The 144,179-nt window shown below is 47.7% G+C and overlaps 3 protein-coding genes across 3 annotated transcripts; 2 read left to right on the forward strand and 1 right to left on the reverse strand.

The window, feature by feature from the left end:
- Positions 1–23,135: 23,135 nt before the first annotated feature.
- On the forward strand, positions 23,136–26,332 carry LOC119326272 (cation/H(+) antiporter 15-like). Its single transcript, XM_037599956.1, has 3 exons — positions 23,136–23,593; positions 23,693–24,712; positions 24,812–26,332. Exons 1-3 carry the CDS (start codon positions 23,138–23,140, stop codon positions 26,123–26,125), a joined length of 2,790 nt encoding a protein of 929 aa, XP_037455853.1. The 5' UTR covers positions 23,136–23,137; the 3' UTR covers positions 26,126–26,332.
- Positions 26,333–53,038: 26,706 nt separating this feature from the next.
- LOC119322743 lies at positions 53,039–79,492 on the reverse strand. Its single transcript, XM_037596252.1, has 3 exons — positions 77,781–79,492; positions 77,435–77,687; positions 53,039–53,622 (listed from the first exon to the last, which is right to left on the reverse strand). Exons 1-3 carry the CDS (start codon positions 79,284–79,286, stop codon positions 53,351–53,353), a joined length of 2,031 nt encoding a protein of 676 aa, XP_037452149.1. The 5' UTR covers positions 79,287–79,492; the 3' UTR covers positions 53,039–53,350.
- LOC119322741 lies at positions 68,383–72,095 on the forward strand. The gene is made up of 4 exons (XM_037596251.1): positions 68,383–68,828; positions 69,178–71,045; positions 71,156–71,274; positions 71,370–72,095. Exons 2-4 carry the CDS (start codon positions 69,185–69,187, stop codon positions 71,928–71,930), a joined length of 2,541 nt encoding a protein of 846 aa, XP_037452148.1. The 5' UTR covers positions 68,383–68,828; positions 69,178–69,184; the 3' UTR covers positions 71,931–72,095.
- Positions 79,493–144,179: the final 64,687 nt, after the last annotated feature.

The raw sequence follows: 144,179 nt of genomic DNA on the forward strand, positions 1-144,179 counted from the left end.
CCTTGATCCAGCATCTAGCACCAAAAACTCTGAAGTAGCTGACATTTGGCTTCTTGCAAGTAAGGAGCTCATAGGATGTTTTGCCCAGAAGCTTATGGATGTAGACACGGTTGATGATGTGACAAGCTGTATCAATGGCTTCAGGCCAGAATTTTCTTGGTGTCTTGTACTCGTCGAGCATTGTTCGAGCCATCTCAATGAGGGTTCTGTTCTTGCGCTCAACAATGCCATTTTGCCGAGGTGTGTATGGAGCAGAAAATTCATGAGTGATTCCCATTGTATCTAGATAAAGATCAAGCCCGGTATTCTTGAATTTGGTGCCGTTATCACTTCTGATATGCTTGATCTTGATGCCATAATTGTTCATTGCTTGATTGGGGAATCGTCTGAAGACATCTTGTACTTCAGTCTTGTAGAGAATTATGTGCACCCATGTATATCTTGAGTAGTCATCAACAATGACGAAGCCATAGAGACACGCCATTGTTGTGAGGGTGGAGTAGTGAGTAGGGCCAAATAAGTCCATGTGCAACAGCTCAAAGGGTTGAGATGTCGTCATGATTGTCTTCGAGGGGTGCTTGGCCCCAGTCATCTTCCCAGCTTCGCAAGCACCACACAAATGATCTTTCTTGAACTTGACACCTTCGATGCCTATGACATGCTTCTTCTTGATGAGAGTGTGTAAGTTCCTCATGCCAGCATGCCCCAGCCTTCGATGTCAGAGCCAGCATTCTAAAGCTTTTGCAAGAAGACATACGGCAAGCTGTGGACCTGCTGAGAAATCTACCATGTATAGATCACCTTTCCTATACCCTTCAAAGACTAGAGACTTGTCAGATTCCATTAGTACAAGGCAACGATATTTTCCAAATATCACAATCATGTTTAAGTCACAAAGCATTGAGACAGACATTAAGTTGAATCCAAGGGATTCAACAAGCATCACTTTATCCATGTGTTGATCCTTTGAGATTGCAACTCTACCTAGACCCAATACCTTGCCTTTACCAGTGTCAGCAAATGTGATTTGACTCTTGTCGGATGGACGTAAGGTTGAGTCCATGAGAAGACTTCGATCACCAGTCATATGATTAGTGCATCCGCTGTCCATAATCCATTCTGAAGCACGAGGTGTCATACCCTACAGTGCAGTTAGAAGGATAGGCTTCACAAGGTATGTTGTGAAGCATAAGCATTTGATGCACACTTGGATTATCACAGCTTAGATAAAAGTTAGCACACGGTATGACAGGTAAGAGATTCATATGTGGAATACATAGTAAGTCATTTTATCATGCGTCCCTTTGTGTTTTAGGTCCCCAGCAATAATATCGGACGCCTTTGATTGCTGGCTGGAGACCATGTTCTGCAAAAGAGAGTTAGTTCTTCTTCACCACCCACATCTTTAGGGGTGGCTTAGAAGCAATGAGTCTAAGTGCAGCATCTGAGAATTTCGGCTTTGAAGCCCTAGCAAATAGCCTTGCAGGAGATGAATGATACTCATATGAATAAGCAGAAAAGTTCATAGTCCTATGAACATAGCGGTTTGAAGACACACGCTCATATTCATAAGTTTGAGTATGATTTCCCTGCAAAACATTGGCATTAGGGTGACTCAGGTGAGTCCTGTTTCCATATGAAGCCGTTGGACCATGTGACTCCTTTGGTCTAGGGTTTCTCTTCTTCCCTAGTGGTGTCATGACAACATTCACAGGAAGATTCTCAAGACAGCTTTTGGGAACCCAGATCTTCTTCATTGGCGGTCCATTCCTGCAGTTAGTACCAATATACCTGGCAAACACTTCACCATTCTAATTTTTGAACAGTTTATAGTTTGCATTAAAGGATTCACCAATGAGAATAGGATTAGCACAGGTAAAGCCAGATAAAGTGGATGGATCCACTGAAGGTTCCTTTGCAGCAACCCATGTGGTTTTGGGATACTACTCAGGCTTCCAGTAGGAACCATCAGCATTCATTTTCCTCTCGAACCCAACACCCTCTTTCCTAGGGTTTCGGTTCAGAATCTACTTTTTGAGGACATCAGAAAGTGTCTGATGCCCTTTCAGACTATTATACATCCCTATTTCAAGCAATGTCTTCAACCTAGCATTTTCATCAGCAATAGTAGTGGTATCCTCAGCAGAGGGGTTAGTTACCACATCAGTAGTTGAAGACAGAGCAAGAGTAGCAGCAGTGGAACATTCAGCAACAGAGGCAGCTGAGGGAGTCCTGGATTAGGGGGTGTCTGGATGGCCGGACTAAGACCTTTGGCCGGACTCCCGAACTATGAAGATACAAGATTGAAGACTCTGTCCCGTGTCCGGGTGGGATTTTCCTTGGCATGGAAGGCAAGCTTGGCGATACGATATGAAGATCTCCTCCCATTGTAACCGACTCTGTGTAACCCTAGCCCTCTCCGGTGTCTATATAAACCGGAGAGTTTTAGTCCGTAAGACGAACAATAATCATACCATAGGCTAGATTCTAGGGTTTAGCCACTCCGATCTCGTGGTAGATCTACTCTTGTACTACCCATATCATCAATATTAATCAAGCAGGAGTATGGTTTTACCTCCATCGAGAGGGCCCGAACCTGGGTAAAAACATCGTGTCCCTTGTCTCCTGTTACCATCCGCCTAGACGCACAGTTCGGGACCCCCTACCCGAGATCCGCCGGTTTTGACACCGACATTGGTGCTTTCATTGAGAGTTCCTCTGTGTCGTCGCCTTTAGGCCCGATGGCTTCTTCGCTCGTCAATCGCGATGCGGTCCGGGATGAGACTTTTCTCCCCGTACAGATCTTCGTATTCGGCGGCTTCGCACTGCGGGCCGACTCGTTCGGCCATCTGGAGCAGATGAAAGCTACGCCCCTGGCCATCAGGTCAGGTTTGGAAGCTTAAACTACACGGCCGACATCCGCGGGGACTTGATCTTCGACGGATTCGAGCCACGAATGGGCCCGCCGCACTGTCACGATGGGCATGATTTAGCTCTGTCATTGGGCAACGCCCAGAGCGTCGCTCAAGTGTCCGCTCTGACCATTAGCTCGGAGCCCACTACGCCAGTCGGGGACAGACGGTTGGACGCCGCCCCGGAAACGTCAACCTCTACGGCGATAGAGCCGGATACCAGCCTGGTCCCCCGCAAGGCCCGTGACTCCAAGGTGCCGGACTCCGATCCGGACTCCGTAAATCCCGCACCTCTTCCGATTAAGCCCGATTGGGCTCCGGTCATGGAGTTCACCATCGCGGATGTCTTTCATCACTCGCCTTTCGGCAATATCCTGAATTCGTTAAAGTCCCTCTCTTTGTCAGGAGAGCCCTGGCCGGACTATGGCCAACACGGTTGGGATACGGACGACGAAGAAATTCGCAGCCCACCCACCACCCACTTCGTAGCCACTGTCGACGATTTAACCGACATGCTCGACTTTGACTCCGAAGACATCGACGGCATGGACGCCGATGAAGGAGACGATCAAGAACCAGTACCTATAGGGAACTGGAAAGCCACCTCGTCATATGACATATACATGGTGGACACCCCTAAAGCGGGGATGGTGAGGAGAAAACGGAGGATGACCCTTCCAAGAAGCAACCCAAGCACCAACGTCAGCAGCGCTGCTCTAAGTCCCGCCAAAGCAAAAACGGTGATTCCGGCACCGGGGATAACAATACGCCGGACAGTACCGAAGACAACCCCCTCCAGCAGGATTCAGTGCAGGAGGACGAAGGAGCCAGCCCTCATGAGAGAGCGGCTGACAAAGAGGACGAGGATGACAATTACATGCCTCCCTCCGAAGACGAGGCAAGCCTCGACGACGATGAATTCGTCGTGCCAGAGGATCCCGTCGAACAAGAGCATTTCAAACGCAGACTCGTCGCCACGGCAAGCAGCCTCAAGAAGAAACAGCAGCAGCTTAGAGCTGACCAAGACTTGCTAGCCGACAGATGGACCGAAGTCCTGGCGGCCGAAGAGTATAAACTAGAACGCCCATCCAAGAGCTACCCGAAGCGCAGGCTACTACCCCAACTTGAGGAGGAAGCAACTAACCTACATCACCAGTGTACGATGCGCCCGATCGGCCACCCCGTGGCCGCGATAGAGAGGCCTTCAGGCCCTCAACCCAGGCCGCCCCCCGACACCGCTCAAAACATACTAGAGTACGGGGAGACGGAACAGACCTACGAGACATCTTGGAGAATAAGGCAAGGCAAACAAGATCGATCTACGGATCGCATGGGCGCCCCGCTTCACGTGTTGCTAGCCGTCACGCCGGACATAATAAGTATGGCCCGGCCGAATACAACAGACCAAGCTCGTCCGAGCTACGTCGCGATATAGCTCAGTACAGGGGCGCCGCAACCCACTATGCTTCACAGACGAAGTAATGGATCATCAAATCCCCGAGGGCTTCAAGCCCGTAAACATCGAATCATACGATGGCATAACAGATCCTGTTGTATGGATCGAGGATTATCTCCTTCACATCCACATGGCCCGTGGCGATGATCTACACGCCATCAAATACTTCCCGCTCAAGCTTAAAGGACCAGCTCGACATTGGCTTAATAGCCTGCCAGTAGAGTCAATCAGTTGTTGGGAGGACCTGGAATCCGCATTCCTTGACAACTTCCAGGGCACGTATGTGCGACCACCAGACGCCGATGACCTAAGCCACATAATCCAGCAGCCAGAGGAATCGGCCAGACAATTCTGGACACGGTTCCTGACCAAGAAAAAACAAATAGTCGATTGTCTGGACGTCGAGGCCCTCGCAGCCTTCAGGCACAACATCCGAGACGAATGGCTGGCCCGGCACCTAGGACATGAAAAGCCGAAGTCTATGGCAGCCCTCACGACACTCATGACCCGCTTCTGCGCGGGAGAAGACAGCTGGCTAGCTCGTAGCAATAACATAAGCAAAAGCCCCGGCAATTCGGATACCAAGGATAACAACGACAGGTCACGCCGCAACAAGCACAAGCGTCGCATTAACGGTGACACTACTGAAGATACGGCAGTCAATGCCGGATTCAGAGGCTCTAAACCGGGTCAGCGGAAGAAGCCATTCAAACGAAACCCTCAGGGCCCATCCAGCTTAGATCGGAGACTTGATCGCTCGTGCCAGATACACGACACCCCCGAACAGCCAGCCAATCACACCAACAGGGATTGTTGGGTGTTCAAGCAGGCAGGCAAGATAAGTGCCGAGACCAGAGACAAGGGGCTACATAGCGATGATGAGGAGGGGCCCCGACCGCCGAACAACAAAGGACAGAAGGGATTTCCCCTGCAATTTCAGACGGTGAATATGATATACGCAACCCACATCCCCAAAAGGGAGCGGAAGTGTGCTCTCAAGGACGTCTATGCGCTGGAGCCAGTCGCCCCAAAGTTCAACCCATGGTCCTCCTGCCCGATCACTTTCGATCGACGGGACCATCCCACCAGCATCCGTCACGGCAGATTCGCCGCACTGGTCCTAGACCCAATTATCGACGGATTTCACCTTACCAGAGTCCTAATGGACGGCGGCAGTAGCCTGAACCTGCTTTACCAGGACACAGTGCGAAAAATGGGCATCGATCCTTCAAGGATTAAACCCACAAAGACAACCTTCAAAGGTGTCATACCAGGGGTAGAGGCTAGCTGTACAGGCTCGGTCACACTCGAGGTGGTCTTCGGATCACCGGATAACTTCCGAAGCGATGAGTTAATCTTCGATATAGTCCCATTCCGCAGCGGCTATCACGCCCTGCTCGGACGAATCGCATTTGCAAAATTCAATGCGGTGCCGCACTACGCATATCTCAAGCTCAAGATGCCAGGACCTCGCGGAGTCATCACGGTACATGGAAACACCGAACGCTCTCTCCGAACGGAGGAGCACACGGCGGCCCTGGTGGCGGAAGTACAGAGTAGCCTCTCAAGGCAGTTCACCAATCCAGGCGCCAAACGTCCGGACAACGTCAAGCAAGCCCGAAGTAACCTACAACAAATCTGGCTGGCACGTTCCGAGCAAGCATAGCAGTGCGGCCCCAACCCCAGCCCCCACCAAATGGCAATACTGGTACCACGCGTACATAATTACGCCTTAGAGATACCATGGGCATAAGGGAAGGGGCACAACAACGGCACGCCCAGAATGCGGCTCAACCGCACTAGAGGGCTCCCTATTTCGTCGTTTTCCTTTTTCACACACTTTCAGGACCCAACTATTCGGAAGGCCTGTCCGGCAATACTCTCGCCAAACCAACGATGCAATAGCCAGGGAGGAAGCAAGCCACGTCAAAAGTCAAGGTGGTCTCTATAACGAGTTTAATACCTGTTTCTCTTACAATCCTGCAGCTTGCCCCTGAAGGGGAATATGTCAAATACTCCAATCTCTTGCTTACCGCACTTTTTGTATCGTTCTACTTTCGCAGCAGCCCTTTTTTAATAAACAATATATAGCTCTTACCTATTATTGTACTTATTTTTATATGCAAATATGTTCAGTCATGACACTATGCAACCGTGCACTTTGGTACGGATAATACACCAGGGGCTTACAACACCCCATAACATGGTGTGAGAAGATCGAACACTCTAACGAGTGCGGCACCCCGAACTTATAGCACTATATGCATCGGCTCTGAATCATGTCTTTGGTCAATAGTTGGGTTTGCCCGGCTCCCATGTTTTGATACCTTACGTTCCGCATTGTTGGCTAAGGTAGCGCTGGGAGAACTACTGCGATTGTGCCCCAGTTGAGCTGGATTAACACCTTAGTAGAGAAAGCTAACATTGACTGTCATGATAGTGCGAGAGACCAGTCGCTGTTCGCGAGGTTTCTTCGAGTCCTTAAAGACTTATGCCGCTTCGAGCGAGGAACTGGACTTATCCGGCCTAGGCGTGGATAGCGCCCTGAACTCAGTCTTCCAAATACTAGGGGCTTCGCCAAAATTTAAAATTATAGAATTCTATGGCTAAGTGAGAGTGATAAAGCATTATAAGTCCGACTGCCTGGTTCGTTGTGCTGAACGCCTCCCTAGAAGGACCCAAGAATGGGAACAAGAGCGCTCAGGTTTATCCCGAACACCCCAGCACTCGTGGCATGGGGGTCGAAGCTGACGACTTGCATCTCTCAGATTTGATAAACGGCCGCACAAAAGGTAATATTTTAAATTAACAAGCGTTGCTTAACGCATATGAATGAAGCTTCAGCATACAGGATAACAAATGCGAGTTTACTCAAAAATTACATCTTTGGAGCACTCATCCGCTATGCGGCGGGCACCCTTCAGAACGCCATTATAATACATCTCGGGCGTATGATACTCCTTGCCCGGCGGTGGCGCGTCCGTCAACAGCTTCTCCGCGTCTAGCTTGCCCCAGTGCACCTTAGCACGGGCAAGGGCCCGACGGGCACCTTCAATACAAACGGAGCGCTTGATGACTTCAATCCACGGACACGCGTCCACCAGCCGCCGCACCAGACCGAAGTAGCTCACAGGCATGACTTCTCCAGGCCACAGCCGAGCTATGAGGCCCTTCATGGCCTGTTCGGCCACCTTGTGGAGCTCGGCCAACTGCTTCAGCTGGTCGCTCAGGGGCACCGGATGTTCGGCCTCAGCATACTGAGACCAGAACACTTTCTCCGTCGAGCTCCCCTCTTCGGCTCGGTAGTATGCGGCGGCATCAGACACACTACGGGGCAGATCGGCGAACGCTCCTGGAGAGCTCCGGATTCGGGTAAGTAGCAGATAATTAACTTTTATATTTTTGCTTTGCATAAAGAATGCCTTACCCGCCACTATCTTCTTCATCGCCTCGATCTCCTGAAGGGCCTTCTGGGCTTTGGCCTTAGCGGTCTTGGCACTCTCAAGAGCCAAGGCAAGCTCGGACTCTCGAGTCTTCGAGTCACGCTCCAAACTCTCGTGTTTTACCACGAGAGCCTGGAGCTCTTGCCGCACCTCCGCCACCCGCGCCTCCTTCTTCTCTCGCTCGGTGCGCTCCAAGGCCGCACTCTCTTCGGCCTTCGAAACTGCCTCTTTCAGGGTCGCCACCTCGGTCGTGGCTCCTGCAACATTAACGTTGGTCCTGTTATTATTATGCAACCAAGTATTTCTATATACATTTACAAGAGGTACTATGTACCCTCTTTATCCTCGAGATGCTTCTTGGCACGGCCGAGCTCGCTCTCGGACCGCTCGAGGCTTTCCTTCAAGGCATTGACCTCCGCAGTCAGTGCGGCAGAGGTCAGCAGCGCAGCCTGCAATCCCATATTGACATATTTCTATTAGACTCCTGCGTATATCTTTTGAGATCCTCAGTTCGGCTTTTCTTTCCGAACACCGAACTGGCCATCGGGGGCTACTGTCTATGCGGTAACGTTTTTATATATGTTTCTGAACACGTACCTCAAAGCCCGTTAATAGGCTTGTGCAGGCTTCCGTCAGCCCGCTCTTGGCGGACTGAACCTTCTGAATCACCGCACTCATAACAGTGCGGTGTTCTTCGTTGATGGAAGCGCCGTTAAGCACCTCCAGCGAATTGTCCGGCGCCTCCGGGTGGACGGAAGTCGCCGGCGTCGCAGGCTTGCCCTTCTTATGAAGGCGTCGCCTGTCGGGCTCTGGAACCACTGATGGTTCCGGAGCAGTGTCCAGCCCGGGGCCGGAGTTAGATCCCTCCGGGGCTTTACCCCCTTTGGGCTGGGAGTCCGGAAGGTCGCCTTGTGGCGCTTCCAGGACCACCTCCTCCCAGTTTTGTTCCCTACAGGACTCTGCCTCAGCATCATCTGTAGGGAGAGGGGAGGACGCCGTCAGAAGTGAAGCGCTATTCACATCCAACGAATTCAGAGATCCGCTCGATGAATCGCCAAGCTGAGCTCTGGGCGGACTGCATGATTAGCTTCGGTGTTAGAAGCTATCAAATAATAAAGAAGTGCACTAATTCATTCGGGTAGCCGGACACTTACGATTTCGCCAGGGGCTTGACCCTGGATGGCCAGTCCTCCCCGCCGTCTTCGGCGTCGGGGGCGTAGTCCGGCAAAAGGGACTTCCCCTTCTTGGACCCTTCGGCTTCCCCAGTTGGGGCGGCCTTTCTCTTCTTTCCTCCCCCCATTGGAGGGGGAGAGGCATCTTCTTCTTCCTCCTCATCTTCGGAGGTGGAGGGTGCATTGGGGCCGTCGAGCAAATCCGACGACACCGGGCGCCGGGAACTCTTTTGGGTCCCCGTGGCCTTCTCCTTGGCCTTCTTCTCCGGCACCACGTGGGGTGCCGGAACTAGTAGCTTCGCTAAGTCTGCATCTACTTTGGGCAAAGGGGCCGGACAGTCGAACTATCCGGATGTCCTCTTCCAGTCCTGTCAAAGGAACGGGAGTTTAGATCCCACATAAAAGTCACACTATGAAATTCGGGTATCCCGTAAGGGACTAAAGGTAAGCTTACTTCGGAGGCTTGACGTTTGGTGCAGAACCCGCGATCCTCGGTGACGGGAGGGGAGACCTCGGAACTCTTGAAGAGCACCTTCCAAGCATCCTCGTGCTTCGTTTCGAAGAGCCGGGATAGAGTCTGGTGCCGGGCCGGGTCGAACTCCCACAAATTGAAGTCCCGTCGTTGACACGGGAGGATCCGGCGGAAGAGCATGACCTGGACCATGTTGACAAGCTTGACCTTCTTGGTCACCAGGTCTCGGACGCAGGTTTGGAGTCCAGTCACCTCTTCCGGATTGCCCCACGACAGGCCCGTCTCTTTCCAAGATATGAGCCGGGTGGGGATGCCGGATCGAAATTCAGGGGCCGCTGCCCATTTAGGGTCACGCAGCTCGGTGATATAAAACCACCCAGATTGCCACCCTTTGATGGTTTCCACAAAGGCACCCTCGAGCCAGGTGATGTTGGCTATCTTTCCCACCATGGCGCCTCCGCATTCCGCCTATCGGCCTTGCACGACCTTCGGCTTGACGCTGAAGATCTTCAGCCATAGGCCAAAGTGGGACCGGATGCGGAAGAAGGCCTCGCACACGACGATAAACGTCGAGATATTGAGGATGAAGTTCGGGGCCAGGTCGTGGAAGTCTAGGCCGTAGTAGAACATGAGCCCCCGGACGAACGGGTGAAGAGGAAAACCCAGTCCGTGGAGGAAATGGGGAAGAAAAACAACCCTCTCATGGGGCCTGGGGGTGGGGATGAGTTGCCCCGCATCTGGGAGCCGGTGCGCGATGTCGTTAGACAAGTATCCGGCCTTCCTCAGGTTTTTGATTTGCCCCTCCATGACAGAGGAGGCCATCCATCTACCTCCCGCTCCAGACATGGTTGGGGAAGGTTGAGGTGGGAAGTGCGGGCTTGGGCGCTGGAGCTCGAGCGCACAGGGACGGATAAGCAGAGGAGGAAGAGGGCGTGAATGGAAAAGGCAGATTCTTATCCCCTTATATGGGCGGCCGAAACTACGAGCCCCCCACCGGCCTGATAAAACTCGCTTATCTCCCAAGCGCCGCGGTTAATGGTGCGGTTGGGTTACCCACACCCGTATTGATGAGAATCCCGGAATAAGGGGACACGATCTCTGCTTTGACAAGACGTGCCAAGGAAACCGCCTCGCTAAACGCGCTGTGGTGGAACAATAAAATGAATAAAGAGCCTGGTTGTGGCATGATGTCACACCATGAAATACGTCAGCAGATCCGATTGATACAAATATTATTCTCTCTATGAAGGAATGTGGAACTTATTTTGCAGAGCCGGACACTACCCTGGTGTTCAACATCTTCTATGAAATATTCGGAGGAGGAACCCGCCTTGCAATGTTGAAGACAACTTGCGTGCCGGACTCGTCGTCATTGAAGCCTAGTTCAGGGGCTACTGAGGGAGTCCTGGATTAGGGGGTGTCCGGATGACCGGACTAAGACCTTTGGTCGGACTCCCGTACTATGAAGATACAAGATTGAAGACTCCGTCCCGTGTCCGGATGGGACTTTCCTTGGCGCGGAAGGCAAGCTTGGCGATACGATATGAAGATCTCCTCCCATTGTAACCGACTCTATGTAACACTAGCCCTCTCCAGTGTCTATATAAACCGGAGAGTTTTAGTCCGTAGGACGAACAATAATCATACCATAGGCTAGATTCTAGGGTTTAGCCACTCCGATCTCGTGGTAGATCTACTCTTGTACTACCCATATCATAAATATTAATCAAGCAGGAGTAGGGTTTTACCTCCATCGAGAGGGCTCGAACCTGGGTAAAAACATCGTGTCCCTTGTCCCCTGTTACCATCCGCCTCGACGCACAGTTCGGGACCCCCTACCCGAGATCCGCCGGTTTTGACACCGACAGCAGCGTTATCACGCTCAATGCATTTTAAACATGGTGGTTCAAATCCATCCTGAGCGGAACTGATCTGTTGAGCACGAAATACTCATTCTCTTTTTGAAGATCTTCATGAGTCGCTTTCAATTTCTCAAGCTCTTGCTTCCTTTGAAGATAATCATAGGAGAGCTTTTCATAAGTGGTTGACAGCGTCTCATGAAGACTTTCAAGTTCTTGATACTTAGCATGAAGATTTTTTATGTCTTCAACTAAGGACTGTGAACGTGTCATTTCCGCGTCCAACAGGTCATCGCTTTTGTCTAACAGTTTTTGAGTATGTTCCATAGCCCTTTGTTGTTCAGTAGCAATTTTAGCAAGTGTTTTGTAGCTGGGTTTAGATTCACAATCAGAGTCATCTTCACTTGATGTTTGAAAGTAAGCATCGCGTGATTTTACCTTGGCACCGCGTGCCATGAAACAGTAGGTGGGAGCAGGATCGTCCTTGTCATTGTCAGCGTTGGTGTGGGAGTCATTGTCTTCAGTGTTGAAGATGGACTTGGCAACGTAGACTATGGCTAGATCCAGACTTGCAACGCCAGAGTCGGACTCAGCTTCAGATTCCACCTCTGCCTCCTCGGAAGCAGACTCCTCCTCTGAATCCATTTCCTTGCCAACAAAATCACGAGCCTTGCCAAATGAGCTCTTCTTATGAGATGAAGACTTTGATGTGGACTTGGAAGAAGACTTTGATGATTTCTTCTTCTTCTTGTCATCAGAGTCATATTCCTTGCCCTTCTTCTTCTTCTTCTCGTTGTCCCACTGAGGACACTCAGAGATGTAGTGCCCAGGCTTCTTACACTTGTGACATGTTCTCTTCTTGTTGTCTTGAGAGGAAGCTTCATCATTTCTTGAATTGGATCGTGAAGACTTTCTGAAGCCCTTCTTCTTGGTGAATTTCTGGAACTTCTTTACAAGCATAGCAAGTTCCCTTCCAATGTCTTCAGGATCATCAGAACCGCAGTCAAATTCTTCTTCTTCAGATGAGGAAACAACTATTGCCTTCAAAGCACGAGTTCGGCCATAGTTGCGGCCATAGATATCTCTTTTCTCAGAAAGCTGGAACTCATGTGTGTTGAGCCTCTCAAGTATATCAGACGGATCGAGAGTCTTGAAGTCAGGACGTTCTTGTATCATGAGGGCAAGGGTGTCAAAAGAGCTGTCAAGAGATCTCAGCAGCGTCTTGACGATTTCATGCTTGGTGATCTCAGTGGCGCCAAGAGCCTATAGCTCATTTGTGATGTCGGTGAGGCAATCAAACGTGAGCTGGACATTTTCATTGTCGTTTCTCTTGAAGCGGTTGAAGAGGTTGCGAAGAACACTGATCCTTTGATCTCTCTATGTAGAGACGCCTTCGTTGACCTTGGACAGCCAGTCCCAGACTAGCTTTGAAGTTTCCAGAGCACTCACACGGCCATACTATCCTTTGGTCAGATGACCACAGATGATGTTCTTTGAAGTCGAGTCCAGTTGAATAAACTTCTTGACATCAGTAGGGGTGACACCTTCACCAGTTTTGGGAACGCCATTCTTGACGACATACCAGAGGTCGACATCAATGGCTAAAAGATGCATGCGCATCTTATTCTTCTAGTAGGGATATTCAGTTCCATCGAACACGGGGCAGGCAGCGGAGACTTTGATTATCCCTGCAGTCGACATAGCTAAACTCCAGGTGGTTAAACTGAATCACACAGAACAAGGGAGTACCTTGCTCTGATACCAATTGAAAGTGCTAGTTATCGACTAGAGGGGGGTGAATAGGCGATTTTTATCAAAGTCTTCAAAACGTGGAAGTTTCGAAGACAAACAATAGAAATGACCTAATTGATATGCAGCGGAAGATAAACTACAACATGCAAGCCATAGTCAAGTATGCAATAGTATTAACGTACGAAGACTAATAGCAGCTAGGTAGTAAGGATCAGGATGGAAGATAGTATGAAGCCAATCAACAGTAGTAGTCAAGCAATGAAGTCAAACTGATAAGATAGATAAGCAATGACTTCACGAAGACAAACTCAGGTAAAGGAGGGAAGGGATAGAACCAGTCACTTGTTGAAGACACATGATTTGTTGGACCACTTCCAGTTGCTGTGACAACTGTACATCTGGTTAGGGAGGCTGAGATTCAACTCAGAAGACCACGTCTTCACCTTATTCCCCTTGAGCTAAGGACACACAGTCCTTGCCCAATCACTCTGGTAAGTCTTCAAGGTAGACTTCCGAACCTTCACAGACTTCGTTCACCGGCAATCCACAATGACTCTTGGATGCTCAGAACGCGACTCCTAACCGGCTGGAGGATACACAGTCCTCAAGTGTAATAAGTCTTCAGGTCACACAGACAGAAAGACTTCAGTGATGCCTAACACTCTTTGGCTCTGGGTGTTTGGGCTTTGTCCTCGCAAGGATTTCTCTCTCAAAGGCTTCGAGGTGGGTTGCTCTCAAAACGACAAAAGCCGTAAACTAACTCTGAGCAGCCACCAATTTATGGTGTAGCGGGTGGGCTATTTATAGCCACAAGGCAACCCGACCTGATATGTCTGAAATGACCCTGGGTCACTAAGGAATTGACACGTGTTCCAACGGTCAGATTTCAAACACACACAGCAACTTTATTGGGCTACAAGCAAAGCTGACTCATCCAGCTCAGGATAAGATTTGCTCTCATTGTCTTCGCTCGAAGACATAGGATTTGGGTTGAGCATCACTTCAGTCACTCTGACTTAGTTCACTTGCACCCCACTTAACAGTACGGTGGTTCCTATGACTCAACAAAGAAGAACAGGAAACAACGAAACAACTCAGTCTTCGCGCTCCATAGTCTTCACTCAATGTCTTCTCATGTCATAGACTTCAGTGTGATTATCTTCACACACCACCATTGTCTTCAATGTCTTCATACATTTTTAGGGGTCATCTCCGGTAGGTAAACCGAATCAATGAGGGACACTACCTGCGTTATCCTGCAATTCTCACAAACGCATTAGTCCCTCAACCAACTTTGTCGTCAATACTCCAAAACCAACTAGGGGTGGCACTAGATGCACTTACAAGCCCTAGCAAATAGCCTTTCAGGAGATGAATGATACTCATATGAATAAGCAGAAAAGTTCTTAGTCCTATGAACATAGTGGTTCGAAGACACACGCTCATATTCATAAGTTTGAGTACAATTTCCCTGCAAAACATTGGCGTTAGGGTGACTCAGGTGAGTCATGTATCTGTATGAAGCCGTTGGACCATATGACGCCTTAGGTCTGGGGTTTGTCTTCTTCCCTGGTGGTGTCATGATGACATTCACAGGAAGATTCTCAAGACAGCTTTTGGGAACCCAGATCTTCTTCATAGGTGGTCCATTCCTGCAGTTAGTACCAATATACCTGGCAAACACTTCACCATTCTGATTTTTGAACAGTTTATAGTTTGCATCAAAGGATTCATCAATGATAATAGGATTAGCACAGGTAAAGCCAGATAAAGTGGATGGATCCACTGAAGGTTCCTTTGCAGCAACCCATGTGGTTTTGGGATACTGCTCAGGCTTCTAGTAGGAACCATCAGCATTCATTTTCCTCTCAAACCCAACACCCTCTTTCCTAGGGTTTCGGTTCAGAATCTGCTTTTTGAGGACATCGCAAAGTGTCTGATGTCCTTTCAGACTTTTATACATCCCTGTTTCAAGCAATGTCTTCAACCTAGCATTTTCATCAGCAATAGTAGTGGTATCCTCAATAGAGGGGTTAGCTACCACATCAGTAGTTGAAGACAAAGCAACAGTAGCAGCAGTGGAACATTCAGCAACAGAGGTAGCGTTATCATGCTCAATGCATTTCAGACATGGTGGTTCAAATCCATCCTGAGCAGAACTGATCTGTTGAGCGCAAAATGACTCATTCTCTTTTTGAAGATCTTCATGAGCCGCTTTCAATTTCTCAAGCTCTTGCTTCCTTCGAAGATAATCATAGGAGAGCTTTTCATAAGTGGTTGAGAGCGTCTCATGAAGACTTTCAAGTTCTTGGTACTTAGCATGAAGATTTTTTATGTCTTCAACTAAGGACTGTGAACGTGTCATTTCCGCGTCCAACAGGTCATCGCTTTTGTCTAACAGTTTTTGAGTATGTTCCATAGCCCTTTGTTGTTCAGTAGCAATTTTAGCAAGTGTTTTGTAGCTGGGTTTGGATTCACAATCAGAGTCATCTTCACTTGATGTTTGAAAGTAAGCACCACGTGATTTTACCTTGGCACCACGTGCCATGAAGCAGTAGGTGGGAGCAGGATCATCCATGTCATCAGCTTCAGCGTTGGTGTGGAAGTCATTGTCTTCAGTGTTGAAGATGGACTTGGCAACATAGGCTGTGGCTAGAGCCAGACTTGCAACACCAGGGTCGGACTCTTCTTCAGACTCCACCTCCGCCTCCTCAGAAGCAGACTCCTCCTCTGAATCCATTTCCTTGCCAACAAAAGCACGAGCCTTGCCAGATGAGCTCTTCTTATGTGATGAAGATCTTGATGAGGACTTAGAAGAAGACTTTGAAGACTTCTTCTTCTTCTTGTCATCAGAATCATATTCCTTGCTCTTCTTCTTCTTCTTCTCATTGTCCCACTGTGGACACTCAGAGATATAGTGTCCAGGTTTCTTGCACTTGTGACATGTTCTCTTCTTGTTGTCATGAGTGGAAGCTTCATCATTTCTTGAGCTAGATCGTGAAGACTTTCTGAAGCCCTTCTTCTTGGTGAACTTCTGGAACTTCTTCACAAGCATGGCAAGTTCCTTTCCAATGTCTTCAGGATCATCAGAACCACAGTCAGATTCTTCTTCAGATGAGGAAACAACTTTTACCTTCAAAGCGCGAGTTCGGCCATAATTGGGACCATAGATATCTCTTTTCTCAGAAAGCTGGAACTCATGTGTGTTGAGCCTCTCAAGTATATCAGACGGATCGAGTGTCTTGAAGTCAGGGCGTTCTTGTATCATGAGGGCAAGGGTGTCAAAAGAGCTGTCAAGAGATCTCAGCAGTGTCTTGACGATTTCATGCTTGGTGATCTCAGTGGCGCCGAGAGCCTGTAGCTCATTTGTGATGTCGGTGAGGCGATCAAACATGAGTTGGACATTTTCATTGTCGTTTCTCTTGAAGCGGTTGAAGAGGTTGCGAAGAACACTGATCATTTGATCTCTCTATGTAGAGACGCCTTCGTTGACCTTGGATAGCCAGTCCCAGACTAGCTTTGAAGTTTCCAGAGCACTCACACGGCCATACTGTCCTTTGGTCAGATGACCACAGATGATGTTCTTTGCAGTCGAGTCCAGTTGAATGAACTTCTTGACATCAGTAGGGGTGACACCTTCACCAGTTTTGGGAACGCCATTCTTGACGACATACCAGAGGTCGACATCAATGGCTTCAAGATGCATGCGCATCTTATTCATCCAGTAGGGATATTCAGTTCCATCGAACACGGGGCAGGCAGTGGAGACTTTGATTATCCCTGCAGTCGACATAGCTAAACTCCAGGTGGTTAAACCGAATCACATAGAACAAGGGAGTACCTTGCTCTGATACCAATTGAAAGTGCTAGTTATCGACTAGAGGGGGGTGAATAGGCAACTTTTATCAAAGTCTTCAAAATGTGGAAGTTTCGAGGTGGGTTGCTCTCAAACGACAAAAGTCATAAACTAACTCTGAGCAGCCACCAATTTATGGTGTAGGGGGTGGGCTATTTATAGCCACAAGGCAACCCGACCTGATAAGTCCGAAATGACCCTGGGTCACTAAGGAACTGACACGTTGAAAGTGCTAGTTATCGACTAGAGGGGGGGTGAATAGGCGATTTTTATCAAAGTCTTCAAAACGTGGAAGTTTCGAAGACAAACAATAGAAATGACCTAATTGATATGTAGCGGAAGATAAACTACAACATGCAAGCCATAGTCAAGTATGCAATAGTATTAACGTACGAAGACTAATAGCAGCTAGGTAGTAAGGATCAGGATGGAAGATAGTATGAAGCCAATCAACAGTAGTAGTCAAGCAATGAAGTCAAACAGATAAGACAGATAAGCAATGACTTCACGAAGACAAACTCAAAGTAAAGGAGGGAAGGGATAGAACCAGTCACTTGTTGAAGACACAGGATTTGTTGGACCAGTTCCAGTTGCTGTGACAACTGTACATCTGGTTAGGGAGGCTGAGATTCAACTCAGAAGACCGCGTCTTCACCTTATTCCCCTTGAGCTAAGGACACACAGTCCTCGCCCAATCACTCTGGTAAGTCTTCAAGGTAGACTTCCGAACCTTCATAGACTTCGTTCACCGACAATCCACAATGACTCTTGGATGCTCGGTACGCGACGCCTAACCGGCTGGAGGATACACACTCCTCAAGTGTAATAAGTCTTCAGGTCACACAGACAGAAAGACTTCAGTGATGCCTAACACTCTTTGGCTCTGGGTGTTTGGGCTTTGTCCTCGCAAGGATTTCTCTCTCAAAGGCTTCGAGGTGGGTTGCTCTCAAAATGACAAAAGCCGTAAACTAACTCTGAGCAGCCACCAATTTATGGTGTAGGGGGTGGGCTATTTATAGCCACAAGGCAACCCGACCTGATATGTCCGAAATGACCCTGGGTCACTAAGGAACTAACACGTGTTCCAACGGTCAGATTTCAAACACACACGGCAACTTTACTTGGGCTACAAGCAAAGCTGACTCATCCAGCTCTGGATAAGATTTGCTCTCATTGTCTTCGCTCGAAGACATAGGATTTGGGTTGAGCATCACTTCAATCACTCTGACTTAGTTCACTTGGACCCCACTTAACAGTACGGTGGTTACTATGACTCAACAAAGAAGAAAAGGAAACAACGAAACAAATCAGTCTTCGCGCTCCATAGTTTTCACTCAATGTCTTCTCATGTCATAGACTTCAGTGTGAATATCTTCACACACCACCATTGTCTTCCATGTCGTCATACATTTTTAGGGGTCATCTCCGGTAGGTAAACCGAATCAATGAGGGACACTACCTGCGTTATCCTACAATTCTCACAAACGCATTAGTCCATCAACCAACTTTGTCGTCAATACTCCAAAACCAACTAGGGGTGGCACTAGATGCACTTACAATCTCCCCCTTTTTGGTGATTGATGACAAACTGGTTGAAGTTTTCAACGGGAAAGAAGTATGTGAAATTGTAAAGGATAACGTATTGTCTTCATAAGTGGCAAGGGCTCCCCCTGAAGATGTGCATATAAATAATTTGCTTTTGGAATGCAAATGCACATGGCAGGTTGTACTTGTGGAGATCCTCTTCAACTTATGAAGATAATTCATCATGCATGAAACGATATAGCTAAGAGAATGCCATGCATAATGAAAATGGACGTCTGCAGAATGATCTAAGTGCGGAAGTTATCATCGCACGTGAAAATGCAAATAAGTAGCATACGACCATCAAGTTTAAGTGTTACAACTCAAAGAACGAAGTGTATCAAAGGCAAGAGTTGTAAGCACTAGGCAAAAACATAAAGCAACCGCCCTTATGACCCTGCTTGAAGACTATCAACTCATATGCTTCTCCCCCTTTTGTCAGTAATGACCAAAAAGGTTTGAAGACATAGAGCATCTACTCGTCTTCCAGAGGAGTAGGTGAAGCAACAGGGTTGTCGTTGTTGGTTGGCGGTGCAGACAAACTTGGTGCAGTGTCAATGCGTGCAGAAGTAGGGGGCGGTGAAGTTGCATCGTCTTCGTCATCGATCACATTGGCATTTACAGTTGCCGCGGAGGAACAATAATCAGAGTCTTCAATAGATGGAGTTCTTCGTAGGACAGCATTCCGTGGAGGAGTGGAGTCAAACTTGAATCTTTTAGTGAAGCCATCGTCTTGAAGATCAGCTTCAGCACTGAGCAGGGTCAAACTCTTCCATGATCGCCGACAAGTTTCGTGAGTGACAAATGCATTCTTGGTGGCAAGGTTTCGAATGTGATTTACATCCACCAAGAGGCTTTGCATCTGACGCTTGAGCCAAAAATGATGCTTATCTTGCTTCTGATGCAGGGCCACAAGAAGTTCTCGGTCATTGAGGACCCGAGAGCGCTTCCGAGGCCTTTGAGCAATGGTGCTCGCAGTGGCTTCAGTTGATGCACGATGAGGCAGACGAATATTTCCAGTCATCGGATAGACACGCGTGACAGCTTGGACTCCTTCCATAGGCTGAGTGAAGCTTTGACGTTCAGCATTTTGAAGACAAAGAGGCTTCTTGGCAGGTTCAGGGTATATGGCTTCAACTGACATATCAACCTCTGGTAGGAAGATCACATGATTGCGAGCAGATGGTTGAAAGTTGACAGCTGAGTGTTGCTTGATGAGGCGCATGACCCATGGAGTATAGAACTTCAGTCCGAAAAGGTCAGATCCAGATGCAGCCAGTTGCCTGATGAAGAAATCTTGTGCATTGAAGCTGATGCCATTGAGGATGTAAAAGACCAATGTCTTCATGGCTCCTTCAAGTTTTGCAGCTGATGAATGTCCTTTGATCGGCCATAGAGTCCGCCTGATGATATGATATATAGTGCGCGGCAGATACTCAAGGTCATCAACAAAGAACTCCTTTGGATATTCAGCATCACGTGGCAAAGGCTTCATCGTGCTCAACATCTGGCTCATATTGGGTTCAGGCTTATGGAAGATGCTCTCCAATGCATTGCGGTGGTTTTGACAACCAGGTTCATATAGCTCTCCGGGAGTGGATAGGCATGTAAGCTCAATGATGTCAAGAGCTTTAGCTTCATGATGAACATTTCCTGTCATCCACTCGAGAACCCATGTCTTCGTATCTCTGTTATAACCGCGAATGTGGAGTGTAGCATAGAATTGAAGCAATAGCTCTTCATTCCAATGTTCTTTGTCTGTGACAAAGCTGAGCAGACCAGCATCACGAAAGCAGTCAAGTGCTTCTTCTAAGCATGGCAGTCCAGCAATGGCTTCAGTGTCGAGGCGCATATGAGGGAAAATGCGCCCTTGATCATACAGAACACAGGAGTAATAGCTTTGCTGCTGATGACTCCAGAACCGATCTGATGATATTCTTGGCTTCGTGTAGGGGTTCTTTGAGCTATCAAAGAATGTGTTGTTGCTTTTGAAGCCATTTGCATTGAAAGACCCGACAGATGTGGCAGTACCTGGAAACCTTGACAGTCTTGGCTTTGGCTTCTAGACCTGAGGCCTATGCTCAATGTGATAGTCAAATTGAGGACCAGAGACAGTAGGCGGAGGGACCAGAACGGGCCATCTTACTGTGATTAGCTCGCCATGGTTGTATGCTTGCTCGATTGTATAGGGCCTTGGTGGCGGAATAGGAATAGTGGCAGCAACAGTGGCTTCGGGCTGCACAACAGAAGCTTCAGGAGCATTTTCAGCATTGACTTCTGGTATGGGGCTTGGGACAGGCTCCACATTAGCTTCAGCCATGACTATGCCATCGGCTTCATTGGTGTTGGTGGTGGCAGCCTCAAGGTTTTCAACCTCCACTTGCTGAGCTGGAGGGTCAGGCACAGACACGTTCACATCATGAACAGCTTCTTTAGGAATGGGGGGTGTAGGGACACGTTCTTCTTGATGTTCGTCATCGGCTGATGCAGCCGGATTGTCTTCAGCAGCTGGTGCTTCAGACTCGAAGACATTCACAGCAGGAGTGGCTTCTGAAAACACTTGACATGCAACAGGTTGATGGTGCACTTCTCCTTCTGGAACGCTCGGAAGAGGGGCTTGAGGCCTTGGTCCTTTGCGAAGCCTTTGTAGTACAGGCGACGCCTTTGGAGATGGAGTGGGCAGGTCCTCATCCTCTTCAACTTGCACGGATGGTGTGGCTTGTTGTTGTTGGGGAGTGCTGGGGGAGTCTTGTTCTTGCGCGCGATCAGCCCATGAAGCATCCTGAGCAATTGGCGTCAGAGGACGACCAATGCTAATGATTTCGCTGTTCATACGAACATGCGATGATACCACATTGTATTCAATTTGAGGAAGAACTTCATCATCTTCAACATTGTCATGATGACCAATGTCTTTAGCAGTGGTGGGATCAACTGCTGGAATCTCTTCAGCTTCAGGAGCCTCTGTGGAAGCAGGCTCATGAACAGTCATGCGAAGTTCTTTGGTTGCAGATGTAGGACGAACCACTGAGATGGGTTCAACAACAAGGGGCTCTGTGGGAGCAGCCCGACTCTTCTTGATCTTGCGCTTTTTCTTGGAGGGAGCAGCATCAGAGGCTTCTGAGGTTTTCCGTTTTCTGGCTTCAGCCTCTGCAGCCCTCGTCTTCTTCTGTTCTGAAGTGGTTGACGTGACTTTTGGCTACGAGCCAGTCATGCTGCTTGGGAAGACAATGCGAGGTTCATCTGGCCTTGAAGGTGCAGATTGGACAGTCGATTTCTTCTTCTTTGCAGCCATCCTGGGGTCGATGCCAGGACGACCAAGAGCCTTGCGCTTTTCAGCCTCATTGTAGGCAAGCACACACTTGTCAGCCAGATTTTTCATGCGCTCTCTAGAGCCTCGAGCTTCTTCACGCTTCTTGTGAAAGGCTTCTTTGAGCTCGTGAAGCATGATCTTGAAGTTCTTGACATCTTGCACGTTGAGCGTGGCCACATGCTTCTTGAACTGAGCCTTTTCATAGTCAATCTTGTGCTTCAGTTCGACGATGCGCTGAGCAATAGCTAGCTCAGAAGCAATGGCGCCATTGAAGGCGACACTAAGGCCAATTGGAAGTTGCAAATCATCAAAGCTGAGATTTGGTGTGTCAAACCACTCATCAATGAAGTCTAGACATAGTCTTGTGCCCTAGACATAGTCTTGTGCTCTTTTCGTTTCTTTTTACTCCGCATATAGAATCTGTCTTAAGTTAAAATTCATAATATTTGACCAAATTTATATTTAAAAATATCAATATATACAAAACTAAAATTATACTCCCTCCGTCCCAAAATTCATGTCTTAGATTTTTTTAGATACGGATGTACCTAATACTAAAACGTGACTTGATACATCCGTATTTAGACAAATTTAAGACAAGATTTTTGGGACGGAGGGAGTACAATCCGGAAATTAATTTCATAATGCATCTGATGATATTGATTTGGTATTGTGAATACTGATATTTATTTAGATAAACATCGTCGAACTTTACTATGTTTGACTTTAAGCAAATCTTATATGTGAAATAAAAAGAAACGGAGGGAGTACATGTTAGAACTTAGGAATCATCTTCCGTGTAGCACCTTTCACCGTCTAATATTTTTGGTAGAAAGATGGATCCGTTTAGGGCATATGTAGATGTGCACTAGTTATTGCACATCTAAGTGACTCAATTAAGTATAAAAAAACTCACATGAATCTTCATATAAGATCAATGACATATGACCTAGATATGTGTCATTGAGATATTGCTGATTCTAATGGGCATTGCATAACTTAAAATCTGGATTGTGCTTTTTTTTTTGCAGGTGAAATTCTGGATTGTGCTTACCTCTTCTTATAACCATCCATAGTTTTTCTACACAAAATAGTTAGTACGGCTACAACTTATAGTGAAACAAAAAATGTATAAGGACGTTCATGAATCATTCGCCGGTAAATGTTCTTCAGCGTGAATCAAGAAGTTGTGTCATCACAGTTCGAAAAGAAAAGAGGACGGTGGAGATCAAAATTTTGATTCACGCTGCAGCTGCATGTATGCATATGGTGTGGGAAACCATTCACGGCCCGCTTCCGATGGCATCGGCATGTCGTTATGCACATGGCGATCCATCCGGCTCAAACGACGAGCTCTATCAAAATTACGGCCCAACAATCACTCCTCGCCGCAGCTTCCCCGTCCCCGGCATGCAGGGCATCGAACGATCGATACGTCACCGTCGACCGTGAAGCCGCCGCCGTCGGGCCGTCGCCGGGGTTGGAGTTGGCAGAACGGCCGGCCGAGGACGGAAAACGATCGATGACGACGCAACCGGCGGTGGGCGACCCTCTGTCGGACCTATGGGAGCACCTGATGTCGCCGAACAGGACGCACCTCTCCTGCTTCTACCCGAGCAAGATCACCATGAGCGGCATCTGGACCGGCGACAACCCTCTCGACTTCTCCCTCCCGCTCATCCTCTTCCAGATGCTCCTCATCACCTCCACCACCCGCGCCGCCACCCTCCTCCTCGCCCCGCTCGGCCTCCCCCGCTACATCTCGGAGATACTCGTACGTACGCCCGTCTCCATGATCACCGCGTGCATGCACGCGTCCATCGTCCATGACGACGACGACGACTGACTGTTTGCCATGCATCAATGCGTGCAGGGCGGCTTCGTTCTCGGGCCCTCGGTGCTGGGCCGGCTCCCGCACTATACCGACATCGTTTTCCCCCCGCGCAGCATCTTCATCCTCGACTCCATGGCCCTCTTCGGCCTCGTCTACTACAGCTTCACCATCGGCGTCGAGATCGAGGTCCCCACCATCACCCGCGCCGGCTTCCGGAGCTTCTGGTTCGCCGGCGCGTCGGCGCTCCTGCCTTTCCTTATCGGCGCCACCACCGGCTACGTCGCCCTCGGCACCGACGATTCCCGTAAGAATGCTGACTTCGTCGACAGACTCTCCTTTCCCATCTTCCTCGGGTCCACCTTCGCCTCTACCGCCTTCTCCGTGCTCGCCCGCAACATCGCCGAGCTCAAGCTCGCCGGCACCGACGTCGGCCAGATCACGCTCTCCACCGCCCTCATCAACGACACTATCGCGTGGACCGGGCTCACCGTCGCCACGGCGCTCTTGTACGCGGAGGACAGCGGGTTGCTCCCGTCCGTGTGGACGCTCCTGTCGGGGCTTGTCATCTTCGGCGCGAGCGTCCTCCTGGTCCGGCCCGCGCTCGTGCGGCTGGCGCAACGCGCGACCATGGAGGGGGAGGTAATCGGTGAGGAGCGTGAGTGCGCTGTGCTTGTCGGCGTCATGGTGGCAGCTCTCGTGGCGGACGCCGGGGGCACACACGTCATCTTTGGGGCCTTCGTGTTTGGGCTCGCCGTGCCCAACGGGCCCGTCGGTGTGGAGCTGGTGGAGAAGGTGGAGGACTACGTGGTGGGGACGCTACTCCCGCTCTTCTTCGCCATGTCCGGACTCCGCACGGACACCTCCAAGGTTACCAGCATGGAGGCCGCCGTGCTGCTGATGGTTGCCACCATTGCCGCGTCGGTGTTGAAGGTGGTCGCTTGCATCGGTGTGGCCGCGGGGTTCGGCATGCCGCTGCACGACGGCACGTCCATTGGGCTGCTGCTCAACACCAAGGGGGTCATCGAGCTCGTCATCCTCAACATCGCAAGAAACAAAAAGGTTTCAATTAAGCCGATTAATTATAGGATAGTGTATTGTTGGACAATCAATTTGTTGCTAATTCGTGCGCGCGTGTCTTTCTCTGCTGCTTGCATGCAGATCATGAGCGACCAGTCGTTCACGGTGCTGGTGTTCATGTCGGCGCTGATCACAGCGCTGGTGAGCCCGTTGCTGACCATGGTTGTCAAGCCGGCACGCCGCCTTGTCTTCTACAAGCGGCGAACCGTGGCGTGGCCGCAGCCGGACGCCGAGCTCCGCGTGCTCGCTTGCGTGCACGTGCCCCGCGACGCCCCCGCAGCCATCACGCTCGTCGACGTCCTGTGGCCCTCGCGGCGCTCACCCATCGCCGTGCACGCCCTTCACCTCATCGAGTTTGCCGGTCGCGCCTCGGCTCTCCTCTTGATCAACGCCGCTGCCCCGGCCGCCTCTTCCTCTGAGTTCTCGGACCAGGGCCGGAGCCACGTGGAGATGCAGTTCAAGCACATCGCCCACGCCTTCATGGCTTACGCGGAGAACCACGCGCCAGGCGGCGTCTTGGCGCGCACCATGGCCGCCGTGTCGCCGTACGCGTCCATGCACGAGGACATCACCGCCGCCGCCGAGGACCAGCACTCGGCGCTCATCGTGCTCCCGTTCCACAAGCACCGGTCGGTGGACGGCGGCATGGAGGTGTCCCACCCGGCGATCCAGTCGCTGAACGCCAGCGTGCAGTCCTGCTCGCCATGCACGGTGGCCATTCTCGTCGATCGGAGCCTCGGCAGCGGCGGCACCTTGCCGGGTGGAGCCGGCGGGTACCGCGTGGCGGCGCTCTTCTTCGGCGGGCGCGACGACCGCGAGGTGGTGGCCCTGGCCACCCGCATGGCGCGCAACCCGGCCGTCGACCTTACCGTGATGCGCTTCGTCCAGAAGGGCAGGGCCGGCAGCATGACGTCGAGCGAGTTCGACGCCCTCAAGGAGCGCAAGGCCGACGACTGGTGCATGCGGGAGTTCCTGGAGCGAGCCAACGCCGGCGGTGGGGGCGTGGACTACTGCGAGAGGGGGGTGTTCAACGCGAGCGAGATGGTGGCGGAGATACGGAACGTGGAGGCGGCCGGGAAGGACCTTTTCTTGGTGAGCAGGACGCCGGGGGCGACGGGGCTGACGGCCGGGATGTCGGACTGGAGCGAGTGCCCGGAGCTGGGGCCGATCGGGGACCTGCTTGTGTCCAAGGACTTCCAGACGAAGGCGTCCGTGCTGGTGGTGCAGTCCTACGGGAGGGCGGCGGCGTCAGCATCGGCAGCGGCGTCGGCGTCTTCCGAATTTGCTGTTGGCGAGGCCGTCTTGCCGGCGCCAGAGGCCATCATGCCGGCGACCTCCATGGGGCACCCGCCAAGGCGCCCACGACAACATTCACATTCTGACATTATGCTTTGATAGTATAGTTTGGTAATGCTTGCTAGCACATTGATTAATTAATTAGGGAGCGCCTAATTTTTGCAGGGGGATTAGGAAGTGTCTAATGATCAGTCGACTGATGTTAATTTGAGTGACAGTCAAACATTTAATCAAGTCAGAAGCGTGCACGTCTACAACTTGTTGGAAATATGCCCTAGAGGCAATAATAAAAGTGTTATTATTATATTTCCTTGTTCATGATAATTGTCTTTTATTCATGCTATAACTGTATTGTCCGGAAATCGTAATACACGTGTGAATACATAGACCACAATATGTCCCTAGTGAGCCTCTAGTTGACTAGCTCGTTGTGATCAACAGATAGTCATGGTTTCCTAGCTATGGACATTGGATGTCATTGATAACGGGATCACATCATTAGGAGAATGATGTGATGGACAAGACCCAATCCTGAGCATAGCACAAAGATCGTGTAGTTCGTTTGCTAGAGCTTTGCCAATGTCAAGTATCTCTTCCTTTGACCATGAGAGCGTGTAACTCCTGGATACCGTAGGAGTGCTTTGGGTGTATCAAACGTCACAACGTAACTGGGTGACTATAAAGGTGCACTACAGGTATCTCCGAAAGTATCTATTGTTTTATGCGGATCGAGACTGGGATTTGTCACTCCGTGTAAACGGAGAGGTATCTTTGGGCCCACTCGGTAGGACATCATCATATGCGCAATGTGACCAAGGAGTTGATCACGGGATGATGTGTTACGGAACGAGTAAAGTGACTTGCCGGTAACGAGATTGAACAAGGTATTGGATACCGACGATCGAGTCTCGGGCAAGTAACATACCGATAGACAAAGGGAATTGAATACGGGATTGATTAAGTCCTTGACATCGTGGTTCATCCGATGAGATCATCGTGGAACATGTGGGAGCCATCATGGGTATCCAGATCCCGCTGTTGGTTATTGACCGGAGAACGTCTCGGTCATGTCTGCATGTCTCCCGAACCCGTAGGGTCTACACACTTAAGGTTCGATGACGCTAGGGTTATAAAGGAAGTTTGTATGTGGTTACCGAATGTTGTTCGGAGTCCCGGATGAGATCCCGGACGTCACGAGGAGTTCCGGAATGGTCCGGAGGTAAAGATTTATATATGGGAAGTCCTATTTTGGCCACCGGAAAATGTTCGGGATTTTTCGGTATTGTACCGGGAAGGTTCTAGAAGGTTCCGGAGTGGGGCCCACCTGCATGGGGAGACCCACATGAACGTGGGTAGTGGGGGCAAGGCCCCACACCCCTGGTCAAGGCGCACCAAGATCCCCCCTTAGAAGGAATAAGATCATATCCCGAAGGGATAAGATCAAGATCCCTAAAAAGGGGGGATAACGATCGGTGGGGAAGGAAATGATGGAATTTCTTTCCTCCCACCTTGGCCAACGCCCCAATGGACTTGGAGGGCAAGATACCAGCCCCTCCACCCCTATATATAGTGGGGAGGCGCATGGGAGCCATAGACGAAGTTCTGGCGCAGCCCTCCCCCTCTCCCAAGTCGTCCTCCTCTCCCGTGGTGCTTGGCGAAGCCCTGCTGGATTGCCACGCTCCTCCATCACCACCACGCCGTTGTGCTGCTGTTGGATGGAGTCTTCCTCAACATCTCCCTCTCTCCTTGCTGGATCAAGGCGTGGGAGACGTCACCGGGCTGTACGTGTGTTGAACGCGGAGGTGCCGTGCATTCGGCACTTGATCATCGATGATTTGAATCACGACGAGTACGACTCCTTCAACCCCGTTCTCTTGAACGCTTCCGCTTAGCGATCTACAAGGGTATGTAGATGCACTCTCTTTCTACTCGTTGCTGGTCTCTCCATAGATAGATCTTGGTGACACGTAGGAAAATTTTGAATTTCTGCTACGTTCCCCAACAGTGGCATCATGAGCTAGGTCTATTGCGTAGATTCTTTGCACGAGTAGAACACAAAGTAGTTGTGGGCGTTGATGTTGTTCAATATGCTTACCGTTACTAGTCCAATCTTGTTTCGACGGTATTGTGGGATGAAGCGGCCCGGACCGACCTTACACGTACTCTTACGTGAGACAGGTTCCACCGATTGACATGCACTTGGTGCATAAGGTGGCTAGCGGGTGCCAGTCTCTCCCACTTTAGTCGGAACGGATTCGATGAAAAGGGTCGTTATGAAGGGTAAATAGCAATTGGCATATCACGTTGTGGTCTTGCGTAGGTAAGAAACGTTCTTACTAGAAACCCATAGCAGCCACGTAAAACATGCAACAACAATTAGAGGACGTCTAACTTGTTTTTGCAGGGTATGCTATGTGATGTGATATGGCCAAAAGGATGTGATGAATGATATATGTGATGTATGAGATTGATCCACGACTTGCATGTCGATGAGTATGACAACCGGCAGGAGCCATAGGAGTTGTCTTTATTTATTGTATGACCTGCGTGTCATTGAAGAACGCCATGTAAACTACTTTACTTTATTGCTAAACGCGTTAGTCATAGAAGTAGAAGTAGTCGTTGGCGTGACAACTTCATGAAGACACGATGATGGAGATCATGATGATGGAGATCATGGTGTCATGCCGGTGACAAGATGATCATGGAGCCCCGAAGATGAAGATCAAAGGAGCTATATGATATTGGCCATATCATGTCACTACTCTATTTGATTGCATGTGATGTTTATCATGTTTATGCATCTTGTTTGCTTAGAACGATGGTAGTAAATAAGATGATCCCTTACAACAATTTCAAGAAGTGTTCTCCCCTAACTGTGCACCGTTGCTACAGTTCGTCGCTTCTAAGCACCACGTGATGATCGGGTGTGATGGATTCTTACGTTCACATACAACGGGTGTAAGACAGTTTTACACAGCGAAAACACTTAGGGTTAACTTGACGAGCCTAGCATGTACAGACATGGCCTCGGAACACGGAGACTGAAAGGTCGAGCATGAGTCGTATAGTAGATACGATCAACATGAAGATGTTCACCGATGATGACTAGTCCGTCTCACGTGATGATCGGACACGGCCTAGTTGACTCGGATCATGTGATCACTTAGATGACCAGAGGGATGTCTATCTAAGTGGGAGTTCATAAGATGAACTTAATTATCCTGAACATAGTCAAAAGACCTTTTGCAAATTATGTCGTAGTTCACGCTATAGTTCTACTGTTTTAGTTATGTTCCTAGAGAAAATATAGTTGAAAGTTGACAGTAGCGATTATGCGGACACTAGAACGCTTATGTCCTTAATGCACTGCTTAGTGTGCTGAACCCCAAACGTCGTTTGTGGATGTTTCGAACATCGAACATACACGTTTTGATAACTACGTGATAGTTCAGTTAAATGGTTTAAGTAGAGGCACCAAAGACGTTTTCGAAACGTCGCGGAACATATGAGATGTTTCGAGGGCTGAAATTGGGATTTCAGGCTCGTGCCCACGTCAAGAGGTATGAGACCTCCGACAATTTTCTTAGCCTACAAACTAAGGGAGAAAAGCTCAATCGTTGAGCTTGTGCTCAGATTGTCTAAGTGCAACAATCACTTGAATCGAGTGGGAGTTGATCTTCCAAATGAGATAGTGATGTTTCTCCAAAGCCATTGCCACCAAGCTGCTAGAGCTTCGTGATGAACTATAACATATCAGGGATAGATATGATGATCCTTGAAATATTCATGATGTTTGACACCGCGAAAGTAGAAATCAAGAAGGAGCATCAATTGTTGATGGTTGGTGAAACCACTAGTTTCAAGAAGGGCAAGGGAACAAAGGGATACTTCATGAAACGGCAATTCAGCTGCTGCTCAAGTGAAGAAACCCAAGGTTGAACCCAAACCCGAGACTAAGTGCTTCTGTAATAAGGGGAACAACCACTGGAGCAGCATTACCCTAGATACTTGGTAGATGAGAAGGCTGGCAAGGTCGATAGAAGTATATTGGATATACATTATGTTAATGTGTACTTTACTAGTACTCCTAGTAGCACCAGGGTATTGGATACCGGTTCGGTTGCTAAGTGTTAGTAACTCGAAATAAAAGCTACGGAATAAACGGAGACTAGCTAAAGGTGAGCTGACGATATATGTTGGAAGTGTTTCCAAGGTTGATATGATCAAGCATCGCACGCTCCCTCTACCACCAAGATTGGTGTTTGCGTTGAGCATATACATGATTGGATTATGTCTATCGCAATACGGTTATTCATTTAAGGAGAATAATGGTTACTCTATTTTTTGAATAATACCTTCAATGGTCTTGCACCTAAAGGAATGGTTTATTGAATCTCGGTCGTAGTGATACACATTTTCATGCCAAAAGATATAAGATAGTAATGATAGTACCACTTACTTGTGGCACTGCCATGTAAGTCATAATGGTATAAAACGCATGAAGAAGCTCCATGTTGATGGATCTTTGGACTCACTCGTTTTTGAAAAGTTTGAGACATGCGAACCATGTCTATTGGTGTATATGCATGAAGAAACTCCATGCAAATGGACCGTTCGGACTCACTTGATTTTGAATCACTTGAGATATGCAAATCATACCACATAGGCAAGATGACTGAAAAGCCTCGGTTTCAATAAGATGGAACAAGATAGCAACTTGTTGGAAGTAAAACATTTTGATGTGTGCAGTCCAATAAATGCTGAGGCATGCAGTGAATATCGTTATGTTCTTACTTCACAGATGATTCGAGTAGATGTTGAGAATATTTACTTGATGAAACACAACTCTGAATTATTGAATGGTTCAAGTAATTTCAGAGTGAAGTAGAAGATCATTGTGACAAGAGGATAAAATGTCTATGATACGATCATAGAGATGAATATCTGAGTTACGAGTTTTGGCACACAATTAAGACATTGTGGAAATTGTTTCATAATTAATACCGCCTGGAACACCATAGTGTGATGGTGTGTCCGAACATCATAGTTGCACCCTATTGGATATGGTGCGTACCATGATGTCTCTTATCGAATTACCACTATCGTTCATGGGTTAGGCATTAGAGACAACCACATTCACTTTAAATAGGGCACCACGTAATTCCGATGAGATGACACCGTATGAATTATGGTTTAGAGAAACCTAAGTTGTCATTTCTTAAAGGTTTGGGGCTGCGACGCTTATGTGAAAAAGTTTCAGGATTAAGCTCGAACCCAAAGCGGATAAAATACATCTTCATAGGACACCCAAAACAGTTGGGTATACCTCCTAATTCAGATCCGAAAGCAATATGAATTGTTTCTAGAATCGGGTCCTTTCTCGAGGAAAGGTTTCTCTCGAAAGAGTTGAGTGGGAGGATGACTTGATGAGGTTATTGAACCGTCTCTTCAACTAGTGTGTGGCAGGGCACAGGAAGTTGTTCCTGTGGCACCTACACCAATTGAAGTGGAAGCTTATGATATTAATCATGAAACTTCGGATCAAGTCACTACCAAACCTCGTGGGATGACAAGGATGCGTACTACTTCAGAGTGGTACGTAATCCTGTCTTGGAAGTCATGTTGCTGGACAACAATGAACCTACGAGCTATGGAGAAGCGATGGTGGGCCCGGATTCCGATAAATGGCTTGAGGCCATAAAATCCGAGAGAGGATCCATGTATGAAAACAAAGTGAAGACTTTGGCAGAACGGCTCGATGGTCGTAAGGCAAATGAGTACGGATGGATTTTAAAAGGAATACAGACAATGATGGTAAGAATTACCATTAAGAAAGCTCGAGTTGTCGTTAAGATGTTTTCCGACAAGTTCAAGGAGTTGACTACGATGAGATTTTCTCACTCGTAGCGATGCTAAGAGTCTGTTGGAATTATATTAGCGATTACTGCATTATTTATGAAATCTTGCAGATAGGATGTCAAAACATTGTTTCCTCGACGATTTTCTTGAGGAAAGGTTGTATGTGATACAACCGAAAGGTTTTGTCAATCCCGAAAGATGCTAATAAGTATGCAAAGCTCCAGCAATCCTTCTAAGGACTGGAGTGAGCATCTCGGAGTTGGAATGTATGCTTTGATGATGATCAAAGATTTTGGGTTTGTACAAAGTTTATGAGAAACTTGTATTTCCAAAGAAGTGAGTGGGAGCACTATAGAATTTCTGATGAGTATATGTTGTTGACATATTGTTGATCAGAAATGTCGTAGAATTTTTGGAAAGCATATAGGGTTATTTTGAAAGTGTTTTTCAATGGAAAGCCTGGATTAAGCTACTTGAACATTGAGCATCAAGATCTATAAGATAGATCAAAATGCTTAATAATACTTTTAAATGAGCACGTACCTTGACATAATCTTGAAGGTGTTCAAGATGGATCAGTCAAAGAAGGAGTTCTTGCCTGAGTTGTAAGGTATGAAGTTAAGACTTAAATCTCGACCACGGCAGAAGAAAGAGGAAGGACGAAGGTCGTCCCCTATGCTTTTATCATAGGCTCTCTACAGTATGCTATGCTGTGTACCGCACCTGAAGTGTGCCTTGCCATGAGTCAGTCAAGGGGTACAAGAGTGATCCAAGAATGGATCACAGGACAGCGGTCAAAGTTATCCTTAGTAACTAGTGGACTAAGGAATTTTCTCGATTATGGAGGTGGTAAAAGAGTTCGTCGTAAAGGGTTACGTCGATACAAGCTAAACACCTATCCGGATAGCTCTGAGTAGAGAGACCGGATACATATAATGGAGCAACAATTTAGAATAGCTCCAAGTAGAACAGTTATTTGGAATAGCTCCAAATAGAGCGTGGTAGCTGCATCTAGGAGATGACATAGAGATTTGTAAAGCACACACGGATCTGAAAGGTTCAGACCCGTTGACTAAAACCTCTCTCACAAGCAACATGATCAAACATAAAACTCATTGAGTGTTAATCACATAGTGATGTGAACTAGACTACTGACTCTAGTAAACTCTTTGGTATTAGTCACATGGCGATGTGACCTGTGAGTGTTAATCACATGGCGATGTGAACTAGATTATTGACTCTAGTGCAAGTGGGAGACTGTTGGAAATATGCCCTAGAGGCAATAATAAAAGTATTATTATTATATTTCCTTGTTCATGATAATTGTCTTTTATTCATGCTATAACTGTATTATCCGGAAATCGTAATACACGTGTGAATACATAGACCACAATATGTCCCTAGTGAGCCTCTAGTTGACTAGCTCGTTGTGATCAACAGATAGTCATAGTTTCCTGGCTATGGACATTGGATGTCGTTGATAACGGGATCACATCATTAGGAGAATGATGTGATGGACAAGACCCAATCCTAAGCATAGCACAAAGATCGTGTAGTTCGTTTGCTAGAGCTTTGCCAATGTCAAGTATCTCTTCCTTTGACCATGAGATCGTGTAACTCCTGGATACCGTAGGAGTGCTTTGGGTGTATCAAACGTCACAACGTAACTGGGTGACTATAAAGGTGCACTACAGGTATCTCCGAAAGTATCTATTGTTTTATGCGGATCGAGACTGGGATTTGTCACTCCGTGTAGACGGAGAGGTATCTCTGGGCCCACTCGGTAGGACATCATCATATGCGCAATGTGACCAAGGAGTTGATCACGGGATGATGTGTTACGGAACGAGTAAAGTGACTTGCCGGTAACGAGATTGAACAAGGTATTGGATACCGACGATCGAATCTCGGGCAAGTAAAATACCTCTAGACAAAGGGAATTGTATACGGGATCGATTGAGTCCTTGACATCGTGGTTCATCCGATGAGATCATCGTCGAACATGTGGGAGCCAACATGGGTATCCAGATCCCGCTGTTGGTTATTGACCGGAGAACGTCTCGGTCATGTCTGCATGTCTCCCGAACCCGTACGGTCTACACACTTAAGATTCGATGACGCTAGGGTTATAAAGGAAGTTTGTATGTGGTTACCGAATGTTGTTCGGAGTCCCGGATGAGATCCCGGACGTCACTAGGAGTTCCGGAATGGTCCGGAGGTAAAGATTTATATATAGGAAGTCCTGTTTCGGCCATCGGGACAAGTTTCGGGGTCATCGGTATTGTACCGGGACCACCGGAAGGGTCCCGGGGGCCCACCGGGTGGGGCCACCTGCCCCGGGGGGCCACATGGGCTGTAGGGGGTGCGCCTTGGCCTACATGGGCCAAGGGCACCAGCCCCAAGAGGCCCATGCGCCTGGGGAAACCCTAAAGGAAGAGTCCCAGCAGGGGAAGGCACCTCCTAGGTGCCTTGGGGGGGGGGGGGAGGACTCCTCCCCTGGCCGCCGCCCCCTTGGAGATTGGATCTCCTAGGGGCTGGCGCACCCCCCCTTGGGATCCCTATATATAGTGGGGTAGGAGGGCCTCCCAAACATACCTTATGCCTTTGGTGCAGCCCCTCCCTCTCTCCCAAGTTCTTCTCCTCTCCCGTGGTGCTTGGCGAAGCCCTGCGGGATTGCCACGCTCCTCCATCACCACCACGCCGTTGTGCTGCTGTTGGATGGAGTCTTCCTCAACCTCTCCCTCTCTCCTTGCTGGATCAAGGCGTGGGAGACGTCACCGGGCTGTACGTGTGTTGAATGCGGAGGTGCCGTCCGTTCGGCACTTGGTCATCGGTGATTTGAATCACGACGAGTACGACTCCATCAACCCCGTTCACTTGAACGCTTCCGCTTAGCGATCTACAAGGGTATGTAGATGCACTCTCCTTCTACTCGTAGCTGGTTTCTCCATAGATAGATCTTGGTGACGCGTAGGAAAATTTTGAATTTCTGCTACGTTCCCCAACAGTGGCATCATGAGCTAGGTCTATTGCGTAGATTCTTTGCACGAGTAGAACACAAAGTAGTTGTGGGCGTTGATGTTGTTCAATATGCTTACCGTTACTAGTCCAATCTTGTTTCGACGGTATTGTGGGATGAAGCGGCCCGGACCGACCTTACACGTACTCTTACGTGAGACAGGTTCCACCGATTGACATGCACTTGGTGCATAAGGTGGCTAGCGGGTGCCAGTCTCTCCCACTTTAGTCGGAACGGATTCGATGAAAAGGGTCCTTATGAAGGGTAAATAGCAATTGGCATATCACGTTGCGGTCTTGCGTAGGTAAGAAACGTTCTTGCTAGAAACCCATAGCAGCCACGTAAAACATGCAACAACAATTAGAGGACGTCTAACTTGTTTTTGCAGGGTATGCTATGTGATGTGATATGGCCAAGAAGAATGTGATGAACGATATGTGATGTATGAGATTGATCATGTTCTTGTAATAGGATTCACGACTTGCATGTCGATGAGTATGACAACCGGCAGGAGCCATTGGAGTTGTCTTTATTTTTTGTATGACCTGCGTGTCATTGAAGAACGCCATGTAACTTACTTTACTTTATTGCTAAACGCGTTAGCCATAGAAGTAGAAGTAGTCGTTGGCGTGACAACTTCATGAAGACACGATGATGGAGATCATGATGATGGAGATCATGGTGTCATGCCGGTGACGATGATGATCATGGAGCCCCGAAGATGAAGATCAAAAGGAGCAAAATGATATTGGCCATATCATGTCACTATTTGATTGCATGTGATGTTTATCATGTTTATGCATCTTGTTTACTTAGGACGACGGTAGTAAATAAGATGATCCCTTAAAAAATTTCAAGAAGTGTTCTCCCCTAACTGTGCACCGTTGCTACAGTTCGTCGCTTCTAAGCACCACGTGATGATCGGGTGTGATGGATTCTTACGTTCACATACAACGGGTGTAAGACAGTTTTACACAGCGAAAACACTTAGGGTTAACTTGACGAGCCTAGCATGTGCAGACATGGCCTCGGAACACGGAGACCGAAAGGTCGAGCATGAGTCGTATAGTAGATACGATCAACATGAAGATGTTCACCGATGATGACTAGTCCGTCTCACGTGATGATCGGACACGGCCTAGTTTGACTTGGATCATGTAATCACTTAGATGACTAGAGGGATGTCTATCTGAGTGGGAGTTCATAAGATGAACTTAATTATCCTGAACATAGTCAAAAGACCTTTTGCAAATTATGTCGTAGCTCACGCTTTAGTTCTACTATTTTAGATATGTTCCTAGAGAAAATATAGTTGAAAGTTGACAGTAGCGATTATGCGGACACTAGAACGCTTATGTCCTTAATGCACTGCTCAGTGTGCTGAACCCCAAACGTCGTTTGTGGATGTTGCGAACATCGGACATACACATTTTGATAACTACATGATAGTTCAGTTAAACGGTTTAGAGTTGAGGCACTAAAGACGTTTTCGAAACGTCACGGAACATATGAGATGTTTCGAGGGCTGAAATTGGGATTTCAGGCTCGTGCCCACGTCAAGAGGTATGAGACCTCCGACGATTTTCTTAGCCTGCAAACTAAGGGAGAAAAGCTCAATCGTTGAGCTTGTGCTCAGATTGTCTGAGTGCAACAATCGCTTGAATCGAGTGGGAGTTGATCTTCCAGATGAGATAGTGATGTTTCCCCAAAGTCATTGCCACCAAGCTGCAAGAGCTTCGTGATGAACTATAACATATCAGGGATAAATAAGATGATCCTTGAGGTATTCACGATGTTTGACACCGCGAAAGTAGAAATCAAGAAGGAGCATCAATTGTTGATGGTTGGTGAAACCACTAGTTTCAAGAAGGGCAAGGGAACAAAGGGATACTTCATGAAACGGCAATTCAGCTGCTGCTCAAGTGAAGAAACCCAAGGTTGAACCCAAACCCGAGACTAAGTGCTTCTGTAATAAGGGGAACAACCACTGGAGCAGCATTACCCTAGATACTTGGTAGATGAGAAGGCTGGCAAGGTCGATAGAAGTATATTGGATATACATTATGTTAATGTGTACTTTACTAGTACTCCTAGTAGCACCAGGGTATTGGATACTGGTTCGGTTGCTAAGTATTAGTAACTCGAAATAAAAGCTACGGAATAAACGGAGACTAGCTAAAGGTGAGCTGACGATATATGTTGGAAGTGTTTCCAAGGTTGATATGATCAAGCATCGCACGCTCCCTCTACCACCGAGATTGGTGTTTGCGTTGAGCATAGACATGATTGGATTATGTCTATCGCAATACGGTTATTCATTTAAGGAGAATAATGGTTACTCTGTTTATTTGAATAATACCTTCAATGGTCTTACACCTAAAATGAATGGTTTATTGAATCTCGATCGTAGTGATACACATTTTCATGCCAAAAGATATAAGATAGTAATGATAGTACCACTTACTTGTGGCACTACCATGTAAGTCATAATGGTATAAAACGCATGAAGAAGCTCCATGTTGATGGATCTTTGGACTCACTCGTTTTGAAAAGTTTGAGACATGCGAACCATGTCTATTGGTGTGTATGCATGAAGAAACTCCATGCAAATGGATCGTTCGGACTCACTTGATTTTGAATCACTTGAGATATGCAAATCATACCACATGGGCAAGATGACTGAAAAGCCTCATTTTCAGTAAGATGGAACAAGATAGCAACTTGTAGGAAGTAACACATTTTGATGTGTGCAGTCCAATGAGTGCTGAGGCATGCAGTGAATATCGTTATGTTCTTACTTCACAGATGATTCGAGTAGATGTTGAGAATATTTATTTGATGAAACACAAGTCTGAATTATTGAATGGTTCAAGTAATTTCAGAGTGAAGTTTAAGATCTTCGTGACAAGATGATAGAATGTCTATGATATGATCATAGAGATGAATATCTGAGTTACGAGTTTTGGCACACAATTAAGACATTGTGGAAATTGTTTCGCAATTAATACCGCCTGGAACACCATAGTGTGATGGTGTGTCCGAACATCATAGTTGCACCCTATTGGATATGGGGCGTACCATGATGTCTCTTATCGAATTACCACTATTGTTCATGGGTTAGGCATTAGAGACAACCACATTCACTTTAAATAGGGCACCGCGTAATTCCGTTGAGACGACACCGTTTGAATTATGGTTTAGAGAAACCTAAGTTGTCGTTTCTTAAAGGTTTGGGGCTGCTTATGTGAAAAAGTTTCAGGATTAAGCTCGAACCCAAAGCGGATAAAATGCATCTTCATAGGACACCCAAAACAGTTGGGTATACCTCCTAATTCAGATCCGAAAGCAATATGGATTGTTTCTTGAATCGGGTCCTTTCTCGAGGAAAGGTTTCTCTCGAAAGAGTTGAGTGGGAGGATGGTGGAGACTTGATGAGGTTATTGAACCGTCTCTTCAACTAGTGTGTGGCAGGGCACAGGAAGTTGTTCCTGTGGCACCTACACCAATTGAAGTGGAAGCTTATGATATTGATCATGAAACTTCGGATCAAGTCACTACCAAACCTCGTAGGACGACAAGGACACGTACTACTTTGGAGTGGTAAGGTGATCCTGTCTTGAAGGTCATGTTGCTAGACAACAATGAACCTACGAGCTATGGAGAAGCGATGGTGGGCCCGAATTCCGACAAATGGTTAGAAGCCATGAAATCCGAGATAGTATCCATATATCAGAACAAAGCATGGACTTTGATGGACTTGCCCGATGATCGGCAATCCATTGAGATAAATGGATCTTTTAAGAAGAAGACGGACGTGGATGGTAATGTCACCATCTATGAAGCTCGACTTGTGGCGAAGTGTTTTCCGACAAGTTCAAGGAGTTGACTACGATGAGATTTTCTCACTCGTAGCGATGCTTAAAGTCCGTCGGAATCATGTTAGCATTAGCTGCATTTATGAAATTTGGCAGATGGATGTCAAGACAAGTTTCCTTACTAGTTTTCGTAAGGAAAGGTTGTATGCAATACAATCAGAAAAGTTTTGTCGATCCTAAGGATGCTAAAAGGTATGCTAGCTCCAGCGATCCTTCTAAGGACTGGAGTAAGCATCTCGGAGTTGGAATGTACGCTTTGATGAGATGATCAAAGATTTTGGATTTATACAAAGTTTATGAGAAACTTGTATTTCCAAAGAAGTGAGTGGGAGCACTATAGAATTTCTGATGAGTATATGTTATTGACATATTGATGATCAGAGATGATGTAGAATTTCTAGAAAGCATATAGGGTTATTTGAAAGGTGTTTTTCAATGGAAAGCCTGGATTAAGCTGCTTGAGCATTGAGCATCAAGATCTATAAGGATAGATCAAAACGCTTAATGGTACTTTCAAATGAGCACATACCTTGACATGATCTTGAAGGTGTTCAAGATGGACCAGTCAAAGAAGGAGTTCTTGCCTGAGTTGTAAGGTACGAAGTTAAGACTTAAAGCTCGACCACGGCAGAATAGAGAGAAAGGACGAAGGTCGTCCCCTATGCTTAAGACGTAGGCTCTTCAGTATGCTATGCTGTGTACCGCACCTGAAGTGTGCCTTGCCATGAGTCAGTCAAGGGGTACAAGAGTGATCCAAAAATGGATCATAGGACAGCGGTCAAAGTTATCCTTAGTAACTAGCGGACTAAGGAATTTTTCTCGGTTATGGAGGTGGTAAAAGAGTTCGTCGTAAAGGGTTACGTCGATACAAGCTAAACACCTATCCGGATAGCTCTGAGTAGAGAGACCGGATACATATAATGGAGCAACAATTTAGAATAGCTCCAAGTAGAACAGTTATTTGGAATAGCTCCAAATAGAGCGTGGTAGCTGCATCTAGGAGATGACATAGAGATTTGTAAAGCACACACGGATCTGAAAGGTTCAGACCCGTTGACTAAAACCTCTCTCACAAGCAACATGATCAAACATAAAACTCATTGAGTGTTAATCACATAGTGATGTGAACTAGACTACTGACTCTAGTAAACTCTTTGGTATTAGTCACATGGCGATGTGACCTGTGAGTGTTAATCACATGGCGATGTGAACTAGATTATTGACTCTAGTGCAAGTGGGAGACTGTTGGAAATATGCCCTAGAGGCAATAATAAAAGTGTTATTATTATATTTCCTTGTTCATGATAATTGTCTTTTATTCATGCTATAACTGTATTATCCGGAAATCGTAATACACGTGTGAATACATAGACCACAATATGTCCCTAGTGAGCCTCTAGTTGACTAGCTCGTTGTGATCAACAGATAGTCATGGTTTCCTGGCTATGGACATTGGATGTCGTTGATAACGGGATCACATCATTAGGAGAATGATGTGATGGACAAGACCCAATCCTGAGCATAGCACAAAGATCGTGTAGTTCGTTTGCTAGAGCTTTGCCAATGTCAAGTATCTCTTGAAGGAAATATGCCCTAGAGGCAATAATAAAGTTATTATTTATTTCCTTATAATCATGATAAATGTTTATTATTCATGCTAGAATTGTATTTTCCGGAAACATAATACATGTGTGAATACATAGACAAACAGAGTGTCACTAGTATGCCTCTACTTGACTAGCTCGTTAATCAAAGATGGTTATGTTTCCTAACCATGAACAATGAGTTGTTATTTGATTAACGAGGTCACATCATTAGTAGAATGATCTGATTGACATGACCCATTCCATTAGCTTAGCACCTGATCGTTTAGTATGTTGCTATTGCTTTCTTCATGACTTATACATGTTCCTACGACTATGAGATTATGCAACTCCCGTTTACCGGAGGAACACTTTGGGTACTACCAAACGTCACAACGTAAATGGGTGATTATAAAGGAGTACTACAGGTGTCTCCAATGGTCGATATTGGGTTGGCGTATTTCGAGATTAGGATTTGTCACTCCGATTGTCGGAGAGGTATCTCTGGGCCCTCTCGGTAATACACATCACATAAGCCTTGCAAGCATTACAACTAATATGTTAGTTGTGAGATGATGTATTACGGAACGAGTAAAGAGACTTGCCGTTAACGAGATTGAACTAGGTATTGGATACCGACGATCGAATCTCGGGCAAGTAACATACCGATGACAAAGGGAACAACGTATGTTGTTATGCGGTCTGACCGATAAAGATCTTCGTAGAATATGTAGGAGCCAATATGGGCATCCAGGTCCCGCTATTGGTTATTGACCAGAGACATGTCTCGGTCATGTCTACATTGTTCTCGAACCCGTAGGGTCCGCACGCTTAAGGTTACGATGACAGTTATATTATGAGTTTATGCATTTTGATGTACCGAAGGTTGTTCGTAGTCCCGGATGTGATCACGGACATGACGAGGAGTCTCGAAATGGTCGAGACGTAAATATTGATATATTGGAAGCCTATGTTTGGACATCGGAAGTGTTCCTGGTGAAATCGGGATTTTACCGGGTTACCGGGAGGTTACCGGAACCCCCCGGGAGCCATATGGGCCATCATGGGCCTTAGTGGAAAGGAGAAAGGGGCAGCCCAAGGTGGCTGCGCCTCTTTCCCCTCCCCTAGTCCTATTAGGACTAGGAGAAGGTGGCCGGCCCCCCTCTCTCCCTTCCCCTCCGAGGAATCCTAGTTGGACTAGGATTGGGGGGAGGAATCCTACTCCCAGAGGGAGTAGGACTCTCCTGCGCCTCCCTCTTTGGCCGGCCAGCCTCCCCTCCTCTCCTCCTTTATATACGGAGGCAAGGGCACCTCTAAACACACAAGTTGACACAAGTTGATCCACGTGATCGATTCCTTAGCCGTGTGCGGTGCCCCCTGCCACCATATTCCTCGATAATACTGTAGCGGAGTTTAGGCGAAGCCCTGCTGCTGTAGTTCATCAAGATCGTCACCACGCCGTCGTGCTGACGAAACTCTTCCCCGACACTTTGCTGGATCGGAGTCCGGGGATCGTCATCGAGCTGAACGTGTGCTCGAACTCGGAGGTGCCGTAGTTTCGGTGCTTGATCGGTTGGATCGTGAAGACGTACGACTACTTCCTCTATGTCGTGTCATTGCTTCCGCAGTCGGTCTGCGTTGGGTACGTAGACAACACTCTCCTCTCGTTGCTATGCATCACATGATCCTGTGTGCGCGTAGGAAAATTTTTGAAATTACTACGAATCCCAACATCTCTTCCTTTGACCATGAGAGCGTGTAACTCCTGGATACCGTAGGAGTGCTTTGGGTGTATCAAACGTCACAACGTAACTAGGTGACTATAAAGGTGCACTACAGGTATCTCCGAAAGTATCTATTGTTTTATGCGGATCGAGACTGGGATTTGTCACTCCGTGTAAACGGAGAGGTATCTCTGGGCCCACTCGGTAGGACATCATCATATGCGCAATGTGACCAAGGAGTTGATCACGGGATGATGTGTTACGGAACGAGTAAAGTGACTTGCCGGTAACGAGATTGAACAAGGTATTGGATACCGACGATCGAGTCTCGGGCAAGTAACATACCGATAGACAAAGGGAATTGAATACGGGATTGATTAAGTCCTTGACATCGTGGTTCATCCGATGAGATCATCGTGGAACATGTGGGAGCCATCATGGGTATCCAGATCCCGCTGTTGGTTATTGACCGGAGAACGTCTCGGTCATGTCTGCATGTCTCCCGAACCCGTAGGGTCTACACACTTAAGGTTCGATGACGCTAGGGTTATAAAGGAAGTTTGTATGTGGTTACCGAATGTTGTTCGGAGTCCCGGATGAGATCCCGGACGTCACGAGGAGTTCCGGAATGGTCCGGAGGTAAAGATTTATATATGGGAAGTCCTATTTTGGCCACCGGAAAATGTTTGGGATTTTTCGGTATTGTACCGGGAAGGTTCTAGAAGGTTTCGGAGTGGGGCCCACCTGCATGGGGAGACCCACATGAACGTGGGTAGTGGGGGCAAGGCCCCACACCCCTGGTCAAGGCGCACCAAGATCCCCCCTTAGAAGGAATAAGATCATATCCCGAAGGGATAAGATCAAGATCCCTAAAAAGGGGGGATAACGATCGGTGGGGAAGGAAATGATGGGATTTCTTTCCTCCCACCTTGGCCAACGCCCCAATGGACTTGGAGGGCAAGATACCAGCCCCTCCACCCCTATATATAGTGGGGAGGCGCATGGGAGCCATAGACGAAGTTCTGGCGCAGCCCTCCCCCTCTCCCAAGTCGTCCTCCTCTCCCGTGGTGCTTGGCGAAGCCCTGCTGGATTGCCACGCTCCTCCATCACCACCACGCCGTTGTGCTGCTCTTGGATGGAGTCTTCCTCAACCTCTCCCTCTCTCCTTGCTGGATCAAGGCATGGGAGACGTCACCGGGCTGTACGTGTGTTGAACGCGGAGGTGCCGTGCATTCGGCACTTGATCATCGATGATTTGAATCACGACGAGTACGACTCCTTCAACTCCGTTCTCTTGAACGCTTCCGCTTAGCGATCTACAAGGGTATGTAGATGCACTCTCTTTCTACTCGTTGCTGGTCTCTCCATAGATAGATCTTGGTGACACGTAGGAAAATTTTGAATTTCTGCTACGTTCCCCAACACAACTAGCCACAATGAATGGTGAGTAAGGCTAGTCATGGTGGAAGTAACATAAGTAGTAATATAGATGCCACATAAACAAAAAGGATGATGTGTCATGTAATTAAAGAAGAGAGAGACAAATAGAGTAACATAATATGTTACCATAACATAGCGGTTCCCAATACAAAATGAGTCTACAAAGCAATAAATGAAGACATGTATGTTAGGCTGGCCATAGTGGGGGTAACATAACTAGTATCATGTACTTGGGACTCGCAAACATGCTTATGTGGCAAACAATTAAAGAAGAGAGAAAGGGTAGTAGTAACATAGGTAGATACCGTAACATAATAAATGTTATGCTACTATGTGTCATGCATGGCAATAAATGAGACCATCTATGATACTACTTTGTGATACTATGCACTATCGATATAGTATCATACACTAGTATCATATGCATGATACTAGTATATGTTACTCTCCACTATGACCAGCCTTACTACACCTATGACACTTTCCACTATGAAGATAGTAACATGGACTAGTAACATATGTATGTTACTAGTCTAAGTTACTCCCCACTATGACCAGCCTAACATACACTAGTAACATACACATATCCCTAGACTATATTACTACCTTTATAGTGGATAGTAACATAAGTGTAATAACATGCAAAGTTTCATTTATTAGGTTATAGACTCATATTGCTTTGGGACATGTGATGTTACATAACTACCTCTCTCCTCATTAACTCACTGCCATTGTCAGGACCCCGACTCAATGCCACATTGATCTAGCATGTAACACCTCATATCACTTTGCGGCCTCACGCACGGTATTCCCACAGGTGTCGTCTTACCTTTACCCGGGACCGTTTGCGCCTTTTGGCACACGTATATGATAGTGTCGCTAGCATCTATATGATAAGGAGTCCGGGCTGACATGGCTAGTCGTGAACCCAAAGTGGCACAAACTTACAGGGACAGGCATCCATGACCCAGCATCGAACGTGTCGGTCATCAGCGAGTGAATCCAGGCTGTAGCACTGGGCTAGCAGGACTTCGGTGAACCGGGCTGTAGCGGGCTAACAGGACTCCGGTATTCATCGCGTGACATTTCCCTGAAGGGACAGACACAGGAACGAAGAAGGACACATGCCGGCCAGCCTAAGCGTTCCGGAGCAGTAGCAAGCTACCATGGCTCAGTGGAAGCACTAGGAGACATTTCCCGGTAAGAGAGGCTACTAAGGATAAACAACTAGATAGTCAGATCCCACACATACCAAGCATTTCAATAGCATACACACAATATGCTCGATATGTGCAAATACAACATGGCATCACAACATGACTCTACAACTCAAGTATTTTATTCAATAGGCTCCGAGGAGCGAGATATTACAAACATGGGTCTCACGACCCAACATTCAGAGCATACAAGTCAAACACATGCGGAAGCTTAACATGTCTGAGTACAGACATCTACAAATGAAAAAGGCTGAGAAGCCTGACTATCTACCAGATCCTGCCGAGGGCACAAGATCGTAGCTGAGGTAACAAGCTAAACGTCGAAGTCCACGTGGAACTACTAGTGAGACTGAAGTCTCTCTGCAAAAACATAAAATAGGCAAACGTGAGTACAAATGTACCCAGCAAGACTTACATCAGAACTATCTACATATGCATCATTATCAACAAAGGGGGTGGTGGGGTTTAACTGCAGCAAGCCAGCTTTGACTCGGTGGCTATCCTGAACTACGACTGCAAGTAACTCTTTTGAGGTGGCGCACACGAGTCCACATATTCACCAACCAATACACCACTATGGATCCGCTCCCGTCTCCCTACGAGAACGCCATCCATAGCACTCACGCTTATCTTGCGCATTTTAAAGTATCCACTTTCACTTGTCTATGAACTGTATAGACAACCAAGTAGTCCTTTACCGCGGACGCGGCTATTCGAATAGATAATGTTAACCCTGCAGGGGTGTACTTCTTCATACATGTTTCCACCACTTAGCGTCTGCACACGACATGTGCTCGGCAAACTTCAAGCGAAAGCCGACGTGGGTGTAGACCACGACCTACCTAAACACCTAAGTCTCTAGTCCAGGTTTATCGCCTATCCAGGTTCCATCCGCAGGGAGTCCGGCCGAGGTTTCCCATACGGCCCCGAACGATGTGTACAGGGTTCCCGAGATACCTAACGGGTATCCGGTACACCGTGCCACGTACCTACCGCATCACAGCCCACCCCGCGGGTCAGCGCTGTCCACGGCCTCCAGTAAGCTACAAACACCAGAAACTACTTGCAATTTTTGGACAGAGGACTAGGGTGAATAAGAAGTCAAGCGGGGTCATATTTCAGGGCCCAATGCATGGTAGTAGCTAAATCTTAAATCACGCATACAGATCTCAGTGCTTAAGGTCGGCTTCAATGAAACAACCCATCATGTACTCCTACATGGCCTCTCATCGATACCTTTACCAAATCATGTTCACCACATCACTCTTATTACCAGCATGATCATTTCACTCTAGCCCATCACCCAGATGAACCAGACCTGACACGACTCTAAGCATAGCAGGCACAGCAAGGTAGGAACAACACATACATATGGCTCAATCAACTCCTACACATGCTAGTGGGTTTCATCTAGTTACTGTGGCAATGACAGGTCATGCAGAGGAAATGGGTTCAACTACCGTAGCACACAGCAGTTTGAAACGCGTTGTCTTAATGCAGTAAAAGAGAGCAGGAGCGAGAACATGGGATTGTATCGATATGATCAAATGGTTGGTTGCTTGCCTGATGGGTCGATGCACTAATATTGTTCTTCGCTAGGGTAATCGTGGTACTCCTCGGAGGCAGAACCTGCCGCAAAGAGCACCGGTACACAATCATCACCAAACAATATGCAACAATATGATGCATGCATGAAACATGGCAATATGAGTGTGTTGGGTTAATGCAACGAAAACCAGATGGGTTTGAACCATTTTGAATCAAAGATTCAAGTTTCAAACTCATACATGGCCCTTATAAGTGCTTTATCTAGTTTTGCTCTAAACATCAGGTTAGCTTGCTTAAACATGCATGAAACCAGTACAGATGGATAGATTGGATTTTTCTGATCATTTTTCATATATAAAACTTTGCATTTGGAGTTACAGATGATTTACTATGAATTTTTAAAGTTTGGGGTATTTTCTGGAATTTATAAATCATTCTAGATTTATTTTAATTCCAGAAAAGGATTACTGCGTCAGCATGATGTCATGCTGACCTCGGTAGGTCAACAGGCCGGTCCAGGTCAAACTGACCAGTGGGTCCCGCATGTCAGTAGTTAATTAACTAACTAAATTTAGTTAAATCTAAACTGGTTAATTAGCAGAGGGGGGGCACTTGTCATAGACTGAGGGGAGTCAACCTGGACCCACCCTAGTCAAAGTCAAGGTCAAACACATCGGCGTCTAGCCGCCGGCGAGGCCGAACGCGGCGGCGAGAGTGGTTTTGTGCATTCCGGCGACCAAATGGGCGGCGGAGAGCATCTACAGGTAGCTGGGACCGAGCCGCAACTCTTGGTGGCGGTGGTTGAGCTCGGGGTGGCCGGAGACGTCGCCGGCGACGACTTTGGCGGTTGCCAGAGTCGGGTGAAGACGAATCCGAGGCTACGGGGCACGGCGAGGCACGTGGTGAGGTGCGTTGGGCCCCTGGGGACGCGGTGAGTGCGTTAGACATGGTGGGGTGGCCGGTGATTAGCTGGAGACACGTCGACGATGAGCTCCGCGGCGGCGCGTGCGGGTGAGCTACGTGTGCTCGCGGTGGTGCACGAGAGCGAGAAAGGGAAGGGGAAGGAGGTGGCCAGGCTCACAGCGGTCTTGAGGAAGCAGACGACGCGGTCGGGGACGAGTTGGTGCGGCGGCGACGGCGAAGGGGATCTCCGGCGATGGCGAGGTCGAACGAGGTCGGGGCAGTGGCTTCAGGGCAAGCGAGCGCTCGGGGCTCGGCATGTTCGAAGGAGCGGAGGGCGGCGAAACTCCTGGACACGGTGGCGCAGCGCGAGGTTGACGGAGAGCGCGACTACGGCGAGGGTGCGGCGGCGGTGGCGTCGGCCATGGTGCGGGAGAGCGAGGGAGATGAGCTAGGGGGAGGAGCGGGTGTCTGCGGGGTCGGGGAGAGGGAGAGGGGTCGTTCCCCGTCATCAGCTGGAAGAGGGGAGCGGCGAGGCGGCGGGCAGCTGCGTGGCACGCATGCTGTGCTCGCCGTCGAGCAGCTGCCTGCCTGCCTGGCCAAGCCAAGCAGCTCGCTGGAGCGGTGGCTGGGCTGGGCCGGCAGGTGGGCCTGCTAGGTGGCGCCAGGTAAGACTTTCCCTTCTTCCTATTTTTTTATTTATTCTGTAGGTTTGTTGCATTTTTAAAAATACCTAAGAAATTCCAAAAATCATCAAACTGCACCTGGTCCTTAGTTGGAATAATTCCAGCATGGAACATTTTAGTTTGGGAATATTTGAGCATTTGAAATATTTTATAAATTTTAAATGCCCAAATTCAAATACTTATGATTTAATTCAAAGACCTTAGGATGACCTAGAAAATTGTGCATCACTTTTGGCAGAGGTTCTGAACCAAGACAAAAATGATGGACATTTTAGAAGGGCATTTCAGGTTCATTGAAAATATTTTTAGTAAACCCTAGTTGGATTCAGAGGGGGGCTGGGGGTTCTGTCATCCCCATTTCAAGTTTCTGTTGAGAAAAATAGACATGATGCAACACTCTAATGCATGAACTAGCTAGGGTGTGACAGCCATATAAGCAAATTTACTGAGTTGTACTCGATGTTACTGCTGAAGTTACTCCCACTGTGGCTAGTCTACTAGCTTAGCTTTGTTAACAGCGATTTTTTCATACTCCCAACGGAAACTTTGATTCACATATAAGATTTTGATTATTATTTTTTTACAATCGATTCACATATAAGATTACTATAAGGGTGTGGATAAGTCTCATCGATTGAGATTTAATCAAGTCTTAGTCGATTGAGATTTAATCAAGTCTCAGCCAACTAACATAACATGTAAAAAAGAAAAAAGAAGAAAAACTGAAAATAAAAATTTGCATGGATCTTAATATAACATCTCACGGATATAGTATCAACTGGGACCTAATAAAGTCTTAGTCGATTGAGATTTAGCAAGACTGTTACTATAACATGCCTCCGCAACCAACCCCTCTCCATTGGGCTAATTAATGGAAGGAAAAGGCACACCCGCCAAGACACTGTCCGAGCAGAAAAAAAAGGCAAAGATTTTTTAAGAATCTTTAGCACATTTTCTCAACAACAACAAAAAAAAAACTTTACCACATGCTATCAAAGTAAGAAAACTTTACATATTACACATTCTTATAATATCCAAGGAGAGCAAGGGCCGGAAATTGTCTCATGAAAATTCCATGGTGAGATAATTGGGCCGACTTAAAAAATTATTTGGTTGAGAAGACAAATTCATGTTAAAACTAATAGGGATCTTCTATTCTATAACTTCCAAAATTGCAAATCAACAAAGCTTCCGAACAATGTAGGAAAGTAAGGTACGCCGAATGTAGATGAACAATTCCAACAATGTTGTGGTCACTACTGGAATCGCCTGCTGTGGCGAGTGCCTGGGATAGTCGACTACAACCCTAAGAAACTCGGGAAAGTCTTTGCCGAGAATAGTTCTCGGCAAAGCATACTCGGCGTACACCCTTCAGGCAAATCTTTGCCGAGAACCGACCGTCAGGCTCTAGGCATAATTATGTCCGAGTATACTAGGGGCACTCTCGGCAAAATAAAATGACTTCACGTCCGCCAGTTGAGGACGGCATCGCCAGGCCTTTGCCGAGAGCCAAGGGAGAACTTGGCAAAGCACCAACTCTCGGTTTAACTGGCACCAGCACCTCCTCAGGAGCTGCCATATATGTCACCTTTTGCTGAGGTTGCCATCAAGATCTCGGCTTATAGACACCAGCAACTCCTTAGGTGCTCCCTTTTGCCGAGCTCCTTCCCCGAGTTCTCGGCAAAGAGTCAACCGAGCTGTCAACGCATGCCACGTGTCCTTTTTACCAAGAGCGACACTCGGAAAAGACCTCTTTGCCGAAAACGGCATTGTTAGCATGGTTTCTAATTATTTTTCTTATAACCCTGCACCAAAAATAGATATAACAGAAATATCCACCAAGATTCACATTATGAAGCTTGTATACTCTATACAGATCACATACATAACAACAAACTCACGAAAGCATCATATATAGTGCACACAAGTTTCACATAAAGTCACAAAATAGTTACTTAGCACTAGCGCCTCCTCACTAAACAACAAAGTGGCCAATGCATATTACATACAATCACATGATTGAAGCAACACCACAATTAGGACGAACTGGAATAGAATTATCAAGTTCTTGAATCCACTCGACCCAATAAGCTGGCCTGCACCTTTGCCAATTTCATGATTACTCTCCTCATTGAGCGCATACTTGGAATAATGATTCTCTGCCTCCTCCCTACTGTTGAACGAATCAAAGGAGCTAACTTTGTAACGAATCACTTGTTCACTGCATGTGGCCATGAATCATACACTCCTGGACACCTACGTATGTACACCACATACCACTTCATCTACAAAGAAAAAGAAAAAGATTTCAAGCAATGCAAGTTAAAAATAACACATGTGACAGTCACGTAAGCATTCATCACTCATATACCAAAAAGCATCACAAGTGCTAATGGGCCCCCACAGTGGAAGAGTAAGAGTTGTCGGGAATGTCGGTCGGTGGACCATGGAATTTTATTGTTACTTATAGTATGTGACAAAAAAACTGTTTCTAAAAACCATGGCATTTTTTTATAATTTTGTCATGGCGTTTTTACTACATGGCATTTTTATTATTTAGGTAATTTCATTTTTATTGGTAAGAGCATAGCAGTTTTTTAAGAGCTTGGCATTTTTTTATATATATAAGGATGGTAAATTTATTTCAAATGGCATGGCAATTTTAATTCGTGAATCATGGTAATTTATTTTTTGTGTGGCTATTTGTTTTGACAAAGAAAATACATAGTAAGGCAAAAAAAATTATCATCAATTTTATTATTTATGACATGAGGATGGCATTTTCAATATTAAGAGCATGGCATTTCCCTTAAAAAGAAGAGCATCACATTTCTAATATTAATAGGATGACATTTTTAATATTAAGGGCATGACATTCTAATGTTAATAGCATGACATTTTCACTATTTAGAGCATGACATTTAACTATTAAGAGCATGGCATTTTTTTATTTTAATAGCATGGACTTTTTATACATCAAACCCACGACATTTTTGTAGGATATTTTGGAAATGTCTGCATGGCAAATTTCTAGATGAATTTTTTTTCAAATACGATGATTACAACAAGTTGAAATTCTTCCAAGAAGTTGCCATGTGATCAGTTTTACCATTTTTGTGGCAAAATAAAATACATTTTTATCTGTATTATATCCTTTTAATTTTGCACCATGGAAAATTCACGTTTTTTATAATTTAACACACAATTTTTTGTTTTTTGTTTTGTTTTTGGCAGCGTGAAATTTGGGATTTTTGTGTGAACCAATTCTATTCGGGGAGTCGTTCGATGTGGAAGGCCTCCTGGAAACAATTACCAGATATGGGCATCCAAGAAAAAAGAAAAGAAAATTATGTCCTATATCTCCCCTACTTAAAAAAGATTGTAACGTTCTATTATCCGCTTATCCAATCTTATGTATGCCCCCTCCTCTTTTTTATTTTTTCCTCCCATATCTGATTTTTTTTTCGTCGGGCTTCTCTCAAAATCGTGTTAACTATCCCATCCCTTATTGACTTATCAAAAAAATATTAAGTATTGTTTAGTAAGACAATAAATGCTTATCAGATAAGAGTTTACCAAATAAAATCCCCCTTTTTTGTATACAATCACACCAATATGAGTAGGTAAATCACAGGCGAACCTACTAGAATATTTGTTTCTCCGCTGCAACACACGTGCAATTTTATCTAGTATCTTCAAAGGAGGTTGTACGACGTAAACATAACATTTATTGATAGTGATAAATTTTGAAGTCTAAATGCAACTAAAAAATAGAAAAATTATATATGAGAACATTAATATGCCAATTCACAATCTGATTCTGATTCTTAACTATTCATAATGTGATATGTTATTTTTTTGTCTTTGAGAAGTGGGTTCATGAAGGACGAGAAGTGGAAGCAAAGGGCAAATGTGGTTGAAAGATGATGACAAGATCACAAAAAATTTCCGTGCGAGGTGGATAAAGCACATGAAGTGGAAGCAAAGGGCACACTCCGGTAACATCTCCTGCATCACCTCTACTCATGATATGATTTGTTCTTTTTAATCTGATTTTATTTTAGTTAGTAAGGGCATCTACAATGGTGCTATCTTGTCAGTGACACTTAGAATAGATATTGAGGTGGAGAAAAAAGAAACCACAGAAATAAGTGTTGCCTTCTCTTAATTAGGAGATCATCTCTTACAACAAATTGCTAGAGAAAAGACACACCATAATCTTTTGTTATTTCTATACGTGTCAGGATTAATATAAGACTGTCTTATCAACCATTGTACATGAGCTAACTATATCTAATGTATGATTTTCTAATCTTTCATGCCCCTACATTGCAAACATCACCAAGTAGTTGAGTTGGCCCTATAAAACAGAGCACTCACCCAAAAAACACACATGTCTCGACAAAGGATGCATTCAACAAAGCGATTGCAAATTTGCAAGCAGAGACGTCACTTTTGGGCTTGTGTATGGTGCCATGTGCCGGCTATTTTTTATTTTATTTGTGTGCCTCTTGACACCCTTCGGGTGGAGATTACGCAGACATGGATAGTTGAATTATTGCCTTCATTCAGTTCTCATTTAGAGCATCTACAGCCGAACGCTTCAAACCATCCCTCGTATGCCCGTGGACGCGTCCGGTCAGTGACCGGACAGGAGAGAAAAGGAAAAATGTGACCCACCCGAACCCCTCATATCATCCCTAATGCCCGGGCTGTCCGCGAACCCTCATTTTCATCTCAAATATAGGGAGGATAGGAGGGCTTGCAGATGCGCCCGGGCAGTCCGCCACATAGGACGCGGCCCCACCCAAGACCACCTTTTCTTTTTCTTTATTCACTCCTTTATTTCTCTCCCTTCATCTCCACCAATCACGTGCAAGTAACCGGACATATGAGGAAAATGAGGAGTGTGGCTGGGACACAGCCCGGCACGTCCGCGGGCATTTAAGGTACTACTCCCTCCGTCCCATAATATATAACGTTTTTGACACTAGCTTATATTATGCGACGGAGGGAGTAGTTAAGTTGGATGATTTAAGCATATGCATGCATGTCATTGTTTTCTATTGCTGTTTTTTGTTTCACAAACAGTCCACTATTATAATTGATCTTCCAGTTCAATGTGCTTTTTCTTTTTAGTTGACACAGACAAATGTCCTTCACCCACAATAACATGTTACTCTTATTATCAAACTGGCACAATGTGAAAACGGCCCCCTATTATCTGGGGTATAACACTGAAGAAATAGAGGTCTACGGACACAGGAAATCACCGACCTTGCCGCGAGCACTGCTGTCAGCATCATCGCCAACGATACTGAACAGATGGTCGATGTGAACATCAATGTATTATCCTAGTATAGAAATTGTGAGCATCCTTGATGAGCCAAAGATCCGTGCAACATCCCGGGCAGAGTTCAGGCGAAGGTAACAAAGTAGGCTTGAAGCTCAAAGTACTCCAAAAATAATATTAAACGAGTCTGGGACCCTGCATAGTCCTACCACGGGCATTCAAGAACTCTGCACACTTGGTGTCCCTGTCGGCATCGAAATAGATGCAATCCTCCTCACATACATCTACAGAATCAATTATAAACTCGCCACCACTGATAGAACCTTCGGTGGTCATGCCACTTCTGTCATCGCACGCCATACGTTCGAAGTCGATGTCACGCCCAATATACTTCTGTAGATCTGGATGTATGATCTTTGCCCCTTCATTCTCACAATAATAGCAACGACCTTTTCCCACAAAAAGAAAACAATCATTAGTTCAAGCAATAAGAAAATATATATGTTATTAAGAAAAGATTATCATCACTTCATAGCGGTGGCGGATCTAGAAATGGAGCAAACCCTGGGTCAGAAAAAAATTGGTGACATGAAACTATTTTAGCGCCTATAACTACCCCAAAAATATATAGAAGAATAAACTGGCTAAGCCAGATGTTTTTTTTCAAATTTTGGAATTTTTCCGGCTCTTTTGACGATTTACCAGGAGTGAACGCGTTTAACTCCAGGATCCCATCGGGTAAGCTTCATTTTTCCTAACGCGTGGAATTGTTACCTGTACCTGGAAAGCCACCGCTTTATCTCCTGTCCTCCCTCATCTAAAGCCTTTCTCTATAAAAACTTGACCTTCTCCTCAACTGACCACACATTCCCTCCTCCTTGTGCCCCGCCTCCGCTGCAGCCCCCGGCTGCCTTGCCGCCACCGCAGCTCCCACCTCCTCCGCCACCTTCTCTCCCACTGCCCTCCCTCATCTAAATCGCTAACAACGTCATACAGAAAAGTGCACACAAGCACATCTACACAAGAAAATGTAATTGAATGTGTTCAAGCTTACCAATTCAGAGCATGCTCCGAATGTATCTTGCATCTATAAAGCTCTAAAGCACCAACTTATTTACATGCTGTTCTCAGATACCATCAGTTATATGTGCCATGTTTCATGTGACAACAGATCACAAACGGTGGCAATTTGGATGAGTTTGTAGGGTGATGACTTCTACAAACTTTAGTGATGCACTTCTGGTGGAATGTTACTACTTATTAATAGTGTTGTTGTGCACTAAAACAGAGTGCATTGGTCACCGATTAGGCATGGGAGGGGCTTTAAGGGAAGGTGACCTGTGAAACCTCTTCTCCTTGTGGTGACAATCAATCCGCTACAACAACTTTTTACTTTTGGACATGGCAACCGCCAACGATGATCTTACTCACATAAGGGGTTGAACCTCGCTTGATGCCGATGTCGCCGTGATCTTCAGGGCGCCTATCAAGCGTGACATTGATAATTTTGCGAGCATTCTTCAGAGTTTCTGGGAAGCCACCGAGCTTGTCACAAATATGCAAGAAAGCTTGTTGTACCCATTAGATGCAGCAACATTGACCTTCAGTCAGTTCTTCAGCAGTTTCTAGCAATCCATGCAAGCTTTCCATTGACGTACTTGGGCCTACCTTTGCCAGTTTTTGGAAAATGGTTCAGGATTGGCTTGGCCTAATTTGTTGAGCATTGATAATTGGGCGAACTACAACACAGTCTAGGAACTCGTCATGCTACTCTCTTGGGAGATATGGAGCGAAAGAAATGCACGGGTCTTCCGGAATCATTCCTCAATGTCGCTGGTTATTATTGCCAAGATTAGGAAAGAAGCTGAGGATTGGTCGACCGATGGGGCTAAGTAACTGAGATACATTAAGCCGCGGGAGTAGCTTTTGTTTTTTCCTTCGCCTTGGGGTGAGGTCTTGTACTTACTCTCTTCTTAATTAATGGAAAGAGGGAAAACCTTCGTCCTAGTTTCAAAATAAAATAAAATAGGACAACAGTATTTAATGGTGAAGTGTCTTTCAGCGCATTATCACTGTGACAACCATGTGCATACCTGCACAGAGGTAGCAAAAATTCTATCCAGGTCAGATACCTTATTTAATGGTGGAGTATCATTTTTGTCATGTCAAATATTTTTCTATACTAGTACTATACTATTATACTATATGGTGTATCAGTTTTAAAATTTTGAATCACAAGACAACGAAGCAACGTGAACCGTTCATTAAGTCCATCGGATGATTGAAAATGCTGGGACTCGCAGCTACCGTACCTGCTACAGCACCCAAGTTACTGTAGTTTTTAGAATCATCGACAGACTATACAAAACTCCGCCTATGTTGCCTCAGCATAGCCGGTCCAAATCCCACGTGAAGGAGGAGGGTTGTGATAGGCTTGGCGAGCCAACGTCAAAACTCAGCCACTCTTATGTAGGTGAAACCCAAAAGATTTTCATTGGGGCGTGACCCTCTCAGTGACGCGCCACATTGGAACTTGGGTGTGGTGTAAAATAGGCAAGGGCCGGTCCGCCAATGCCCCCCCCCCCTCGGCGGCGCGTCGTATCTTGATCTGGATACAGTGACAAGTGAGCAAGGGTCGGGTCGTCGCATCCTTAGTGGCGCGCTACATCAACGCCCAGGTGTAGTGGAAAACAAGCGAGGGTCTTCACATTTGGCTCGACGAGTGCGAAGGGTAAGGAAGCTGGCTGAGCCTAGGAGGATCCGCTTAGGTAGCTGGAACATATGGTCCCTGACAGGTAAGCTTCAGGAGCTAGTTGATAAAACGGTGAGGAGAGGTGTTGATATCCTTCGTGTGCAAGAAACTAAATGGAGGGGACAGAAGACGAAGGAGGTGGAGGATACCTGCTTCAAGCTGTGGTACACGGGGACGGTTGCAAACAGAAATGGGGTAGGCATATTGATCAACAAGAGCCTCAAGTATGAAGTGGTAGGCGTCAAGAGACATGGGGACCGAATTATCCTGGTCAAGTTAGTAGTTGGGGACTTAGTTCTCAATGTTCAGCGCGTATGCCCCGCAAGTAGGCCACAATGAGAACAACAAGAGGGAGTTCTGGGAAGGGCTAGAGGACATGGTTATGAGTGTACCGATTGGCGAGAAGCTCTTCATAGGAGGAGACCTCCATGGTCACGTGGGTACATCTAACACAGGTTTTGAAGGGGGTGCATGGGGGCTTTGGCTATGGCTATGGCATCAGGAATCAAGAAGAAGATGTCTTAAGCTTTGCTCTAGCCTACGACATGATCGTAACTAACCCCCTCTTTAAAAAGAGAGAATCACATCTAGTTAATTAGTAGTGGTCAACACTGGCCAAATTGATTTCATCCTCTCAAGAAGAGAAGACATGCATGCGTGCCTAGACTATAAGGTGATACCTGGAGAGAGTGTTGTCCCTCAGCATAAGCTTGTGATGGCTGACTTCCGCTTTCGGATTCGTGTCCCTTGGGAGGAAGGAGGTGATGCAGACAATATGTGGATTAAGATGGCGACTTGCATTCATAAGGTGGCCTCGGAGGAGTTTGGAGTGTTCAGGAAAAGTAGATGCAAGGCTAAAGATACCTGATGGTGGAATGATGACGTCCAGAAGGCTATTAAGGAGAAGAAAGATTGTTTTAGATACTTCCACTCTAGTGTAGTATTTCTTTTCTTTTCTTTACCCTACCTACTGTTTCTAGAGTTCTCTAGTTATAAGTAGCTTTGAGTAGAATGGTGAATCCTAAATAATGTTTTCTAGAGTGTTCCAGCTATAAGTAGAATTATGTGAAGGCTTCCAGAAGCCCTATAAATAAAGGTCCTCACCTCTAGTTTGTAATGAGATTATGTACCCACTACCTATAATAAAACTTGTTGTCCTTATTAAGATCTTGGACTAGATCTTGTGCTCTAGGAGTTTTAGATTTAACTCATGCTGCCATATCGGCCCAATCTCCGCCTCTAGAGCGATATCTAGCTATCTAGCACAACACGTTGAAGTACTTCCTTCAACTCTAGTGTTCTACACTTTGTAGCGGCAAGGTGGAGTTGCTCCTCCACAACCTTCTGCTGCTTCAAGTGGTACCAGAGCCGCGCTGGCCCATACAAGTCCTTGGTGTTCTCTTTGAGAGCAAGCTGCCACAAGCAATGGAGCAACTGAAGAAAAGGATGGATGTTGCAGAACAACAAATCGAAGAGCTGCATGAAGATCTTAATCGGAGATTTGACCAGCTGGTTGAGATGATAAAAGGGGTTTTCCCCGCTGCCAATGAAGAAGATTCATCTAAAGAAGATGTTCAACGACGAATAAGGGGAAGTAATCTTGGAGCAAGACCACCACAACAACGTGCAGTCCAGCATACTTCAAGAAGGCCAATTTATGTTGAAACTTCTGAAGGTGAAGAATATGATGAAGCCCTTGAAGAACCTGATCTCTATGCATATCGGAGAGTACCCTACATATGCAAGGGATACACACAAGGTGAAAGCCGAGATCCCAACTTTTAATGGAAATGTTGATATTGAAGGGTGCCTTGATTGGTTATATGAAGTGGGGACTTTCTTTGAGGTCATCGAGGTTCCGGAAGATCGTAGAGTTCCTTTGGTCGCGTACAAGCTGAAAGGAGGAACGCATTCAAGAAGAACGCACGCTAAGAGGAGAACCTCATGTAGGAACTTGGCGGCAAATGAGAAGTCTCTTAAAAGGGAGATTTTTACCCTCTGATTATGACCAGATCCTATTTATCCAACTTCAAAACTGTGCTCAAGGAAATAGGACTATTTCAGATTACACGGAGGAGTTTCTAAGGCTACAAGTGAGGTGCAACCTTGCTGAAACTGAAGATCAACAAGTTGCAAGGTACATCAATTGTTTCAATGATGCTATTCAAGATCGATTGATGATGCAACAAATCTGGTCCATTGATCAAGCACAAGCTCTAGCCTTAAAGGCTGAGAGGTTTGTGAGGACAAGGAAGACAACTAAGGCTCCATATCCTCCATATCCTCATACCGAAGGCTCGTCTAGGGATCACAATAATAGAGTGGAAGGAAAGACCGCTCCACCAAAGGCAAAACGAACCATCCTGAAGCAAACTAGAGGCAAGGGTAAGGCAAATGAAGGCTCAAAGTGCTATAAATGTGGTAAAGCGGGACACATATCCAGCGGTTGCCCATTAAGAAAATTTGTTGGTGAAGACGATGAGGACTACAAATCTGAAGAACAAGAGGTTTGTCAAGAAGAAGGTGGAGAGGTGGTATGTGTGATTCGGCGTCTCCTATGTTCCACACCACAACATGACGACACACAATGGAAGAAAATATTTGAGAGCAAATGCACGATGAATGGCAAGGTATGCAAATTAATGATTGATAGTTGTAATTGTGAGAATCTTATCTCCTAGAAGTTGGTGAACCATTTAAAGCTTGATACTCATGATCATCCACACCCCTACTGTCGGGGGTTGGATGCGACATATGCCAATGGATGGTTTATCATGGTGGGAGCGAGTAGAACGTCGCCGGTGCCTGAAAGCGGGATGAGGCGTAGACACGTACGCCGGCGCACTTTACCCAGGTTCGGGGCTCTCCTAGGAGATAACACCCCTAGTCCTGCTCTGCGGGGTCTCCGCATGATCACTAAGGCACAAGTGATACAATGGTGCTCCTTAAGCTGTGTGCTAGAGGCAGAAGGAGGCAAAGCTAGCTCTCTTCCTGCTCTAGGGTGGTGGCTAGTTCTAATGGGGCGGGAACCCTTTGCATGGGTGCCCTGGGGGATTTATATAGGCCTACCCCCCAGGGGTACAACAGTAATCTGGCCGGGTGCTGGACCCGGCTGTTAGTATCTCTGGCCTCCGGCTTCTCCGTCGACTACTGGGGCCCACCGCCTGGTGGGCCCCGCCGACCGGTCCGGTACGGAGCCGACAGGCCGCTCCCGCCGCTGGCGGGTCTGGTTGGTGGCTGTTCACTGTAGCCGTGCTGCTAATGACGCGGGCTTGGTCAGCTCAGTGTGGCTGCAGTCCAATTGCCTGGCGGGAGACCACTGTAGCCACGCCTTGTCTCACCAGGTTAATGGCGCACTTGCTTCGAGGGAGGGGACGGCCGCCTGCTGGAGGCCGGCCTTCCCCAAGTCCGTCTGGTCCAGCATCCGCCGTCTTCCGGGCTATCACTGCCTGATAGGGCCCGCAGCCCGCAGGCCGTACCGACAGGTCGTCGTGGGGAACAGGGCTCCACCTGTCTGGTGTGACGCCAAGGGGGGAGTGGCAACAGTGTCGCGCCGTGCGGAGATCTCCGCCCGTACGGGGCACTTTGGCCATGCCAAGCCCGAGATTCGGGGGTGAGGGACTTCACTGTAGCCACGCCCTGTCTCGTCCTCTTGATGGGGGTGCAGACTCTGAGGGCGCCAGGTGGCCGCCTGCACGTCGCCGTCTTCTCTAGAGGTCGGCTGACTGGAGACGGCCGCTCCTGGTGCCGCCTGCTGGTGGTTGGCCGTCCTCCGGTGGCCAGCCGTTGAGCCAGCCGGCCTCCGGAGGGCGGAGCTTCAGTTTGGGGTATTGTGGGGCGAAGCTGGCCCGAAGTTTTGACAGGTTCAGGGACTCGAGTGAGGCTACCCGCGGCCCATTACTCCGACAGTAGTCCCCGAAGCCGATGAGGCGTTGCGGTCGAGGGGTCTTGAAGTCTCAACGGCTTCCCCCCTCACCGAGCTCTGGGAGAATGTTCGATCCGCCTTGCGGCGCGCCGACTGCTGGAGTTGGTTTTGACAAGGCGGGGTCGTCGGACAATTTTGAACACCAAGGCGGGAAACAGGTGGCGTGCCTGCTAAGCTTCCCAGGCTCGCCGCCCGCCACAAGCACGCCACGCGGCGCACGTCAGCCCGGCCAGCCTGCCACCCCACGCTCCTGATGGGACGTGACAATGGGTCGGGCCCGCCACTATCGGGCCTCGGCACGCGGGCGGATCCGCTGCGGCCGAGGCGGGCGGTTGCGATTCCCGCGAGCGTTTAAGGCGCGGTAACTTCACGCAGTAATCGGGGGGGTCGTGGGCGCAGTTAATCCCACGATCCCACGCCCCGCCCCCTCGGCTTCGCAGCCCGAGGGCTATAAGTAGGGGGAGGAAGGGGAGCGGCGGAGCACGCGCGCCCTATGTTTTTAAGGCGGTAAGGCGAGGCGAGGCGCTGGGGGGCGCCCCACCGCCTAAGCACTAAAGCGTAAGGCGAGGCGACGCCTTAGAGGTATGCATATATAATATATGGCAGCCAATTAGGAGATTTAACAACTAGCATTAACTTAATAAATTGTACATACATATATCATAGATGGCAGTCAATTAGGAAATTTAACAACTAGCATTAACATATAAACTGTTACCAAAGCATAGGACTCAAATCATCTTGGGTACATGACAGAATGGCGCCTTTGAACTTCAGCTTCATCCTCCTCATCAATATATCGCTCTATAGCTTTAAACTTTGCACTGTTTAAGGAATTGCGCATCTCTATCCTAATCTCCATGGATGCCTCGGGACACTTGTCCGCATCACTGGAACCCCCAGAAAGGTGCTGCTTCAGCCTTTTCACTCCAGCATAGATTATCTTGCCACATAATGTACATTGGAGTAAATCTTTCCTCTCTAAATCTGGCCAAAACCCATACTTCCAAGCTGGATCGTCAGATCTAGCTCTTCTCCTAGGATTCATCAGAGCAGGGACACCTGACCAGTGGCTACTGCAGCAACACTGAGAGAAGGCCAATCAGTTGTCAAAGAAAAAGAGAGAACCAAAGCATTAGAGCAACCAGATCAAGCACGGGGAAGGAGAGAAGCAGTGGTGTTGCTGCTGGATGGAAGAAAGAGAAGAGACAAGAGCCAAAGGAGGGGGAGGAGCTGCAGCCGGACAGGAACCAGGAGCCATACCTTGTTCTGGTGCTGATCTGGTGGAAGAGGGTTGCGCCAGAGGAGGAGGGAGAAGCTGCAACTCGAGAGGGGGAAGGGGATGAGCTGCAGCCGGAGAGGAGGAAGCTGGCGCAGATCTGAGGAGGAAGCCGCCGCCAGAGGAAACAGGAGAGAGACCTCTCGCCTGGAGACTAGGATTTGCACGATTGGTTCGATTCTCTCTCTCTTTCCCCTTCTTGTAACAGTTCGCGCGTGGGCCAATATTTCCCGCGCTTGTGTTCCCGCGTGGGCCAGTTTTTCCCGCTGGAATCTGTTTCCCCTGCCTGACAAACCAGAGCGTCTAATTTGGGCCAAGGCGTGCAAGGCGGGGCTGAGGCGGACGATTCAGACGCCCTACAGCCCAAGGCAGACGCCTTACTCAACAAACTAAGGCGAGTACGACGCCTTGCCATCTGGGGGCACCCTGACGCCAAAGCGTCGCCTAAGCGACGCCTCAGGGACGCCTTGAAAACCTCCTCCCCACACTCTCTTCCTCCTCTTGCTCTCTCCGCCACTACTGTTGTCGCTGCCTTAGTGCTCGCCGTGGTGCTGCCGCAGTTTCGCCGCCGTCGTGCTCCTCCTCCCTTCGCAGCTCCACTCGAGGCCATGGCATGCGAGAAGGGCGGCGACTGGGACGGCTCGACGGTGATCGAAGACCACCTCACCTTCCTCCGGAACACGCGCCGGATGCCCAACGCGGCATTCGTCAAGGCACGGGTGCCGCCGGCGGAGGAGATTTCGCCGACGCTGAAGGGGAACGAGCGGGTCGTCTTCCGCTCGCACTTCCTCCGCGGCTTCGGCCTCCCGGCGAGCGGCTTCCTCCGCTCGTTCATGGACTTCAACCACCTCCAGCCGCATCATCTGACGCCCAACACCGTGACGCTGCTCTCCGCCTTCGTCACGGCGTGCGAGGCTCCGCCCTCTGGCCAGGTGTGCAGGCTCCGCGCACCCCCAGTCGGACTGCCGACTGGCTGGAGGTGGCGGCCGGCCGCCTGGAGGCCTGGAAGGGCTCTACAGCCCGGGCAGGAGCGCGCCGAGCCCTGGAGTTCGTCAAGGCGTGGTACCCTGGGCTAGATCTAGCCCAGCTGACCACGTTTCGGCTGGAGGCGCAGGAGGAGCTGGTGGCAGTGGAAGCCGAACTTATCAGCAGGGCGGCGGCGATCGCTGACTACACCAACACCAGCGTCTGGAGGCGGTCAGGCGGAGACCAACCAGCCGCCCGTTCCACCAACGGACGCCGTCGACTCTGCCATCCAGCCATCCGCCGCCGCAACTGGTGCCGCCGACTTCACCGTCCAGCCGGAGCCTTCTGCTGCACCAACCGGCACCACCGACTCCACCGTCCAGCCGGAGCCTTCTGCTGCGCCAACCGGCACCGCCGACTCCACCGTCCAGCCGGAGCCTTCTGTTGCCCCTTAGGATGTTCTCTTTTTCTTTTTCTGCTCGCTAGTCTGGACAACTTGGTTAAATTTGCACAATTCCACCCACGGGGTGTATATCGAAACTCTGTTGAATGTTGGCTGCTAGGCCTTTATCTATGTAAATATTCTATCGCAATTCATGCTTTGCTTTGCCGGCTTCTAACTTTTCTTGCTTTTAATCTCCTTGCTTTTTTCCTTTGCCACCCTCCCTCGGCTATCCTCTTGCCAGCCGAGCAGCCGCTCTGCGGACTGCGGCTGGGTCGAGTACTTAGCTTTGATGGGAGAGCAAGTACTTAGCCGTCCGGAGTGTTTGGCAAGACAAGCAGAAGCCGGCCGGCCGGCTGCTCGGCAGCCGGCCGAACAGGCGCAATGCCGGCCTCGACTATATGCGTTCTTTCCTTAGCCATTTTTCATGTGGGCACTGTTTTGCAACCCCTGCCCGCCATTCAGTCGCTCTGCGAGCTGCGGCTTCCGACAGGGGAAGTTTTTGGTGCCAACACACTACTTGTCCGACTGCAAGAGGCGGCATATAGCAGAAGGCGGCGAGCCTCCGGGCCGACTGGTCGAACCCGGTGCCAAGCGGAAATAATAAAACAATACACACTCATAGGCATAACACTTATCATATAGATAAAAGGAGGGTAGTCCCCCAGTTCTTCTCGGGGGACCCGGAGTCTTCGTGCATAATACAAAAGGTAGCGTGATACATACTGCTTTCAACTGTAAAATCTTTGGAGGAGGTTTGCGTTCCATGGCCTCTCCGTCTCCTTACCTGAGTCATCTCTTTTGCGTGCTCTGGGCTTTTGAGCGTCGATCAGATAGTAGGAATCGTTGCCCAGCACCTTGCTGATGATGAAAGGGCCTTCCCAAGGTGCCGAGAGCTTGTGTTGTCCGGCTGTTCGCTGGATCGGCCGGAGCACAAGGTCTTCTTGAAAGGATCTTGGCTTCACCTTGCGGTTATAGTATCGGTGCAGACTTTGCTGGTAGATGGCGGATCGGCTGAGTGCCAACAGCCGGCCCTCCTCCAGCAGGTCGACGCCGTCTTCTCGTGCCTCCTTGGCGTCCGCCTCGGTGTACATGGTGACTCATGGGGAGTCGAACTCTATGTCCGTCGGGATGACGGCTTCAGCACCGTAGACGAGGAAGAAGGGCGTGAAGCCGGTCGACTTGTTCAGAGTCGTGCGCAAGCTCCAGAGGACGGCCGGCAGCTCATCGAGCCAGCAGCCGGCCGAACGCTCTAGAGGCTCGACCAGTCGGGGCTTGATGCCGGACAGAATGAAGCCGTTTGCTCGCTCAACTTGGCCGTTTGACTGCGGATGGGCAACGGACGCCAAGTCCAGTCGGATGCCCTACGTCGCGCAGAAACGAGCCAAGGCTCCTTTGCAAAGTTTGTGCCGTTGTCGGTGATGATGCTATGTGGTATGTCGTACCGAGTGGTGATGTCAGCGATGAAAGTCACGACAGTCGGCCCATTCAGCTTCTTGATTGGTCTTGCCTCTATCCACTTGGTGAACTTGTCCACAGCGACAAGCAGATGAGTCATGCCACCACGGGTCGTCTTGAATGGCCCCACTATATCCAAACCCCAAACAGCAAAGGGCCAGGCAATGGGAATGATCTTCAGTGCAGAAGCTGGCAAGTGTGGCTTGGAGCGGAACTTCTGACACCCTTTGCACTTCTGGACCAACTCTTTGGCGTCTTTTAGAGCAGTCGGCCAGAAGAAACCATGGCGGAAAGCTTTGGCAACAAGTGATCTTGAAGCCGCGTGGTGACCACATTCGCCTTGGTGAATATCTTTGAGGATTGCATGACCCTGGTCTGGCTCCACGCAGCGCTGGTACACACCAGTGACACTGCGCCGAACCAGTTCTTTGTTGACTATGGTGTATGCTGTTGCCCGCCGTTGCACTTGTCGGGCTAGGATCTCATCGGCCAGCAGCTCTTTGTTCACCAGGAAGTTGAGGATGGGTTGAGCCCATGAGGGTGCTGCTATCTCTCCGACTGCCACGACTGCAACTTGTACAAGGGCAGTTGGGCCGGGAGGCAGCGGGTTGGAGTCGACTGCCGCCTGCTGCCTTGAAGAAGTCCCCGGGCCGACTGCTGCAGTCCCCGGGCCGGGTTCTGAAGTTCCCGGGCCGGGTGCGACGGCTGCAGTCTCCGGGCCGCCTGCCGAAGTCCCCGCGCCGACTTCTGGGGTCCTCAAGTCGGATCCGACTGCTTCGGGAGGGGCCGGCACGAAGATGGGAGTCGGACTCTGGTGATGGCTTGACAGACGGCTTGAGGAGGCGCTACAGGGCGACGCCGGCTGGTATCGCCTGCCGGGTGGAGCCGATCCGTGCCAAGGCATCTGCTTGCTCGTTGTCATTTCTTGGCACGTGGAGGAACTCGCACCCGTCAAAGTATCCACTGAGTTGCTGCACGAGGAAGCGGTAGCTTGCCATATTCGCGTCCTTGGCGTCCCAGTCGCCTGACGACTGCTGGACCACCAAGTCGGAGTCACCATAGCACAGGATCCAGCGAATGCCGAGTTCCTTGGCAAGCCAGAGCCCGTGTATGAGTGCCTCATACTCGGCTATGTTGTTGGAGGCGGCAAAATGGATTTGCAGCACATATCTGAGCTTGTCGCCTTTGGGAGAGGTGAGGACGATGCCGGCTCTCAGACCTGCGCATTTTTGAACCATCAAAATGCATCCGCCAATGGGTGGAGTCTGGCGCTGGCGGCAAGTACTGGGTCTTGGCCCAGTCGACGAGAAAGTCGGCCAGTGCTTGTGACTTGATGGCGGTGCGAGGCTGGTAGTAGATGGTATAAGGGGCCAGATCAATAGCCCACTTGGCCACTCGGCCCGAAGCATCTCGGCTTCCAGTGATCTCAGCAAGCGGAGCAGTGCAAACAACAGTTATTGGGTGCTCTTGAAAGTAAGGCTTCAGCTTCTTGGCGGCAAAGTGCACACCATAGCACATCTTCTGATAGTGTGTGTAGTTTTGCTTAGAGGCGGATAGTACTTCACTCAAGTAATATACCGGTCTCTAGACAAGCAATGCGCTGCCCTCCTCCTTGCGTTCTACCACTATGACTGTGTTGACCACCCGACTGGTGGCGGCGATGTAGAGGAGCATGGGCTCTTTCTCAGTTGGAGCCGCCAAGATAAGCGGAGTGGTCAACATCTTCTTGAGTTGGAAAAAAGCTTCGTCCGCCTTGTCGTTCCACTCGAAAAAAGTGTTCTTCATGAGCTGGTACAAAGGAAGAGCCTTCTCGCCCAGCCGACTGATGAAACGGCTGATTGATGCCAGGCAGCCGGTGAATTTCTGCACGTCCAGCAGTCGGGTGGGCACCTCCATCTTCTCAACGGCCTTGATCTTCACAGGGTTGCACTCTATGCCGCGCTCTGAGACCAGAAAACCGAGAAGCTGTCCGGCTGGTACTCCAAAGACGCATTTCTCCGGGTTGAGCTTGATCTGGAAACGACGCAGGTTCTCAAGTTTCCTTGAGGTCTTCCAGCAGCGTGCCACGCTTCTCCGTCTTCACCACCACATCATCCACATAGACATGGGCATTTCTGCCAAGTTGCTTGAGGAGACACTTCTGCATGCAACGCTGAATCAGGGCGTCGGCATTTCGCAAGCCGAACGTCATGGTCAGGTAGCAGAAGGCTCCAAATGGCGTGATGAAGGCGGTCTTTAGCCTATCGGCCGGGTTCAGCTTTATCTGATGCTACCCTGAATACGCATCCAAAAAACTCAACAAAAACTCAACAACTCGCATACGGCTATGGAGTCTATCACTTGGTCAATTCTTGGCAGGGCAAAGGGATCTTTGCGGCAAGCTTTGTTGAGGCTAGTATAATCAATACACATGCGCCACTGATTATTTTTCTTCAACACAAGAACTGGGTTGGCCAGCCACTCTGGAAAGAATACTTCCATGATGAAACCGGCTGCTAGAAGCCGGGCTATCTCTTCTCCGACAACTCTTCTCTTTTCTTCCGACAGGCGGCGCAAGGGCTGCCTGACCGGCTTGGCGTCAGGTCGGACATGTAACTTGTGCTCGGCGAAATCCGTCGGAACACCCGGCATGTCTTTGGGAGACCATGCAAAGATGTCCCGATTCTCACGAAGAAAATCGACGAGCTAGCTTTCCTATTTGCTGTCAAGGTTGGTACCTATGACAGCGTGCCTCTCCGGGTGCTCCGGGTACAGGGGTATCTTCTTCGTTTCCTTTGCCGGCTTGAACGAGCCCTCAACCTCCGACTCCTTGGGGATGGGTGACATTTCCGGCTTCTTGCCTGCCATCGCCACCACCCGGTCAAGGAGCCGCTTCTCAGCTGCAATCACGAGGGACTCGGCCAGCCGGCTGCTGTCCGCGGCGCAGGCGGTCGACTTCTTGTAGTCTCCGACTACAGTCAGGATCTCCTTGGTACTCGGTATCTTCATCTTGAGGTAAGCATAGTGGGGGACCGCCATGAACGTGGCAGGGCAGGCCGGCCAAGCAGCGCATGGTAGGGGCTTTCAAGGTCCACCACTTCAAACCAAACTGGATCACGGCGGAAATGATTCTTATCTCCGAAGAGAACATCAATTTGGGTCTTGTCGACTGGTGAGCAGGAAAGGCCAAGGACTATGCCATGGAATACAGTCCGACTGGGGAGGAGCTGCTTCTGCTTGATTCCCAACTTCTCCATCGTGTCATGGTACAGGATATTGATGTTGTTGCCGCCATCTATCAGGACTCTGAAGAAACGAGTTGCCCGCCTCTCCGTTGCAAAGGTTGCATCTAGGACCAGGGCGTAGGAACCAGGGGAAGGCATCACTTCCGGGTGGTCGGCCCTGCTCCAACTGATGGGCTTCTCGGACCAATGCATGAATTCTGGAGTATTTGAGGCCACTGTCTGTACTTCTTGCTGCTGTTTCCATCTGCTGCGTCTGTCATCGGCCACGCTGGTGAACACAACATAAGCTCCGTGCTCCTCTAGATGCTCATCTTGTATGGCGCCGACTGGCCGGGCCGGCGGCTGCTAGGGCTGAGGAGGCGGCGGGCCGGCAGGCGGAGGAGGCAGGAGTCCATCTCCCTTGGCTATCCTGGTGAGCCAATGGCACTTCCGTGTGGTGTGGTTGGACGGCTTCGCGCCACAATGGAATTTGCAGGGTACATCTAGGGTCTGCTCGTAAGAGAAGGCGGGCAACCAATTGGGCTTGCCACCCTTCTGACGCTTGGGCGCTGGCTGCCCCTCCGGCTGCTGGTCCTCAACTGTCGCCACCTGCCGGCTGGTGGAAGCCGGCTGGGTGGCCTTCCGCTTGTTGTCACTTGGATGTTGTCGTCGACTGGTGTGACCAGCCGGAGTCTGAGGAGCCTGAGGTGCCACCTTGCCGGACGCATCAACTAGGATTTCCGCCTTCATGGAGGAGTCGGCCGTGGCGTGCTTGTCGGCGATGATTAGTAGTTCGTCGAGCGTCACAGGCTCGTCGCAGAGAAGTCGGTGCTTGAGGAGGGTGCCCTCTCGGCACCCGGCGGTGAAGTACTCGATTGCCTGCACCTCGTGCATGCCTTCGCAGGAGTTGCGCAGCTCAGCCCAGCGCGTGAGATAGTCGCGAGTCGATTCGCTGGGCCCTTGGACGCACAAGGAGAGCTGTCGGGGCTTGGGAGGCCGCTTGTACGTGCTGGTGAAGTTGCGGATGAAGGCTTCGGTTAAATCAACCCAGCTGTTGATGCTACGGGGCTTCAGGCTGTTGAGCCACGTCCGGGCTGTGCCTTGGAGCATGAGCGAGACTCTATGTTTTCAAGGCGTCGCCTAGGCGTCGCCGCGTCAGAGCGCTCGCGAACGTCAAGGCGTCGCCGTCGCTTTAGTTTTTTGTCTAAGGCGTCCGCCTTGTGCTGTTGAGGCGTCCAAGGCGTCGCCTAGGCGTCCAAGGCGCCGCTTTGCTTGATTTTGGACGCCCTGGACATGCGCGGGCAGGTTGAGCGGGAACCAGCAGCTGGCGCGCGCCAGAAAGAGGAATTGGCGGGAGGGAAGAGAAATTGGGCGGGAGAGAGGGGGTAAACAGAGGCAGGAGAGAGAGGGGAACACACCTGTGACTCCAAATCGAGGGGAAAAGAGAGAGGAGCTCTCTCCTCTCAGTCTCTCACGCCGCCGGCCCAGATCCGTTCCTCCTCCGCCGGCCTCCCCCTGTCCGGCCAAGCTCCTCCTCCGCAGGCCCTTCCCCTCTCCGGCCAAGATCCATCTCCGCCGGCCATCCCCCTCTCCGGCCAAGCTCCTCAGCCGCCGGCAGCCCTCTCCCAAGGTACGGCTCCTCTCTGCCTCTCTTTTCCCCTCACCTGCCCATGTTTTCTGATGGTGCTGCTGCTTGTGCCTCACTGCTTTGCCTCTAAGCTAGCCCTCTGTTTAGTATATGCATGTGTAGATGTGGTGCTGTGCCTCTGCCCTCTGCCCACTGCCCTCTATTATAGTAGTGTTAGCTGCAAGTTGTGATTAAAATAGATGCTGATTGTCCTTGTTAGCTGATTAGAATAGTAGGTTAGTGGATCTTCTTTATACTAGCTTATTATTAGAATAGTAGCTGTTTGTCCTCTGTGGCTCTGCCCTCTATGGCTGTATTATATTGTTAATTGTTTGCACTTTGCACTTTGCAGTCCCACAATGGCAGATTCAGGAGCTGATGGGGGTGGTGATGCTTATGATCCAATGAAAGATCCAGAACGCAGGCCACGGAGGTCAAATGATCCAGGCTGGAATTATGGGTATTGGTTGACACCTGGCAACAGCAATAATGTTGTGTGCAATCTTTGTGGCAAGATAACTAAAGGAGGGATCAAGAGACACAAAGAGCATCTTGCTGGCACCGGTGGGGATGCAACGGGTTGTCCAAAGGCTACCACACAGCTTAGGAGGGAGATGTTAGAATATTTGGAAAAGAACAGGAGAAACATAGGACAGCCAGATGATGATGATGATGTAGTGGAGGTAGATGTAGCAGGGACAGTTCAAAGCTCCACTAATGAAGCAACAGCTCAATGCTTCGCTACAAGACCAAGTTCAGGGACAGCAGCCAAGAAGAACAAGAAAACCTTTGCAGTAAAAATATCAGGCAAAAAGTGTCAATCTGTTGCTCTCAAGTCAATTGTTTCCATGCTTAGGAAGAAACCTGAGGATGTTGTCGATGAAAGACGCTCCGGTTGCTCTCAAAGCACCATGGAGTCCAGCACAAAAACACCGGAAGAGAGGCACTATGTGAGTATGCAGTGGGCATTGTTTTTCTATGAGTGTGGCATTCCTTTCAATGTTGCAAGCTGTAGGCAATTCCAGATTGCAATAGAAGCCTCTTGTCAATATGGCCCAGGTTACAAGCCTCCTTCTCCTCATGAGCTGCGAGAGCCATTGCTTAGGGATTGTGTCAAGGAAACAAAAAAGTTGAGGGTGAAGCACGAGGTAGCATGGAAGCAATATGGCTGCACACTAATGTCAGATGGCTGGTCCGATAAAAGGGGACGCCACTTGATCAACTTCCTTGTAAACAGCCCGGCGGGCACTTACTTCTTGGAGTCGGTTGATGCATCAAGTGAATGCCAAGATGCTCGGATGATAGCAGATTTGCTAGAGAAGAGAATCGAGGATGTCGGTAAAGAGTATGTTGTCCAAGTTGTCACCGACAATGGTGCTAACTACAAGGCAGCGGGTAAGATACTAATGGAAAGGATTCCTACACTATATTGGAGTCCATGTGCATGCCATTGCTTGGACCTGATGTTGGAAGATATAGGGAAGCTAAAGCCATTTAAGAGGCCTATTGCACGGGGTAGACGAGTCACCACTTTCATCTATAGGCATGGCAGAATTCTTAGTCTAATGAGGAAGGCAACGGGTGGGCTGGATCTTGTGAGACCCGCAGCCACTCGCTTTGCCACATCCATTCTTGCTCTTAAGAGTTTGGTCAAGCACAAGCAAGCATTGAGGAGTCTATTTACATGTCAAGCATGGGTTGGAAACAAATTGGCCAAAACTGCAGCCGGTTTGAATGTGCAAGACATTGTGCTTTCAGCAGATTGGTGGCATGCAATTGAGGACTGCCTTAGAGCTTCAGGTCCACTACTTCGGGTGCTTAGGGTAGCGGATGGTGATGAGATTCCTGCCATGCCAGAAATGACAGCACTAATGAGGTTTGCAAAGGAGAAGATCAATCAAGGTTTCCCCCACCAAAACAAGCAAGCTTTGCTCAAGAAGATCATTGACATTGTTGACAAACGTTGGGAGAATCAAATGGATCATCCATTATATGGGGCTGCTTTGTTTTTGAACCCTGGAAAATACTTCTCTATTGCTGAGAGTGGTGATGATGCCCTAATTGGGGAGCTAAGAAGTTGTTTTAATGATGTCCTTGCACGAACAGTACTTGATGTCAATACTCGCAACAAGATTGATGCACAAGCCGTTCTCTATGAGGACAAGAGAGGACCCTTTGCTAATCCGATGGCAATCGATAACATGGTCCAGAAAAACCCTCGTAAGTGAACTAAAGTTAATTTCAGCAACAAGCAAGTTAATTTCAGCTTGTTATTTTCTGTACAAAGTATAAACTCCTAATGCATGTGTGTGTTTATTTTACCATTTTAGTTGATTGGTGGCGTTCATATGGTGGTCGGGCAGTTGAGCTACAAAGGTTTGCAAAGCGTACTGTTAGTCTTTGTGCTTCATCATCCGGCTGTGAGAGGAATTGGAGCGCATTTGAACATGTGAGTAACTTCTTTGTCTTTATTTCATCAAGAGAAAGTTAGTTTCAGCAAGTAATCTCAGCAAGTTATTTATTCACTCTATTTGCTATTTGTAGATCCATACCAAGAAAAGGAACCGGTTACAACACCGACTCTTGAATGACAATGTTTTTGTTTCATACAACCGGAAGAACTTGGATAGGTTTCAAAAGAGGCATGAGAAGATGGGTGGCAATAGCTATGACCCTCTAGTCATTGAGGATTTTGATTGGGGCAATGAGTGGGTTGACCCAACAATACCTCCACCCCAAGGTGCTCGAGGGTGTCCCGATGACATTTCATGGGAGCTTGTTGATGAGGCTGTTGGTGCAAGTTCGTCGCTGCAAGGTCGCAACTTTCCTAGAGCTAGCACCATGGCAAGGGGGGCCTCAAATGTTAATGTCCAGTACCAAAGGCAGCGCAAAAGGGCTGCTCCGTCACCAACATTTCTTCATGAAGATGACGAAGAGGATGACCAAGAACAACAACCAAGTATCCCCAATGGAGAGGATGATGATTCAGACTTTCTTCAAGATGATGTTGATGTGACCGATGATGATGAAGATCCAACTAGTGCTGACCAAGATGGCGAAGACAACACAAATACTACCATCGATGAGTTCGATGATGGCTATTGAGAATTGAGTGTGGCCAGCCTTGCTTATGATCATGTGTTTGCCTGTTTGGAACCTAAATTTATGTTGTGAACTTGTGAACCTAAATTATTGTGTTGTGGACTTAGTTTATGTAATATGTAATGCACTCATGTTTGTCATCTTGTTTTGCACTTGCTCTGTCATCTACTCTGTTTTTTTACCAATGGTGATCTATTAATTAAGTTTAGTTTTAACCATATATGATATATGTTCATCTTTATGCAGATTTCTATTGTGGAAGGCAGAAATGGGAAACAAGATGGGAGGAATGGATGCTATGTGGGCTCAACAACCAGGAAATTCAAGGTATGAATCAGTTACATGTCCACTCATGGCTGCCATATTAGTACCCCTAGCGCCTAATAATAAGTGTCTAAGGCGTCGCCTCGCCTCACGCTTTGAGCGCCTAGGCGTTGAGGCGCCCCCCCAGCGCCTTAAAGCGCCTGGACGCCTTGAAAACATAGGCAAGACGTACTTCACGGCAACGCGCTTGTTGCCGTTCGCTATGCTGACGGCCGTGGAGTAGTCGACCAGCCAGTCCTCCAGCTTCACGGAGCCGGTGTACTTGGGCGTATCTCTTGGGAGCGTGAACCCTATGGGAAAGGGCTCATCTCGGATTCGTGGGCCGAAACAGGGCGGACCCAATGCGTCTTCTTCTTCTAGTGCCAGGGATCGGTTGAGATGATCGATCCGATGGCGCGCGTCGTTCTCTCCGACTCCCTCTCGGCGACCAAGAGGGTCGCCGAGTATCGGGTGCGTGACAGGCGGCGGAGTAGGATGCCTTGCTCCACGAGGCGGAGGAGGCGGGTCGCCTCGCCGCTCCACCGCTCGAGGGCGGCCGTCTTCGTCACGCTCGATGGAGAGGCGAGTCCGGCTGCGGCTGGCAGCCGGCTCGTTGCCTCTTCTTCCGCAGGCGCCGCCAGTCGGCGTCCGGGACGTCGCGCCATGGTCCTGGCGAGGGGGCGGTTCATCGTTCCACTGGGCGGGCACTTCAGCGCGGCAGCCGGCTTCGTGCTGCACGGCGGCCGCGTCTAGGAGCTGCTGGACTCGCTCCGTCATGTGGCGACGCTCGTCGCCTCGTACTTGTCCAGCTCGTCCGTCACCGCCTGGGCGGCCCGGATGTTCTCTGTAGGTGTGGCGTAGACGGGGCGTTGTACTCCGAACATGCTGGCGATGGTCACGCCACGCTGCCGGATCGAGCCGATGGGGCTAGGCCCCTCAGGAGCCAGCGTGCCACCAACGGCCCGGTCCATCTCGCGCCGGTAGGCGTCCGAGAGGCGTCGCATGCTGCCAGTCGGCCAGCGCTTTCGAGGAGCTGGACGCGGCGTGCCTCCAGCATCTCAGCGTCTGCATCCTCTGGAATAGGCGCCGACAGGTCTCGCAGCGCTGCATCGAGTGGCTCTCGAGCGTCTCCGGCCGAGCGCTCGCCACTATTGATGACGAGCACCTCCGTGACGGTGCTCCCGCCGTTGTGCTCGCGAGGAGGCGGCTCATCGTAGATCACCACATTGGTGGGGAACGCGTCAAGCGACGGCGTGTCGGAGTCGACGATCATCGGGTCGGTGGAGCCAACAGACTCCAGGTCCACAGCAGGCTCGCTGGTGACATGAAGCTGGTCGAGGAGGCTGACGAGACGGCTTTCGGGGCAGCCAGTGCCTGCGTCGGAGGCCGGCTCGTCGGAGAGGTGAATCTCGCCAACAAGGTCGGCGAGGCAGCTCGTCGCGCAGGCGATCTCCACGCCGTGCAGCGCATCGAGGCTGACGCCGTCGGGCGTGCTGGGCTGGCTTCGCTCGCCAGGAAGGAACAAGGTTCCGTCTAGAGCAGGTCTCCGGGAGACGGTGCACCTCGCCCCACGGTGGGCGCCAAATGTCGGGGGTTGGGTGCGACATATGCCAATGGATGGCTTATCATGGTGGGAGCGAGTAGAACGTCGCCGGTGCCTGGAAGTGAGATGAGGCGTAGACACGTACGCCGGCGCACTTTACCCAGGTTCGGGGCTCTCCTAGGAGATAACACCCCTAGTCCTGCTCTGCGGGGTCTCCGCATGATCACTAAGGCACAAGTGATACAATGGTGCTCCTTGAGCTGTGTGCTAGAGGCAGAAGGAGGCAAGGCTAGCTCTCTTCCTGCTCTAGGGTGGTGGCTAGTTCTAATGGGGCGGGATCCCTTTGCATGGGTGCCCTGGGGGGTTTATATAGGCCTACCCCCCAGGGGTACAACGATAATCTGGCCGGGTGCTGGACCCGGCTGTCAGTATTTCTGGCCTCCGGCTTCTCCGCCGACTAATGGGGCCCGCCGCCTGGTGGGCCCCGCCGACCGGTCCGGTACAGAGCCGATAGGCCGCTCCCGCTGCTGGCGGGTCTGGTTGGTGGCTGTTCACTGTAGCCGTGCTGCTAATGACGCGGGCTTGGTCAGCTCAGTGTGGCTACAGTCCCACCGCCTGGCGGGAGACCACTGTAGCCACGCCTTGTCTCATCAGGTTAATTGCGCACTTGCTTTGAGGGAGGGGACGGCCGCCTGCTAGAGGCCGGCCTTCCCCAAGTCCGACTGGTCCGGCATCCGGGATATCACTGCCTAGATAGGGCCAGCAGCCCGCAGGCCGTACCAACAGGTCGTCGTGGGGAACAGGGCTCCGCCTGTCTGGATTGACGCCAAGGGGGGAGTGGCAACAGTGCCGCGCCGTGCGGAGATCTCCGCCTGTACGGGGCACTGTGGCCACGCCAAGCCCGAGGTTCGGGGTGAGGGACTTCACTGTAGCCACGCCCTGTCTCGTCCTCTTGATGGGGGTGCAGACTCTGAGGGCGCCAGGTGGCCGCCTGCACGTCGCCGTCCTCTCTAGAGGCCGGCTGACTGGAGCCGGCCGCTCCTGGTGCCGTCTGCTGGTGGTTGGCCGTCCTCCGGTGGCCGGCCGTTGAGCCAGACGGCCTCCGGAGGGCGGAGCTTCAGTTTGGGTATTGTGGGGCGAGGCCGGCCCGAAGTTTTGACAGGTTCAGGGACTCGGGTGAGGCTACCCGTGGCCCATTACTTCGACACCTACATTATTGGGTGGATCAAGAAAGCAGTGAATATGAGGATCACCAAACAATGCAACCTGCCACTTTCTTTGGGCAAACATTATCACTCAAATGTGTTGTGTGATGTGGTTGACATGGATGCCAGCCATGTTCTTCTTGGGAGACCTTGGCAATTAGATGTGGATACTACACACAAGGGCAAGGAAAATTCTTATTCTTTCATTTGGAACAAGAGAAAGATCATTATGTTAAGTATCTCCTGTACCTCTCATGAGTTTATGGAAGGCTCGAAGGAGGCAGATTTGTGTGCTGCACTTATTGTAAAAGGAGAAGAGCACCCAGATGTTGAAATTCCAGCAAAGGTACGTGGCTTATTAGCATAATTTCATAACATACTCAGGGAGCCACAAGGCCTACCACCGATAAGAGGGGTTCAACATAGAATCGACTTAATTCCGGGAGCAAGTCTTCCTGATCTTCCACACTATCGAATGGGCCCAAAAGAGCATGATATATTGAAGGCGAAAGTGGGGGAATTGCCGCAAAAGGGGCACATTCAAGAAAGTATTAGCCCATGTGTTGTACCAGCCCTGTTCGCGCCAAAGAAAGATGGATCTTGGCGCATGTGTACGGACAGTAGAGCCATTAACAAGATCACCGTAAGGTATGGATTCCTGATTCCCCGTCTGGATGATATGTTGGATCAGCTTATGGAGCAAGAGTGTTCACAAAGCTAGATTTAAGAAGTGGATATCATCAAATCCGTATCAGATCGGGGATGAATGGTAAACCGCCTTCAAGACAAAGGAAGGGTTGTTTGAATGGCTAGTCATGCCATTTGGACTCTCAAATGCACCAAGTACCTTTATGCACTTAATGAATCAAGTCCTTCGACCCTTCTTATCCCCACTTTGTTGTGGTCTATTTCAATGACATCTTGATCTATAGCAAGGGTGAGGATGAACACTTTGATCACATTCGGAAGGTATTAGAAATACCAAGGGAAAATGAGCTCTATGTCAACTTGAAGAAATGTGTTTTCTTGCAAACACAACTTCTTTCCTAGGATTCATCATAACATGTGACGGTATTCGTGGTGATGATTCTAAGGTTAAAGCAATTTGAGAATGGCCAACTCCGAAGACCATTTCTGAGGTAAGAAGTTTTCATGGCCTTGCAACTTTCTATATACGATTTGTGAAGAATTTCAGCACTATCATGGCACCAATTACCGAGTTCCTGAAGAAAGAAAAGTTCCAATGGAAGCCATGGAGCCATTTTCATGCCTGGGAGGTCGACCATGGAAGCCATTTTCTTGGTACGACAACTCATGGAGAGATACAGGGAGCAAAAGAAGGACCTGCATATGGTGTTTATTGACTTGGAGAAGGTCTACGATACAACAAGACACCTTTCGATATTTGGGGTCAGTGTTGCAGAAGGATGGGGATATCAATGAAGATGTGAACCATCGAATCAAAGCCGGATGGATAAAGTGGCGCCAAGTTTCTGGCATTCTCTGTGGTAAAAAAGTGCCACAAAAGCTAAAAGGCAAGTTCTATAGGTGGCAGTTCGACCCACAATGTTGTATGGCGCTAAGTGTTGGCCGACTAAAAGGTGACATGTTCAACAGTTAGGTGTGGCGGAGATGCGCATGCTAAGATGGATGTGTGGCCACAGAAGGAAGGACCAAGTCCGAAATGATGATATACAAGATAGAGTTGGGGTAGCACCGATTGAAGAGAAGCTTGTCCAACATCGTCTGAGATGGTTTGGGCATATTCAGCGCAGGTCTCCAGAAGCGCCAGTGCATAGCGGACGTTAATGTCAAGAGAGGTCAGGGTAGACCGAACTTGACATGGGAGGTGTCCGTTAAGAGAGATCTGAAGGACTGGAGTATCACTAGAGAACTAGTCATTGACAGGGGTGCATGGAAGCTTGCTATTCATGTGTCAGAACCATGAGTTGGTTGCGAGATCTTATGGATTTCACCTCTAGGCGACCCCAACTTGTTTGGGACTAAAGGCTTTGTTGTTGTTGTTGTCAGAAGACTATAGAAGTTGAGCTGCTTGTGGCTGTCATCCATCTGTGCGCGTACACTTACCTAGCCTGGCAGCCACTGTCCATGGCACACGCACTGGCAGCTGAGCCGTGAGTGTGGCGGTGTGTACTCCGCATACAGCGTGTGCACCAATCAAGCGCCATTGAGATAACTAGGAGGTGAAGTTTTGAGAGAGTTGCTTAGAACTGTATGTATTGAAAGATAGGGCTAGGCAAAAAGTTAAACTAATAATGTTGCACCTTTGAGATTTTTTTTTTGGAATGTATTTGAAGTTCCAGTCTAGTTTGTTTAAGCTGGCTGTAGTTGATTAACACAAGACATTGTTCAAAAGAAACAAGTGTAACAGACCAATATCATGTCTTGATAAACATATGGTGTAGATTATTCAAATGGCCAGAGATAAGGCATACCCGGATGTCCCATGACTGGCCAACACGACAATTCATCGATGTCATCTTCATCATTGGAGCACTCAGCAAAGAACAGTACAGTGCCCATGTTAGAAGAACGTAAATCTCTAGGCCTTGCCAAAAAATTGATGTGAGAATGCTGAGTTTTCTTTGGGTGCCAAGGAACCAAGGGGCCATAATGGAGGCCGAAAACAAAAGAACTGCCTACGTTTGAGTTCAAGCCGCAGATAACATGAAGCTCATATTCAGGTCCCTATGCATATCATGGGAAAGAAAAAATAATCAGATGCTACTGTTCATATTTTGAAATGCTTGTAGAACTGAAAGAAACACCAATTAAACATACCCTAGTTCGCTGTGTGTATTTCGTCAGCATAGCATCAACCTTCCTATAGACGAAACGTTCCTCTTCCTTGAAATCTTTCAGAATGCACGACAGGAACCTGGATCCCCCCTCAGAAAGCATAGGAACTGTCCGGATCGAATCATTGGGAGTGGGACAGAATATAGACAGCACGTGCTGGCTGTATTGCACATCCGACAAAAATGGCTGTCCCTCCATGGTAACAAGCATCAAGGGAAATATTGACGCGAAAAATTCTATAATTGCATCAGGATCTGGGTGTTGTGCTGCGGTGGTTGCAGCCTTGTACGCACTGTACGGGGTCAACATAGTTCTCTCGGTGTGTCCTTGTTGCATTGCCATGTCGGTTGCTCCCCAAAGATCAACCTCGGTGAAGAGCAGATAGTGTAAGGCTTGGTGTTCAGACATCATGGGGAAGCAATGGCGGACGTAAGCAACAAGGCCACGAAGGGAGCGGCGCGCAACAAGGACAAGGCTCCTTGAGCAGATCATGGTGGTCACAGAGAGCCCTCCTTCCGCTGGGAACACCGTATTGTACCAGAGTGTGTTGAGCACAATGTTGGAGACTGGATCTGTCAAAGGCCCGTAACAGTGACCAGCCTTAAGGAGGCCCCGGTGGTAGCACATGCGCAAGTCGTCCGTCGGCAGCAATGCAAGTGCCTCGAGGTAAAATCCATAGATCTTGTGTAGCAGGGTGCTCTGCAAAGATTTTGTAGGAACAAACGGTGGCTCCATGTTCAGCTCCAGATGGAACTGAGGTGTTACCGCGGCGAGGCCTCCAAGCTTTGGCCGGGGCTCTATCAGCAATCTGTTGATATTCTCAATGGTAGTGCAGGAGAGGCAGCCGCCTTCGGTTGCCAGGAGATGGGACAATTGCTCCATCCGAGAAGCAAACGAGTAGGACCTGTTCACGAGGGCCCTCGGCTTGGGGTGGCAGGCAGCCAAGGCGGCGCACTTGAGGGCTGTCTTGGTGGTCCGGGAGGCGAAGCTGAAGCTGGAGCTGGAGTTGCGGTCCTCCTTGACGAGCCGCACGGCAGAGAGAAGGTCGGCCTTGGCCAGGCGGAGATACTCAAGCGCCTCGCAGGCGGGAAGGTCGGGGAAGTAGTAGGTGAGGAATGCCACGAGCGCCTCGAGCGATCTCTCGGCCATGGACATGTCGCGGAGGAGGAGGCGGGGCGGCGGCCAGTACCTGGCCTTTCGGGTGCCGGAGACTGCCCGGAGGAGCGCCTTCCGCCTCCTCGCCGCCGCCTTCTCCTCGTTGCCGTCGTCGGACATGCGCGTCACTGCGGGCTTGCGGCGGGAGGAGACGGTGTTGACGATGATATTAGAGATGGGGTCGGCGAAGCCGACGCAGAGACCGACCTTAAGGAGGCGCGGGACCAGCGCCGGGATCTCGTCCACCGGTAGCCTGTCCAGCGCCGCGGAGTAGAATCCTTTGATGGTCTCCAGCAGCGCCGATTTGTTCCGGGAGATGCGCTTCGATCGCATCTGTAGGGGCGATAGGCGTGCGCACGCCGGCTCTGGCGACGTTTGGCAACCATGGCCAGGAAATTCGCAGCAGTGTGATTTGAGAACCGACGGCCGGGAGGATCGTGGTCAGGGGTAGGGCGAGGCGTTCAGGGTGTCCTTGCCGGCGAGGTGGTGGTCTGCTGACGGGTGGAGCAGGCGGCGGGTGGTTGGGGAAGGGCGAGCACCAAGATTGGCCCCCATCCGTAGAAGTCATAGGGCAAACATTTTGCAAAATAAATACTGAAAATAGGACTAACTAGATTGAGAATTACAAATCCACTATTTGTAAGTTCTTTTCTTTTTTAAACGCGACGCGAAAGTTTAATACTCTCTCTAAAAAAAAGAAGTCTGTGCGCCGAGATCCCACATAAAAGGTCCAAGCCATAACAGTGAGAAGCTATACGGTTTAATTCTAACATAATTACCCTAATATAGCTGGCTCTTTGTGGTATTTGAATATTCTCCAAGAATTTCGGTGCATTTACTGTTATTGCTTCTGTAAACATAGTAGCTAAATAATTCCACCTTGTTACTTAAGGTAACACGTACTTGATTATCTTTTTCACAGCTTTAAACTTTTACAAGAATTCGGCACTGGTTAGAGCATCTCCAACATTGACCCGTAAACCTCCCGCAACCATCTAAACCGTGTTGTCCGGATCGTGGAAGCCATCTAACGCCGATTTGTATCGGTCTGAACGCGATTTCTCCCTCAAACCAGAGATAAACGTGGGGGAGGTTTGCGGGAGTGTGGACACGTGAAAGGTCGCTCTCCACCCCCGGCCCACCCAAAAGGAAGGTCGAGCCCGCGCTTTTGTAGCATACCGCACTGTTTCCGCGCCAAAATCCCCCACTCTCTTCTTCCACTCTCCGCCCAATTCTCACTCTTTTCTCCCACCCTCTCCTCCCCTCCACCGCTGACGAATGAAACCATCGAGATGGAGGCGGCGGAGGTGCCAGAGGATCCGAGCATCACGCTCACCTGGAAGATCGGCTCGGAGATGCGGCAAAATCACCGCGTCAAAGCGAAGGCCGCAAATAAGGAGAAGATGAGGAAGCGTCTAGCCGCCGGTGGGCCTAGTGGCGGCAATGGTCGTGGCAGGCGGGGCGGTCACGAGGCTGTGGCGGACATCATCAGACGGGCGCGCCATAGTGCTGACAGCGTCGTGGCCAGAGCCTTACAAGCCTCCATACTACTACGCCGCCAAGCAGCTCGCAAACCCCGTCGGTACAGTTCCTTACATCATTGATGTTAACGCGGCGCCACCCTTCTCCAAGTATTAATCGTCGTCGCCGTCGCTCGTCCGGGCAAGGACGGGGCCGAGAGCAGATGGGTGCCTGACAATGCCATGGACCTAGGGTAGGGTCATAGGCCTGACCTAGATGCCCTACACAAGGTCACTACCCTGGAATCAAGATCACTCAAAGTATAACAAGAGATACCGACTAAAGTAACCATGGAGTGCAATCCACTCGACCAATTCCCTCACTCGGATACCCTCAACTCCATTCGACCAAGATGAAGTCACTCGACCATACAAGAAACCACTCGGAGTACAAAAGACCTAGAGTCACTCAGGATGGCAACGGTCAGGCATTCACCCCGTAGTCTTAAAGATCATTAATACCTCTTTATAGCTGGCGTTACCAGTAACGCCCTGCCTTAATGTACATTGAACCCTGTGACGGGGGACGGCTGGGGTCCTGGCGCACTCTACATAAGCCACCCCCTCCTCTGGCACAAGGGTTCGCACCCCCTGTAACACACACACCATATTCCAGTCGACCGCCTCAGGGCACCGAGACGTAGGGCTTTGCCTCCTCCGAGAGGGGCCTGAACTCATAAACTCGTGTGTACAACCTCGCCGTAGCTAGGGCCTTGCCTCCTCATACGTACCCCTACCCTTATTATCAGACTTAGTACCACAACAGTTGGCGCCCACCTTGGGGCAAAGCGTCTTAGCAACTTCCGGCGAGGTTGCATTTTTTCCGATCTTCATCAACATGGTTTCAGGCGGTGGTTTGGTCGTGGGCCGCGGGTTCCGACTCGGCGCGCTCACTTTCGTTGCCGACGACTCCGCCTGGCTTCAAGAAGCCCCCTCGATGTCGAGGCTCTTCCGATCTGCGGGGCATCGCAGTTCCGCGTGAATGCATGCGGCGTTCTTCTACGACAGTCGTCGACTCCGTATCGGTCGGCCCTCGCATCATCCGCTCACTCCGCTGGACGAGCCGCAAGCGATCTGGTCGGACGCGGCTCCAACGGTGGGTAAAGCATGCAGTGGCCTGATACGTCTCCAACGTATCTATAATTTTTTATTGTTCCATGCTATTATATTACCCGTTTTGGATGTTTATGTGCTTTACTTTACACATTTATATCATTTTTGGGACTAACCTACTAACCGGAGGCCCAGTCCGAATTGCTGTTTTTTGCCTATTTCAGTGTTTCGAAGAAAAGAAATATCAAACGGAGTCCAAACGGGATGAAACCTTCGGGAGCGATCTTTTTGGAACAAATGCAAACCTGGACACTTGGAGTGGACGTCAAGCAACAAACGAGGCAACCATGAGGGTGCCCGGCGCGCCCCCACCCTCGTTGGCCCCTCGAGCGTCAACCGACCTACTTCTTCCTTGTATATATACTCCCATACCCTGAAAACATCAGAAGCGGACACGAAAACCTAACTCCACCGCCACAACCTTCTGTATCCGCGAGATCCCATCTTGGAGCCTTCGTCGACACTCCGCTGGAGGGGGAATCGACCACGGAGGGCCTCTATATCATCTCCAAGGCCTCTCCTATGAGTTGTGAGTAGTTTACCACAGACCTTCGGGTCCATGGTTATTAGCTAGATGGCTTCTTCTCTCTCTTTGATTCTCAGTATAATGTTCTCCTCGATCTTCTTGGAGATCTATTCGATGTAACTCTTTTTGCGGTGTGTTTGTCGAGATCCGATGAATTGTGGGTTTATGATCAAGTTTATCTATGAGAAATATTTGAATCTCCTCTGAATTCTTTTATGTGTGATTAAGTTATCTTTGCAAGTCTCTTCAAATTATCAGTTTGGTTTGGCCTACTAGATTGATCTTTCTTGCAATGGGAGAAGTGCTTAGCTTTGGGTTCAATCTTGCGGTGTCCTTTCCCAGGGACAGCAGGGACAGCAAGGCACGTATTGTATTGTTGCCATCGAGGATAAAAGGATGGGGTTTATATCATATTGCATGAGTTTATCCCTCTACATCATGTCATCTTTCTTAATGCGTTACTCTGTTCTTATGAACTTAATACTCTAGATGCAGGCAGGAGTCAGTCGATGTGCGGAGTAATAGTAGTAGATGCAGAATCATTTCGATCTACTTGTCACGGACGTGATGCCTATATACATGATCATGCCTAGATAATCTCATAACTATGCACTTTTTTATCAATTGCTCGACAGTAATTTGTTCACCCAACGTAATAATTATGCTATCTTGAGAGAAGCCACTAGTGAAACCTATGGCCCCCGGGTCTATCTTTTATCATATAAGTTTTCATCTACTCTTATTTGCATCTTTTACTTTTCAATCTATATCATAAAAATACCAAAAATATTTATCTTATCATATTATCTCTATCAGATCTCACTTTCGCAAGTGGCCGTGAAGGGATTGACAACCCATTTATTGTGTTGGTTGCAAGGTTCTTGTTTGTTTGTGTAGGTGTGTGGGACTTTTGAGGAGCCTCCTACTGGATTGATACCTTGGTTCTAAAAAACTGAGGGAAATACTTATGCTACTTTGCTGCATCACCCTCTCCTCTTCAAGGAAAACCAACGCAAGCTCAAGACGTAGCAAGAAGGATTTCTGGCGCCGTTGCCGGGGAGGTCTTCGCTCAAGTCAAGACATACCAAGTACCCATCACAAACTCATCTCCCTCGCATTACATTATTTGCCATTTGCCTCTCGTTTTCCTCTCCCCCACTTCACCCTTGCCGTTTTATTCGCCCTCTCTTTCCCAATCTCCTCTCTCTTTCGCTTGCCTTTTTTTGCTTGTGTGTTGGATTGCTTGTCGCGATGGCGCAAGATAATACCAAATTGTGTGATTTTTCCAATACCAATAATAATGATTTCCTTAGCACTCCGATTGCTCCTCTTAATGATGTTGAATTTTGTGAAATCAATGCTGCTTTGATGAATCTTGTTATGAAAGATCAATTCTCTGGCCTTCCTAGTGAAGGTGCTGCTACTCATCTAAACAACTTTGTTGATTTGTGTCATATGCAAAAGAAGAAAGATACAGATAATGATATTGTTAAATTGAAATTATTTCCATTTTCACTTAGAGATCGTGCTAAAACTTGGTTTTTGTCTTTTCCTAAGAATAGTATTGATTCATGGAATAAGTGCAAAGATGCTTTTATCTCTAAATATTTTCCTCTCGCTAAGATCATCTCTCTTAGGAACGATATTACGAATTTTAAATAACTTGATCATGAGCATGTTGCCAAATCTTGGGAAAGAATGAAATTAATGGTTCGCAATTGCCCTACTCATGGTTTCAACTTATGGATGATCATACAAAAAATTTATGCCGGATTGGCACACCGAAAGATCTACTAGTAAAAAAGTGCATGCTATAGAAGATGTTTTGAGTGGAAAGATGGATGAACTTATGAAATTGTTTGCTACTAAGAGTGCTCCTATTGATCCTAATGATATGCCTTTGACTACCTTGATTGAGAATAATAATGAATCTTTGGATGTGAATTTTGTTGGTAGGAATAATTTTGGTAACAATGCTTATAGAGGAAACTTTAATCCTAGACCGTTCCCTAGTAATTCCTCTAATAATTATGGTAATTCCTACAACAACTCTTATGGAAATTTTAATAAGATGCCCTATGATTTTGAGAATATCGTTAAAGAATTTATGATCTCTCAAAAGAATTTTAATACTTTGCTTGAAGAAAAAATGCTTAAAGTTGATGATTTGGCTAGGAATGTTGATAGGCTTTCGCTTGATGTTGATTCTTTGAAACTTAGATCTATTCCGCCTAAGCATGATATTAATGAGTCTCAAAGCCATGAGAATTTCCATTGATGAGTGCAAAGAAAGAACCGCTAGGTTGCGTGCTAAGAGAGATTGTTTTGTAAAAGCGTGTTCTTCTAGTTTCCATGAAAATAATGATGAAGATCTAAAAGTTATTGATGTGTCCCCTATTAAATCCTTCTTTTGCAATATGAATCTTGATAATGATGGGACTGGAGATGAGTCAACTTTAGTTAAAAGGCGTCCCAATAATTCGGAGTTTTTAGATCTTGATGCTAAATTTGGTAAAAGTGGGATTGGAGAGGTCAAGACTTTAAATAACATTGAACCCACTATTATGGATTTCAAGGAATTTAATTATGATAATTGTTCTTTAATAGATTGTATTTCCTTGTTGCAATCCGTGTTGAATTCTCCTCATGCTTATAGTCAAAATAAAGCTTTTACCAAACATATTGTTGATGCCTTGATGCAATCTTATGAGGAAAAACTTAATTTGGAAGTTTCTATACCTAGAAAACTTTGTGATGAGTGGGAACCTACTATAAAGATTAAAATTAAAGATCATGAGTGCTATGCTTTATGTGATTTGGGTGCTAGTGTTTCCACGATTCCGAAAACTTTATGTGATATTCTAGGTTTCCATGACCTTGATGATTGCTCTTTAAATTTGCACCTTGCGGATTCTACCATTAAGAAACCTATGGGAAGGATAAATGATGTTATTATTGTTGCAAATAGGAATTATGTGCCCGTTGATTTTATCGTTCTTTATATAGATTGCAATCTTTCATGCCCTATTATTCTTGGTAGACCTATCCTTAGAACGATTGGTGCAATTATTGATATGAAGGAAGGGAATATTAGATTCCAATTTGCATTAAGGAAAGGCATGGAACACTTCCCTAGAAAGAAAGTTAAATTACCTTATGAATCTATCATGCGAGCTACTTATGAATTGAATGCCAAAGATGGCACTACTTAGATCTATCCTCGCTTTTATGCATAGCTAGGGGCGTTAAACGATAGCGCTTGTTGGGAGGCAACCCAATTTTATTTTTGTTTCTTGCTTTTTGCTTCTGTTTAGTAATAAATATGTCATCTAGCTTATGTTTGGATGTTTTTTCATGTTTTAATTAGTGTTTGTGCCAAGTAGAACCTATAGGATAACCTACGGTGATAGTTAATTTGATTCTGCTGAAAAACAGAAACTTTGCGCGCATGAAAATAATTTTAGTAATTCACAGAAATGTGCTTTTTGCGTTGATTCTTTTTCTGTAGATCAATAGACAAATTTCCCAGGACTTCTAGTTTGGTAGGAGTTTTAGATTTCCAGAAGTATTCGAGAGTTACAGATTGCTACAGACTGTTCTATTTTTGGCACATTCTGTTTTTCGTGTGTTGTTTGCTTATTTTGATGCATCTATGGCTAGTATCAAGGGGTATGAACCATAGAGAATTTGGAATATAGTAGGTTTAACACCAATATAAATAAAGAATGAGTTCATTACAGTACCTTATGTGGTGGTTTTTCTTTCTTGCACTAACAGAGCTTATGAGATTTCCTGTTGAGTTTTGTGTTGTGAAGTTTTCAACTTTTGGGTAAAGATTTGATGGACTATGGAATAAGGAGTGGCAAGAGCCTAAGCTTGGGTATGCCCATGACACCCCAAGATATTCAAGGATAACAAAAAGCCTAAGCTTGGGGATGCCCCAGAAGGCATCCCCTCTTTCGTCTTCGTCTATCGGTAACTTTTCTTGGAGCTATATTTTTATTCGCCACATGATATGTGTTTTGCTTGGAGCGTCTTGTATGATATTAGTCTTTGATTTTTAGACTACCACAATCATCCTTGCTGTACACACCTTTTGAGAGAAACCCACATGGTTTAGAATTTATAGAATACTCTATGTGCTTCACTTATATCTTTTGAGCTTGATAATTTTTGTTGTAGTGCTTCACTTATACCTTTTAAAGCACGGCGGTGGCTTTATTTTGAAGAAATTGTTGATCTCTCTTGCTTCACTCATATTATTTTGAGAGTCTTTTAGAACAGCATAGTATTTGCTATGGTTATAAAATTGGTCCTAGAATGATGGACATCCAAGTTGGGTATAATAAAAACTATCATAGGAAGTGAATTGGATGCTATGATCTATTTGATGCTTGATAATTGTTTTGAGATATGAGGATGGTGATATTAGAGTCATGCTAGTTGGGTGATTATGAATTTAAAGAATACTTGTGTTGAAGTTTGTGATTCCTGTAGCATGCACGTATGGTGAACCGCTTTGTGATGAAGTTGGAGCACAATTTTATTTATTGATTGTCTTCCATATGAGTGGCGGTCGGGGACGAGCGATGGTCTTTTCCTACCAATCCCCCTAGGTGCATGCGCGTAGTACTTTGTTTTCAATGACTTGTAGATTTTTGCAATAAGTATATGAGTTCTTTATGACTAATGTTGAGTCCATGGATTATACGCACTCTCACCCTTCCACCTTTGCTAGCCTCTCTCGTGCCACGCAACTTTCGCCGGTACCATACACCCACCATATACCTTCCTCAAAACAGCCACCATACCTACCTATTATGGCATTTCCATAGCCATTCCGAGATATATTGCCATGCAACTTTCCACCGTTCCGTTTATTATGACACGCGTCATCATTGTCATATTGCTCTTTGCATGATCATGTAGTTGACATCGTATTTGTGGCAAAGCCACCTTCATAATTCCATACATGTCACTCTTGATTCATTGCATATCCCGGTACACCGCCGAAGGCATTCATATAGAGACATATTTTGTTCTAAGTATCGAGTTGTAATCTTGAGTTGTAAGTAAATAAAAGTGTGATGATCTTCATTATTAGAGCATTGTCCCAAGTGAGGAAAGGATGATGGAGACTATGATTCCCCCACAAGTCGAGATGAGACTTCGGACTTTATAAAAAAAGAGAAAGGCCAAATAAAAAATAAAAAAAGGCCAAATAAAAAAATGAGAGAAAAAGAGAGAAGGGACAATGCTACTATCCTTTTTACCGCACTTGTGCTTCAAAGTAGCACCATGATCTTCATGATAGAGAGTCTCCTATGTTGTCACTTTGGTATATTAGTGGGAATTTTTCATTATAGAACTTGGCTTGTATATTCCAGTGATGGGCTTCCTCAAAATGCCCTAGGTCTTCGTGAGCAAGCAAGTTGGGTGCACACCCACTTAGTTTCTTTTGTTGAGCTTTCATACATTTATAGCTCTAGTGCATCTGTTGCATGGCAATCCCTACTCACTCACATTGATATCTATTAATGGGCATCTCCATAGCCCGTTGATATGCCTAGTTGATGTGAGACTATCTTCTCCTTTTTGTTTTCTCCACAACCACCATTCTATTCCACATATAGTGCTATGTCCATGGCTCACGCTCATGTATTGCGTGAAAGTTGAAATAGTTTGAGATTACTAAAGTATGAAACAATTGCTTGGCTTATCATCAGGGCTGTGCATGATTAAATACTTTGTGTGATGAAGATAGAGCAACAGCCAGACTATATGATTTTGTAGGGATAACTTTCTTTAGCCATGCTATTTTGAGAAGACATGATTGCTTTATTAGTATGCTTGAACTATTACTATTTCTTATGTCAATATGAACTTTTATTTTGAATCATTTGGACCAAAACATTCATGCCACAATAAAGAAAATTACACTGAGAATTATGCTAGGTAGCATTCCACATCAAAAATTCTGTTTTTATCATTTACCTACTCGAGGACGAGCAGGAATTAAGCTTGGGGATGCTTGATACGTCTCCAACGTATCTATAATTTTTGATTGTTCCATGCTATTACATTACCCATTTTGGATGTTTATGGGCTTTACTTTACACTTTTATATCATTTTTGGGACTAACCTACTAACCGGAGGCCTAGCCCGAATTGCTGTTTTTTTTGCCTATTTCAGTGTTTCGAAGAAAAGAAATATCAAATGGAGTCCAAACAGGATGAAACCTTCAGGAGCAATCTTTTTGGAACAAATGCAAACCTGGAGACTTGGAGTGGACGTCAAGCAACAAACGAGGCGGCCACGAGGGTGCCCGGCGCGCCCCCCACCCCCGTGGGCCCCTCGAGCGTCAACCGACCTACTTCTTCCTCCTATATATACTCCTGTACCCTGAAAACATTAGAAGCGGCCATGAAAACCTAATTCCACCGTCGCAACCTTCTGTATCCGTGAGATCCCATCTTGGAGCCTTCGCCCGCGCTCCGCCAGAGGGGGAATCGACCATGGAGGGCCTCTATATCATCTCCAAGGCCTCTCCTATGAGTTGTGAGTAGTTTACCATGGACCTTCCGGTCCATAGTTATTAGCTAGATGGCTTCTTCTCTCTCTTTGATTCTCAATACAAAAGTTCTCCTCGATCTTCTTGGAGATCTATTCGATGTAACTCTTTTTGCGGTGTGTTTGTCGAGATCCGATGAATTGTGGGTTTATGATCAAGTTTATCTATGAGAAATATTTGAATCTCCTCTGAATTCTTTTATGTGTGATTAAGTTATCTTTGCAAGTCTCTTCGAATTATCAGTTTAGTTTGGCCTACTAGATTGATCTTTCTTGCAATGGGAGAAGTGCTTAGCTTTGGGTTCAATCTTGCGGTTTCCTTTCCCAGTGACAGCAGGGGCAGCAAGGCACGTATTGTATTGTTGCCATCGAGGATAAAAAGATGGAGTTTATATCATATTGCATGAGTTTATCCCTCTACATCATGCCATCTTTCTTAATGCTTTACTCTGTTCTTATGAACTTAATACTCTAGATGCAGGCAGGAGTCGGTCGATGTGTGGAGTAATAGTAGTAGATGCAGAATTGTTTCGATCTTCTTGTCACGGACGTGATGCCTATATACATGATCATGCCTAGATAATCTCATAACTATGCGCTTTTGTATTAATAGATCGACAGTAATTTGTTCACCCACTGTAATACTTATGCTATCTTGAGAGAAGCCACTAGTGAAACCTATGGCCCCCGGGTCTATCTTTTGTCATATAGGTTTTCATCTACTTTTATTTGCATATTTTACTTTTCAATCTATATCATAAAAATACCAAAAATATTTATCTTATCATATTATCTCTATCAGATCTCACTTTCGCAAGTGGTCGTGAAGGGATTGACAACCCCTTTATTGCGTTGGTTGCGAGATTCTTGTTTGTTTGTGTAGGTGCGTGGGACTTTTGAGGAGCCTCCTACTGGATTGATACCTTGGTTTTCAAAAACTGAGGGAAATACTTACGCTACTTTGTTGCATCACCCTTTCCTCTTCAAGGAAAACCAACACAAGCTCAAGACATAGCATGGCCCGTTAGACAGCCACCCCTTAAGTCGCGACGATCGAGCCCGACGAATTTCCCTATGGACCAGTCAACCCGTCGACTGGCTCCGCGGATACTCTTTCCTAGCGCGGGAGCAGCGACCCCGCGGAAGAAGTTCTCATGGTCGACTTGTTGGGGAACGTAGTAATTTCAAAAATTTCCTACGCACACACAAGATCATGATGATGCATAGCAACAAGAGGGGAGAGTGTTGTCCATGTACCCTTGTAGACCGAAAGCGGAAGCGTTATGACAACGCGGTTGATGTAGTCGTACGTCTTCACGATCCGACCGATCCAAGCACGGAACGTACGGCACCTCCTAGTTCAGCACACGTTCAGCTCGATGACGATCCCCGGACTCCGATCCAGCAGGGTGTTGGGGATGAGTTCCGTCAGCACGACAGCGTGGTGACGATGATAATGATCTACCGACGTAGGGCTTCGCCTAAGCACCGCAACGATATGACCGAGGTGGAATATGGTGGAGGGGGGCACCGCACACGGCTAAGGAACGATCGCGATGATCAACCTGTGTGTCTAGAGGTGCCCCGCTGTCCTCGTATATAAAGGAGGGAGGGGGGAGGTGCGGCCGGCCCCCTAGGGGTGCGCCTGGAGGAGTCTTACTCCCACCGGGAATAGGACTCCCCCCTCTTGCCTTGGTGGAGAAGGAAAGGGGGGAGGGGAAAGAGGAAAGGGGGGCGCCACCCCCCCTTCCTTGTCCTATTCGGACTAGGGGGGGAGGGGAGCGCGGCCTGCCCTGGCCGGCCCTCCTCTTCTCCCTCATAGCCCATGTAGGCCAATTAACCCCCGGGGGGGTTCCGGTAACCCCCCGGTACTCCAAAAAAATCCCGGTTTCTCCCGGAACGATTCCGATATCCAAATATAGGCTTCCAATATATCAATCTTTATGTCTCGTCCATTTCGAGACTCCTCGTCATGTCCGCGATCTCATCCGGGACTCCGAACTCCTTCGGTACATCAAAACTCATAAACTCATAATATAACTGTCATCGAAACCTTAAGCGTGCGGACCCTACGGGTTCGAGAACAATGTAGACATGACCAAGACACGTTTCCGGTCAATAACCAATAGCGGAACCTGGATGCTCATATTGGCTCCCACATATTCTATGAAGATCTTTATCGGTCAAACCGCATAACAACATACGTTGTTCCCTTCGTCATTGGTATGTTACTTGCCCGAGATTCGATCGTCGGTATCTCAATACCTAGTTCAATCTTGTTACTGGCAAGTCTCTTTACTCGTTCTGTAATACATCATCTCACAACTAACTCATTAGTTGCAATGCTTGCAAGGCTTAAGTGATGTGCATTACCGAGAGGGCCCAGAGATACCTCTCCGACAATCGGAGTGACAAATCCTAATCTCGAAATACGCCAACCCAACATGTACCTTCGGAGACACCTGTAGAGCTCCTTTATAATCACCCAGTTACATTGTGACGTTTGGTAGCACACAAAGTGTTCCTCCGATAAACGGGAGTTGCATAATCTCATAGTCATAGGAACATGTATAAGTCATGAAGAAAGCAGTAGCAATATACTAAACGATCAAGTGCTAAGGCTAACGGAATGGGTCAAGTCAATCACATCATTCTCCTAATGATGTGATCCCGTTAATCGAATGACAACTCTTTTGTCCATGGCTAGGAAACATAACCATCTTTGATAAACGAGCTAGTCAAGTAGAGGCATACTAGTGACACTATGTTTGTTTATGTATTCACACATGTATCATGTTTCCGGTTAATACAATTCTAGCATGAATAATAAACATTTATCATGATGTAAGGAAATAAATAATAACTTTATTATTGCCTCTAGGGCATATTTCCTCCAGTCTCCCACTTGCACTAGAGTCAATAATCTAGTTCACATCGCCATGTGATTTAACACCAATATTCATATCTGTATATGATTAACACCCATAGTTCACATCGTTATGTGACTAACACCCAAAGGGTTTACTAGAGTCAATAATCTAGTTCACATCGCTGTGTGATTAACACCCAAAGAGTACTAAGGTGTGATCATGTTTTGCTCGTGAGAGAAGCTTAGTCAATGGGTCTGTCATATTCAGAGCCATATGTATTTTGCAAATATTCTATGTCTACAATGCTCTGCATGGAGCTACTCTAGCTAATTGCTCCCAGTTTCAATATGTATCCAGATTGAGACTTAGAGTCATCTGGATCAGTGTAAAAGTTTGCACCGATGTAACTTTTATGACAAACTCTTTTATCACCTCCATGATTGAGAAACATGTCCTTAGTCCTCACTAAGGATATTCTTGACTGTTGTCCAATGATCTACTGTTAGATCAAAATTGTATTCCTTTGACAAACTCAGAGCAAGGTATACAATAGGTCTGGTACACAGCATAGCATACTTTATAGAACCTATGATTGAGGCATAGGGAATGACTTTTCATTCTCTTTCTATTTTCTGCCATGGTCGGGATTTGAGTCTTACTCAATTTCACACCTTGCAACACAGGCAATAACTCCTTCTTTGACTGTTCCATTTTGAACTACTTCAAAATCTTATCAAGGTATGTACTCATTGAAAAACTTATCAAGCATCTTGATCTATATATATAGATCTTGATGCTCAATGTGTAAGCAGCTTCACCGAGGTCTTTCTTTGAAAAACTCCTTTCAAACACTCCTCTATGCTTTCCAAAAAATTCTACATCATTTCCAATTGATAATATGTCATTCACATATACTTATCAGAAAGGTTGTAGTGCTCCCACTCACTTTCTTGTAAATACAGGCCTTTCCAAAAGTCTGTATAAAACCATATGCTTTGATCTAGTCATCAAAGCGTATATTCCAACTCCAAGATGCTTGCACCAGTTCATTGATGGATCACTAGAGCTTGCACATTTTGTTAGCACCTTTAGGATTAACAAAACCTTTTGGTTGCATCATATACAACTCTTCTTTAAAAAATCCATTAAGGAATGCAGTTTTGACATCCATTTGCCAGATTTCATAAAATGTGGCAATTGCTAACATGATTCAGATAGACTTAAGCATCGATACGAGTGAGAAAATCTCATTGTATTCAACACCTTGAACTTTGTCGAAAACCTTCCGCAACAAGTCGAGCTTAGTAGATAGTAACACTACTATCAGTGTCCGTCTTCCTCTTGAAGATCCATTTATTTAACATGGCTTGCTGATCATCGAGCAAGTCAATCAAAGTCCATACTTTGTTCTCATACATGGATCATATCTCAGATTTTATGGCCTCAAGCCATTTCGCGGAATCTGGGCTCATCATCGCTTCCTCATAGCTCGTAGGTTCATCATGGTCTAGTAACATGACTTCCAGAACATGATTACCGCACCACTCTGGTGCGGATCTTACTTTGGAAGACCTACGAGGTTTGGTAGCAACTTGATATGAAGTTCCATGATCATCATCATTAACTTCCTCACTATTTGGTGTAGGAATCACTGGAACTGATTTATGTGATGAACTACTTTCCAATAAGGGAGAAGGTACAATTACCTCATCAAGTTCTACTTTCGTCTCACTATTTGGTGTAGGAATCACTAGAACTGATTTATGTGATGAACTACTTTCCAATAAGGGAGAAGGTACAATTATCTCATCAAGTTCTACTTTCGTCTCACTCACTCCTTCCGAGAGAAACTTCTTCTCTAGAAAGGATCCATTTTAGCAACGAATAACTTGCCTTCGGATCTGTGATAGAAGGTGTACCCAATTGTTACCTTTGGGTATTCTATGAAGACGCACTTCTCCGATTTGGGTTCGAGCTTATCAGGTTGAAACTTTTTCACATAAGCATCGCTTTCCCAAACTTTAAGAAATGACAACTTTGGTTTCTTGCCAAACCACAGTTCATAAGGCGTCGTCTCAACGGATTTTGGTGGTGCCCTATTTAAATGTGAATGCAGTTGTCTCTAATGCATAACCCCAAAACGATAGTGGTAAACCGATAAGAGACATCATAGATCGCACCATATCTAGTAAAGTACGATTACGACGTTCGGACACACCATTACATTGTGGTGTTCCAGGTGGCGTGAGTTGCGAAACTATTTCACATTGTTTCAAATGAAGACCAAACTCGTAACTCAAATATTCATCTCCACGATTAGATCATAGAAATTTTATTTTTCTTGTTACGATGATTTTCCACTTCACTCTGAAATTCTTTGAACTTTTCAAATGTTTCAGACTTATGTTTCATCAAGTAGATATACCCATATCTGCTGAAATCATCTGTGAAGGTCAGAAAATAACGATACACGCCGCGAGCCTTAACACTCACCGGATCGCATACATCAGTATGTATTATTTCCAATAAGTCAGTAGCTCGTTCCATTGTTCTGGAGAACGGAGTTTTAGTCATCTTGCCCAAAAGGCACGGTTCGCAAGCATCAAATGATTCATAACCAAGTGATTCCGAAAATCCATCTTTATGGAGTTTCTTCATGCGCTTTACACCGATATGACCCAAACGGCAGTGCCACAAATAAGTTGCACTATCATTATTAACTTTGCATATTTTGGCATCAATATTGTTAATATGTGTATCACTACAATCGAGATCCAACAAACTATTTTCATTGGGTGTATGACCATCGAAGGTTTTATTCATGTAAACAGAACAACAATTATTCTTTGACTTTAAATGAATAACCGTATCGCAATAAACATGATCAAATCATATTCATGTTCAACGCAAACGCCAAATAACATTTATTTAGGTTTAACACTAATCCCGAAAGTATAGGGAGTGTGCGATGATGATCATATCAATCTTGGAACCACTTCCAATACACATCGTCACTTCACCCTCAACTAGTCTCTGTTTATTCTGTAACTCCTGTTTCGAGTCACTAATTTTCAGCAACTGAACAAGTATCAAATACTCAGGGGCTACTATAAACACTAGTAAGGTACACATCAATAACATGTATATCAAATATACCCTTGTTCACTCTGCCATCCTTCTTATCCACCAAATATTCAGGGTATTTCCGTTTCGAGTGACCATTTCCTTTGCAATGTAAGCACTCAGTTTCAGGCTTTGGTTCAGCTTTGGTATTCTTCGTGGGAATGACAACTTGCTTGTCATTCTACTTGAAGTTCCCTTTCTTTCCCTTTGCCCTTTTTCTTGAAACTAGTGATCTTGTCAACCATCAACACTTGATGCTCTTTCTTGATTTCAACCTTCGTCGATTTCAATATCACGAAGAGCTCGGGAATCATTTTCGTCATCCCTTGCATACTATAGTTCATCACAAAGTTCTACTAACTTGGTGATGGTGACTAGAGAATTCTGTCAATCACTATCTTATCTAGAAGATTAACTCCCACTTGATTCAGGCGATTGTAGTACCCAGACAATCTGAGCACATGCTCACTAGTTGAGCGATTCTCCTCCATATTTTAGCCATAGAACTTGTTGGAGACTTCATATCTCTCAACTCGGGTATTTGCTTGAAATATTAACTTCAACTCCTAGAACATCTCATATGGTCCATGACGTTCAAAACGTCTTTGAAGTTCCGATTCTAAGCCGTTAAGCATGGTGCACTAAACTATCAAGTAGTCATCTTATTGAGATAGCCAAACATTCATAACGTCTGCATCTGCTCCTGCAATAGGTCTGTCACCTAGCGGTGCATTAAGGACATAATTCTTCTGTGCAGCAATGAGGATAAACCTCAGATCACGGATCCAATCCGCATCATTGCTACTAACATCTTTCAACACAATTTTCTCTAGGAACATATCAAAATAAACATATGAAAGCAACAACGCAAGCTATTGATCTACAACATAATTTGCAAAATACTACCAGGACTAAGTTCATGATAAATTTAAGTTCAATTAATCATATTACTAAAGAACTCCCACTTAGACAGACATCTCTCTAGTCATCTAAGTGATCACGTGATCCAAATCAACTAAACCATGTCTGATCATCACGTGAGATGGAGTAGTTTTCAATGGTGAACATTACTATGTTGATCATATCTACTATATGATTCACGCTCGACCTTTCGGTCTCCGTGTTCCGAGGCCATATCTGTATATGATAGGCTCGTCAAGTTTAACCTGAGTATTCCGCGTGTGCAACTGTTTTGCACCTATTGTATTTGAACGTAGAGCCTATCACACCCGATCATCACGTGGTGTCTCAGCACGAAGAACTTTCGCAATGGTGCATACTCCGGGAGAACACTTCTTGATAATTTAGTGAGAGATCATCTTAAAATACTACCGTGAAACAAAGCAAGATAAGATGCATAAAGGATAAACATCACATGCAATCAATATGAGTGATATGATATGTCCATCATCATCTTATGCTTGTGATCTCCATCTCCGAAGCACCGTCGTGATCACCATCGTCACCGGCGTGACACCTTGATCTCCATCGTAGCATCATTGTTGTTACGCCATCTATTGCTTCTACGACTATCGCTACCGCTTAGTGATAAAGTAAAGCAATTACAGGGCGTTTGCATTTCATACAATAAAGCGACAACCATATGGCTCCTGCCAGTTGCCGATAACTTCGATTACAAAACATGATAATCTCATACAATAAAATATAGCATCACGTCTTGACCATATCACATCACAACATGCCCTGCAAAAATAAGTTAGACGTCCTCTACTTTGTTGTTGCAAATTTTACGTGGCTGCTACGGGCTGAGCAAGAATCGTTCTTACCTACGCATCAAAACCATAATGATAGTTTGTCAAGTTGGTGCTGTTTTAACCTTCGCAAGGACCGGGCGTAGCCACACCCGGTTCAACTAAAGTGAGAGAGACAGACACCCACCGGTCACCTTTAAGCAACGAGTGCTCGTAGCGGTGAAACCAGTCTCGCGTAAGCGTACGCGTAATGTCGGTCCGGGCCGCTTCATCTCACAATGCCGCTGAACCAAAGTATGACATGCTGGTAAGCAGTATGACTTATATCGCCCACAACTCACTTGTGTTCTACTCGTGCATATGACATCTACGCATAAAACCAGGCTCGAATGCCACTGTTGGGGAACGTAGTAATTTCTAAAATTTCCTACGCACACGCAAGATCATGATGATGCATAGCAACAAGAGGGGAGAGTGTTGTCCACGTACCCTCGTAGACCAAAAGCGGAAGCATTATGGCAACGCGGTTGATGTAGTCGTACGTCTTCACGATCCGACCGATCCAAGCACCGAACGTACGGCACCTCCGAGTTCAGCACATGTTTAGCTCGATGACGATCCCCGGACTCCGATCCAGCAGGGTGTTGGGGATGAGTTCCGTCAACACGACGACGTGGTGACGATGATAATGTTCTACCGACGCAGGGCTTCGCCTAAGCACCGCAACGATATGACCGAGGTGGAATATGGTGGAGGGGGGCACCGCACACGGCTAAGGAACGATTGCGATGATCAACTTGTGTGTCTAGAGGTGCCCCCTGCCCCCGTATATAAAGGAGAGAGGGAGGGTGCCGCCGGCCCCCTAGGGGTGCGCCTGGAGGAGTCTTACTCCCACCGGGAGTAGGACTCCCCCCTCTTGCCTTGGTGGAGAAGGAAAGGGGGGAGGGGAAAGAGGAAAGGGGGGCGCCCCCCCTGGCCGGCCCTCCTCTTCTCCCTCATGGCCCATGTTGGCCCATTAACCCCCGGGGGGGGGGGGTCCGGTAACCCCCCCAGTACTCCGGAAAAATCCCAGTTTCTCCCGGAACGATTCCGATATCCAAATATAGGCTTCCAATATATCAATCTTTATGTCTCAACCATTTCGAGACTCCTCGTCATGTCCGCAATCTCATCCGGGACTCCGAACTCCTTCGGTACATCAAAACTCATAAACTCATAATATAACTGTCATCAAAACCTTAAGCGTGCGGACCCTGCGGGTTCGAGAACAATGTAGACATGACCGGGACACGTTTCCGGTCAATAACCAATAGCGGAACCTGGATGCTCATATTGGCTCCCACATATTCTACGAAGATCTTTATCGGTCAAACCGCATAACAACATACGTTGTTCCCTTTGTCATCGGTATGTTACTTGCCCGAGATTCGATCGTCGGTATCTCAATACCTAGTTCAATCTCGTTACCGGCAAGTCTCTTTACTCGTTTCGTAATACATCATCTCACAACTAACTCATTAGTTGCAATGCTTGCAAGGCTTAAGTGATGTGCATTACCGAGAGGGCCCAGAGATACCTCTCCGACAATCGGAGTCACAAATCCTAATCTCGAAATACGCCAACCCAACATGTACCTTCAGAGACACCTTTAGAGCTCCTTTATAATCACCCAGTTACATTGTGACGTTTGGTAGCACACAAAGTGTTCCTCCGGTAAACGGGAGTTGCATAATCTCATAGTCATAGGAACATGTATAAGTCATGAAGAAAGCAGTAGCAATATACTAAAGATCAAGTCCTAAGGCTAACGGAATGGGTCAAGTCAATCACATCATTCTCCTAATGATGTGATCCCGTTAATCGAATGACAACTCTTTTGTCCATGGCTAGGAAACATAACCATCTTTGATAAACGAGCTAGTCAAGTAGAGGCATACTAGTGACACTATGTTTGTTTATGTATTCACACATGTATCATGTTTCCAGTTAATACAATTCTAGCATGAATAATAAACATTTATCATGATGTAAGGAAATAAATAATAACTTTATTATTGCCTCTAGGGCATATTTCCTTCACGACTCTCATCGTAGCCCACCCGGGTTTCGCCGCAACAGCGGCAACAGCGACGGTGACGGCCCGTCATATGACCATGATGAGTACGAGCCCCAACCTCTCAATTCGCAGCAGAGGGAAGAGTTGCACCGCCGCAACATGGAGGCACTCCAGACCCCCATCGTGGGGGAGACTGCCGAGGCCCGGGCCTTGGAGGCTGCGCGCCTGGCCACGTTGGCCGAGCGCGTGCGTCTGGAGAACCTCCAACATTCTCTCGACGAACGCGCCCGTCGACTGATCACCAAATGCAGTCGATGACAATGATAATTGTTTCCGACCGAACCCTAGGTATACCGCACTCCGATCCAGAATCTTACAGATGCTGCACATATAGCAGAATCTATTCAGCCGCCCCGTTCAGAGGCTGGGAGAGGCTTGGAGCAGATCCGAGTGCTGCTCCGGGCAGCAAGAGAGCAGAACTCTGCCGTTTCTCAGTCGCGCAACAGGATCCACGGCAAATCAGTGAGGGCAGACACAGTTCAGTCGGCACATAGTCCTGGGTCGCCTTTGCGACGTGAAGATCGTGATCACCGTCGAGATCGGCACCTAGGAAGAGCCCACGGAGAATTTGATCGTGAGTATGCCCGTGACAACCATTGTCGATTGCCTTCGCCTCCTCTGAGGGGCGGGTAATATGCGCCCCGACGGTATGACGACAGGCACCCGCATGGTAATGACCGCAGAGTTCCAATCGACCCAAGAGAGCCTGGGTTCAGCACAAGAGCAGTCCTTGTGCAAGGTTTGGTCGATACGAATAGAGCATACAGAGAAGGGCTAGGTAGATATCGACCCAGTGGAAGCAGACTGCACGTTTCCTACCCTGAGTGCTTCAGAAGAGCCATCCAAGCCGCTGAGATCCCTCACAACTTTAGGTTGGCGACGGGCGTAAGTAAGTTCACAGGAGAGTCGAAGCCCGACACTTGGTTGGAGGATTACCAAGTGGCCGTGTGCTACCTCTTGAGCATGCGTTGGTTTTCCCTTGAAGAGGAAAGGGTGATGCAGCAAAGTAGCGTAAGTATTTCCCTCAGTTTTGACAACCAAGGTATCAATCTAGTAGGAGACGACACACAAGTCACCCAGTATCTGCACAAACAATCAAGAAACTTGCAACCAACGCGATAAAGGGGTTGTCAATCCCTTCACGGGCAATCACAAAAGTGAGATCTGATAGAGATAGTAAAGTAAATATTTTTTGTATTTTTGTTGTATAGATTGGAAAGTAAAGATTGCAAACTAGTAAACAAGATGCGATGCAAATAAAAGAGATGTAAAATATAATAAGAAAGAGACCCGGGGGCCATAGGTTTCACTAGTGGCTTCTCTCGAGATAGCATGTATTACGGTGGGTGAACAAATTACTGTCGAGCAATTGATAGAAAAGCGCATAATTATGAAGACATCTAAGGCAATGATCATGAACATAGGCATCACGTCTGTGTCAAATAGACCGAAACGATTCTGCATCTACTACTATTACTCCACACATCGACCGCTATCCAACATGAATCTAGAGTATTAAGTTCATAAGAACGGAGTAACGCATTAAGTAAGATGACATGATGTAGAGGAATAAACTCAAGTAATATGATATAAACACCATCTTTTTGTCCTCGATGGCAACAATACAATACGTGCCTTGCTGCCCCTACTGTCACTGGGAAAGGACACCGCAAGATTGAACCCAAAGCTAAGCACTTCTCCCATTGCAAGAAAGATCAATCTAGCAGGCCAAACTAAACCGATAATTCGAAGAGACTTGCAAAGATATCAAATCATGCATATAAGAATTCAGAGAAGAACCAAATAATATTCATAGATAATCAAGTTCATAAATCCACATTTCATCGGATCTTGGCAAGCACACCGCAAAAGAACATTACATTGAATAGATCTCCAAGAACATCAAGGAGAACATGGTATTGAGAATCAAAGAGAGAGAAGAAGGCATCTAGCTAATAAGTATGGACCCAAAGGTCTGTGGTAAACTACTCACGCTTCATCGGAGAGGCAATGGTGTTGATGTACAAGCCCTCCGTGATTGATTCCCCCTCTGGCAGATCGCCGGAAAAGGCCCCAAGATGGGATCTCACGGGTACAGAAGGTTGTGGCGGTGGAAAAGTGGTTTCGTGGCTCCCCCTGATGCTTCTAGGGTATGAGAGTATATATAGGCGAAAGAGGTACGTCGGTGGAGCTACAAGGGGCCCACGAGGGTGGGGGCGCGTATACCCCCCTGGGCGCGCCCTCCTGCCTCGTGGCCTCCTCGTAGAGTCCAAGACTTCAACTCCAAGTCTTCTGGATTACTTTTGGTCCAAGAAAGATCCTCGCGAAGGTTTCATTCCGTTTGGACTCCGTTTGGTATTCCTTTTCTATAAAACACTGAAATAGGCAAAAAAACAGAAACTGGCACTGGGCCTACGGTTAATAGGTTAGTCCCAAAAACAATATAAAAGAGCATATTAAAGCACATTAAACATGCAAAACAGATAATATAATAGCATGGAACGATAAAAAATTATAGATACGTTGGAGACGTATCAAGCATCCCCAAGCTTAATTCCTGCTCCTCCTCGAGTAGGTAAATGATAAAAACATAATTTTTGATGTGGAATGCTACCTAGCATATTTCTCAATGTAATTTTCTTTATTGTGGCATGAATGTTCAGATCCGAAAGATTCAAGACAAAAGTTTAATGTTGACATAAAAATAATAATACTTCAAGCATACTAACAAAGCAATCATGTATTCTCAAAATAACATGGCCAAAGAAAGTTATCCCTACAAAATCATATAGTCTGGTTATGCTCTATCTTCATCACACAAAGTATTTAATCATGCACAACCCCAATGACAAGCCAGGCAATTGTTTCATACTTTTGATGTTCTCAAACTTTTTCAATCTTCACGCAATACATGAGCGTGAGCCATGGACATAGCACTATATGTGGAATAGAATGGTGGTTGTGGAGAAGACAAAAAAGGAGAAGATAGTCTCACATCAACTAGGCGTATCAACGGGCTATGGAGAAGCCCATCAATAGATATCAATGTGAGTGAGTAGGGATTGCCATGCCACGGATGCACTAGAGCTATAAGTGTATGAAAGCTCAAAAAGAAAACTAAGTGGGTGTGCATCCCACTTGCTTGCTCACGAAGACCTAGGGCACTTTTGAGGAAGCCCATCATTGGAATATACAAGCCAAGTTCTATAATGAAAAATTCCCACTAGCATATGAAAGTGACAACATAGGACTCTCTGTCATGAAGATCATGGTGCTATTTTGAAGCACAAGTGTGGTAAAAGGATAGTAGCATTGTCTCTTCTCTCTTTTTCTCTCATTTTTTTATTTGGGCCTTTTCTCTTTTTTATGGCCTCTTTTTTTTAGTCCGGAGTCTCATCCCGACTTGTGGGGGAATCATAGTCTCCATCATCCTTTCCTCACATGGGACAATGCTCTAATAATGAAGATCATCACACTTTTATTTACTTACAACTCAAGAATTACAACTCAATACTTAAAACAAAATATGACTCTATGTGAATGCCTTCGGCGGTGTAACAAAATGTGCAATGATTCAAGAGTGACATGTATGAAAAATTATGAACGGTGGCTTTTCCACAAATACGATGTCAACTACATGATTATGCTAGCAATATGACAATGATGGAGCGTGTCATAATAAATGGAACAGTGGAAAGTTGCATGGCAATATATCTCGGAATGGCTATGGAAATGCTATAATAGGTAGGTATGGTGACTGTTTTGAGGGAGGTATATGGTGGATGTATGGTACCGGTGAAAGTTGCGCGGCACTAGAGAGGCTAGCAATGGTGGAAGGGTAAGAGTGTGTTTAATCCATGGACTCAACATTAGTCATAAAGAACTCACATACTTATTGCAAAAAATTATTAGTTATCGAAACGAAGTACTATGCGCATGCTCCTAGGGGGATAGATTGGTAGGAAAAGACCATCGCTCGCCCCCGACCGCCACTCATAAGGAAGACAATCAATAAATAATTCATGCTCCAACTTCATCACATAACGGTTCACCATACATGCATGCTGCGGGAATCACAAACTTTAACACAAGTATCTCTAAAATTCTCAACTGCTCAACTAGCATGACTCTAATATCACCATCTTCATATCTCAAAACAATCATAAAGAATCAAACTTCTCATAGTATTCAATGCACTTTATATGAAAGTTTTTATTATACCCATCTTGGATGCCCATCATATTAGGACTAATTTTATAACCAAGGCAAATTACCATGTTATTCTAAAAGACTCTCAAAATAATATAAGTTAAGCATGAGAGTTCAACAATTTCTATAAAATAAAACCACCACCGTGCTCTAAAAAGATATAAGTGAAGTGCTAGAGCAAAATTGTCTAGCTCAAAAGATATAAGTGAAGCACATAGAGTATTCTAATAAATTCCGATTCATGCACGTCTCTCCAAAAAGGTGTGTACAGCAAGGATTATTGTGGTAAATTAAAAAGCAAAGACTCAAATCATACAAGACGCTCCAAGCAAAACACATATCATGTGGTGAATAAAAATATAGCATCAAGTAAAGTTATCGATAGACGAAGACGAAAGAGGGGATGCCTTCCGGGGCATCCCCAAGCTTAGGATTTTGGTTTTCCTTGAATTATCTTGGGGTTCCTTGGGAATCCCCATGATTAGGCTCTTGCCACTCCTTATTCTGAAATCCATCAAATCTTTACCCAAAAACTTGAAAACTTCACAACACAAAGCTTCAACAGAAAATCTCATGAGCTCCGTTAGTATAAGAAAACAAACCACCACTTTAAGGTACTGTAATGAACTCATTATTTATTTATATTGGTGTTAAATCTACTGTATTACAATTTCTCTATGGTTCTTACCCCTGATACTACTCATAGATTCATCTAAATAAGCAAACAACACACGAAAAACAGAATCTGTCAAAAACAGAACAGTCTGTAGCAATCTATAACTTTTGAATACTTATGTAACTTTAAAAATTCTGAAATAAATTGGTGTAACGTGAGGAATTTGTCTATTAATCATATGAAAAAAGAATCAACCTAAAATCACTCTCCAGTAAAAAATTACAGCTATTCTCGTGAGCTCAAAAGTTTCTGTTTTTTACAGCAAGATCGCAAAGACTTCACCCAAGTCTTCCCAAAGGTTCTACTTGGCACAAACACTAATTAAAACATAAAACCAAATATAACCATAAGCTAGATGAATTATTTATTACTAAACAGGAGCAAAAATCAAAGAACAAAAAATAAAATTGGGTTGCCTCCCAACAAAAGCTATCGTTTAACTCCCCTAGCTAGGCATAAAAACAAGAATAGATCTAGGTATTGCCATCTTCGGCATGCAATCCGTAAGTGGCTCTCATAATAGATTCATAGGGTAATTTGATTTTCTTCCTAGGAAAGTGTTCCATCCCTTCCTTAACGGAAATTGGAATCTAATATTTCCTTCTTTTATATCAATAATTGCACCAGTCATTCTAAGGAAAGGTCTACCAAGAATAAAGGACATGTAGGATTGCGATCTATATCAAGAACAATGAAATCTATGGGTACATAATTCTTATTTGAAACAATAATAACATTATTAATTCTTCCCATAGGTTTCTTAATAGTTGTCGGGGAAACTGATCCACGAACACCTACGGGACCGGCGGACCGAGCCCCTTTTCGGTTCAGCGGGGGGCGGAGGTCGCACGAAGAGCAGATCGAGGCGAAGCACACGAGCAGTTTACCCAGCTTCGGAGCTCTCCGGAGAGATAACACTCCTACTGCTGCTTGTCTGATTGTATTATGTTCTTGCTAGAGAGAGCTAAGTGTTTTTCTGGCCTCGAATGAACCGAGCCTCGTGTGTGATTTTCTGGGTCCGAACCCCTTCTACGTTGCTCATGGGCCTCCTTTTATATGCTCAAGGGGTCGCCGACAGGTGGCAACGCAGAGAAGGGTACAAATGTAAAAAGTGAGGTAGTTGGTACAGTTACTTATACAGCGCACCCTAGCTAACCCTGATGGCAGGGGACAAGGGCATTAAATCCCCGTCTGTGTCGCCCAAACAGTGCAGAAAAGGACCGTCAGGGGCGCCACCGTTCGCCACGATGGCGATCTTGTCAGCGTCGCATGCCACCTCGCACCGCTGGCTGCACAGCCTCCCACCACGCGCGCCTGGAAAGGCCCCCAGAGCGACACGTTGGTGGATGTGCTGGAGCATGGGTACAGAGTGGCCGCCTGCCGCGGCAAGCACCTTGCCGCGGCCGTTGTCTTGTCGGGCCCGGAAGCTTGTCGCTCACCGGGCCTCGAGATGCATTGGTTGGTCTTCCCGGCAAGCTCCTCTTGCTGGGGCCTTGTTGCCTTGCCGGGACACGTGGCGCGTCGCGGCAAGTTCCTTGAGATGCCTTGGTTGGCCTTCCCGGCAAGCTCCTCTTGCTGGGGCCTTGTCTCCTTGGCTTGGATACTTTGTTCTTGAATGGCTCCAAAGGAACCACGGAGGATCTTGGCAGTCGCTCGGCAAGCCTTGCCGCGGGGTGCTGCAACTGCCCGTGCACAAGTTCGGAGTACTAGGGTACCCCTATTCTAGTACACCGACAGGAGCCCCCGGGCCTGGGCCATACACGGTGCCGAGTGCTGTTGGGCCAGGCCCAAGACAGGGCACGGGCACACGCGGCCTGGGCCACGCCGAATCTGACTCCGTATCCACCGCGCCCTCCCCTAACGGCACGCGTTGAATGCGGCATCGTGGGAGAGATCGTGGGTGGTTTCTTTATTCGAAAGGGCGAAACGTCCGCCACGTCCCTCTTTATAAGCAAAGGAAGCAGGGGCAGTTTGCCCACCTCGCCGTCTGTTGCTCCAATCTCCAGAAATCTCCGCCGCTCCCCCTTTTCTCGAAGCAGAAAGAGAGCAGCGCTCCGCTCCCCATCGCCACCAGCACCACCACCGCCGCCGACCTCCCTCACCACCTCCGCCATGGCTCCGAAAGCTGACAAGGGGAAGGGCGTGAAGTCGGCCGAGGCGCAGTGGCTCGCGGTGCTGCGGAAGGAGCGGCCCTCTTCCCCCCTCAGCTCGGTGCGCAGGAGCTGAGGGAGTACTTCTACCTCTTCTGGTCGACGGAGACGCGTGCGCATCCACTCACGAGGGTACTCCCGGCTGCAGCTTCAGAAATGGCTCCAAGCGGGTACCCGTTCTTCGCATTGTTCTTCTACCGCGGGCTCTGCCTGCCCTTTTCTGATTTCTTCTGTGACATCATGAACACCTATGGGTTCCGCCTCCTTGATTTCACCCCCAACGCCGTTCTGACCATGGCAGTTTTCGCACATTTGTGCGAAAACTTTGTCGGAGTCCACCCAAATGTAGCCCTTTTCCGCCATTTCTTCATGCCTCGGGTCGAGAGAGGAGAGCCGCTTGTCGGAGGGATCGCCTGGATCTGGAGAGTAGGCAAGAAGGAGGCGTATCTGGAGGGTGAGCTCCGCAGCAAGTGGGAGGAGTGGAGAGCGGAGTGGTGCTGGATCGTCGAGGAGAATCCGCAGCCCTTCACTGCCGTGCGCCAAGCCCCAATAGTACGCGGCAACGATTGGAGCAACATGGCCCCGGAGGACGACAGGCTGAAGATCGCCACCACCCGAATCCTTCGCCTCAGGCTTGCCGGACTCACTGTAGGTGCTGTAGGCGCAGATTTCCTTCGCCGCCGCATCGCTCCCCTGCAGGAGAGGGGGAGACCTGCCTGGGAGTTCAAGAACTCGGCGGACATCATGAGGCTGCGCCCGGGCCTCAACTTCAATTTCACCGTCCTGGAGCTGGATGCGATGCTCCTGGAGTTGTTCAAACGCGATCCTCAGCATCCCTTCACGCTGCCGAGGACCGTGGTCCCTTTGTGCAACAATTCGTCGCTTGACCGGATCCGCGCGATGATGCCGTTGTGCGATTCGCACGGAATCGCACCAACTTGGCAAGAACCTGCGGATGACGCCGTACAAGCATTCTTCGACGACTTGGTAGAAGTGCCGGTCCGCGCCGACGAACAGAAGAGCCTCACCCGCGACACTACCGACGCGGAGCTGCAGCGCATCGCCACTAGGGCGGAAGAGGCTGCGGCAGCAGCTGCCGCGGGCGTGTTCGGGTTCACCGTGGAGGAGGCGGAGGCGGCAGAGGCGGAAAACCTCGCCGAGCGCGCGGAGTTTGTCGGCGAGGAAGAGCTTGCCGGTCCTGAAGACGAGCCGAGCGAGGCCGGCGAGGAAGAGCCCGAGCCTTCAGACAGCTTGCCGCAGGCGGAGCCCCCGGCCCCGCCAAGAAGGCGTCTCCGCAGGGCCAGGGACGTAGCGGGGCGGCAAACGAGCCAACAGCCGTCAAGCCGTGCGACACGCTCTACCGCGGCAAGCAATGTTGCCGCGGGAGCGCCTCACGCCGCTGCAGCAACTGGAGCGGGATCTTCCCGGTCCACCGCCACTGCCCCTGCCAAGCGGGCAAGGGATCCTACTCCTCCACCTCGCCGCACCGGAGGGGAGCCGGACTTCGATCTCTCCGCGCTCAGCTCCAACGAGGAGGAAGAAGAGTAAGTTTCTTTGGTTTTCTTGTTGTTCTTCAATTCTTGCTATCTTGTTGCTTTCGTCTTGCATCTGACTTGCTTCGATCTGAATCCATTCCTTTTCAGGACGCTGGCCCAGAGAGCGGTGAAGAGAGCCAAGGCCCCGGTGATTGTCATCGAAGATGATCCCGCCGTGTCAGCAGGTGGTGTGTCCGAGACCACCTTGACAGACCCGGCGACTACTCCCCAGAGCAGCCCCCAGCGTAAGTTTGTAGTTTACCTCCTGCTGTCGGGCGCGCATGGGTGCCCTTTTCTCTACTGATATCTTGCTTGTTGATTCGTGTAGGAGCAGAACAGCCCCACCAGGAGGGCCCGGAAGCCGCCCCCGAAGCGCCATCTGCTTCGACTATGCTGCCAAGGGAGGAGTCCCCGGCAAGGGAGCACTCTCCGGCAAGGGAGAACTCCCCGGCAAGGGACAACGCTCCGGCAAGGGACAGCACCAACGACCCTGCGGCGGCTGAGACCGCAACTGCAGATCTTGGTACAGGTAACCTTCTTGCCTGAAATCTTCTCTTGGGTTCTTCTTCTTTTGAATTTCTTTTTACATATTTGCTTGACTTCTCTCCCTTCTTCGTTCTTCAGATCCATCTGCTGCGGAGCCAATGGAGACTGAGGACACCGGCGAGGAAAGCGCGCGTGGCAGCAACGACGACGCCGCCGCCAACGAAGAAGGGGCCGGTGCTGATGAGCCCGCCGGCGAAGAGGCCGCCAAGGCTGCCGCCGCGGAAGCTGGCGAGGGGTCGGGCGATCGCACTGACGGCCCTGAGGCCACAGGAGCGCCAGGCGCTGCACTGACCGCCGATCCCTCTGCCGCTGCCGTGGAGCCGGGCTCCGAAGAGCCCCAGCCCGGCGCCTACTTGAAGGCCGGCGATGGGATCTTCATCAAGCTTCCCTGGGCGTCGAGCTCCAGGGCGCCGGTCGAAGGAGAAGCTTTTGACGAGGAGGTGCTCGCCTCCGCCGGGCTGTCATTGGTTGATGCGCCAAGCAGCAGCAGTGGCGAGCCTGAGGAGGAGCAGCTGCTGCAGAAGCTGCTGTCACTCTACCGCGCACGACAAGCCAAGCTGGCTTCCCGGGAAGCGCTTGTCGCGAAGGCGGGAGTCGATATGGAGAAACGCGCGGAGGAGCTCCGGGGCCTCAATCAAGAAGCTCTCCGGTCCCTGGCACAGGAGCGGGAGCGACTCGCCGAGGAGCGTACAGCCTTCCTTCTCGAGAAGGCCGAAGCTGAGGAGGAACAAAGGCTTGCTGCCGATAAGCAATCCGCGCGAGAAGGCGAGTTGGTGCAGCGGAAGGCCAACCTCGACAGCTACGAGGAGGAGCTTGCCGAGCGCGAGCAAGCAATTGGCGGGGCGCTCAAGGAAGCAAAAGACGCTGCTGCAACTGCAGAGGCCGCCAAGAAAGAGCTGGAGGCGAAGGTGGCGCAACTGGAGGCCAATATCAGGAAGAGCGACGAGGAGCTTGCCGCGCTCAAGCGTGAGCGCGAGAAGGATGCTGCCGCCCATGGTGAGCTGCAAGGTCTCCTTGCTGAGAGGAACAAGGAGCTCAGTGCCGCCAAGGACTCCAACGCGGATCTCGAGTTGAAGCTGGCTATGCTGACTCAGACGCTGGACGCCGCCAAGGAGCGAGAGGTGACCTTGTCGGAGAAGGTCAAGGCCGACGCGGCGCTGCTGGCGAGCATCGCCGTTACCCAGAACTCATTTAGGGAGACGGTGGAGCATTGGACCGAGGGTGTGGTGAATATCGCCGCAGTCATCGACGGGGAGCTGGCGCAGCTAGGGATGGAGGACTTTGGGTATCCTTCTGATGAGCATCTCCAACCCAGCGCCAAGCTCAGCCTATTCTTCAAGGGCATGGCGACGGCACTCCAGCGGCTCCGGGAGAGGATCCCAAAGCAGCTGGCCGATGAGTCGCGCAGGATTTGCGCGGGGGCTCTCCAGAAGGTGCTGATGAAGGTGGCCTTCCGCAATCCAGGCCTCAACCTCACCAACGTCCTCAGGTCCTTGCTGCCGGATGCTGACCGGGATGTGCTCAAGGCCCTTGTCGCACCCATTGTGGACAAGGTGAGCGAGATCAAAAGGGTTGAGGGCGATCGCGTAGACTAGGCCGCCCATGTCTTTTTCTCCTTGTCGTTGCTGGCCACATTATGAGATCAATCTGTTAGAGCCGCGACAAGTTTGTTTTGTAATATAAGTCGACAAGTTATTTCTGGTATCAATTGCTACGTTATTTCCTTTACTAGATTCCTTTCTTTGTATGTTTTTACCCTACGCTTTTAGGGAACTTGTCGGCACAGGCACCCGAGCCGCGAGCACTGAGTGCGGAACGTCAGCAGCCTGCTGGCGGTGCCGCTTCCGACAAGAAACCTTGTCGCAACTAGTTGCAGCGCACTTAAGTCGTTGAGCGGACTCGAAACAAAGTAAGGGCGCAACTAGCTATGAGTTGGTTCCTCCGCGCACAGGTTTTCCATACAAAGCACGGTCGTTCGAGGAAGATAACTTAAAAATTTAAAACTAATTGCTCAAACTTTGGCAACTTAGCTTTTCTGTCGTTTGCTTTCCGGCAAGGCGAAACTTGCTTGAACGATGCCTGGTCCACATCATAATCTTCTTCTTCCCCCCCGGCAAACTTGTGTGCAAGGGAACCTTGCTTTCCTTTGTTGAGAAAAAGAAAGAAGAGAAAATAAAGATATGGTGCCTTCTGGCTCGTTATTGCTTACCGGGGGTAGGTGCTGCACAAAGTGTTAGATAACGCATGCAAATATAAAGTATAAAGCATGAAACCGACAAGATGTGCTGAGCACATGAGCTTTACTTATGCACGGGATCTGCACCCAGCTTTGTACAAAGGATTACATGCAACATCGGCAAGACTTATACAAAAGGTGGTTGCCGGAACGGGTTCCGGCAACCACACCCTACGGGTAAAACTTACGAAGATGCTCAATGTTCCAGGAGTTGCTCACCGGAGTGCCATCTTCGGTCTCAAGGCGGACAGCGCCAGGCCTAGTGACTCGTTTCACCCGATAAGGGCCTTCCCACTTCGGCGTCAACTTGTTGGAATTCTTGGCGGACTGAACGCGCCGAAGAACAAGGTCGCCTTCCTCGAAGCTTCTGGCATTAACTTTGCGGCTATGGTAGCGGCACAAAGCTTGCTGGTATCGAGCAGCTCGTACAGCAGCCTGAAGACGATCCTCCTCAAGGAGCAGCGCGTCATCTTGTCACAGCTGCTCTTGCTCAAGCTCATCATAAACGAGCACTCGAGGTGATCCGTATACGGGTTCCGTGGGGAGAACTGCCTCTGCTCCGTAGACTAGAGCGAAAGGTATCTGGCCAGTGGCTCGATTTGGCGTCGTCCTGATCGACCAAAGAACCACCGGCAGCTCCTCGATCCAGTTTCTTCCGCACTTGCACAGCCTGTCGAAAGTCCTGGTCTTGAGTCCGCGCAGCACTTCAGCATTTGCCCTCTCCGCTTGACCGTTGCTTCTTGGATGAGCAACAGAAGTGAAGCAGACCTTGGCGCCAAGGTCTTGGACGTACTGCATGAAGGTGCGGCTCGTGAATTGTGTGCCGTTATCGGTGATGATCCTGTTAGGGATCTCGAAACGGCAAACAATTGACCTGAAGAACTTGACTGCTGATTGTGCTGTCACCTTCCTCACTGGTTCCACTTCCGGCCACTTTGTGAACTTGTCGATCGCAACGTACAAGTACTCGAAGCCCCCGACAGCTTGGGGAAAGGGGCCGAGGATATCGAGCCCCCAGACCGAAAATGGCCAGGATAAAGGGATCGTCTGGAGAGCTTGAGCTGGATGGTGTATCTGTTTGGAATGGAACTGGCACGCTTCACACTTGGTTACTTGTGCAGTTGCATCCTGGAGGGCTGTCGGCCAAAAGAAACCTTGCCGGAAAGCTTTGCCGGCAAGTGCTCTTGCGCCAATGTAGTGACCACATATGCCTCCATGTATCTCTGCCAACAGCTTTTGTCCGTCTTCCCGGCAAATACACTTCAATTTCACACCGTTGAGTCTTCTTCTGTACAGTGTGCTGTCAACAAACTGGTACATACTTGACTGCCGGGCTACTTTTTCCGCTTCTTCTTGTTCTTCGGGAAGTTCTTTTGTCTGAAGGAAATGTACAATCTGCTGTGCCCATGCTGGAGCTTGTGGCTCGACAATAAGGACTAAAGGCACATCTGCTGCTGCGGGAACATCCGCTTCTACGGCAAGAACTTGCGGCTCTGCCGGAGCTTGATGTTCCCCGGCAAGCTTGCCGAAGCAAAACTTGTCGGGAGCGTCTGCTTCAACGGAACAAGCCCTAAGGCTTGCCGGAGCAGACTGCTCCTTAGCATCCTTGGTGTTGATCTTGGGGACCTTCTTGGCGGCTACTTCGGGGAGCTCTGCCGGAAAGTAGTCACCATAAATCAACTTCCTCTTCTTGCTCTGTCCAGTTGACGGCGTTATAGATGGTTGAGTCAGCTTGAGCACAAAGATACCTGGTTCCACAGGTAACTTTAGCGCGGCGCACTTTGACAGGCCATCAGCAATGTCATTTTGAGCTCTTGGAACATGTTCCATTTGCAGGCCGTCAAAGTGCTCTTCTAGCTTTCTCACTTCATCAACATATGCTTCCATCAATGGACTCTGATAGTTCTTGTTCACTTGGCGGACAACAAGCTGTGAGTCACCCCTGACAATGAGCTTCTTGATCCCAAGGTCTGCTGCGATCCTGAGACCGGCAAGCAATCCTTCATACTCTGCAGTATTGTTGGTTGCTTGCTCCTTGGGAAAGTGCATTTGGACTACGTACTTGAGGTGCTCTCCGGTGGGTGCGACAAGCAGCACGCCCGCACCGGCGCCTTGCAGCGAGAAGGCACCATCAAAGTACATCAACCACTCCTTGCTCGCCTCCTTGACGGGGATGCTCGTCTCTGGAATTTCTTCATCTGGTGTTGGCGTCCACTCTGCTATGAATTCTGCCAATGCTCTGCTTTGGATAGTTGAAGTGCTCTCAAACTTGAGGCCAAAGCTTGACAGTTCCAGCGCCCACTCGACAATCCTGCCTGTCGCTTCTGGATTTTGCAGTATCCTCTTCAGCGGAAAGCGAGTGACAACTGTGATCTCATGTGCTTGGAAGTAATGGCGCAGCTTTCTCGAGGCCATGAGAAGGCCGAAAAGCAACTTCTACACACCAGAGTACCTTGACCTAGCCCCCTGCAGAAGGGAACTGACAAAGTAAACTGGGCGCTGCACCATTCTTTTCTGCATCTTATCATGCTCCTGCGCAGATCCATCCTTGTCGGGACCAGAGCTTGTCGGCGAAGCCCCCTGCTTGTCGCCAGCTGCATCTGCCGGGGTTGCTGGCTCATCATCCGCCTCCCTCTCTGCCACTAACGCAGCACTAACCACTTGATTGGTTGCCGCTATATACAGCAGCAACTTCTCTTGTGGCTTAGGTGCGACAAGTGTTGGAGTGGAGGACAGGTATCTCTTCAAGTCCTGCAGCGCAGCCTCCGCCTTCGGAGTCCATTTCATTGGACCTGCCTTTTTCAAAATTTTGAAAAACGGCAGGGCGCGCTCAGCAGACCTAGAGATAAACCTGCTGAGAGCAGCCATGCAACCGGCAAGCCTTCGTACATCCTTGACGCGCTTTGGTGCTTCGATCTGCTCAATGGCCTTGATCTTGTCGGGATTGGCTTCAATTCCCCGCTGAGACACGAAGAACCCGAGAAGCTTGCCGGAAGGGACTCCAAAGACGCACTTCTCGGGGTTAAGCTTGAGGTTGATCTTGCGCAGATTTGCAAAGGTTTCGTCCAAATCATGGATCAGAGTTGCCCTGTCCTTGCTCTTGACCACTATGTCATCCATGTAGGCTTCCACATTTCTGTGCATCTGCGGCTCAAAAGTGTGGTGGACCACCCTTGCAAATGTTGAACCAGCATTCTTCAAACCAAAAGGCATCCGTACGAAACAGTACGTGCCACACGGGGTGATGAATGCGGTCTTCTCCTCATCCTCTTCTGCCATGAAGATCTGATGGTATCCTGAGTATGCATCAAGAAATGAAAGCAAATCACATCCGGCCGTGGAGTCAACAATCTGATCAATGCGCGGCAAGGGAAATGGGTCTTTGGGACAAGCTTTATTAACATCGGTAAAGTCGATACAAAGCCTCCATTTCCCGTTTGCCTTGCGCACGACTACAGGATTGGCCAACCACGTAGGATGGAGCACTCCTTTGACAAGGCCTGCTACTTCCAACTTCTTGATTTCTTCTGTGATGAATTCTTGGCGCTCCACTGCCTGTTTCCTGACTTTCTGCTTGACGGGCCGCGCATGAGGACAGACGGCAAGGTGGTGCTCAATTACTTTCCTGGGAACACCAGGGATGTCAGACGGTTGCCACGCAAACACGTCGACATTCGCCCGCAGGAAAGCAACGAGCGCGCTTTCCTATTTGGGGTCGAGAGTGGCACTGATGGTGAAGGTACCACCAGTGCCGTCCTCCTTGGCGGACACCTTCTTGGTCTCAGGTGGAGCTGCCATTGCCTTCTTACACTTGCCGGTGGAGCTCGATGGTGCGTCCTCGACGGTAGCGCAGTATTCCGAAGAGGTGCGCTTGCCGGAGTGGGCATCAGAGCTCTTGCCGGACTTGGTCTTCTTCTTCCCCCCGGGAGCTTCAGCGGCAAGTGATTTGCGATCTGCTGCGGCTGTTGCTTCCCGGAAGATCTTGTCGGCGCAGATAAGGGCGTCCTTCTTGTCGCCAGGGACAGAGATGACACTTATCGGGCCTGGCATCTTTAGAACATTGTACGCATAGTGGGAGGCTGCCATGAACTTGGCGAGTGCTGGACGGCCAAGGATTCCATTGTAAGGCAATGGAAAGTCAGCAACATCAAACGTAACCCTCTCAGTCCTGAAGTTCAGCTCGCTGCCAAATGTTACTGGCAACGTGATCTTTCCCTTTGGCTTGCTCCTTCCCGGGTTGATTCCTTGAAATGTGCCGGTTTCTTCGAGCTCGCTGTCAGGGATCTGGAGTTTCTGGAGCACCGCGGAGGAGATCAGGTTCAAGCCGGCCCCGCCGTCAACTAGCATCTTAGTGACTTTGAGGTTGCGGATAGTTGGTGAAACCAACATCGGCAAGCACCCGACCGCAGTTATGCGATCAGGGTGGTCCTCAATATCAAAGATGATAGGCGTGCTGGACCATTTCAGAGGCCTGCGTGACTCGACGGGTGGTTCTGCTGCATTAACTTCCCGCACCCACTGCTTGAGCTGGCGGTGAGAAGTATGCAGAGAAGCACCACCGTCAACGCACAGGACCTCTGTGGCTTTCTGGAACTCCTGCTCATCAGTCTCCTCATCATCCATGTCTTCATCGTCGTCGTCATCTTCATCCTTGTCGCGGCCGCGAGGAGGTCTGTCTCCTTGCTGCTGCTTGGCCTTGCCGCGGCGTCTTCCTCGGCCGGGACGTTTCTTGCCGGATCCTCCAGCACCTTCCTGGGCCTTCTCCTTATCGCGCCGCTCGTATTCAGCTTTCTGTTGCTCAACAAGCTGCTCGACCTTCTTGCAGCTCTGGAGATCGTGGCCCTTGGTGCGGTGGATCTTGCAATACTGCTTGTTGGTGCTGTCCTGCTTGTCGGCCGCCACCACATCTGTGGCAACCTCCTTGCCAGAGCTACCAGCTTTGGGTTCTTGCCGGACTGCTCCACGACCAGCACCTCTTTGCCTTTCTTTTTCCTATTATTCCGCCGCCGGTTTTTCCTTGCCGGGGCAGCATCCTCACTGTCAGATCCTCCTGCTCCAATATTCTCTCCGGGGAGTCTCCTCCCTTCCTCAGCACGTGCACACTTGTCGGCCAGGGCATATAGCTCACTGACGTCTCTGATCTTGCACATCGCCATCTCCTCCCGCATCCTGCGGTTTCGCACGTTCTGGTGAAACGCGCTGATCACTGCGGCAGGGTGGATGTCTGGGATGTTGTGCTGCACATTGCTGAATCTCTGAATGTACTTGCGCAGGGGCTCTCCTTCCTTCTGGGTGAGCAGATGAAGGTCACTCTCTTGGCCATGAGGCTTGTGGCCGCCTGTGAAGGCGCCGACAAACTGATGGCATAGATCGGCCCAAGAGGATATGGAGTTGTCCGGCAAGTGCATGAGCCAGGATCTGACGTTGGGGTTGAGCACCAGCGGGAAGTAGTTGGCAAGGATCTTGTCGTCCCGTCCCCCGGCAGCCTGCACCGCAATGGTGTAGATGCTGAGGAACTCCGACAGATGCGTCTTGCCGTCGTACTTCTCCGGTACGTCTAGCTTGAAGTTCTTCGTGCTGGGCCACTGGACTTGCCGCAGCTCACGATTGAACGCAGGGCAACCTACCACGTACGTCAAGTCGCCTGGTTCCCCTGGCGCATGCGCGTCAACAGAAGGCCCAGCGCTCTTGTCGGATTGACGTCGCGCTTCTCTCCGGCGCTCGATGCGAGTACGAGCGTCTTCTTGTTGTCGATCGTGAAGAACTTGGCGCTGATCGCGACGAGCTCGTGGATCCGACGATGCGGTGGAGTCGCTGTCCAGGTGGATCCGGCGAGTCGGCGATCTTGGCCTTCGGGGTGGTGATTGCATGGTGGTTGCACCCCCACCTGTTTCGTCGCCACCGGCTCGCGCCTGGCAACCCTGCCGCAGCAGCGACGCGCTCGGCTGCCGTGGAGTGTCGCCGTTGGCGTAGCCGATGAGACTCTGAATGGTGGCCCTCCATTCGTCGATCTTGTCCGACGTCGGAGGGTAATCCAGGAGCAGTTGAGCTCGCGCCAAAGCTTCTGCCGGAGTGGTGGGTGGCGGTGGCGGACGGCGCGAGGAGCGGGATGTGCTCGGACTTCTAACTATGTCAGAAGGAGCAGTATCCCGTCCAGGCAATCGTGCCTCGCTCGTGCCAACACGCTGGCGCGCATGCTGGTCTTGAGCGCCCCGAGATCCACCAGCTTGATCTTGGCCCAACATGTGTATGGCACTGCGAGTGCCATGACGCTGTTGGTCCTGCGCCTCCTGAGATGGGCGCGGAACATGTACGGTCGCCGAGGTTTGTGCAGCCTTGTCCTTGGACCTGGCAGCATCATAAGCTTCCTCGTCGACGTCCATTCTTCCGCCGGCGTCCATTCCACCACCCGCTTGCTCCAGTGGTGGTGGAAGTGACGTGGACGGAGCAGCTGCCGCCGAAGTCTTCTTCTTCGATGGCATGTTGATGAAGAAAACAAAGATCTAGCTCGTGTGAACACCGGATCAGGTTCACGCAATCTCGACGCCCCCCTACCTGGCGTGCCAAAGATGTCGAGGAAACTGATCCACGAACACCTACGGGCCCGGCGGACCGAGCCCCTTTTCGGTTCGGCGGGGGGCGGAGGTCGCACGAAGAGCAGATCGAGGCGAAGCACATGAGCAGTTTACCCAGCTTCGGAGCTCTCGGGAGAGATAACACTCCTACTGCTGCTTGTCTGATTGTATTATGTTCTTGCTAGAGAGAGCTAAGTGTTTTTCTGGCCTCGAATGAACCGAGCCTCGTGTGTGATTTTCTAGGTCCGAACCCCTTCTACGTTGCGCATGGGCCTCCTTTTATATGCTCAAGGGGTCGCCGACAGGTGGCAACGTAGAGAAGGGTACAAATGTAAAAAGCGAGGTAGTTGGTACAGTTACTTATACAGCGCACCCTACCTAACCCTGACGGCAGGGGACAAGGGCATTAAATGCCCGTCTGTGTCGCCCAAACAGTGCAGAAAAGGACCGTTAGGGGCGCCACCGTTCGCCACGATGGCGATCTTGTCAGCGTCGCATGCCACCTCGCACCGCTGGCTGCACAGCCTCCCGCCATGCGCGCCTGGAAAGGCCCCCAGAGCGACACGTTGGTGGATGTGCTGGAGCGTGGGTACAGAGTGGCCGCCTGCCGCGGCAAGCGCCTTGCCGCGACCGTTGTCTTGTCGGGCCCGGAAGCTTGTCGCCCACCGGGCCTCGAGATGCCTTGGTTGGTCTTCCCGGCAAGCTCCTCTTGCTAGGGCCTTGTTGCCTTGCCGGGACGCGTGGCGCATCGCGGCAAGTTCCTTGAGATGCCTTGGTTGGCCTTCCCGGCAAGCTCCTCTTGCCAGGGCCTTGTCTCCTTGGCTTGGATACTTTGTTCTTGAATGGCTCCAAAGGAACCACGGAGGATCTTGGCGGTCGCCCGGCAAGCCTTTCCGCGGGGTGCTGGAACTGCCCGTGCACAAGTTCGGAGTACTAGGGTACCCCTATTCTAGTACACCGACAATAGTGGAATCCGCAAGATGCAAATTTAAAGAACAATCATCAAATTCACAGAAACCTAGCACATCGCATAAAGTTTTTGGAATTGTGGAAACACTAGCACCCAAATCACACAAAGCATATCATTCATAATATTTAATCTTAATTTTTATAGTAGGTTCCCACTCATCATAAAGTTTTCTAGGGATAGAAACTTCTAGTTCAAGCTTTTCTTCATAAGATTGCATCAAAGCATCAACGATATGTTTAGTAAAGCTTTATTTTGATTATAAGCATGAGGAGAATTTAACACGGATTGCAACAAGGAAATACAATCTATCAAAGAACAATTATCATAATTAAATCCCTTGAAATCCAAAATAGTGGGTTCATTGCTATGTAAAGTTTTGACCTCTTCAATCCCACTTTTATCAATTTTTGCATCTAGATCTAAAAACTCCGAATCATTGGGACACATTTTAACTAAAGTTGACTCATCTCCAGTCCCATCTTTATCAAGACTAGATGACCCGTTGCGCCAATGGCGCAAAGGCCGAATGTAAGCCAGGTATTGTAAGAGTGTGCATTAACATATTGTTGTTCGAAAAGCATAGCTCATGATACTATATGCAGCAAGCAAGCGATAGTCATACGCATAGGATTGTCCATGGTTTGTTTTATGTAAGATCGAAAATGATGCACTAAGTCATGTAGGAAAGGATTTTTGTGATATGTTTAGATTGGATAGATAATCATGCAGAGGCCTTTGGACGTGTAGTTGAAGACGAAAGCATATATTTATTTTATCATGGTTGTTTCAAAAGCATACCAAACAACAGTCTAAGTAGCAAATAATCGATAGCTAAATGCACAGGATGGTCATAGTGGATTGCATAAGATCCAAAAGGATGATAAACACAAAAGTCTTGATAGGCTTTATACTAATATTAAGTTATATAACAAGGGGCTTTTGCAGTTGGCTTATATTGAGTAAATGATCAGACGCAGTCCCTTGGAAGTGCATAAGGCGAAAGCATATGCTTGCCCTTTGTTCATGTGTGCGTGACGGAAGAAGTTGCTCCAGCCTTTAGTGATGGTGGCCCTTTTTGTCAACACCCTTGATAAAGCGGGTTGTGACACCGGTAGTTCCATCTCTAGTAGGGATTGGCAGTTCACCACGGTCATCATCCATGTGTGGGAAAAGGGAACCCGTAGAAAAGGGAATGCTAAAGTACTGAAAATAACAGTAAAGGTTAGTTACTATATCATTTTATACCATGCTATTGTATGAAATTGGACAGAGCAATTGCAAAGGATTACCATTCTTTTGCCGTCTGTTGCAAATGTTTCTGTCATGTGACACACATAGTAGCGATCAGGCATGGTGGTGCTGCGGATGATCTTTCACACTCTACGAACATTATGGTTGTAGCATAATGTGGCAACTAAACTCATTTAAGTAGTGGATGCAATGCTCACCTATGTTAAATTGTATAAAGCTATATCTTTTAGCAGTTGTCGTGAGAGTTGTTGGAATGAGAGGAGTAATGTAGCCCTTAACACAGAGAATGTACTTTCCTGCCTTTAGATGGATTTTTTGCCTTTCAATCCTGCCCAATGAGGTGCACTCGATCCCACATATATTCAAACATGCATGAACTCTAGATGAACCGCTAGCTGCATTCCACCCCCACCCTCTCTACTTCCCCTCCACCCCAAACTCCTTCTGGGTGATATCTGGCATGGCGGTCAGCGGATCCGAGTCCTACACATCTTGATCCGTTGACTGGAAACTCGTCCCACACAGCCTCTAGGAGAAGATGGTTGTCCGCATTGTGCTCCGTCGATCTCGGGAGGAGTCTGCCCAACATCGCTCGCACTCCATCTAGCGGGAACCCATTGCGTCCACCCAAATGACGCACTGATCCGGTGCGACGCGCGTCGCCACTGCCTCGCTGGAGGCGGTGTGATCCGTCTGGTGTCCGAACGCTGTGGCGGATGCCCAACCTCTTCATTAGTGCACCGAGGCGGAGGTGCACATTCGCTTCATGTCAGACGCAAATATGGTGTTGCGTTCCCACCATGCGAGGCAGTGGGCGTGGGAGGCGACGATAGCCCTCACGACAGACATCGGCGTGACGGAGTCGCACTCTTCGACGCTGCAGCGGGTGATCGGTGACCCCTGACGCCACAACCGCGTCGTGATGGACGTGTCGGCCTTCGACCACGGCAGATCCATCATCGAGCTCATTTCCACTAGCGATATGCAGGCTCAAGGCTCTGACAAGAGTAGGTCATGGGATACGTCAGCACCTCGAGTCCCATGAGCTGATGCGTGTCCCATGTCCTACTCTACCTCGTCGATGACTGCACTTCCACTCCAAGGGGCACAACCAGCCGTTGGACATGGACGAACAATAATGACGGTCACCGGCAAATTTTTAGAATAGTTTCATGTTACATGTAATTGTATAAATTTGATGATTTGCAAATGGGATATCCGATTGTGGAAACAATTTTTATGTGTTGATCAATCACTGTCCGCAGACACATCCGGACACGTCCACGGACCTTTAGATAAGGATTTTGATACTTGTGGTTGCAGATGCTCTTATATTAAGATAAGTGGGAATAAATTTGATGAAACAATACAAATTATACCAGTTACATAAAGTACAAATTAGCACCAAAGATAAAAATACAACCGTGACATTGTGACAAAGAACCACACACTCTGGAGTCTGGACACCCATACACACGGGTTGACACCTATACACACGGGTTGCACATATAACGCCAGAGATAACCACATGGTGGACTGTTAGCCTTGATTCCATCGATCAGTCCATCCTCTACCTCTCCCCACTGTATTGGAGAAAACACCTGGTGAAGGCGATTCACGCTAGGCTCCATCTTCGCGGTGGATCACGCTGCAGCTTCACGGGGGAGCGGATCACGCTGCAGCTCGAAGGCATTGAGGCTCCAACTGCATCTCGGCGGCCCAGCAGTTCGAAGGCGCAGCACCGCAGATGCTCCATCTACATCTGGGCAGCCTGGCAGCTCCCGCTACAGCTCGGAGCTGCGGAATCTGCAGATGGCGCCGCTGTCACTCGTATCGGCGAGCCAAATCCTCACGGTTGCTGTTGTCGCTCCCTGCCGAAGGTGGCGTCTATTCTGGCAGCCTGTCACTCCCTGAAGCTGGTGACTTTCCATGGCAAGGGAGGCTCCAGCAAGCCCACGGCAGTCGCCGTTGCCGCTCAGGTAAAAACTAACCTCCTTCGGTGTTTTATGAATATGTAGAATTTTTGTGATTCCATTCCACTGTAGCACGAGGGGCATCATGATCTACTATTTTCCTGAGATTAGTGGCACGGCAAAGTACATCTTCATTTTCTGAAAAATAGAACAAGATGCAGGGACTGATCACTCGTAGAAGTAAACTCCAAAAGGAGAAGCTTATAAGTTCACTAAATAACTATACCAGGAGCAACATTACTGTCTGCATCCTCATGGTCTCGTCATTTACAACAGGCCCAGTTGGAAAATGGCCTGTCAGGCCATTGACGTTCCTGACGTGGTGCATCGGCCCACATCGGTGAACCATCGCCGGAGTTGAACTTGTTGATGGACAGTGATGGAATGCATCCACTGAACAAAGTAAGCACTTTCCTATTTGTTTATCTAATCTCTCATTCTTACCTTAGACATACAAATGAAAAAAAGAGGTACGGGAGACTAAACAAAGAGAAACCAAGATACCGGATGAATACAGAGTGATATGAAAATAGAAAACAAAATGTGAATAGAGACCAAAGACTCGGAAAACAGAGAGTAAGAACGAACACCGAGGACCTAGCACTACTATGTTAATAGGCAAGTCATGTTGATACTTAGATGAGTGATTCAATGTTGAGTACTAATTAGCACTAATTAGTGGCTGGGACTGCTCCAATCATTGAGCTAGGTATATTGTATATAATACATAGTTGAGTGATTCAGATGCTAAAGAGTATTTTCTAATTAACATATACATTTGCTATGCATCCTGACATATGCCCTGTTCATCATTTAGTGTATCTAAGAAAATTCATTGTTGGTGTATCTAAAAAACACTACATACCAAGAGATGAAAGGGCCAAACTGCGCCAATTAACATTGCAATATTTGTTATCTTCTTTTATGAAACAAATGAGTTACGTGCTGACCAAGAATTAAACCAAAGTTTGTCATCCTTGTTCTATGCAAATGCAAGGGAGGTGTGGCTATTCTCTAAAATGCAACAAACTCACATACATTCTCATATATACAATCTTTGATTCACTCGCACGTTTTTCATAATATTTAGAAGCACGAGATAATAGTAGTAAAGGACTAAAAGAGAAAATAATACCAGAGGTAATGAGCATTGAGCAACACCAAAAAACCTTGTAAAAAAGGCTTATTGTATTTTTGGCATCTTCCAAATGCTACAGATAGATACCACAGCCCGACAAAAATCAATAAATCTACCGCAATAGTTAATCTATTGTACTGTATCAATTTCTTGTGCTAACCAAAATTCATTGTTGGTGTATCTAAGAAATACTATATACCAAGTGATGAAAGGGCCAAACTGTGCCAATTAAGATTGCAATATTTCTTATCTTTTTTTTAAGAAACAAATGAGTTCTTTGAATGCAAAGAACAGATAAGTGCTAACCAAGAATTAAACCAAAGTATGTTCTGATGTAGATTTCTTACCAGCATCTCTAGCATAAAGGAAATAAATGTCAATAACAGCCTCTAAAATCTCAGTACATAAAAATTAAGATGCTTCTTAAGTGTTCTTCTGTTTCCATAGTAAATCATCAAGCTTATTATAGCAACATGAATAGTCAATACACTTCGTTAGTACGCAGACTGAAATACATACCACATATTCTTGCCATCTCTTACACTTGATGATCACATATTGTACTTCTGATTGCACAGTCCTCTCTTTCTCGAAGAAAATACATCACTATGAATCAGTGGGTTCCACATAGTCCGTGCAACGTCATGGAATTTAAAGCTGGTAGATAAATTTTTCCTGTAAATCCACCATCCATATGGTAAAGTAGACATGCTTGTGTACTGGCCTTTACATGAATATTCTCCAGGCTGAACATTGACACATCTTCAGAAAAACTCGCTGAAAGAAAATATAAAATATATAGAAAGATCTAAATATGCCAATGTTCAGTGGAAATATATGTTAACCCAACCATGATCTCTACTGGCAAATGCTACTTTATCTAAAATATACATACTTATGTACTTAGAAAGTGCAAACAATATGTACATTGAGGAATCTACCTTGGCCTTCAGTTTTTTTTCTCGAGAAAATGCAAATGGCTTTTGCGTTTCATTGCATTGGAAAGAGAGGGAATTTACATCCTCCTAGGAGGCAGGTTTACACAGCCAGCTTTGACAAACTTCTACACATTGCTAATGTAACTTATCAAGGGAAAAAATAGGCCACCATTTTTCATTGCTGGGAAACATCTAATGCTAAATATAACCAAACTTAGCTAATTATTTATGTACACTAAATCCAAACAAAACTAATGAACATTCTCTCTCTTGGCTCATTATAAGTGAAAGTGTAGCGCGGTTTTGTGAGGCTAGGACTGAATATCAACAAAAGAAAGAGCAAGAAAGAATAAATAACACCTACCTCTTGGCTGAACTTGTTCTAGCTAATTAGTAGGCTTAACGAACTCAGTATGTCTCCAAGCAAAATGACCAATGAGCATATGATGTAGTTCTACTATTTAGTTTCAGGCATAAGCAGTTTCTGCTACCTATCAACTTCATATAAGCATTTTATCTTAGAATTTTGCATGGTCTCAAAGAATATGCAGCGGTAATTAATATTCACAGCCATTCTTACCTCAAAAATATATCTACTGGATCCAAACAAGCTTAGATGATCCTCATAGCTTAGCTTCAGTTGCTTTCAGTAGCATGAAAACTCTGAAAGCATAATCTATTCTCAATCCTGTATAAGACTCTCGTTTAAAGCCTCCTGGTGCATCCGATTTTGATACATTGCAGTCAAAATAGAAATGTCACTCTGCACCAAAGTTATTCTTCCACTAAGCAACCTGAGCGAATAAACACTCCTGACCAAGACCAAGGCCTCGACCACAGAGACACGGTCATCTTTTGAATATGTCTTCAACTTAAGTGCCTTTGTGGGAGAAAATATGTAGAATCTCTTGTCGTCGGACTTACTATCCCGAAATGAGGACACCTAGAGACATAAGAACAAATTAGGACCACTATATTAATGACGAGGAAACCTTTCGATGAAATTTCATCTAAACCACCAAATTTTATCTGAATAACATAGGATTTTAAACAAACTGTTAGTGCACAACAAGATGATGGCGGCATGGAAGGAAATTCATAATTAGAGGTCTACCTTTGAGTGGTACCATAGATGTACTGAAAAGAGTTGTGGCATAGATTTTGTTGTTCGCATATTACCCTGCAACGATACTCGGCCTCTGGAATTCCTAGACTTGTCAGCATCAGATGCAGTTTTATTTATCCTACAAGGAATTCTACCTTTTGTTGGGATATTCTACAACTTTCAGTAATATAAGACAACAATTTCAGCTGAGGGTTCAAATAACTAATGATTGTAGATACAGTAAGTAGGGTAAAGGGACTATACTCACGAAAATATGGATGTCTCTTATACATACGAACACACCTGGTTTATACACAATTGGCTACTATGCCTATATAGGATCACAGGTACACAATCTATCTACTTTGGATGAGACAAACTTACTCTTTATTTACCAACTAAACAAAATAGCTAGAGTACCAAGGTATATCGTGTAAACTATCTACTCCTGTAATTTTCATATTGAATGTGCTATTTGTTAACCAAGCTGATTATACTATCTTTACCTGGGAAAGGAGAGCAATTGTAAAATGGGTTAGTTACAGAAGGAGAGCTAACCTGAGTAATCGTTTGGAGTTGGTTGTTAGTTGATGATGTAGGACCTGGCGAGCCTTGTTCATATAGTCCTCCGGTAGCCATGGTCTTCTTCTGTAACAGCAACATAGAATGGTGGTCAAAGTCACCTCTAATTACCAGTGTTAATCTTCTACTGAACTCCATATGGGCACCAAACGTTGAAGATGACAAACTTATAACAACATATACTATGAAATCACAGAAGCAGAGTTGGCTAGAGAAGTAAATCATTCTCAGATGCTACAACAACTATGATTATAAGACAAACTATCAACCATTGCACTATATCTCAAGAATTTATAGTGTAATCACCAAACAAAGTGGTAACCAAGGCAATATCAATCTGACAAATTCAACAACTGCCGACCGATGATGTTTTAGTCCTTTTGGTTTACTAACTCAGAACCATAACAAAATCGCTTTTTGGTCAATAGCATCAAGTGATTCTTTGAACTCAGAATTAAGAAAGAATGCCAGAACACAAAAATCAGAACACCATGCAACATCACAAAAGAACTCTTAACATTGTCACCGTTTCTTTTGAACTAAAAGTTAATAGAATTCATCACACTGTAAGCAACTAATTTTGAAAAATACATGTTGTACAAACATAAGCAATTCAATAGGAAGGTGAGGTCCTTGATAGTAATGCTAGCCTAAAGACCATGCTCTCCTGAGTCGAGATTCATTTAAAAAAAGAAAAGAGATGGAAGCAGAGCACATTGCACAAGATTCCAGAGTTGCACAAAGAGAGAGGGAGGGGAAGAAGGATTGGTTGAAGCCCACCTTGACATTATGAAATCAGCCAAACTCGCCGGCCAGTTGCAGCTGCCTCGGGTGCCCCGCTGGGACACACGACGGGCACCTGCGCTGCAAGCGGCCCTACCCCTCGAGCGCCTCATCGTGCACCCGGCAGCGGAGGCCGTGCCCGCCACCACGGATGTAGAGCCGGTCCTGTGCAGCAAAGATGTTGCAGCAAAGATGCTTGCCTGCTTTGCTCTAAACTCTTCTTACACCCAGAAATAAGTTTAATTAGCATACAAGTGCGAGCTGAAAGAAGGCTTCATGAAATAATTTAAACCAGAAAATGAATGATATTAAGCTAAGCTTTGAGGGTAGGGCGTGAATTCTGAATTAGATGACCGTGAGGTTGCCAAACTTGCTACTGCTTGAACATCAACTATAATTATTAAGATCAAAATCAGCATCTTTTGCAACTAATGCAGAGTGTGAATTTCTCTGCACACAAAAAGGCTTTGTAGATTTAGTATAGTCGACACAATCATAATGTATTATCTGCTTTCCTCAAGATCCCATGACTAAAAGCTATGGAAACCAAATTGTAAAAATATGAGCATTAGTACTTCTTAGGTAGCAGAAGAAATCGGTGGCACTTCAACAAGAGCCAAACGGAGGGGAGGACACGGGCACAAAAATTTAGAGGATGGAGGCGAGGACGCAGGAACAAACCTCTAGGGTGGTCAGACGGCGGCGTGAGGGCTGGACAGATCTGGATGTCTCTGCGGCCCACGCTCCTCCTGCTGTGACGGTGATAGCGCCATGGACCCGCTGCGGCTCGAGCTTCTCCCTTCAATCAGCAGAAAGTTAGCACATACTAGAAAGGTAATGCCCCAAACAGATATCACATAATAAAGTGCCAAGAAAATATGCAATTGATTACAACTTTCATGAGACAGAAATATTAGAAAGATCCATCTCACACAAGGATCATCACACAAAAATATTAGAAATATTAGTTATTGTTAGAGAGAAAGGGGCAGTGTCACATCCCTAGTCTGGTATGACCTAGACTAGCTAGTCATTTGTGCATCATGTTTAAATTCCATTTAATTTTGAAATGAGGAGGATTTGTGAAACCCTCAGAATCATTTTTGAAATGACCCAAATAAAAATTTCTCCAAAAGGGTCCAAGAAAATGCTCATCTTGCTCTCTGAAAATATTGGACAGAGATAAAAATCAAACCAATATTTTTAAGAGCTCATAAGTATTTATTTTGGGCATTTGGAATTAATGCATAAATATTTGCATTGGAAATATATTAGTTATATATATTAATATATGTCCAAAAATTATGCCACCTGTTGGGGAGCTCTGGAATAATGCCACTAGTTCCTACAAAAATGGGCATAAGGAAATAGATTGATTTAGTATTTTAATTAAATCAAAACATATGTCAGAAAAATAGAAAAAGAAATAAAAAGGGATACTTACCTAGCTCTTAGCTCCTGTGCTGGCCCAGCACTGTGCGGCCTGGCCGGCCCAGCTGGCCAGCCCAGCCCACCTGGCCCCCTCCTCTGTCGTCTTCCTCCCCGACAGGAGGACGGGCGCGTGCCCGACGCGCGCGCGCTCCGCCGCGCCACGCCACCTCCCTCTCTGCCTGCCTGCCCTCTCCCTTCCTCGTTTGGATGCCCCGGAGGCGCCACGCAGCTACCCCGACCTCTCTTGCACTCTCCCTCGCCCTCGTCCTCTCCTCTGTCACCCTCTCTCGCACGCACCGAACACTGTCATCGCCGCCGTTCGCCATAGCCGTAGCCGCAGCCATCCTCGAGCCTCTCCGACACGCCCACGAGCTCCACCTCGTCCCTCTCTTCCTCCTCACCGAGCCGCCCGACACTGGAAGCCCCTGGATGCCGCTAGCTCCACCGTTCCCCTCCTCGGCCACCGAGGACCGTCGCCGTCGATTTGCCGCCGTTGCCGCCTCCCCGAGCTCGCCCTCTGCTCCAACCAACTCCCCGTGAGCTCCTCTTCCTCCTCCCCCTTCCCGTTCTCGCTCTCGAGCACCACAACAACTGCACCGAGTTCGGCCGAAACCCGCCGCCGCCTGTGACCGCCGCCGACGTGCCTCCGGCCACCTAGTGGCCCGGCTGTCGTGCTTAGCTTTCTCCCCGCGCTGCTAGAGCACGTAGGTGCCTCGCACGAGCCTCCCCGGCCACCGTAGCGTCAACCCCGAGCTCGCCCGAGCTCCGGCGACCGCCACGGTCGACGCCGGTGATGACTCCGGCCATCTTAGGCCCAGCCGCTGCCACTACTCGACGCGGACGAGCGCCCGCGTCACGTAAACGCCCTCCGCCAGCCATTTGGTCGCTGGAGGAGGAAACCCGCACCCCTCCGCCGTCTCTGGCTCCGCCGGCGACGAGCCGTGGGTCAACTCCGGCGAGTTAACCCGGGTTTGACCATGGTTTGACCTTCCCCGTGTGTCACTGACGTGTGGGCCACGCCTGACATTTTAGTTAGTATTAGTTTAACACTAATTAACCTAGGTTAGTTAGCTGATTAGTCGCTGACTAGTGGGCCCCGGCCCCACAAACAGTTTAGTTAGAATTAACTTAAGGCTAATTAACTTGGTTAATTAGTTGTGCCACTGACCAGTGGACCCCACTGGTCAGGTTTGACCTGAACCTGCCCTGTTGACTCTACTGAGGTCAGCATGACACCATGCTGACGCAATATTCCTTTTCTGGAATTTAGTTTATTTTATAAATAATCAGGAAATTACAGAAAATAGCTAAAACTTCAATAAATCATAGAAATTCAACCGTAACTCAGAATGAAATAATTTATATATGAAAAATGATCAGAAAAATCCAATCTATCCATCTGTACTGGTTTCATGCATGTTAGAACAACTTATAGATGCTGTTTAGCACAAATCATATTAATGGCATTTAAATATCCACATATAGAGTTTGAGTTTGAATCTTGGATTCAAACCAACTTCATTTAATCTGGTTTTAGTTGCATTAGCACAAACCACAACATATTGCCATGTCACATTCATGCATCATATTGTGCATTGCATTGATTGTGTTTTTCCTCAGTTGCCGGTGATTGCCCCCTCTTGATAGACGTGATACCGACGATGTGATCGATGACACCGATGAAGAGCTATATTATCTTCAGAAGTGCCAGGCAAGCAAACCCCCTTGTTCATTCGGATATAATCCTACTCTCTCGCTCCTGCTCTTTGTTATTGCATTAGGACAACAACGATTCATCTGCTACTTTGTGTTGCGGTAATTGAATCCATTCCTCTGCATGACCTGTCATTGCCACAGTAAATAGTTGAAACCCACTAGCATGTGTAGGAGTTAATTGAAGCCACTGATGTGTTCCTACCATGCTATGCCTGCTATTGCTTAGAGTTGTGTCAGGTCTGATTCATTGGGAATGAATTGGAGTGTTACGATATGTTCTGGTGCTAAGAGTTAAGTGTGTGAACACGATTTGGTAAAGGTAGCGGTGAGAGGCCATGTAGGAGTACATGGTGGGTTGTCTCACTGGAACCGTCCTTAAGCACTGAGTTCTATGTATGTTGTCCAATGACTCGATACTACCACACATTGGGCTCCGGGCGCTCCAAGCCCTCTCGACTTATTAACCGACTTGATCTCTGTCCAGGAGTCGCAACTAGTTTCTGGTGTTTGTAGGTAGTGCTATTTTTCTACCGAGTGGCACCCGGCAGGGTGGGCTTGGGACAGACTAGGCACACGTGGCCTGGTGTACCGAGTGGCACCCGGATGGTGGGCTCGGGAACCCTGCACACATCGTTTGGGGCCGTGAGCGAAACCCCGGCCGGATCTCCTTGCGGATGGAACCCGAATAGGCAATAAACCTGGACTAGAGTCTTGTGTGGTTAGTCAGGTCGTGGCCGACACCCTCGCCAGGCTTCCGCTTGAAGGTTGCCGAGATACATGACGTGTACATGGCGGTAAGTGGCGAGAGCGTGTGTGAAGAAGCACACCCCTGCAGGGTTATCATGATCTATTCGAATAGCCGGGTCCGCGGTTATGGACTTCTTGGATGCTTACATGGTACATAGATAACTTGAAGTGGATACTCTAAAATGCTCAAGACAAGTGTGAGTGCTATGGATGGCCTTCTCGTAGGGAGACGGGGATGAATCCATAGTAGTGTATTGTGTGGTGATTAGTGGACTCGTGTGCGCCATATCACCTCAAGAGTTTCTGGTAGTCGTAGAACAGGATAGCCACTGAGTCAAAGCTGGCTTGCTGCAACTAAACCCCACACTACCTTCTTGATACACATGCATGTATGATAGGATCTGATGTAAGTCTTGCTGAGTACCTTTGTACTCATGTTGCTTTATTTATGATTTTGCAGCGGAGACCTCGGTCTTAATAGTGTTCTCGTGGACTTCGACAAGTAGCTTGTACCTCAGCTACGATCTTGATCGGACGTTGTAGATAGTCAGGCTTTCAGCCTTTTTCATTTATAGATGTCTGTACTCAGACATGTAATGCTTCCGTTTGTTGCTTGATTGCTCTGAATGTTGGGTCATGTGACCCCTGTTTGTAATAAATGCTATGATGGCTCTTCTGAGCCTTTATCTATATGAGTTGTTGAGTTATGCTGTGATGCCATGTTGTACAACACATACTTGCATGTTATGCGTACGTGTAATGTGTATTGCTATGTGTGGGATCTGACTATCTAGTTGTTTATCCTTAGTAGCCTCTCTTACCGGGAAATGTCTCCTAGTGCTTCCACTGAGCCCCGGTAGCTTGCTACTGCTCCGGAACACTTAGGCTGGCCGGCATGTGTCCTTCTTCGATCCTGTGTTTGTCCCTTCGGGGAAATGTCACGCGATGAATACCGGAGTCCTGTTAGCCCGCTACAGCCCGGTTCACCGGAGTCCTGTTAGCCCAGTGCTACAGCCTGGATTCACTCGCTGAGGACCGACACGTTCGATGCTGGGTCATGGATGCCTGTCCCTGTAAGTTTGTGCCACTTTGGGTTTACGACTAGCCATGTCAGCCCGGGCTCCTTATCATATGGATGCTAGCGACACTATCATATACGTGTGCCAAAAGGCGCAAACGGTCCCGGGCAAAGGTAAGGCGACACCCGTGGGGATACCGTGCGTGAGGCCGCAAAGTGATATGAGGTGTTACATGCTAGATCGATGTGGCATTGAGTCGGGGTCCTGACAGCCTTGGTATCAGAGCCTGACTGTCTGTAGGATTACCAAGCCAAACTGGTCGAAGTTGAGTCTAGAAATTCTTTAGTTATGTAAGGGAATTGATTGTGGGAAGGAACGTAAGGCTCCTTTTACTCCTTTACCTCATGGCCTTCTGATCTGAGTCGTCCTATATTTCCTACGGGGTTAAGGAACTAGGATTTCTCTTCCGTCTATCAGGATCACATGTTACTACTCCCTAGTCCCATAGGATTGGTTGATCAGAGTCATACCCCAGTTTTGAGTATTTCCGGTGTAGTCTGTTTAGTATGATCTCAGAACCTTGAGTAATGCTGAGGAGTATGTTACCACCCCATTTTTAGTAGGATGTCTCATTCTGAGCATTTTACTGCCGTTATGCTGCCAGGATTTCCCTAGGAGTTCGAGAGATACTAATTCCTTGTCCTACATTCTACAGTCTATAGTTGATGCTGACTCCGTCCCTGGTTTCGTTTCTCAGGATGTCATCAAGTTCTATTGTTCGTAGCCAGAACCATGGAGATGGTAGGGATGAGGATCCTCCCGACCCGCCTTCGTTGACAGAGTTCATGTTAGAAATGGAGAGGAACAAGCGTGAGTCTAACCGTTTGTTGGCACGTATCGAGGAGAACACCGCACATCAGTCCAATAAGTCTGCGACCATTCATGACTTCATTCGCTTGCACCCACCTACCTTTCATCATTCCATCGAGCCACTCGATGCAGATGACTGGCTCCGTAGCATCACTCATAAGCTGCGTTCCGCGAGCGTAGCTGAAGATGACAAGGTCACTTATGCCACATACCACCTGGAAGGTCCTGCTAGTCTTTGGTGGCAGAACTATGAGGCTATGCTTCGAGCTGGCCAGAATCCTACCTGGAGAGATTTCACTAAGGCTTTTCGCGAGCATCACATTCCTGAAGCCCTCATCGATCGCAAGAGAGAAGAGTTCTGTAGTTTCACCCAGAGTAAGATGGCTGTTGATGCTTATAGTAGAGAGTTTGAGAACCTCGCTCGCTATGCCACAAAAGAAGTGTCCACGGATGCCAAGAAGCAGGCTAGGTTCCGGAAGGGTCTCAACCCCAAGTTGCGTCGTGATCTCCACCTGCATCATTGTGATACATTCCAAGCCCTTGTGAACAAGGCCATCAATGCAGAGATAGCTCAGCTCACTTACGAGGAGTCTCGTAAGCACACCCGTGATTTGGGATCCTCCTCTGGCTCTAGTTCCCAGAAGCGCCGGATTTGGGTTCCAAACTCCGCTCTTCCTCCCGGATATGCACCGAGGCCATCCCATGTGGTGCCTCCCCCAGCTCAGTCATATGTTCCACCCAGGCCTACTGGTAGACCGCTTGTTAGTGCGGGTCCACGTCCAACCTCGGGAACTTGCTTCACATGCGGGAAGCCAGGACACTATGCACGTGACTGCTCTCAAGCTAGTTATGCTCCACCCCAGCCCGAGAAGTATGTTGGCTGTGTTAAGCCATCGAGCAAGACGATCAGTGCCAAGCCAGCTTGCACTGAACGTGGACGTGTGCATCACGTCTCAGCTAAAGACGCTCATGATGATCCGGATGTCGTTCTTGGTACACTCCTTGTCAATTGTCATCCAGCATCGGTTTTATTCGATACTGGAGCATCTCACTCCTTCATTTCTGAAGGCTATGCTCGTTTGCACGACATGTCATTTTGTGATATGCCAACTCCGCTTGAAATCCAAACCCCAGGGTCTAGATGGCAGACCACCAGAATTAGCCATGGTAATGAAATCCTTGTTGACAGACTTGTATTCCTTGCATCACTTGTAGCCCTCAAGTCCTCAGATATTAATATCATCTTGGGTATGGACTGGATGACAGCTCATCATGCCAAGATTGATTGTTACACCAGATCTGTTCAGCTTACACACCCATCTGGCAAGATAGTCACTGTCTCCACTAGAGTTGCAAAGCGTCAGCTCTATTCTCTTAATGCCAGCCCTCTTCCAGACCTTGAAGATATCCCGGTAGTCCGTGACTTTCCGGATGTCTTTCCAGAGGAACTGCCAGGTGTTCCACCTGACAGAGATGTAGAGTTCGTCATAGATCTTATCCCAGGAACAGCTCCAATCTCTAGGAGACCTTACAAGATGGCACCCTTAGAACTAGCCGAGCTTAAGAAACAACTTGACGAGTCCTTGCAAAAGGGTTTCATCCGTCCTAGTTCTTCTCCTTGGGCTTGCCCCGTCCTCTTCGTCAAGAAGAAGGATGGTACGGACCGGATGGTTGTAGATTATCGTCCCGTTAATTTGGTCACGATAAAGAACAAGTATCCGCTCCCCAGGATCAACGACCTGTATGATCAGCTTGTTGGATCCTCAGTCTTCTCCAAGATGGATTTGAGGTTAGGATACCACCAAATTAAGATCAGAAATGGGGACATTCCCAAGACAGCTTTTGTCACTCGTTATGGCCAGTACGAGTACACCGTCATGTCCTTTGGCCTAACCAACGCCCCAGCCACATTCTCCCGCTTGATGAACTCGATCTTCATGGAGTACTTAGATAAGTTCGTCGTGGTTTACCTCGATGATATTCTTATTTACTCGAAGAACGAGGAAGAGCATGCCGAACATCTTAGACTTGTGCTAGAAAAACTCAGAGAGCACCGCCTTTATGCCAAGTTCTCCAAGTGTGAATTTTGGTTGCCAGGAGTGACCTACCTAGGCCACGTAATTTCTGGTAAGGGCATTGCTGTCAACCCCAAGAGAGTTAAAGCCGTTCTTGATTGGACTCCACCTGAGACTGTTAAACAAGTTAGGAGTTTCCTTGGTCTAGCCAGCTATTGTCTCCGCTTTGTTGAAAATTTCTCCAAAGTAGCCAAACCCCTCACGGAACTTCTCAAGAAAGATAAAAAGTTCGAGTGGTCCCCACAGTGTGAGTACAGTTTTCAGGAACTGAAAAGACGCCTGACTTCTGCTCCCGTACTTGTGCCACCGGATTTCACAAAGGACTTTATTATCTATTGTGACGCCTCACGACAGGGACTAGGTTGCATTCTTATGCAGGATCGTCATGTGATTGCCTATGCATCTCGACAGTTGCATCCACATGAGGATAATTATCCTACACATGATCTAGAGCTTGCAGCCGTAGTCTATGCACTCAAGACCTGGCGTCATTACCTTCTTGGTAAACATTGCGAGATCTACACCGATCACCAGAGTCTCAAGTATATCTTCACCCAACCGGATCTGAACCTTAGGCAAAGACGTTGGTTGGAGTTGATCACAGATTATGATCTAGGGATTACCTACACCCCAGGCAAAGCCAATGTCATGGCTGATGCTCTAAGCCGTAAATCCTATTGCAACAATCTCATGTTGCAGCAAGGCCAACCACTTCTCCATGAGGAATTCTGTAAGCTTAATCTTCACATTGCTCCTCACGGATTCCTTTCTACCTTGGTGGCGAAACCTGATCTTGAAGATCGGATTGTCGCTGCTCAAAAGCAAGACACAGGAATTTCTCGGATCAAGAGAAACATTAAGAAGGGAGTTGGTGGATGTTTCTCTATGGATGATCGTGGTGTTGTTTTCTTTGAGAATCGCTTGGTGGTTCCCAAGAATCAACATCTGCGACAATTGATTCTTAAGGAGGCGCATGAATCTCCTCTCACGATTCATCCCGGTAGCACTAAGATGTATCAGGACCTACGCCAGAGGTTCTGGTGGACTAGGATGAAGAGAGAAATCGCCGACTTTGTTGCTAATTGTGACGTATGTCGTCGTGTTAAGGCAGAGCATCAAAGGCCTGCTGGCACCCTTCAGCCTTTAGCTATTCCTGAATGGAAATGGTATAAAGTTGGTATGGACTTCATCACCGGCTTCCCCAGGACCAAGAGAGGGAATAACGCTATCTTCGTAGTCATTGATCGTCTTCCCAAAGTGGCGCACTTCCTACCTGTTCGAGAGAGCATCACTGCTAGTCAGCTCGCTGACTTATATATTTCTCGAATAGTATCACTTCATGGTGTTCGACTAGAGATCAATTCAGACTGTGGCAGTCTTTTCACTTCTCATTTCTGGGAGAGTTTCCAAACTGCCATGGGAACCCATCTTTCCTTCAGTACCGCTTTCCACCCTCAGTCGAGTGGTCAGGTGGAACGGGTCAACCAAATTCTCGAAGACATGCTTAGAGCTTGCGTTATCTCATTCGGTATGGATGGGGAGAAATGTCTTCCTTTCGCCGAGTTTGCTTATAACAATAGCTATCAATCCAGTCTCAAGAAAGCTCCTTTTGAAGTTCTCTATGGACGAAGATGTCGAACACCTTTGAACTGGTCAGAAACCGGTGAAAGACAATTCTTTGGACCGGACATGATCCAGGAGGCAGAAGAGCAAGTTCGCATCATTCTTGAGAATTTGAAAACAGCCCAGTCTCGTCAAAAAAGCCAGTATGATCGTCATCATAAGGATATGACTTATGAAGTTGGCGACAAAGCTTACCTTCGGGTTACTCCCTTGAAGGGTACCCATCGTTTCGGTATCAAGGGCAAGTTGGCTCCTCGTTACATTGGTCCCTTTCGCATTCTCGCTAAATGAGGAGAGGTTGCCTACCAGTTGGAACTACCCCCACATCTTTCTCGAGTTCATGATGTCTTCCACGTCTCTCAACTCAGGCGTTGCTTATCGGATCCTATCCGCGGAGTGGACCACGAAACACTTGATCTTCAAGATAACCTCACATACCGAGAGTACCCGGTTCGCATTCTTGATCAAGCAGAGCGTGTTACCCGACGTCAGAACATCAAGTTTCTCAAAGTTTAGTGGTCTCACCATTCCGAGAGAGAAGCTACTTGGGAGCGAGAAGATCGTCTGCGACTGGAGTACCCCGCTTTCTTTCCGTCGACCCCTGAATCTCGGGACGAGATTCTTTCAAGTGGGGGCGAGTTGTCACATCCCTAGTCTGGTATGACCTAGACTAGCTAGTCATTTGTGCATCATGTTTAAATTCCATTTAATTTTGAAATGAGTATTTGTGAAACCCTCAGAATCATTTTTGAAATGACCCAAATAAAAATTTCTCCAAAAGGGTCCAAGAAAATGCTCATCTTGCTCTCTGAAAATAGTGGACAGAGATAAAAATCAAACCAATATTTTTAAGAGCTCATAAGTATTTATTTTGGGCATTTGGAATTAATGCATAAATATTTGCATTGGAAATATATTAGTTATATATATTAATATATGTCCAAAAATTATTCCACCTGTTGGGGAGCTCTGGAATAATGCCACTAGTTCCTACAAAAATGGGCATAAGGAAATAAATTGATTTAGTATTTTAATTAAATCAAAACATATGTCAGAAAAATAGAAAAAGAAATAAAAAGGGATACTTACCTGGCGCTTAGCTCCTGTGTTGGCCCAGCACTGTGCGGCCTGGCCGGCCCAGCTGGCCAGCCCAGCCCACCTGGCCCCCTCCTCTGTCGTCTTCCTCCCCGACAGGAGGACGGGCGCGTGACCGACGCGCGCGCGCTCCGCCGCGCCACGCCACCTCCCTCTCTGCCTGCCTGCCCTCTCCCCTCCTCGTCTGGATGCCCCGGAGACGCCACGCAGCTACCCCGCCCTCTCTCGCACTCTCCCTCGCCCTCGTCCTCTCCTCTGTCACCCTCTCTCGCACGCACCGAACGCTGTCATCGCCGCCGTTCGCCATAGCCGTAGCGGCAGCCATCCTCGAGCCTCTCCGACACGCCCACGAGCTCCGCCTCGTCCCTCCCTTCCTCCTCACCGAGCCGCCCGACACCGGAAGCCCCTGGATGCCGCTAGCTCCGCCGTTCCCCTCCTCGGCCACCGAGGACCGTCGCCGTCGATTTGCCGCCGTTGCCGCCTCCCCAAGCTCGCCGTCTGCTCCAACCGACTCCCCGTGAGCTCCTCTTCCTCCTCCCCCTTCCCGTTCTCGCTCTCGAGCACCACAGCAACTGCACCGAGTTCGGTCGAAACCCGCCGCCGCCTGTGACCGCCGCCGACATGCCTCCGACCACCTAGTGGCCCGGTTGTCGTGCTCAGCTTTCTCCCCGCGCTGCGTAGAGCACGTAGGTGCCTCGCACGAGCCTCCCCGGCCACCGTAGCGTCAACCCCGAGCTCGCCCGAGCTCCGGCGACCGCCACGGTCGACGCCGGTGACGACTCCGGCCATCTTAGGCCCAGCCGCTGCCACTACTCGACGCGGACGAGCGCCCGCATCACGTAGACGCCCTCCGCCAGCCATTTGGTCGCCGGAGGAGGAAACCCGCACCCCTCCGCCGTCTCTGGCTCCGCCGGCGACGAGCCGCGGGTCAACTCCGGCGAGTTGACCTGGGTTTGACCATGGTTTGACCTTCCCCGTGTGTCACTGACGTGTGGGCCACCCCTGACATTTTAGTTAGTATTAGTTTAACACTAATTAACCTAGGTTAGTTAGCTGATTAGTCGCTGACTAGTGGGCCCCGGCCCCACAAACAGTTTAGTTAGAATTAACTTAAGGCTAATTAACTTGGTTAATTAGTTGTGCCACTGACCAGTGGACCCCACTGGTCAGGTTTGACCTGAACCTGCCCTGTTGACTCTGCTGAGGTCAGCATGACGCCATGCTGACGCAATATTCCTTTTCTGGAATTTAGTTTATTTTATAAATAATTAGGAAATTACAGAAAATAGCTAAAACTTCAATAAATCATAGAAATTCAACCGTAATTCAGAATGAAATAATTTATATACGAAAAATGATCAGAAAAATCCAATCTATCCATCTGTACTGGTTTCATGCATGTTATAACAACTTATAGATGCTGTTTAGCACAAATCATATTAATGGCATTTAAATATCCACATATGGAGTTTGAGTTTGAATCTTGGATTCAAACCAACTTCATTTAATCTGGTTTTAGTTGCATTAGCACAAACCACAGCATATTGCCATGTCACATTCATGCATCATATTGTGCATTGCATTGATTGTGTTTTTCCTCAGTTGCCGGTGATTGCCCCCTCTCGATAGACGTGATACCGACGATGTGATCGATGACACCGATGAAGAGCTATATTATCTTCAGAAGTGCCAGGCAAGCAAACCCCCTTGTTCATTCCGATATAATCCTACTCTCTCGCTCCTGCTCTTTGTTATTGCATTAGGACAACAACGATTCATCTGCTACTTTGTGCTGCGGTAGTTGAACCCATTCCTCTGCATGACCTGTCATTGCCACAGTAAATAGTTGAAACCCACTAGCATGTGTAGGAGTTGATTGAAGCCACTGATGTGTTCCTACCATGCTATGCCTGCTATTGCTTAGAGTTGTGTCAGGTCTGATTCATTGGGAATGAATTGGAGTGTTACGATATGTTCTGGTGCTAAGAGTTAAGTGTGTGAACACGATTTGGTAAAGGTAGCGGTGAGAGGCCATGTAGGAGTACATGGTGGGTTGTCTCACTGGAACCGTCCTTAAGCACTGAGTTCTATGTATGTTGTCCAATGACTCGATACTACCACACATTGGGCTCCGGGCGCTCCAAGCCCTCTCGACTTATTAACCGACTTGATCTCTGTCCAGGAGTCGCAACTAGTTTCTGGTGTTTGTAGGTAGTGCTATTTTTCTACCGAGTGGCACCCGGCAGGGTGGGCTTGGGACAGACTAGGCACACGTGGCCTGGTGTACCGAGTGGCACCCGGATGGTGGGCTCGGGAACCCTGCACACATCGTTTGGGGCCGTGAGCGAAACCCCGGCCGGATCTCCTTGCGGATGGAACCCGAATAGGCGATAAACCTGGACTAGAGTCTTGTGTGGTTAGTCAGGTCGTGGCCGACACCCTCGCCAGGCTTCCGCTTGAAGGTTGCCGAGATACATGACGTGTACATGGCGGTAAGTGGCGAGAGCGTGTGTGAAGAAGTACACCCCTACAGGGTTATCATGATCTATTCGATTAGCCGGGTCCGCGGTTATGGACTTCTTGGATGCTTACATGGTACATAGACAACTTGAAGTGGATACTCTAAAATGCTCAAGACAAGTGTGAGTGCTATGGATGGCCTTCTCGTAGGGAGACGGGGATGAATCCATAGTAGTGTATTGTGTGGTGATTAGTGGACTCATGTGCGCCATATCACCTCAAGAGTTTCTGGTAGTCGTAGAACATGATAGCCACTGAGTCAAAGCTGGCTTGCTGCAACTAAACCCCACACTACCTTCTTGATACACATGCATGTATGATAGGATCTGATGTAAGTCTTGCTGAGTACCTTTGTACTCATGTTGCTTTATTTATGTTTTTGCAGCGGAGACCTCGGTCTTAATAGTGTTCTCGTGGACTTCGACAAGTAGCTTGTACCTCAGCTACGATCTTGATCGGACGTTGTAGATAGTCAGGCTTTCAGCCTTTTTCATTTATAGATGTCTGTACTCAGACATGTAATGCTTCCATTTGTTGCTTGATTGCTCCGAATGTTGGGTCATGTGACCCCTGTTTGTAATAAATGCTATGATGGCTCTTCTGAGCCTTTATCTATATGAGTTGTTGAGTTATGCTGTGATGCCATGTTGTACAGCACATACTTGCATGTTATGCGTACGTGTAATGTGTATTGCTATGTGTGGGATCTGACTATCTAGTTGTTTATCCTTAGTAGCCTCTCGTACCGGGAAATGTCTCCTAGTGCTTCCACTGAGCCCTGGTAGCTTGCTACTGCTCCGCAACACTTAGGCTGGCCGGCATGTGTCCTTCTTCGATCCTGTGTCTGTCCCTTTGGGGAAATGTCACACGATGAATACCGGAGTCCTGTTAGCCCGCTACAGCCCGGTTCACCGGAGTCCTGTTAGCCCAGTGCTACAGCCTGGATTCACTCGCTGATGACCGACACGTTCGATGCTGGGTCATGGATGCCTGTCCCTTTAAGTTTGTGCCACTTTGGGTTTACGACTAGCCATGTCAGCCCGGGCTCCTTATCATATGGATGCTAGCGACACTGTCATATACGTGTGCTAAAAGGCACAAACGGTCCCGGGCAAAGGTAAGGCGACACCCGTGGGGATACCGTGTGTGAGGCCGCAAAGTGATATGAGGTGTTACATGCTAGATCGATGTGGCATTGAGTCGGGGTCCTGACAGGCAGAGGCCATGTGCCGCGGCAAGGTGACACAAGGAGGGGCATGAGACATAATTAGCACAGTTAGGTATGCACTCATCAAGGAACCGAAGGATCAACCAGTAAAAACTGGGAGAAAAAGATGGCGAGGACGCAAATGTGCAGCCGAGATCGGAGAGGAGTGAGAAACGAAGGGGAGGAGGGGAGAAGCTAAGGGAAGGCGGGGAGATTACCTGTTGATGTGTGCGGCTCCATAAGGTCGCTCGCCTCCGCCCCTCGCGTGCACTGCCATGGCCCTCTCCAGATCAAGCGAAGAAACTCGAGCGACCGCCATCCCAATCCATGAGGCCCCAAGCCTCTCCCGCTTGTATGCGTCTACCGGTCCCTTGCCCTGCATCGGGGTCGCTGTCGGTCTGGTCGACGCACCGTTGCTGCCCTTCCAGCTGCCGCCACACCCGCCAGACCCCTGTCGGCCGCCAACACCCGGCCCCTGCTTCCGCCGGCTCTCAGGCTCTACGCGCACCCCCACTGATATTCTCTCACGACCGTCCCGCTCGCCGTGGATGGGAGCGAGGAGAGCGGCGAATGGGAACTGGATGGGTAGGCAGGGCTCGAGGACGAAAGGGATTGGTGGTGATGAGGGTAAAGGGAGAGAGACAGGCGGGTAAACGAAGGACCTCACCAGGCGCATGTACCCAAGAGACCGACGAATGGGCTCAAGGCTCTTTGACAAGGAAGAGTCGCAGCTAGGTGGAAGCGACCATGGTGCGAGTAGACGGCTTGAATCCACCCACCCGCCTGAGCGAACCCACCCACACACCTGACAACCCATGATCGATTTGCCCCTGCTTTCACTCGGACAGAAGCACGCACACAACATGTCGCTTCGAGGCTGGCCTGCGCGCAAGACTGGCCCATGCGTCAGTTGCTCTAGCCCGAACATGTAAACTAAAACATCCAACAAATGGTTGAATCATGAATACGCAAAGCATATTGCTTACAAGACCCACCATGCAAACGGTCATCATAATTACTTTTGAAGCTTGTTTTCTGACCATACCAACATAACTGAATATCAAGATGATCAGGGCAAACAAATTATTAACAGAACCCTGTATGCTTGTGCAGCTAATCAGACATCTCACTAAAACAGATCAATGAAGATAATTTGCTCCCAGAATCATATGTTCTAATGCAACGAATGAAACATCTATATCAAACAGCCACTGAAAAAACATTTATAAAGTGTAGCGGATAAGGATTTTTGTTGATGCTCTCAAATTCTCTCTGCCTGATCACAACAACTGCTTTAACCTAGACCAATGATAGTCCTGTATGTCATATAAGGTAAGAAGAGTGAAGTGGATAAGGATTTTTTTTGTTAAACAGAACATAGTTTACACATATTTCGTCAATTGCTTTATCCAGAACATCAACAAGACACTCAAGATGCTATGCATACTGGCAGCCATCTAATCCAACAAAAAAAATCAACAGCAAGCCCCCTTAAGAAGCCAGCTGGCATATGTTTATTTTATAATTTATAAATTGTAAAACATAAGCATTAATATTCCTTTAAGCATGAAAACCTTTTTTTTGTCAAGCCATTCCTTTTCAGTGAACCTTTGTTAGGCAAGCCTTGTGGCATATATACCCCTGAGATTTAGTAAACCCGTGATATATGTGACCCCTATAATTTAGTAAACCAGTGATACCTGTGGCCCTAGAAGATACTGTAACATATTGTAATGGAATATAAGATAACATTGCCAAGAAAGCGTTTAAATACTAAAATCAACATACTTACTTTGAAATGCATAGATATTGTTCACAGCCATATTCTTATACCCACAAAGTAGCATGAACTTCAGTATCATTAGCACTGCCAAATCTACAAACAGGAGAACTAATCTCGTAAGAAACTTTTCTTTACACTGCCTGTGATATCTTGTTGTATGTCATTCCAACTGTGAACCTGTCCTGTTACTGATGCAAAGTAGCTGCCATTTACGTGATTTACGTTCCCATATGCAGTTAACTCATGCCTGTGGATATTACATTTTGTCCGGACCAATTGCTTAACCCTTCTACAAAATGAGGATTTTTGATAATAGTCTCAATTCCGCTTGGTGATTCTCCAAAAGCATCGCAAGAAAAGAACATGATTGCATACTGCACATCTAAGAAAATGAATATATGGATAACTGAGAACAAGTTCGAATGCATATGCATGCTGAAATTTGCAAAAAGTAACAGACGAAGACTTAAAATCGATGGTCTGCACCAAAGACATTATAGTGTAAAGACTAACAAAAATCCTCAATGGCTCACACATAAAATGCAGTAATTTTTCTATGAATTTTGTTCCTAAAACTACTTGATGGCGAACACTACAGGCCAGCAAGAAAATTGATGAATTGCTTGGTATACAACATCTAGTCAAGTGTCTAGAATATTCTATCAATGAATAGACCAAACAAAAGGTTTACCTGATTGTAGAATTTCATTGACAAATTCCAAAACTATAATTTGAGACAAGATCATTGGCCAAGTCAAAGCGCTTAACCAGAATTTCATTAACAAATTCCAAAAACACAAAAAGTCAGCATAGTGTCGTTGCAACAAAATCCTGCCAGATAGAAATAAAGGGGGAACCACCATAAGAACAAATTAGCTCATGAACACATCATAAAAACATGACAGGGCAAATACTGCCCAAACAAAGTATAGAGAAAAAAGAAGCAGCAAAGAGAGAGGAGCACCTCGACCAAATTCTGGAGGAAGACGTCTTCCATTCCTAGAGCTTCTGGAGCCGACGCCCTCATCCGTGAGATGAGACGAAGAGGAGAGACGAGCTGCTCCTGCTGCTGCCGCCATATCTCTCTGCCCAACACCCCTGCCTAGAGCGCCGCCTTCCTCTCCTCCCCCAAGCACTCTCCTACCAACGATGGGTCGAGGCCGACGGGCACCGACGGAGCACGGGGTGAGGCTGCTGCTCCCCTCCTGCCGAGGTTGGATCGAGGCCGACGGGCGTCGGCAGAGCACAGGCCAGCCGAGGCCGAGGCGATGGCGGCGGTAGGAGAGGAGGCGGACGAGGCCAAGGCGGCGGCGGCGGCGGGTGCGCGGGCTAGCTCTGGCTGCCTCTTCACTTTTCTCTCGCTGCCGCTTCCCCTTTTCTTTTCTATCGTGCCCGCTCGCCTAGGACGCCCGCTCGCTCGCTAGCCACACACTCACGAGACCGATAGATGGGCCCACCGCGGCTGAAGCGGAGGCGTCACCGCTGGGTGCAAACGAGGACGGTAAATAAATGCCCTGCCAACCCACGACACTGGCAACCCACGATCGATCGCCAATGCTTTCACCCCTACAAAGGCACGCACACGCCTTGTCGCTGCTAGGCTAGCCCATGCGCAAGGATGGCTCATGCGTCAGTCGCTCTAGCCCGATTACGCAACGTACACAAAAACGAGCGCCCAGATGTTTACCACGGCGATGAAAAGTATGATGCCAATGGACAGCAGTGCAAATCGAGCGTACAGGATGAATTTCAGACGGAGATGACGCTAGAATGGCGGGTACTCTAGCAGCGTTTATATGTTCAATTCATATTGGAAAACAAAGATTTAATAGGAGTCTCATCAATCACTTTTAGATCTTCATCATTATTATCATGAAAACTAGAAGAACACGCTTTCACAAAGCAATCTTTTTTAGCACACATCCTAGCGATGCTTTCTTTGCACTCATCAATGGAAATTCTCATGGATTTGAGAGACTCATTGATATCATGCTTAGGTGGAATAGATCCAAATTTCAAATAATCAATATCAAGAGAAATTCTATCCACATTTCTAGCCAACTCATCAATCTTAAGCAATTTTTCTTCAATCAAAGCATTGAAATTCTTTTGCGAACTCAAGAATTCTTTAACACAATTCTCAAAATCAGAGGGCATCTTATTAAAATTTCCATAAGAGTTGTTGTAGAAATTACCATAATTATTAAAGAAATTACTAGGAAACGGCCCAGGATTAAAATTGCCTCTATACGCGTTGTTACCAAAATTGTTCCAACCGACAAAATTCACATCCATAGATTCATTATTATTCTCAACCAAAGTGGACAAAGGCATATCATTAGGATCAGAATAAACACTTTTATTAGCAAACAATTTCATAAGTTCATCCATCTTTCCACTCAAAACATTAATCTCTTCAATCGCATGAAACTTTTTACTAGTGAATCTTTCGGTGTGCCATTGAAAATAATTAACCATAATATTGTCTAGGATTTAGTAGCTTCTCCTAAAGTGATTTCCATAAAAGTGCCTCCCACGACCGAATCTAAAAGATTTCTAGAAGCAAAATTCAATCCGACATTTTTTTGTATAATCATCCATAAATTCAGATCATGTGTAGGGCAATTACGTATCATTAATTTCATCCTCTCGCAAGCTTGTGCAACATGCTCTTGATCAATTTGCTTAAAATTCATAATATCGTTCCTAAGGGAGATGATCTTAGCGGGAGGAAAATACTTAGAGATAAAAACATCTTTGCACTTATTCCATGAATCAATACTATTTTTAGGCAAACAAGAGAACCAAGTTTTAGCACGATCTCTAAGCGAAAACGGAAATAACTTCAATTTAACAATATTATTATCGACATCTTTCTTCTTTTGCATATAACACAAATCAACGAAGTTGTTTAGATGGGTT

This window comes from Triticum dicoccoides, chromosome 6B (genome assembly GCF_002162155.2).
Source record: "Triticum dicoccoides isolate Atlit2015 ecotype Zavitan chromosome 6B, WEW_v2.0, whole genome shotgun sequence".
NCBI lineage: Eukaryota > Viridiplantae > Streptophyta > Magnoliopsida > Poales > Poaceae > Triticum > Triticum dicoccoides.

Bases quoted from the DNA above. Each gene is read 5' to 3' on its own strand.
- LOC119326272 (XM_037599956.1), top strand. From the start codon at position 23,138: ATGCACATGGCGATCCATCCGGCTCAAACGACGAGCTCTATCAAAATT. The intron at 23,594-23,692 runs GTACGTACGCCC...CAATGCGTGCAG, and splicing joins GCTACATCTCGGAGATACTC to GGCGGCTTCGTTCTCGGGCC. The intron at 24,713-24,811 runs GTTTCAATTAAG...GCTTGCATGCAG, and splicing joins ACATCGCAAGAAACAAAAAG to ATCATGAGCGACCAGTCGTT.
- LOC119322741 (XM_037596251.1), top strand. From the start codon at position 69,185: ATGGCAGATTCAGGAGCTGATGGGGGTGGTGATGCTTATGATCCAATG. The intron at 71,046-71,155 runs GTAAGTGAACTA...TTACCATTTTAG, and splicing joins CATGGTCCAGAAAAACCCTC to TTGATTGGTGGCGTTCATAT. The intron at 71,275-71,369 runs GTGAGTAACTTC...TGCTATTTGTAG, and splicing joins ATTGGAGCGCATTTGAACAT to ATCCATACCAAGAAAAGGAA.
- LOC119322743 (XM_037596252.1), bottom strand. From the start codon at position 79,286: ATGCGATCGAAGCGCATCTCCCGGAACAAATCGGCGCTGCTGGAGACC. The intron at 77,688-77,780 runs GTATGTTTAATT...TGATATGCATAG, and splicing joins AATACACACAGCGAACTAGG to GGACCTGAATATGAGCTTCA. The intron at 53,623-77,434 runs GTATGCCTTATC...TTGTGGGAAAAG, and splicing joins GCCAGTCATGGGACATCCGG to GTCGTTGCTATTATTGTGAG.